Below are 121896 nucleotides of genomic sequence, written 5' to 3' on the forward strand. Positions count from 1 at the left end.
GAGCAAAAACTCCAGCACAGGTCTGCTCGCCTACCCAGAGGAACAAGACACCCCTCACCTGACCGACAGCCAGGGATGGCTCAAAGCCAGGCAGACAGACAGGCAGGCAGTGAGCACACTGCCTTTCCCGCTCTCAGCCCAGCCGTGAGACTTGCCCCTGGCAGTGCATAGGGCAGTACCCAGGCTGACCTGCTTCCCATGCCCTCACTCCTTTTGTCCTTGGGTGGGCTCAGGGGATATGGGCAAGGCACCAACCCAAACTAGACTCTGTGCTCCACGGGTTAAGTCTTATTCATCTTCCTGTGAGATACACATTATTTCTATTTTTCGACAAGTCTACATTGGTATCAGTCATAATATACACCATTATTTTATTACGACCAAGAAAGAAAAAAAATGCTATTGATTAAAAATATGGCATACCATCAATTGTAAGATACAGCCCAATTTCAGAGATGTGAACTGTGAAAAACTGGGCATCTTAGGATCCGTAAAGTATGGCATGTCCCGTTTTGCATATAAAAACACGAAGAGGACAAGAGTTCCTGTTTTGCCCAAAGTGACATAGCTAATAAGGAGTAGAACCAGGATTCAAACGTGGGTCCAACTCACCCCAAAGCCTGACCCTGAACCTCTTGCAGAATAATCTGCTGAGTGTTGCTGGACAGGTTGAGCACTGGACTACAATTGATGTCCCTGGAAATTGTGCAGTGCCTGCCTTGGGCAGCTGTAATTGGCTGTCCCATACTTGTCCCACTGTGTCCAGCTGAGGTGATAGAGTTGGAATGATGAAGAATATTCCAGGAGGGCTGGGGATATACCACAGGCCAAGGCACTAGGGTGGGAAAAGCATGAAGCGTGGAGCTGGAAATCAGCGGGATTGTGGCAGAGAATGTACACTGGGAAACCCAGAGAGTTATGAGCCCATAGATGAAGTGGCCTTGAATAGCAGGCCACCTGGAAAATGTTCTGAACCTCTTCCCTGGTCCTCTGGAGTTCCGTTTCTGGCATTTCCAGGTACCTGGTGCCAGATGACAGAGCAGACTCCTTAAGCCTCACCCTACTCTAAAATCTAAGACCTTGTCCACTGCTGCTCTCGCCTCTGGGGGATCTTCCTGAAGTCTAGTAGAGATCAGACATCCAGCTCACCCACTGATTATCTGGGTTTGCAGCTGGAATGTTGATATTCTTGCTATGATCTATCCTGGTGTCTTTTTCCCCCCATTGCAACTGGTTGAGTTTTGTCAACTATAGGAAACACGTTATCTTAGAATGTTTGGTGCCTAGAGAGGTTTTAGGATGGTCCCTGGTTCTAGGATGATATACTGGAGGTCCATAGGGTTTGAGAAGAAAGCTGATAGAATTTATTTCTGATCTTTTCTTCCACTCTCCATCTTAACAAATCTGCACATTAGAGACAGCCTGGCTGGGCAAGTTGAAGAAGCAGGTATTTTTGAGGGTGAGTGGTATTACTCTGCCTTGCCCCAACTCCCCACTGGGCAGAGGGTCTGTTCATCTGAAGCCCGGGCCTCATGAACAGGGAGGATATGGCTACTTCTCTGGGTTCCACAAGACCAGAGAAGGTCCCAGCAAAAAGACAGTTTAGCCTCACTTCCCCATCACTCCCTCCCTGGGACCTCACGTCACCCCCAATAACAGCCTTTGAGTCTAGAACAAGCAACAGAAACCCAACGCACATTGGCTGTAATGGTTAATTTGATGTGTCAACTTGACTGGGTGAAGGGCTGCCCAGACAGCTGGTAAAACACTATTTCTGGGTGTGTCTGTAAGGGAGTTTGCGGGATTGACTAGCATTTGAGTTGGAGAACTGAGTAAAGCAGATTGCCCTTCCCAGTGTGTTGAGGACCCAAACAGAACAAAAAGAGGGAGGAAGGGGGAATCCACCCTCTGCTTGAGCTGAGGGAATTGCACCTTGTTCGATGGCCCTTTTTGGACCTAGATGTCTGAATCCAGGTCTGAACCAACTGGGCCTTTTTACTAGGAGTCTGGAAAACACGGCCTGGGCCCTGCCAGGAGGTTCAGAGGGACCACGCCCCTCTCCTTCCCCTGCAGCCTTCCCTCTCTCAGCACCACGCCACGGCAGGCACAGACCACCTCATTCCCTGAAAATACTTTGAAAACAGGTGGTCATGTGTAACCAGCTCTTACTGAGGGGTTCTGTGATAATGAAGAAGTTAGAATCCAAATTAGAAAGCAACTTAAAATTGAGTGCCAGTCATTTCTGTTCTAAAAGATCTTTGAATTAGAACTCCCTGGGCCCAAGACTCCAGCTGGTTACAAACTTCAGGCCCTGGGCTCACAGACCCTCCGGTTCCAATCCAGCCACATCTGCCAATGGCAGTGGTCTTCCCTGTAAGCCCGGGAAGACCCTCGAAATCCTTCTCAACACAGCTCTCCTGATGGCCACTCCCACTGGACCAGATGTATCACATGAGATAACACCATTAATCTAAACTTTAGACCCTAACTCAATAGATTGTAGGGAGGGATCTTCAAGCTCCAAACTACTTTGAATCCAACAAAATAACTGAAACTTTACAGAGGACCTTACAGATAGAAGACCAAATGAGATGTTACAAAGATTCCAGGAATTCACCAAGTCCTGGGGGCTCCCTCTCAGCTCACAAATATAGCCAGATAACCCATCTGATGTCATCTATCAACAACTAGTTAACTTACTACCCTAGATGGCTGCTGTCCCGAATGATGACAGTTGGGCCCCACAGAGCAGTCTGAGAGGAGTTCTGCTGTCCTGTCCCTAAGACTGGCACTGCAGATTCTGAATGGCTGTTTGATGTTCCAAGACGGTTAAACAAACAAAGGCATCATGTCCATTTGCTCACGTATCTGTCCTTGGCCAGGCCCTGGCGGAACTGGAAGAAACTCCCTTCATTTTTCTGAAGAGGCAGTGCACTTCTCTGAATGTCTCTGTTATGATTATTGATCTCCCTGGGTTTCTTTATGGCCAGAAATAAGGAATCCAATTTGATTAGGGGCTAATTTAGCCTCTAAGGCAAGACGTGTCAATATAACAGATGAGAATCATGCAGGCACCAATTTGGTTAGAGTTGATTGAGCACATTGAGAGTAGCAGCAGGCCCACCTCACCCTTCAGGTGCCCCTTCCAGTCGTCAGCTGCCTCTCTCCTTTCTCTCCTGACCTGCAACTCAGATAGGGGTCATAGAGGAACAAGCAGAAGGCATTTCCAAGGCTTAGACATTCCACACCAACTAAGAATTCAAGGAAAAGTAAGTAAGAATTCAAGTAAAAATTTTAACAAGCTTCTAAGGCCAAGCGTGGGCTGGTACAGGGGTATGGATCCCCTGGGAGCAGCAGACACACGGGAAGTTTGCACCCATTCACAGGCCCTTCATTTCCAACTGCACTGGGTACCGTGAGGAAGAGTGCGAGCAGGGGGAGAGATGAGAGAAAACCTGCCTTGTGGTGCAGGCTAGAGCGCGCGGAGCAGGAGGAAGAAAAGCTATAAGACACTGGGGAAAAGACAGCAAATCCTGTCACCCTCAGTGCCCACTGCGGCTGGGGAAAGCAGGAGACTGGAGGGTAGGTATCTTTTGGATTGGGTGTCCTATGCCTGAGGGGAAGGGGGAAGATGGTAGTATGGTTTTTCCCTCATCTGGGAAGGGAAAGGGACTCCTACTTCCTAGTTCAAGCCAAATGAGGGGTGCTCCTAGAGAAATGTCAGAAGGTGGGGGTACCATTTAGAGGGAGAAACCAGAGCCCCATTCTAGCTGGGTGCTGCTTGGGCTCACCTGCTCTCGGTGCCTCTCTTAGTGGGAGAATAACTGGGGAGGGATGGCCAGGCTGAGCGGGCACCTGTAGAACAACCTGCACTTCAGTGTCTGCGTAGCAAGGGTGTGGGAGGCTTCTGGAATCCAAGGGGACACTATGAAAGGAAGACGTCTTCCAGGGCTGCTGGTCAGGTGAGGGGGCCCAGAGCAAAAAGAGGTGGGAGGGTAAGCAATGGGTGTGGAAGACGGCAAGATGGCGCCAGCTTTGAGAACATCTCCACAGGACACCCACCTGCACCTTATGCAAGAGCCACCGTTTGGGCACCATGGCACAGAACTATCTGGTGGCCAGTCAGGGATAGCCTGAGAAATGACATTGGCCATCAGGATGGGACTCCAACAGGAAGCCATCAGCTGAGGGACCCTTTCTCTGTCCTCTCCTGCCTGCTGCCCACATCCTCTTCTCACACTCCTCCCTCGGGCCTGGTGAAGTCCAGGCTTTAGGACAAGAGTGTTAACTCAGAGGCAAAGTGGGGCTTTAAACTGGGTCAGACTGGCCCAGTCTTCCTCATACTCCAAAGCGGCCAGCAGTCCATAGGACCAGTTTGAAGTATCATAAAGGGACAAGGAAGCAAGGGTCCACAGAGCACAGCAGATGGTGGCAACTGTAGAATAAAATCACTCAGATCTGTATCCAGCTGCATTCAGACCTTCCAATAAACCAGAGACACAGAGAAGCAAAGCCAAGGCAAGAGTGTTCACTTCCAAATCCATGTTCCTTATCTACCTCAAAATCTCCTTATTCCCCTTTCCTGCTTTGTTTAAAGCCATAGCTTCTTCGGGATGAGAGAGAGTTGCTATTACGGGTTGAATAGCGTCCCCTACAAAAAAGATATGTTGAAGTCCTAACCCCTAGCCCTCAAAATGTGACCTTATTTGGAACTTGGGTCCTTGCAGATGTAATTAATTAAGATGAAGTCATAGTGGGGTACAGTGGGCTCCTAATCCAGTGTGACTGTGTCCCTGGAAAGTCATAAAGAGTTTTCAGGGGTTCAAGTGTTTTCAGCTTTCCGCAGGACCACTGGATGTGCGACTTAAGGATGCATTGTTAAAGCTACCATTTGTGTAAAAAGGTGGGGGTTGGGGAGGAAAATAAGACTATATATTTGGTTTTTCTTACATGTACATGAAGAAACTCTCAAAGGAGCCACAAGAAACTCAGAAATGCAGTGGGTGACGAACTGGGTAACCGAGAGCGATGTGGAAGTAGGGCAGCCTTCACTGTGTCTTTTTGATTTGATTTTTAAATTTGTAATTGTATAAATATGGGGTGCTTTTTCCAGCAACACCGAGCCATTCTCCAAATCTCAAGGGACACTAAACCAGCCTACAGTTTAGCTCTACTCTGACATTACATGGAGATCGTGTTACCAACAAGGGACCACTGAGCCGGTCGGCCTCAGGTCAGGCTGCGTGGTGCGTGGGTTCTTGACTTTCTGCAGAAAATATTTCACAAGATGAGTCCAGGTGATTTTGAGAGTACATTATTAAAGCTGGGGACAGTGAAACAAAGGAAGGATTTAGGATAGAAGAAGCAACCAGAGAGAGCCTAGGCAGGGCTGCCTTGGCTCTCTAGAAACGTTACAGGAAAGAAACAAGCCTAGACGGGGCTGCTATTAGCTCACTGGAAAGTCAGAGAAATGGAGCCTTGGAGTCAGGTTCAGGGGGTGAGCCCTGGATGAGCGGCTGCTGCCCATTGCTCCCCTGGTTGCAACTCTCTTGGGGACCCTTAGAGTTTAGGAGAGGGAAGAAAGGCATGGGCGGGCCCCCAGGAGGGACAGTGTGCCCTGGGCCCTTTGTTGTGAGGATTTTAAAGACTGCGAGTTTAAGGGAGGTCATAGGGGAGGATCTCAAAAGAACATTCATCAACTTTATGCTGATGTGCCAAAATGAGATTTATTCCCCTGACTTCATCTATCCTTGGGTGTGTGAGGTACAAGTGGCACTGACTGGATTTCTGTGATCTATCTCCCTGAGTAGGGTGATTTAAGCTACTTACCCTCGGGTTGGGGAAGAGAAGTGTAAACCATTTATTCTTAAGTGTCCTAGGTTAGGAAAGATAGGCTTTTGCTATTTACTCTCGTAGTTGGCTGTAAACTGCTTGGCCGTTTAACTATGTCTCAGGTTCCCTATTCCACTTGCCCTGGCTTACTCGGCTGGTCTCAATAGCACCACATCCCACAGGCTAAGGGCTCAGCCCCTCAAGACTGCCCCCACTTCAGACGTCAGTCTCAAGTTTAGGTTGTTGCCTGTGTTTCTGAACAACTAACTATAAATCAGAGTTTCCCATGACTTCCTCCTCTGGTTGATTAATTTGCAGGAGCAGCTCAGAGAAACATTTGCTTACACTTAGCAGTTTATTATAAAGGATATTATAAAGGATATAGATGGAGAGCCAGATTAGGAAGTACATAGAGCAATGTCTGAAAGGGTCCTGACTGCAGGAGCTTTTGTCCCCAAGGAACTGAGGTGAGTCACCCTCCTGGCATGTGGGTGTATTCATCAACCCAGAAACTCATCGTGTTGCTCAGGAGTTTTCAGAGCTTAATTTCCAGCCCCAGCCCCCTTCTGAGAAGTGGGTAGGAGAACCTGAAAGTTCCAACCCTCTAATCACTTGATCTGTCTTTTTTTTTAAAGGTTTTAATTATTTATTTTTAGAGAGAGGGAAGGGATCGAGAAAGCGAGGGAGGGAAACATCAATCAGTTGCCTCTCACCAGGGACCAGGCCCACAACCGAGGCATGTGCCCTCGCCGGGAATCGAACCAGTGACCTTTCGTTGTACAGGATAACCAACTGTGCCACACTGCTCAGGGCTAATCATTTGATCTTTCTGGTGATCAGCCCCATCCTGCCAGGTTTTCCAAAAAATTGCCTCATTAACAATAAACTCAGGTATGGTTGAAAGGGGATTGTTGTGAATAACCCAAGACATTTTTATAGCTCTTTTCACTTGGGAAATTCCAAGAGTTTTAGGTAAGAAATGAAGACCAAATACATATTTTTTACTATAAATCACAATATCACAATAACTCATTCTAAATAATTGAATAGCAAGCACAGCAGCAGTACAGAGGATGAAGAATGAGCTGAGGTCTACGGGACTGAGTTTGTTGTTTATTATGCGGACAGCAGGGAGCCATGGGAGGATCTAAGAGGGGGGTGGAGGCGTGTGCGACATGACCAAGCTTGTCTGTGGCCAGTACAGAGGGTGATTTACAAGGGGCTGGGAGAGCGGCATTGAGACTGCAGGTGTGAATGAAAAAAGTGCACGGCCGCTGCTCCAGGGCAGGTGGAGCAGCGTTTGGGGGTGGAGGGACAATCAGAGAGGTATGGGTTGGGGAGTAATAGGTGATAAGAAAACCAGAAGGCAGAGCTAAGGAGGCCTCCGCTGTGGGGTAGAGGGGTGTCAGCCAGCTCAGAAGAGACGTGGACGTCAAACCCCGACCTGCACCCAGCCATGCTAGCCCCTAATAAACCCCACTCCCCCCAGAGTGGCCAGTCATTATTCTTCCCATTTGCAGCCCCCTAACTGCTGAGAGATGAAGTGACTAGGTCTGCCCTCTTGCTATGGCTGACAAATGCCTGTCTGAGCAAGAGCCAGGGGATGTGGGGACTGGGACAGAGGGGGTGCTGTTCAGCTTCCCTACTCCCAGGTCCCCAGGCCCTGCTGCTCCTGGGAATTTGGGGAACAGAAAAACCCTGTGCTTAATGAGACAGTCCAGTCATCCATCACACAAGGCCAGTGCACTGTGGCAAAGGAAAAGCCGGCAGCAGACACCCAGGCCAGGATCCCTGAGTCAGAGCAGGGCGAGGGGAGCGAGGGCTCAGCAGGAAGAACATGGACTCAGCACAGTTAAATCTGAACTGTACATCACCATACCTCTCTGAGCTGCAATTTCTTCACCTAAATGAATAGCATTCTTGTGGCAGATGTTGCAAGTGAACAGCTTCATACCCAGTTGCTCTACTGCCTTGCTAAGAGAACAGCAATTGTTTCATGGTGGGAAAGAAAGGGACCACTAGAAAACTCACTTCTCCAGTTTCTCTTGCAGCTATGGGCCACCATGTGACCTCGTTCTGGACAATAAGAAAAGACAGAAGCCAAAGCAGGATTTCAAAGATGAGATGCCTAAAAGTGCTACAAGAAGGTAAATGCCATACTCTGAAGGTGATGGAGTAGGAAAATCCAATGTGTCCGAGTCCCTGGCAGGATCATGGGGCCACAACACCATCCTGGGGCTACCATATCTAGACTTCCGGTTTGGGTTTTAATGGCTCTGTGAGGACAGAAGATGAGGCTCTGGACCCTAGAAGAGGCTGGGGGCTGAACCCAGGCTCTCTAGATAAAGCAGATATTGGAAATGAGCTGTTTCTTCCCTGAATGGAGACTGAATAAAAACTGCCAATAACCCTGGACTGCAACCTAGATGTGAATTTCCTGCCCTGGACCAAGGAAGGAAAAAAAAATCATCCAAGATAAACTGAAATTAAAATAAACTCAGTAGACAGGTTTGGCGGTAGTCTGGACACAATGGTTACCTAGAAGACCTGAGACTATTGCCCAGAATATAACACATAGAAAGATAAAGAGATGTGAGATATAAAAGAAGTTAAGATGAAGGATCAAATGAGACAATCTATCATATATCTAATAGGAGTTCCAATAAGAGACAATAAAGAAACATGAAAAAGGCAATATATTAAAATACATAAGAATTTCAAGAATTGAAGAAAGATCTGAGCCCCCTGCTCTGACCTGCAGCTGTAGGCTCATAGACTTTGAAGTGGGATAAACAAATCCACACTTTATTGCAGTGAACAACATTAAGAATAAAAGAAAATCTTTAAAGGTGCCACAGGGGAGAAAAAAAAAGATTCTCTTCAGAGTGTCAATAATTAGACAATTAAACAAGCCAAGTTCTAAATAGCAACAATAGGAGCCAAGAAAGAGTGGAATATTTCCAAACACAGTGAAAATATTGTTAGCCTAGAGTTCTATACCTAGCTAAACTGTCATTAGTGTGAGACCAAAATAAACAGGCTTCCAGATATGCAAGATTAATAAAGGTACTACTCATTGGCTCTTGTTGAAAGTATTATTAAAGGGTGCACTTAGCCCTGGTTGGGTTGCTCAGTTGGTTGGAGCATCGTCCTGTACATCAAAAAGTTGCAGGTTCAATTCCTGGTCAGGGCACATACTTAGGTTGCAGGTTCAATCGTTGGTCAGGGTGCATACAGGAAGCAACCAACTGATGTTACTCTCTCACATCAATGTTTCTCTCTCTCTCTCTCTCTTTTCCTTCTTCTCTCCCTAGAATCAATAAACATATCGTCCAGTGAGCATTTTTCTTTTAAGTGCACTTAGACAAGAAGAAAAATGAACTCACAAGGAAAAAATGGAACATAAGGTGCACGGCTCAACAAAGCTTTGGTAAAGAATGATGGCAAATCTAAATAAGTTTTTGTTGTAAAAAAAAATACTGAAAAAGTCAGGTTTTATAAATGAGATGGAACTAAAATACTAAACAATAATAACAAAGGAGCTGGGATGAGGATGTTCAGAAGGAATGCAATGCACTCAGGTGTTTTTTAATCAACTTTAGATTTTGTTAGAAATCTATAAAGCTAAACAAGTGTGAAATTCAAGTGTAGCCTCTAAAATAACATCTTTAAATGGATTAAAAATTAAAGATGGCCTTGACTGCTGTGGCTCAGTGGTTTGGATGTCGTCCCACAAACTGAAATGTCGCTGGTTCAATTCCCAGTCAGGGCACATGCCTGAGTCATGGGCCAGGTCCTCAGTTAGGGGCATATGAGAGGCAACCAATGAATGTTTTCCTCCCTCTCTCTATTCCTCCCTTCTCCTCTCTCTGAAAATAAATAAATAAATGAAATCTTTAAAAAATAAAAATAAATAAAATCTTTTTTAAAAAATTAAAGATGGCCACAAATTCTTTATCACTGCCCTCATTACAAGAAAGAGTCTTGGGGGCAGGGGGAATAAGGGGGGGGGGGGTAGGGAAAGAAAAAAAAAAGATGGAGTCTATTTTCCAGCCCTTGAATCTGGGCTGGTCAGATGATCTGTTTTGTCCAAGAGAATGCAGAAGGGAAGCTGTGTAACTTTCAAGTCTGGGCCTTAAGATATATCTACAGCTATTAGGACATTCCTTCTTGAAATCCAGCTGTCATGCTGTGAGGAAGTTCAAGCAGCAACATAAAAAGGCTCAGTAGAGAAGAACCAAGGCCCTCAACCAACAGTCCTAACTAAGCTCCCACCCAGCGGCCAGCAAATTGCCATATTAGTGGGCTTTTTTTTAGACCCTTTAGCTGTCTCATTGCTCCAGTTACATCAAGCAGAAGAATGAATAATAATTGTTGTGTTAAGCCACTCACGTGGGATTTCAGGTTTGTTACATTGCAAAAGATACCTGCAACAGAATAAAAATATCTATAAATTCCAAGAAGGTAGATGAAGTAGGCTGAATAAAGAAAACTTAATCCAGAAGGAGACTTGACTTTGGGTGGTGAACACACAATACAGACAATATATTATAGAATTGTACACCTGAAACGTATATCATTTTATTAACCAATGCCAACCAATGTTACCCCAATAAATTAAACAAACTTTTTAGAAATAAACTTAATCCTAGAGGAAGTTCTAAAGAAGAAAAATTAAGAAACAGAGAACAGAAACTTCTTGTAGCTCCACATTACCTGTCACAAAAGGTCTTCCTGGAAAAGCAATGAAGATTTGGGGTTTACTAAGATCGGGGCCAGATCCCCTCCCTCCTGGTTTTCAGAGAGGCAAAGCCTAGCTATAGGGATGGCATTTAAGGGATGAGACTGCTTTGTGTGCTTTTTCTGCTACTTTCTGGGCTCCCAGCTGCTGGCCACAGCCTGACAGCAGAGCTGCCGAAACCCTCTGGCTTAATTAAAAAATAAAATCAAAGAAAGAAACTTTTTTATTATACCTTCTTAATGGTGGAAAATAGTTTCAGGCATAAAAAAGCTTTCGGCTGGCTACTTCCCAGGCGTCAAAAATTAATAGCCACTACATTTTATTCTGAGGAATTAATGGAAATTTTTACATGGTAGTGTAAAATGTAGGGGACAAGATGAAGGACACAATTCTTCATTGAAGAACTCACTCCCTTGCTTGCAGCAGAGACACTGGTCTGGCCCCCTGCTCTGACCCGCAGCTGTAGGCTCATGGGAGACCAATAGGGTTATGGGGGACCTGGAGGGGCAGATGAGGGGGCAACTGGGTGCAGCCTCTGTGGGAAGGCTCTGAAGCCCCCTTGCACACACACTCAAGCCCTGTGCCCATCCTGCCTTCCAGCCACTTCCTCTGTGCCACTCAACCCTCCCTCCCCCTGAGCGATTGCTGATGGTGAGAACATCAGACGCAGGGGCAGTAAGCCTGAGTTCTGTTCCCCCCTATATAGCCATGCACTTGCTGGGTGATTTTTTTTGGGGCCTCTGCCTCTCTGTCCTGTGAAATGGCCACATGGGCTCTGGGACCCCTCCAGATCCTGATATAAAACACATCTAGCCTTTGTTTTTACCTATAGATATGTAAGAACCTGGGCTTCAGAGTCAGGCATAGCTGGTCCCAAATCCTAGCTCAGCCTTATCAGGTTTATGGCCTTAGGCAAGTCACCCTCGGAGACTCAGTTTCCATTTTCATAAAATGGGAACAAGAGTACACCCCAGTCAGGGTGACTGTGAATCTAGATGTCAGCTTGTCCCATCTCCTCTGCCTCTGGGGGTGTCCCAAGTGAACTCTGAATGACATAGGTTCAAGACCCTTTTTCTTTTTTTCTTTTTTCTTTTTTGTCCTTACCTGATAACATACTTATTGATTTTTAGAGAAAGGGGAAGGGAGAGAGAGAGGAAGAGAAACAACGTGAGAGATAAACACTGATCAGTTGCTCTTGGGGACTGAAACCACAACCTAGGTATGTGCCCTGACTGGGAATCAAGGAATCAAACCAGTGACCTTTTGGTTTCCAGGATAATGCTCCAACCAACTGAGCCAGGGTGACCAAGACCCTTTTCTTGTTTCCACGAAAGAGCTCACTCTATAAAACATGCCAGTGAGCAGTAAACACTTTATTGAAATCTCTGCAGGAGTGGGTGGGGAGGGTTTATATCACTCACTTCACAGCAAACAACTGAAAATCCCCTTTGGAGTAAACACCAGCTACTCTCTGGGGAGAGGGATGGAGATAACAGAGGGAGCACAGGGAAGGCTTTTGAGAAACAATTTACCATATTTTGCTGTGTAAAATGGGCTCCTGTGCATAATGCACATCCATGTTTTTGTGCACATTATACATGGGATTATTATACCCATGGTATGTAATCATTATGCCCATATATAATGTACATTCTTGTTTTTCCCTGAAAAATTTGGGCAAAAAATGTGCATTATACACGGCAAAATACGGTAAGTATGTTTGGAAAAAGCAGCACATAATTGATTGCCATATCATGTCTGTTCTTGTTCTTTATTTGAAATGTTCCTGAATCCAAATTTTAAATGTTTAAATATATTTTTTTTCCCTGACCAGGTAGCTCAGTTGGTTAAAGCATCGCCCTGATACGCCAGGGTTGCATATTTGATCCCAGGTCAGGGCACATACAAGATGCAACCAATGAATGCATCAGTTAGAACAACAAATCGATCTTTCTCTCTCTCTCTCTCTCTCCCTGAAATCAATAAATAAAATATTTAAATCTATTTATTTTTAAAATAAATATTTATATTTCAATAATAAGAACAATTTATCAGAGGGGGATTAAGCCTGCAGTAAACCACACTCTTCCTTGGGCTTCTGTCCAGTTCTTGGCCTCAGTGTCTCCTGCTTGCTGGCCACATCCTCACTCCTTCTCAAGCCCAGAGCTTTTTCCAGATCACAAATGCTGCAGCCTCCTGACATCTCCCCAGTGCCTCGCCTCCCACTCACGGGGCCCAACGTGGACCAGAGCTGCTCCCTACCACCACGCACTAATCCCAGCTGTGTCAGCCAGTCCAACATCTAATACCAATGATCCTGCCTCTGGAACATCACTCAAATATGTCCCTGCTCTCCAGGTCTGCTACTCCCACCCAGTTCAGGCCCTTGTCGTCGCTCGCCTCCTCCGTTGATCATTGCACAGCTGGGGTGAGCTCTCTCCCCGCAGCCTCCCCTCCTGCGCCTCCCACTGCTCCCATCCCTTCCAGCTCCGAGGGCTGCAGGACATCTACACCCCTCACCTGGCATCAGCACCCTCCAGGATGCAGTCCCCAGGGGTGTCTCCAGGCTGATCACTCACCTTTCTGAGCCTGAAGCTTGAGGCTCTGATACAACCAAGCTGCACAGGAGCCGTGCATGTCCCAGTTCTTTCCTGCCACCAGACCTTTGCCTTGTCGTGGCCTCTTCCTGGCATGTCCTTCCCTCCCTCCATTTCTCAACCTGTGTCCCCATCCCCAACACTCACACCTGCCGCATCTCTAGGCCCTTAGCAAATCACCTGTCACTCCTTCTAGCCTGGTTCAATCAATTAGCAACTCTGTTCAAAAACATGGAATGGATACCCAATGTTTGCCAGGGACACAGTGCTGAGTCAGACTGTCCTTGCCCCTGAAGAACGCCCAGTCTAGTAAAAGAGACAGACACAAACACAAATGATTAAAATCCTGTTTTGATGATGCTGGGATGAAGGACCCGTATGGGACTGGCGGATTCTAGAAGAAACCCTACCACTGCCAGAGAGACTAAGGAAGGCTTCCTGGGGAGACGAGCTTTGAGTCAGACCTAGGAGAGGACGAGGTATTCAGCCAGCAGAGAAGGAAAGGGCAGCAGAAGAGGCGGAGAGCACAGTATCCGCAAAGGCTGGGGCTGCCCTTTCAACAGGGGCTTAGCTCAGCCCTCAGAAGTCTCCTCCCAGTGGCTTCTTCGACATAAAGCTGGGTTGGGAGCATTTCCAATTCTTCAGAGCACTGCCCAGAGGAAAGCTCTCTATGAGGATGAAGATTTATTTAGTTGGTTGTAAAGGGAAAGGCAGGCTGGGATTGGGCATAAAGCAGAGCAGAGGCATAATAAAGACACAGGCAGAAGATGGCCATCCTCCAGTCCCGGGGACCCGGAGCCAGTAGCCCCTATCAACTCAATGTTCCTCCAGTAAAGGCGCCTCCCACAAACACACAGTGAGTGCTGGCTGTTTATGAGCTCAGTGCCAGGTGCTGGGATATAACAGTGAACAAGATAACAAACGCCACGCTGTCAGCCAGAGACGAACACGCCCCAGGCAGGGACAGGCCAGAGGAGCTGATGCTCAGGTGGTAGGAAGCCTGAAGGTAGGGAGAGCCCAGGAAATGCCCCCGACCCAGCTTGGCTGGATTGTGGGGGGCGGAGCGGGGAGTGAGAGAGGGCAGGCAGGGACAGCTTCCAGGAGAAGCGGGCCAGGAAGAGGAAAGAGTGTATGTGAAGATGAGCCTCGGCCGTGCCCTGTGCACCTGTGTGGGGACAGGCCTGCAGTCTTTGGGGGTCCTGACATGGCCCTGTGGCACTTCCCCTTCCATCCCTCAGCTCCTACCTTGGCAGCTCACCCCAGACCTCCCGATGCCCCTTGAGTTCCTGCCCCCCGCAGACAGCTCTAGCCAGCCTTCTCTTCCCCTGGGGTCCACCTGACCACAGCCTCCTCTGTGCAGCCCCTCCCTGCCCATCCCTAGCTTGTCCGGCACAGAGGGGCCAGGAAACTGTCTAATCAGACTCCCCAGTGTGGCACGAGTTGCCCGTCTGCCCTTCTAGTGGCCGCATCTCTGCCAGTGCTGCCCTTGGAGACCCCTCTCCTCTCCCACAGGGAACAACCACCCTCACTTCACCCCCAGGGCCAACAACCTACAACCCAGTAGTTCTTTTTCTCCGTCTCTCATTCCTTTACTGTTTATGGAGACAGGACAAAGGGTTGAGGCAGGGGGCTGACAGTCAGGGTAACAGAACCTGCTGGACTGTCTTTTATAAGCCCTGAAGGGTACATCTGGCCCCAATTTTGACTGTGTTCTTTCTTTAGTATGTATGTATGTATGTATGTATGTATTTAACTGTGCTCTTTAGAATGTGGGGTATTCGATGCCTTTGCCTATAACTTTGGCCTCAGTTGCCACCCCTGGGGCAACAGGAAACTGTTCCATGCCTCCTACTGATGTGTGTGCAAACTAGTTCATTGTCCCATTATCTGCAGTTGTGCAAAACTGGAAACAACCCTAGGGCATAACACTAGGGGAGGGTTATAAACAAGAACAGGGACTGAACCTGCCTTAGTGTTATTCCTCTAGTGTCTAATGCAGTTCCTGGCACATAGTAGGTGCTCAGGAAACATTTACGGAAGGAAGGAAGAGGGGACAGGAGGTAACGAAGGAAGGAGAGTGGGAGAGGGAGGGGAAAAAAAGGAAGAATAAACTTTGAAAGATCTTCCAGAATCCCAGAAAGCAAACCCTCTCCCTTTCAGTTGAGCTGAAGAAGATGCACTTTGGGCGGCAGGGGGCGGGGGGGGGGGGCTGTTATTTTTCATTTCTAAAACTTCCATCAAATGACTCCAAAATTCAATTCCCTCTTGAATGTTGTTTCTTTTTTCATTTTCATCATCCCTCATCTTTTTAACACTCGCTGTTGAATTTCCTGTTTGGAGCGGTTGATTGAATTGTGGCTCTGGGGACTTGCAACAGTCACTTTAGACACTTAGAGTTCCAATCACGCAGCCACCACGCCAGCCCCCCCCTCTTTAGCTCCAGAGAAACCATCTCTTATGAGAGCCGATTATATTTTTACAGCCAAGAACGCCACACTCTAAAACACGGACTATAAAAATCAGAATTCTCCGTGACTAATGTATGTCCAATGAAAATATAAAATGCCTACTTAATGGGAGAAGGCTGATTGGAAAATTCCACATGCAGGTGAAGTTCCATGGCTGATGTTGTATGGGGCCAAGGCCTGGAAAAGGCTGGGAGCTAACCTCTCCAGGGGCCAGACCATCCAACCCCTCGGGGCCCTCATAGGCGCCTGCAGCCCTGTGCAGGGAGTGGCAGCCAAGGGCGGCAGATGAAGGCAAGCACCTTGTTGATTAAGCACCTCCTATATGCTGGACATTGAGCTTGTGGAATTCGGAGAAAAACTCTGTGAGGTGAAACTTATTCTCACCCGTTTGCAGAAGGGGCTTCCTCTGGGATCTCAAAGGATGAAGAGGAGTTAGCTGGGGAAAGAGGAGGGCCCTGGAAAGGAATTATATACAGAGGGAACAGCATGTGCAAAGGCAAGAGGCAATAAGTAGAATAAAAGCAGTTTGGTATTGCTAAAGCTTAAAGTGGCAGCAGGGAGGAAAAGGTTGGGGGGAAAGGACAGGGGTCAAGTCACACAGAGCTTTATGGACCTTGCTGGAGGGGAAGGGACCAAGAAGCAAAGGCCAAAAGTCGAGAGACACCAAAGTGAGCTGTCACAGTCATCCAGGAAGAGGTGTATTATGGAGACAAAGTCAGCGGGATTGGGTGACTGTGTGGGTACCCATGGAGGCTGATGTGGGGAGGGGACCCAAGGATGACATCCGGATTCCATTCTCCAACGCTGATGGTGGGTCTGCTTCTGCCTTGGGGACCCTCAGAGGCATATATCAGGGCAAGATGATACACTGCACTGCGTGCATGCTGGGCTCATGGTGCTCACAAGAGGTAAGCCCCGGATGAAAGGGCTTGGCTCCGGAGTGGGTCTGGACTCAACTCAGAGTCACAGCTGTCGGTTGTCAGCTTGGTGATGACACCTAAAACTACAGAGCAGAGGGGTTCACCTAGGAGACGGTGGGTGGGGGCCTACAGATGAGCAGCCACGGGCTTCATCTGTCCCACACACAAGTTTAATTAGGCCTGCGCTGTGTTTTAAAACATTTTGAGCCAACATTTAAAAATCAAGCACACCTACTTAAAAACATAAATCTCTGGCTTCTCTTGGAAAATCAGATCTGGCAACATGGGCTAAAAACCCTTAAGAGCAACCACTGCTGAGAAGTAGCTAAGAAGTGATTTCCCCCTTAGACAGTGCAGGTGCTTGCCCAATCACCCCATTCCCGCCCATCCCTATTGTCTTGCAGAATCCGAGGCTAAGTCGTTCTGCTGTTAGTTATCATTGCACTTGCAATGATTTCTGTGTCCCACACCTCTGTCAAACAAAGGGTAATCTCTGGGAGTCAGAGTCATGTGTTTCAAGCATAACAGGAGAACATCTATCATTGCAGATGCCAAGCCAATTCCTTTGCCTTTAATATGCAAAACAAGGCCACGCCCTCTTCTCTTGTTCACGAGGACTCGCTGGCAATGGCTAGGGAACTCCAGAAAGAAAAAAGATAGGACACAGGAGAGAGATCAGAAAGGGAGGGTGTCATGGAAAGTTGCCAGGAAAGAGACTTTTAAGGAGAGTGTGGCCAGCAACATCTAATGCTGGAAAGGAGGGTTTGTGACATGCAGGTGCATGCAAGGCCACACATGCATCTATATGCAAAGAAATGTGCACATGCACACAGACATGTGCATGCACACACATACACAGGGATGTGTGTGGGTCCACCTACACTCCTGTGCATACATACCTCTGCACATACCAAGACACATGCGCACGCGCAGAGAAGAATGTAATAGAGGGGTGTGCACATGTGAGCATGTAGGTGGACACATATGTGCAGGCAGGGGCACGTGCACTTGGGCACAAAGGCATCTGTATCCGCACAGACACCAGCACAAAGGCACACGTGTGTTCACAGAGCCGCCTGAATCTGTGCACACTCCCAGGGATCCGTGCTCACACCTAATGAGGCCCTGCCAGTTCCAAACCAGCAACTCGTAACTAAATAAATATGATAAACAACTCCCCTCCAGATGGCTCCGCACGCACACCCACTCCTCCCCCTCCGAGGGATGGCGCATTCTATGCCAATAAATCCTCCTGTTTGAAAACATTTGCCTTCTTAATTGGCCTGTTTACGGGTAAAATATGTTTCTGGGTAGTGCTCTGCCAGAATGGGATGCAGAGATGCCTGGCTGCCCAGGGCTCAGCCCAGAGACAGGACCTGAGCGGTGGGGAGGTCCTGCTTCCCCCGCCACAGAGACAAGACCCAACTGGGGAGCAGCTAGTGCTGCCAGGGCAGGCTCCCCCGGTTGCTTTGTCTTCCCTGCCCCTCAGTCTCTTTCCTTGGGTTCACACTTGGATTTTGGGGCACAATCCAAGGTCCTTGGACCAGTCCTCTGCTCCTCACTTTCATTTCTCTGGCAGCGCGCCTGCGACGTGTGATGACTATGAGAACCCCCAGAGTGGGCTGAAGGGTGTGGTCCCCACTAAAGATACACCCACATCCAATTCCCTGGAACCTGTGAACGTGACCTTAAGTTAAACTAAGGATCTTAAGATGGTATCATCCTGGATTACCCAGGTGGGCCCTATATCTAGTAAGTGTCCTTATAACAGACAAGAGAAGACCTACACAGAGGAGAAGGTGATATGAAGGCAGTGCAGAGGTTGGAGGCTACAAGCCGAGGAATGCCAATGTTTGCTGGCAAAAAAGTCAAGGAAGGTATTCGCCCTCAGAGGCCCTGATGATATCTTGATTTTGGACTTCTGGCCTGAACTGTGAGAGAATAAACTTCTATTGTTTAAGGACTCACCATTTGTGGTAAACTGTTGCAACAGCCTCGAGAAGCTAATACACTCCCTCTTTTGTGTGGGGGAGTGACTGCCCTGAGCTGGGACTCAAACTCACATTTGCCCTTTACTCTGACACCTCACAGGTTCTGAAGGAGACCCACAGTAGAAATGGGGAAACTGAGGCCCAGAAAGGGGCAGGGTGTTACCTAATGGCAAAGGGACCAGAAACCAGGATGCTGACCCTTGTGTGCTACACCCCAGCAGTTTCTTCATCAGGAGCAGAGTGGGCAAGATGCGTAGCATAGGACAGCCTTGAGATGAGGTTCCCCCTTAGAAACCAGTTCTGAGATCCACTGAGGAAGGAAAGGAAAGAGACCTCCTCAAAGGTTCTGTTTTCCTGTACTCTAATATGGGTTCAGGGTGGGTAAATCATAAAGACCCTTATAGCTGCTCTCTACCAGGCGCCCAGGACCAACAGCCTCTCCTTCCACATGCCCCACCCTCACCCAGGAACATGGGCAGCCACATCTATTCTCCCCTCACTCGAGTGGGAGAATGAGGCCAGCGTTAAATGAAGAAGGAATATACCTGCCAAAAAAGGACTCCATATGGGTAACTAGGCCCAAATTCATAACCAGAGTCCAGCAAGCCATTGCTGACAGAGGCCTGTCACGCCACACGCAGCATTCAAGGAAAAGCCCCAGACAGAGACGCCAGCCTGCTGCACTGTGCTCCTGTTGTCTGAGCACTATTATAAGGGAGCTTCTGGTACCTCTGTCAACCGACAGTCTGAGACCTGTTCTGTCCAATCAGAACTGCACATTTGCATCTTTACCAACCAATCAGAGCAATTCTGTAATGACCAATCAGAAGAGTGATTCTGACCTATCAAGATAGTGTTATTTGGACCAATCAGACTGTGCAAATTGGGATTCCTCATATTCATAAAAACGGACCCATCTGGGACCAAAGTGGGAACTTCTGTTGGTATTAGACTGGGGGCAGCAAACTCGATGACAGCAGAGAGACGAAGCCACATACCAGGCCACACAGCTAGTTAGCTGCAGAGCTAGGATTTGAATTCAGAACTGCCTGCTTCAACGGCCACCTGGACATGCTGCCTCCCAGGTAGGAGCTGTGGCACTTCCCAGGGTCAGGAGATCCAGCCAGGTCACCAAAAGCAGAATGAGACTCTGGTTTCTCTTTCCTGTCTCACCCTTGAAGAGCCCGTTTATGGCTCAGAAGCCCCAACGTGCCCGGGTCAGAGTAAGTGGACAGTTTGAATCACCTACTGTGTGACCTTGGCCAAGTTACTCCCCACCTCTGAATCTCCATTCTCCCATCTGTAAAATGAGGGACACACAAATAGCTACTCCAAAGTGTTATTGTGAGGAATGATGGAAATAAAATGCAGAAAGCCCTTAGCAACACACTGAGCACCCAATAAATGCTTAATAAATGCTGCTGGTGTTAAAGTGATCTTAGAGGCCAGTGAGAGGACTCTGGCCATGGAAGGTCACTTTATAAGCAAAGTGAAGCCAGGACAACAGCAGAGTTGGCTGAGGCAGGCTGAGGCCCCGCCCCTATGCTCATCTTTACCATTTCTCCCCAAAGGACACCAAATCCTCTGCTGGTCACTCAGCCCAGCCACTCTTCTGAGAGCTGAGAGGTGGTGAAGAGTGAGCTACACGGCCAGGGACAGGGAGAGAGCAGGGAGATGGAAGCAGACTCGCCGCACGGACACCAGCCCACCTTTCCTGGAGGTATGCAGCAGGTGCGCAGAGTAGGCAGCCTTAGTGACCTCTTTTTCCTGCTTCATGGGAACATTATCTGAATTTATAACCAACGTGACAGCTGAGATTTAGAGTCTGGCTAAGATGAATAGAAACCAGATCATTAACATTAGCCAAGAGGCGTTAGCTAAGGTTAAATGTAGGAAGGAAAGTGGCAATAATGCTGTCATCAAACCAGGTTCATTGACCCCTCACTGTTCTGCAGAGACACTGATCACGTGGAGTCCAGGGTCAGGGCACTGGTCTCCTAACCCCACTTTAGGCCAAGCAGCTACACTTTCATCATGCAATGGACTTCCCTGCAAGATTCTGCTACAAAAAAGAAAAAGAAAAAAAGTTTGAAACCCCCTGTCCTGGTCCAATTATTCTTTTCATCAATTAATTAATTTATTCAACTAGCAAGTATTAAGCACCTACTAAGTGCAGACACATAGTACCGGGTATAGGAATACAATGGCTGCTGCCAGGGATGTGTGGGGAGCTATGGTGATATATAACAGAGGAGCCAAGGGTAGGAGAAGCATGCCAGGCAGCAGGACCTTGTCCTCACCCTTAAAGGCAAGAGGCAGCTGAGAATGATATGTCAGGGGTCAGGGAGACAGTACGGAGGCCAGTGAGGAGGCGGTGACAAGCAAGTGAGGCTGGTGGCCTGGACCAGAGCCATGGCAAGCATCATGAGTCTGAGACCTATGCAACTGCACAAAGCCCTCACTCAGAAGGGCCCCGTACTTGGTTTAAAACTTGTTGTCACTGTCTTAGAATTCTTAATACTTTCTGAACCAGGGACCCCGTGTTTCATTTTGCACTGACCCTGGCAAATTCCATAAAGGGTCCTGACCAAAGTAGAGAAAGGGTTTCTTAAACATTCAAAATCATAAACAGACCTTTTCCTACTGGTATGTTGGAGCTGGCTTCTGCCAGCTCCAGAAACCAATTGTTCAATTTTGAGGAATTTTGCTGTCATGTTGGTAGCTTGAAATTGATCATGGTGAAAGTATTTACACCAAGGAAATCAGCAAACATTACACTAGTCGGGATCTATTTTTTTGTTTTTTTTTTAAGACATTTCTTCATCAACGTTTCCCAGAGTGCATGCAAGGCCCACCTTGGCAGTGTGATAAAAATAACTGTTTCTGGGCGCTCCTCCACAGGCCTGTTGGGTGACCCCCTGAGGCTGCAGGGCCACCCCCAGAGGCGGAGGCCCTACACAGTGGCACCACAAGCTTCACTGGAAATAGGGGCAGAGGAAACCGGTTTTGTGGAGTTGGTAAAGGAACTGTGCCGGAGGTGTGGCGGTGACAGCTCACCAAGCGAGTAGAGGGGTAGCAGGTGGGGTCAAGAACTTAAGTTTCCGGCCTAGGACACACCCCCATCTGCCCACGTGGAGGCCATCCCCAAGGGGGAGGCTCACCCGCAGTGCTGCTCTCCTTTGCTGGACTCTAGGGGCGAGGACAGGGACCTTCAACAGAGAGCGCTTCTAGAGGGCCAGTATGGGCACACAGTAAGTAACGACTATTATTACGGATGTTGTTGTTTTAATGGCCCCACCTTCTGTCTGTGTTGCCCGCTTTCTTCTACACCCTCTCTTCTCACCCCATCCCCCTCCCTAGGCTCAGACAGCAGATGGGCTCACCACACGTCAATTCCCCACCACTGCGTCTCGCCAAGGGGCCCCTGCTGCCGCCTCGCAGCAGAGGATCTCAGCAAGGGAGCAGACGGAGACGTCGCGGAGCGAGGATAGGGGTGGCGATTCTAAGTAGACGACCGCCCCATCCCACTCCACCTCACCTCTTCTCGTCCTTTCCTCGAGGGGCGCAGACCGCTCGGGAAGAGCCCCTCCTCTCCCTGCCAATGACGCGGAGTGCAGCGTCTCACTACCTGGGAGATGGCGCCACCTGCAGACCCCCAGACGCGCTGCGGCGTCGGACCCTCAAACCGGCAGGGGACTGGGCCGGGCTCCCGCACTGAACCACAGGTCGCAGCATCACACTGCTTCCCGCCGCCCGGGGCACCCAGGAACCGTGGCAGCGTTTCCCAAAACGTGGTGGGTGGAACCCACACCCTGATGAAAAAGTTCGGAAAATGCCCCTTGGAGATTCTTTCGGCTCATCTGCCCCCAAAGTCTGACTTGAGTTAACCATTCAGTTCCATAACATGAACACGAAAGCCATGGGAAAGTTTTTTTTCTAGGCCTCAGTTTCCACGCCTGCAGAATAAGGGAGAGGATACTGCACTGGAAGAGACTATCTCAAAGCCCAGGTGGGATTCTCAGACTTTAATAAGGAAAAAAAGAGAAGCACCTGGTAACATGTTTAAAATGCAATTTCCAGGACCCCACCTCCCAGGAAATTCTGATCCATACAGGAACCCGTAGGCTGAATCAGTTTCCGGGAGATTCTGATGCAGATGTTCTGCCAACTCCACCATGAAAAACACGGAGAGGACCGGCCTCAAGCAGGCTGGGGAAGCAGGCAGGGGCCTGCCAGATCATGCCTAGAATGTGGAAGCTGTGCCTCTGTCCAGAGGGCAGTAGAAGCGACAAGAGCTTTTAGATGGGAGTGACAGCTCTTCAGAAAGATCGCTCTGGCTCTCGCTACTAATAAAGAGGGGGTTGGTAGGGGTTGGACAGGGTGGGTGGCAGAGAGATGGGGGGGTGGGCAGGTAACTGCTGAACTTACCCAGATGAGTCCGTGGTGTCCCGGACCAGGTGGTGGTAGTGGAGGGGAGGAGAGGGAACAGATTTCAGAGGTAAATTCTTTAAATCCTTTGGAATATGAGAATACATTGGAATTTCTGATTATATTTATTGCTTAGCCCAGCCTTTAAAAACCTCAAGGGATTGTATACTATGTACACAATATATTGGTACAATGATTGATACACACACACACATATGAAGATGTTATTTTTAGAGAGAGGGGAAGGGAGAGAGGGAAACATTGATGTGCGAGAGGTGTATTGATTGGTTGCCTCTTGTGCGCCCCCAACTGGGGACATGGTCCGCAACCCACGCATGTGCCCTGACTGGGAATCGAACCAGGGACCTTTTGGTTTGCAAGGTGGCACTCAACCCACTGAGCCACACTAGCAAGAGCAATATTTTTTGAATACATACCAATCAGTTTTAGGGTCCCGAGTTCAGACTACATCGGGGCCCCCCACACTGTGAGGAAGCCCAAGCCACATGCTCCTGCTGACAGCTCAGGGGAGGTCCCAGTCAACTAGCTACTGGCCCCAACAGCCCGACACACCAGAGGACTGAAGAGGTCTCCTGATGATTCCAGCTGTTGAAGTCTTCACCAGCCTTCAGGTCTTTGCAGGTGAGGCCCTAGCTATCACAGAACAGAGACAAGTTGTCCCCACTAGGTCTTTTCCAAATTTTGAATCCCAGAATCTATAAGCATAATGAAGTGGTTGCTTTTCATGACTATCTCAGGGTGGTTTATTATGCAGCAACAGATAAGCAGAATTGTCATCATTATGTACCACAGTGTCTTTCTGTGAGGGAACCAAGGGTCCCCCCAAATAGCCACCCAAGCTGAGGAGGAAACAGGGGTAGTATCAGTGAGATGGTCTGGGGGAAAAGAGGAGGGGTCTCAGGGTGGGGAGCGCAAACCAGCCCCAGAGGGGTCCCACCTTCAAAGCCCCTGTGAAAGGAGCTCACTGAATGGTTCTGACCCCGCTGTTCCATTCCAGGTCCTGTTGCCTGTGGCCTTTTTACTCTCAGCGAGATTTCCAACACAATTGGCCTCCTCTTTGGACCCCAGTATTTAGTCACGTTCAGAGTTGGTACCTGCTGAGGAGGAACGAGAAGTCTGTGTGAACATGCCCCTCCCCCACTGCTATGGCAGGAAAAGTGCTTCCGGGACTGGTTTTTGTGGCTCCTCTGCTCATCGGCTCTGTGATCTTGGGCAAGTCACTTTATCCCTCTGAGCCTGAGTTTTCTCAGCTGTAAAACTGGGCAATGAGTGGTCCTGCCCTAAAACAGTCCTGTACAGATTAAATGAAATGAAGCAGATTAAGTGCCTGGTCTCAGCAAGTGCTCCCTTAACGTTTGCCATTCTTTTGGGACTGTTGTTCTTGTTGAAAACCGAAAGGTCCAGACTAGTAATGTCACTGTGAGCAGGAGGACATTTCTGCTTCCACCTAAGTCACCCTGTGGGAATTGAGGCCCATTTTAGCCAGAGCCTCTCAGAAATCTAGCCTGGGCCTGGGGCATAGTCTGGGCTGCAGGACCCAAAGGTCTGCTTGTGCCCCAGCTCCACCTGTCTGCTCTGAGTAAGGCCAGGGTGCAGCTCAGCAGGAAGGACGGACGCTGCTTCTGCAGGGCGGTACCCAGTGCAGACAGGAAGAGACCTGGACAGGAGACAGGGGAGCTGAGTTCATGTCTTAGCTCTGCCACCACTTGCGATAGGATTTGAAGCACCTTGGTGCCTCAGTTTCCCCATCCATAATTCATTTAATAAATATCAAAGGTCTGTTGACTCTGTGTCATTGTCCAGCTCAGGCCCATAGGATACCCCTGGTGGTCCCCCGGGCTTTTGCACATCTGCTAAAAACTATCCTATTTCTGTGTGTCCCACCTTTTCCCTTGCAGAGTCCTTAGCACCCCTCAGCCTTGGAAGAGGCAGTGCTTCCTCCCACAAGCCCTTCTGGGTCAGCCGCTCCTTCTCAATGGATTGTACTACATTGAACACCCAGTGTGTAGTAGCGATGATGAAGGGGAGGATGACCACGGCCTAGTTTTCCCACCAAACCATGAACTTTGTGACAACTAGCAAAAAGGTCCCCAAAATACAGCTATTGAATAATGGCCTTCATAAGACAAGAGGTTAATTTTCTACTGTCAGTTAGCAGTGGCACCCAAAGCTTTTCTAAGCTTTGGCTTTCCCATCTAGCAAATGGGGCCCATAACACCTGTGCTTCCCACCTGTCTCAGAGCTTGCTGAACCCTGCTGGGCGCTTCACAGGCCACGCCTGTACAGCTACGTGAGGCAGCAGAGGGGGTTAAATAGTGTCTCCCCCAAATTTATGTCCACTTGGAACCTCAAAATGTGACCTTATTTGGAAAGAGGGTCTCTGCAGATCTAATTCAGGTGAAGATGAACATAACAGTAATTTAGGGTGGGCCCTAACAATGTGTCCATATGAGAGACAGAAAAGGATGCACTGAAACACAGGGAAGGCCATTTGAAGACTGAGGCAGAGACTGGAGTGATGCAGCTATAAGCCAACGGATGCCAGGAGCTACCGGAAGCTGGAAGAGGCGAGGAAGGGCCTTCTGAAAGGCCTCTAAGAGGGAGTGCGGCCTTGCTGACAACTCAGTTTTAGACTCCTGACGCCTTGAACTGGGAGAGAATATACTTCTATTGTTTTAAGGCACCAAGTTTATGGGTGTTTGGTACGGCAGCCTAGTAAACGAATACAGGCAGCTGTGTTATTACCTGCATTTTATAGGTGAGAAAACTGAGGCTGAGGCATGAAGTCACCTCGTCAGGCCCACACAGCCCTTGGGCTGCAGAGGCAGGATCTGAACCCTGTGTACCAGGCCCAGAGCCCTGTGCTCTTGGCATGACGCTTTGGCTGCTGCTGGTGGTCTGCCCACACGCCTGCCCACTGTCCATTCTCAACTTGAAGCAGCAGGATTTTACTCAACAGTTCCACTGCTTCTAAAAATGCCACCCTCACTTCACTGAGGCAAGTGGGAGGTAGCCTAAAAAGCTCCATCTCTACCCTCCCCAGCTGCTAAATTATTGCCTGAGCAACTGATTCTTTCCTTCTCTTCTCCTTTCCTTCCCTCCCTTCCCCATTCTTAATGACCCCCTAGATTCTTTAATCTCATGCTCTAGATATCAATTTAGCCCCAGCCTCTGTCTCCGGTTTTACCTCCCACTTCTTCCCAAGCAAGCCCTTTTCCCAGTCAAATCTTCCTGAGGCAGTCCCTCCCTTCCCTGCCTCCTTGTCTCCCCTCACAAAGTTCCTCTGGTTTAGAATGCCCCATCCCTCACAGTCAGATGTAAAGAAACCCACTCCATCTTCAAGCCCAAGTTCAAATTCTACCTCTTCCTGGAACATCTAGTCAACACTTCCCTCGGACCACACATATGTATTCACCAACATCCTCGAGTACCTGATTTGTGCCAAGGAGATCTAGGAACCAGGAAATGCAATGACCTCACTGTCTGGTAAGCAAATGGGAAACCATGACAACTGGGGAGGTGGGGAGCAGTACCTCTTTGCAGGACGAGGCAGGCTGTGTCTGGGAGAGGAAGGCCAAGGAGCCAAAGCCTCGCCCACATAAGGGCTGGGCGGCCAAGAGCATGTGTTCCAGGAGGTGTGGAATTCTGCATCCTAGAGGAGGAAGGGGAGGGAGGAGGAGGCGGGGGCTGGAGGGGAGGCATAGGAGGAGGTTAAAATGGAAGCCAGGTTATGGAGGGTACATGTAAGCCATTCTGAGGTTTTGATCCTGTCCACCCAAGTACTCCAAAGTGTAACCCTAGCTCACCTACATCACAGTCACCCAAGGACTTTGCTAATTTGCAAATTCATGGGTCCCCATGCTGCTCTGGGGGTGGGGCCTGGGAGACTGAATTTTTAACAAGCTCCCTGGGTAATTCCAATTCACCTTTAGCTTCCCAACCACAGGAGAGGGTGGAGCCAGACTGAGGCATTTGAAAGGAAAGTGTCACGTGTCACGATCTGATTTGCTTTTTAGAAGACACCGGGAGCACTATTCTCACATCTGTCTGATTTTGGTGTCTGCCTCCACGGTGGCCATTGGGTGCCACCTACTCAGCAACACCCTCTTCCTAATAGAAACCAGTTTGGTCCTGGTATCAAGTAGGTGACAATGGGCTCAGGGAAGGGAGGCCCCACCCCCAGCCTTAGGGGAGAATCCTGATTGGACCCTGCTTTCTGGTCCCCACTTTCCCAGACTCCTTTGCAGCAAAAAGCGGCCAATTTGCATGCAGAATTAAGGGTGACTGTGCACAGATCCATTTTTATGAGGGCGAAGGTCCATGGCATTCACCAGATTCTCAAGAGGGTAGAAGAGTAAAGAAGAGACTAGAAGAGTCCAGGCCAGTCACATGGCAAGTCACAGCAGACCTGAGGACACCATGTGTGTCCTAGATTCTCAGGCACTGACCTCCACTTCCTCCTCATGGGAAGGGCCATTTTCTTCAATGCCCTGAGAGGCCTCGTCAGTAGGAACACTATGGTTTCTGACAGGTGGAGGCTCTGCTGTCCTGCTGGCATTGCCCATGGACACTGAGAGAGAAGAACTATGGAAGAACCTGGAGGTACAAAGAGCCAATTCACTCCTAAACTGTTCCCAGAGGGCCCCCAAGCACGGGGAATGCCACAGATCCATGGCTCTCAGAGTCTAAACACATTTCTAGTAAGACGCGTTTTGCTCTCTGGTTCAAACCGTTGATTTAGCCCTGGATGGTGTGGCTCAGTGGATTGAGTGCCAGCCGGCGAACTGAGGGGCTGCCATTTTGATTCCCAGTCAGGGCACATGCCTGGGTTGCGGGCCAGGTCCTCGGTTGGGGGTGTGCGAGAGGCAACCAATGTATCTCTCGCACATCGATATTTCTCTCCCCCTCTTCCTCCCTTCCTTCCCCTCGCTAAGAAAAAATAAAATCTTAAAAAAAAAATTGTTGATTTATGCCATGCTCAAGTCTTCTGTATGTTTCCACTGGCTCCACTGGACCATGCTGGCCTTGGAAGGGGCAACTCCCAAAGCAAAGGAGAGATTAATTGAACACAACAGCAAAGTATGAAAATTAATCGAGATATTTAATAGACAGTGCAAACCATAATTTCATCTGAATATAAATGTATGCACATGTTTCCAATGAGTTATCTATCAGTTATCACAAACAGCAACAAGGACCTTAGAGCTATGTTAGAAAAACATATAGCTGGAATTTAACTCTAACAATCTCAACTGCTCTCAAGTGAACATCATCCATTTCAAATCAGTGTCACAAACTCCAGAAGACCAGGAATGGAAGTGAGGAGTGGGCTAGAATAGGAAACACAGGGACCAGTACACAGGTGATGGCCAGAAATACAGCTCTCAAGGAAACCAAAATCAGATGCATTGTTACAGCTAAGGACAAGGAAAAGCCTATGGCTTTTAAAAAACGACTTTTCTGCCAGTACCATACAAGTCTTACAAAGAGATGTGCGACAAGTCAACTGACTTAAAAGGACAGAGGCTACATTTTCAGATCATTTCAACTTGCAAACGGTCGACCCTTTCCATTGAGGTTCAGCAGTGGAGTTAGCGTAGTCCAGAAGCTCAATGTCGGATTTGCAAATACAGTTTATTTTACAGAAATTCAACATTATAAACAGCAGGCACCTCCCACCCCCCCACCCCCACCCCCCGCCCGCCCTGCTGGGTGCAGACCATGCTATGCAGAGTGAGCAGTGATGTGGCCCTACTGCTTTGGAGGGAGAGTCGAGAGCGATGGAACCTGCCTGCACCACGTCCTGCCTTCCCTGCACACGCACACGCCTGCCCACCTGCAGGCCGCCAGAGTCTGTCTGGGCTCAGCTTGCACTGGCCCAGTTAATTAACTGGTTCCAGTTAATTAAATGGTTCCGGCCCAGGTCTCCAATTCCTTCATGTCTTCGTCTTCCTCTTCCTTCTTCTTGGCTGTGATGAGAGAAAAGGCAATTTAGGAGGGCTGGTTGCAGTCCTCTCAACATATTCTGGCTGGAGGCCAGGGCTGTGCCACATGGCTGGTGTCCACAAAAACAGCCCTGCCCTCCTATCAGCAGGCTGCTTCTGTGCCTAAAAGCTGCAACGTCCAACTCCAGATAACCAGACGCACTTTCCCCAGTGCCTCCCCTCCACCAGCATCTGGACCAGACAAAATAAGGATTCTACCCTGAGTCAGGATTCAGGCAAGTCCCAGAGCATCCAAGGTAGGGGAGAGAAGGAAAAATATCAGAAAGGATCAAATCCTCACCACCCTCCTGCCCCCCAAGTGACTTAAACCCTCTTCACACCCATAGGCAACTTGCTGGACAACGTTTGGACCTCCTTTGCCCCTTATCCCAGCCCCACCTGAGCCGCTGACTCAACTCAAGAGGCCGTTTCCTCCTTGAAACTGGGAGAGTGAGGTGCTTACGGCCTGGTCGCACTCTCCTCCCTGGGTGCTTTCTCTATGCCCAAGAAAACTGCTTCACCTTTTTCTAGTTCTTTGTGGAAGGTTTCTACCCTACCCAACGTAAAATAATTGGGGAGGTGGGGAAGGGAGGAGCAGGCAGAAGGGAAGGAAGGTTTTATAGAACCAGGTCTTTAAAAAAGCCAAGCTGTTTCCTTCCCATAGTGACTGCCTGTGAGGCCCCAGGCTTTTACAGGTGTGCACAGCACAGGATTCTACACAGGGAGCAAGAGCTGTCCTGGAATTAAATTCTCACACCTTCTCCCAGTGCCTAGAACTTTCTCTTGTTTGGTGGCACATAGGGAAAGTCATTCTGGAGTACTGGTTCTCAAGTGGGAATGATTCCTCACCCCTGTACCCCCAAGGGACACCTGGCAATCACTGGAGACATTTTTGGTTGTCATAACTTGGGAAAGAGGAGCTATTGGAATCTAGTGGGTAGAGAGGCCAGGGGTGCTGCTCAACATCCACAGTACATGAGACAGACGGCCGCCCCAGCCCCAGCCCCAGCCCCAGCCCCAGCCCCAGCCCCAGCCTAGAGGACGATCTGGCTAGGTTAATAGTGCCAAGATTAAGAAATCCTGTTCTAGAGAGAAACTAAGAAAGGGCAGGTGACACTGTCTCTGAGGCCATCGCAACAGATCCTACCTGGTTCTCTACCCTGAGTAACTGACCACAAGGGCACCTACCACATGGCATCACGGGTGTGTCTGACCCTGGACATGAAGTACTCACTGGGTTTTGATGGTAGAGCTATAGAGGGAACATTTGGTAGAGGGACTGTTTCAGGTCCACTGATTTCCAGCAAATTCTTATCTAGTTCCTCTTGTTCTAGTTCTTCTAATTCTGCCATGAGCTCATCCTGGTAAAAAGAAACACAATAATGAGAGACATGCCTGGGAATCCCAGCCCCCACAGTAGGACCTCTTGCCTGATGCGTGAGGGGACATGCACCCCTTCTGAGAAGGTCAGAGGGGAGATAGACTCCGGGTCCACACACTCTGTGACTCAAATATCCTAAACTTGCTCTAGCAGTTCTGGTCTGTGCCTGCGTCCTGCACTAGGCTGTGTGCACCTTAAGAAAAACAGTTGTATCTTTTCATCTTATTTCTTCATCTCAGTACAGGGTGCACTAAGTGAATGTGCAGGACTGTTTGCTAAATTGAAATTAACTTAACTAATTCATCAAATTCTACTCAGAAAACACAAAAACCCTGGTACTGGCAGCCAACGGTAACAGCCACAGGCTATTGAATCAGCTACGCCCTGGGAATCAGATAGCACAAAGAATCGGGTTCAACGGAGAGGGCCTGACCTTCGGTGCACTCAGATCTAAGGCAGAATGAAGTACCTTCAACAAGGTCTGCTAGTGCATTTTAAAAACCTAAGAGATGCAGAGTCCTATGTGCTACAGCAGAAACTGGCTGGTGGCCAAGTTCCAGGCCATTTCCTCAGGAGTCAGATGTAAATGCCCCTTCTTGGTTTCACCTTTCCCTCAAGTCAGAGGTGTCTGCAGGCAAATCCTGTAAACAGCTCCAGGGCACGGGCACCTCAGCTGCCCCAGCTCTGTGCCGAGGGCCAGCCGCAGAAAGGTGCCAGGTAACTACTTGTTCAAACCAATTATTGACCTAAAGCCTGCTGTTGGGTTCCAACAATGGTTCCTTTACTTTACCTAACCTTCTACCCTCAAAAGTGAAAACATCCCTCACATTTGAGAATTAGGAGGGTTAATGCCATGCCCTGTATGTGCCAATCTCTGGAGGGATGAGAACGGGTGATTTCCAAACCACACACTGCCTGCCAGGGCGCCTGCAACAGCAGGTCAGAAGGCAGCCCGTGTCATTTCCGTGAAGCCTGTGTGATCTGCATGAAAACACTCACCTCATCAAACTCTTCTCCGAACCCTACAGGTTTTGAAATAGCTGTTGAAATCTCCTCTGCAAGTTCTTGCTGGTCAGCAATGTCCTGCATTAACTCATCAACTTTATCGATGTCCCTTTAAATGAAATGGACAGATGTCATATCAACGATCAGTCTGTGTAAAGAGAGTCTATGAGAGATAATTACTCCCTGTGAGAAATTACTTTTTTGTCTTTATTCTCTTCCTCCTTCCCTTTAAAATAGAGAATCAAGAAATTGGACATGTCCTTAGATCTCACCTAGGCCAACACCCTAAGGAAATAAGGCTTAGCAAAGTCAGAGGTCACAGTCATGGTCTCCATGCAAGCCAGTAAACATGTTAAACTTTAAGTCCTGGGCCAACAGCCCTTCTTCAAGCTCAAGGGAAACTCTGTACCGAGGGAATGTCCTCTTTGTGTTACAGTGGGAGCAACAAATCATAAAATCACAAATCATAACCTGTAGCCAGGCCACGTGACAGGTCCTTCCCATCTACTCAAATCCACTTGGGGCTCCTCTACTAGACCCCAAAGGAAAGGTAAACATGCAGAATTATTTTCTACACAGTCAATCTCAATCATATACACATATACGTCAAAGTGTGTACAGTATTTACTGAGATGCGCTCTGTGCTAGACATCTTGGAGAACATAGAAATGAGGCAGACATTGACCACACTCAGTTCAGTCCAATGCACCCTCAGATAACACCACACTTATCTGAAGGCTACTTTTCCTGCAACCCCACATTTCCAGAGCAAAGATCAGCAAACTTCCTGTAAAGGCTAAACAGTAACTATTTTAGAATTTGTAGGCCATTCTCTCTCTGTTGCAAATATTCAATCCTACCGTGTAGCACAAAAAAACAGCCGTACACAATATGAAAATTAATGGGCATAGCTGTGTTTCAATATTTACAAAAATACGTGACAGGCCCACAGGCAGCATTTTGCCAATCGCTGTTCTATAGCATGACTGAGTACCCGAAAGGAAGCAACAAGGGATTCTAAGCGCCCCCAAATATAAGCTGCCGAGTACAAGCACTAAAACAAATGTAGAGTTTTGTTCATGGGAGAGGCCCTCATTTGAAGTATAGTGTTACCCTGGCCTTTAATTACAGTTCTAACAAGTTTGATTATCTATTTCTGAGGCCACTATATGTGAGGAGTGGCCACATAAAAGAGGGGATGCCGAAGCCAAGAACACTGCCAATACGATAGCCAAAGCCTGAGAGCAAGGGCGAGGCAGAAACTTCCAGCAAAAGCATTCGTAAGAACAGAGAGATCCAAAGCCCCTGGATGTACCACTTTTCAGGGCCCCTGAGAGCATCAGGAAAAAGTCATGGACATTGGTTCTAGTCCCAGTTCTATCCAAGCTCATAAGGTCATGACTCAGGGCAGCCCCCCTTCCCTCTCCGAGACATGGCTTTCCCACCTTGATCATCAGAGGCCGGGGTGAGAGGACCTTCTAAGGACTTTTCTAGCGTGAAACTCTATGCTCATCACAATAACTCTGAATTACTCAGAAAATACTGTTTCATTCTGTGAGATCTGCTTCCAAAAGCAGAAAGGCACGTAATTCATTTTAGAGGAAGTACCAAAAAGAATACAAATTGAAACAAACTCAGGTGCTTGAGAGAGTAAGTCACAGAGCCCGCCCCAGGCCACGGCCAGGCCCCAGGCGCTCCCCCCACCAGCGGGGAGCCACATACATGTTGTCGTGGGCAGCTTTCATAGCCTTGGCGGCATAGCCCATGTTCTTGAGCACCTCGGTGTTGGTGTTGGCGTTCTCCAAAGCCTCTCGCTGGAACTCGATGGTGGACAGCGTGCCATCAATCTGCGCCAGCTGCTTCTCATACCTCTTCTTGCGCTTCAGTGCCTGGAGGGCCGCTGCGTGGGGAGAAAACAGGGTTTCAGAGAGTCCACACACAGGGTAATGTCCTAGAGCTCCCCTGAGCCTTCCCTCTAATTTTAATGGCGGCACCTCTGGTGTTGCTTTCACTCTAACACAAAGAGCACATTCAGTTTTCTGAGAAAACTATACAAAATTCACATGCAACCAAGCACACAAACAAAAGTTCACATTATCTGGTACCACGAACACACACTGAAATCACAGCATAAAAAGGCACCCAGGGAAAGAATACGCTTTGAGGCTGAACTGTCTTAGGTTCAAAACTCAGCTCAGAATTAGGTAGGTTCATTGTGAGGAGTAAAAGAGATAATATATGTAAATACCTAGCATAACATTAAACAGTGGACTCTGTCTAAGTATGATAACGCAACTTTAAGGTATCATTTTATGCCAACTAAATCACAAAATAGTATTTGTACCTAGTAATGGATCAGCTGGGGTTTAAATGCTGTCTCACTGTACATAGCTGATGAATGTAAATTGTTACAACGCTTCTGAAAAGTAACTTGGCAACACACAGCACCAACCACAATGACATTCCCTCTCTCTCACCCAGTAATTTCCTTCTGGAAATGTATTCAACAAAAGCAGAAAGTCCCATGCCTGAAGACCATTATGACAGCATTTTCTATCACAGAAAAACAGCAGAATAAAGACAGAATTCCCTGCCAGGGACAAATCTAGAGTCTGACCATTTGGTCAAGTCAGTGTCATCATCTGTCTTGGCTGCTGCCATGTCAAGGCTGTAGAGGTCATCCTGTTTTAAGGTCCAGTCAGGACATGGTCAGTTTGTGGCAGGGCAGGGGCCAAAACCGTATTTTCCTACTCATAACCCAGCCTTCTCCCCTAACTGCCTGAAGTCCCTCTTTACACTAAAAATTATCTTTCGCCCTGGCCAGTATGGCTCAGTTGGTTGGAGCATTGTCCCGTAAACTGAAAGGCTGCAGGTTCAATTCCCAGTCAGGGCACATGCGTAGGCTGCAGGTTCGGTCCCCAGTTGGGGCACGTACAAGAGGCAACCAATCGATGTTTCTCTCTCACATGGATGTTTCTCTCCCTCTCTCTTCCTCCTTCCCTTCCCATCTCTCTAAAATCAATAAGCATGTCCTCGGGTGAGGATTCAAAAAAGATCTCTAACACACACCTTAGATGGGCATCAAAGCCAGGCAGGAGGCTCAGCACAGACTCCAGCAGAATGAATGGGCTGGGCTGGGAAAGCTGCCCAGCCCCTGCCTTGGCCTGGACAGCACTGGCCCCACGTGCACACAGACACACTGCTCCCCGTGTCTCTGGGCTCCAGAGCAGAGCCATCTCCTGCAAGCTGTAGGGGACAGTCAATCACCTTCCTTGCAGGGCTGGGGTTCCTCCACATTCACATGAATAGGTTCCATGCTCCTTAAAAACCAGTTGCCAAGGGAAAACAAGCTTGGCTTGCATGTAAGCAGTCCATGGTTCCTTCAAAAGCAGCAGATAAAACCACCAGGAAAACTCCTCCAACCAAAGGATAAAGCAGGCTAAAGAGTGATTGTAAAAAATCTGAAGAACAATGAAATGTCCCTCATTGGAAGCTGAAAGGCCGTTCTACCTGTTATCTCCCTTGATTCTGGTGTGAATGGCCTATGACTTCAAGAAATCCAACTTGCAGTCACACTCAGGGGTCCGCAAGACCCCTTTCTGAACATCTTCACCTTCTGCTAGTACTAAGCTCTACATGCTGAATAATTACCCCACAACAGCAACCCTTTAAGGTAGAAATAACCACCCCTTTTAGCAGGTGGGGAGTCTGAGGTTCAGAGAGGTCCTGTAACTAAGGTAATCAGAGGGTGAGCAGCAGGGAGGGTGTGATTAAGCCGGGGAGGGCCTCAAAGCCCTGCCCTGCCACTCTAACTGTTGTGCCTCTCACTTAATGAAAAAGGTAGGATCCTGCGCTGGAGGGGAGGGTGGAGGGGACTATGGGAACACAGAAGAGGGAAGCGCATATCCAACCATATCATTTCTTTGCTTAAAAACCCTCAATAGCTCCCTTAGTCTACACGACAAAGCCACAGTGTGGTTCACTGTGGCTGCCAGAAGTCAAGGGACTGACATTCTCACTGCAGGCCAGGTCCCAGGAGCCCCAGCACCAGGTCTGAATCCCTTTGCCACTGACCATGATGACAGAGGGAAGACATCTGGGAGAGCCCTAGCAGGTAAGTGCTCTGGGCCTGGGGCTGCTTCCTTGTGACTTCCTTGGTGCTGTGTTACTTTCCCACAGAAACCAACCCAGACGGCTCCCCACGTGCGGGTGATTCTCAAGTCTTCTCAGGCCAATGCCTCATGGGTGCCCCCTTCCCAGGTCCTCTTCAGCCATCCCATCACCCATGGCATAGCTCAGCCTAAACAACTTGTCCACTGGTCAAGATTCAACAAGGTGTTCTGAGAGCTTTCTGCACGGCAAGCAAGGCAGCTCCGGCAGCCCTGTGCACTTCCTCACTTAATCTTCGCACACCCAGTCACAGGGCAAAGGTTTTGTATCCATACTAATGAGGAGACTGGGGATCAGAAAGATAAAGCAGCTCATTCAAATCATCCTGCTGTTAGGTGGGGAGGAGAGGGGTCAACCACTGTCTGTGTAAATCCCCAAGCCTCTGCTCTTCCCACACAGGCACAGAATGATGGCAACTGACTCTGGGACAGTTCTCAAGAATAAACAATTAAGATGACATGCCTGCCTTGCTTTTCAGTGTCCTGAATGCAGCAGGCACAAAATTTATTCTTTCCTTAAACCCTAAAACATCATAAATTTAGAAGTGCTTTACCTTTTTCTCTAATATATTTCCTTGTATGCCAATTTTGCACTTCTCTGATCTCCACCCTACTTTTTTAAAAAAGATTTTTAAAAGATTTTTATTTATTTTATTTTTAGACAGAGTTCGGGAAGGGAGGGAGAGAAACATCAACATGTAGTTGCCTCTTGTGTGCCCCTCTACTGGGGACCTGGCCTGTAACCCAGGCATGTCCCCTGACTGGGAATCGAACTAGCGACCCTTTGATGCACAGTCCAGTTGGGCACTCAATCCACTGAGCCACACCAGCCAGGGCTCCACCCTACTTCTAAAATTCCCCAAGCAATAAATGATGTGGTTCCTGGCCGGAGAGCTCAGTCGGTTAGAATGTCGTCCCAATAGGCCAAGGTTGTAGGTTCAGTTCCTGGTCAGGGAGCAAGCATACAAGAATCAACTAATGAATGCCTAAGTAAGTGGAACAAGAAATAAATGGTTTTCTCTTTCCCTCCCTCTCTCACTAAAATCAACTTTAAAATAAATAAATAAATAATCCAGAAACAAATATACAAACACATCAGGGAGGTAAGCAAGAGACTCCCCCCTCACGAATGAAATGTTTATATTACTCATTTTTACAGACCAACATCTAGCACAATGACTAGTCCACAGTTAAGTGCTTATTACATATTAAGCTGAGTCTCCAATTTCATCTTTTTTTTTAAGTTTTTCTTATAATCCTATGTAGGGCTTCTCATGTGGGGTGCACCCATATTTTACCTCCTGTGTACCACTGACTCAAAGGACAAGTAAAGTCTCGTTGAAGCATTGGCTAGAGCAATTACTTGGCAGGATTCTCTGTCCCTGCATTCCTCCTATTTCATAAAACAGGAACTTTTGCCAGTGCCTGCTCTTTCTGTCCTCGCAACAAGGTGTGCCCTCTCTGAGACTAGGAAAAGGTCCTGAGCCCTCAGAGCAGCCATCCAGGATTCCTGCTCCCACCTGCAGAATTCACCATCTCTTGCTCTCCTTGCAGTTAGCTCTCCAGGACGGTGTCTGGCAGGGACAATTGATTTCTTTACTCTAATCTAACTCCTGTGCGTATCTCCCAGTTAGCTGAGAACTCCAAAGAGAAAGGATACACAATTAATTTTCCCCCTCCATACCTGCTTTATGAGTAAACTAATGTTATAAATAGACATGGGGTCAGCACTTCGGCTCCAAGAATATGTGCAACTATATTCATAGCACTTGAACTACTCTGTATCTTACAAACATGTGGCACTGTGGTGAAGTATAACTTAAGGGTACACTAAACGAGTAAAATGCCACTCTTCCTGCATACTGTTACACTTAAAACATCCTCCATCCCAACCTTATTTCTGACCAAAAAAATCTGCTACTATATGTAGCCAAAATCTAAAGGACTAAGCCCAATGTTATATTTCTCCAAATTCCTGATGGTTGGTTAAAAAAACAAGTACTAGAGTCTCATCACAAGAAAAAAAATCGTAACTATGTGAGGTGATGGATGCTAACTAAACTTACTGTAGTAATCATTTGTATACTATATATGCATATCAAATAAATGTTATACACCTAAAACTGATAAAATATTATATGTCAATTATATCTCAATAAAACTGGGGGGAAACGGGAAACAAATAGGGTTAACGACGAGTTTATCTAAACCAAATATTCAAAGAAGGGACATATAAAGAGATCCCTTTTCTGCCAAAGAACCTCAGTGTCATTCATAAGCACAATGGCATTAAAAACTGAAATCTAATCCAGGCCAATAGAAGTTTAAGAGGTTGCTTTTAGATGGAAAAAAATAGTCCTTGGAATCTCCATATTTAATTATGCCTTTGCTGGTTCCAAGAGAGTAATTACAGCAGCAATTACAGAATCTAATAACCAGCTTTATTGGCTCTGAAAGCTGAAGCAAAAACAACTCCAACCATGTTGAAATAAACATTGGTCTCCAGACAGTTGCTTCATTAGACACTCTAAACAGCTATTTGGAGAAAAAAGTACAGCAGAGATACCCTAAGAATCAGAGGCCCATGATAATGACTTTCACTCAGGACCAGAAACTCCTTCTGCAAAGCATCTGTTAGTGACTGTACAGAAACCATTTTCAGAGAATGCATTAGTTCAATGCAACTAGATAGGACGTTCCTTTCTTCTAGGAAAAGACAGGCTTGACTTCTCTTTGAAGAGTTTCTGAGGAGTTTAAGTTTGCTTGCCCCGATTTAGGGGCATTCAGTATAGGACCAATAGCCCAACAGATGCTAAGAAGTCATAACTGTACACTCATGACCTGTACAAAGAGTTGGGCATCAGCAGGAAGGAAGGTCCAGTAACACCACACCCTCTCACTAAATGAATTATGGGGCCTACAGTTCTTTCAAAGACCCAAGGTTCCATATCTGAATTCATCTCAGAAAGGGAAGGCAGAGAGTGCTGCTTCTTTCTTACTCTCAGCATGAACTACATGGGAAACAAAAGCATACTCCAGAAGATACTTACACACAAATACAACATTAAGTGAGAACTTTAAAGAACCCTCAGCAGCCTGTCATGGCACAGCTACTAGTAGGGAGCTGAGTGAAGCTGAGGGAACAATCACTCAGATGCTCCTTGCTCATTATGCCCATCAATAAACTTCAGATGTTCAGGGTACCCTCAGCCAAGAGAACCATACCTGATCTCAAGCCACTCACTAGTCACTTTGCTGGGGTCACCTGTCATCTATCCTATGTAAATGGGCGAGAAAGATCCGTAGTCAAAACAACAAAGTTACTCACCAATGTGAAAGAATTGACAATGAAGGGATGGTTATTAGTAACCATTTCTGCACCACGTGACATCAGATAGCCCATCAGACACTGACCAAACAAGAGTGACAGTGTTGGAAGCAGAAGGAGCTTGAAAAACTCTTAGAGCCCTGACTGGTGTGGCGCAGTGGATTGAGCGCTGGCCTGGGAACTGAGAGGTCGCTGGTTCGATTCCCAGTCAGGGCACATGCCTGGGTTGCAGGCCAGGTTCCTGGTTGGGGGTGTCTGAGAGGCAACTGATCAAATCGCACACTGATGTTTCTCTCCCACTCTTTCTCAACTTCCCTTCCCCTCTCTCTAGGAGTAAATAAATAAAATCTTAAAAAAAAAAAAAAAGACTCTTGGAGATACTGAAGACCAACCCAGACAACTGAAAAAAATGATTCTGCAGCTAGTTATAAGGAGAATCGGGACTAGAATCCAGGTCTCCAGCCCAATGTTCTTTTTACCACCTCAACTCTTGTTATGCCCAAATTAAGTCGCTATAAATAAACCAGCAGTCTCACCGACATAAGGAAAACAGTCTACCTAATGCTCTTTCATCCAATTTCAAAACTCTGCCCTTGGGAACCTCATTTAAAAGCTCATGCTGACACATGACAGAACTAGAAAACTACCTGAAATGCTCTCCTAAGTCCCCAGTTAGGAGAAAAAGAAAAAAAAATGTAAAGGAGGTGCTCATCTGCCTAGTTCCAGAGTGCTTCCCCTAAATCAGTGCCGTTGTTCCCGCCCACAGTTTCAGAGACGAGGGCAGGGCTGGGCTCTCATTTCTCTACCGTGTATAAAAGTGGCAGGAACAGCATGAGTCTACAGAAACATTTCAGAAACCAAAAGGCACCTTCAAGCCCAGACAGAGGCTGTTTTTGTGTCCACTGTTGCTCAGTGACTGTCCCAGGCTCACCAGTGGAAATAAATGAGGGCCTCCTCCTGCGGGAGGAGCGCTACCCTTCACACTGCTGTGTTTATTCCCACACAGCTGGAGAGTGCAGGCTAGAGGTGCAGAAACCATTTTTCAGAGCAGCCTCCTTCTCTGTTACGGATCTCCCTGTTCCCCTAATTTGCTCTCCGTGGCCTGGAGCTAATACACTCCATTTAAAGATGGTAAAGTAAGTACTTCTGTATGAGCAGGAAAGTGGAATCTGAAACCCAGCTGACTTCACCAGCAAAGTACAGTACTAGCTGCAAGGGAAAATTCTAGAGAGAAAGAAAGAAGCCCCTTATCTGCTTAACAAGAACAAAGATGAGAAGGGTGGATTAGATGCTCCGTCTAAGGTCTTTCTCCAGCTCTAACAATATGTGAACCTAAATAGTTTTAAGATTTTCTGTAACTGAAACACAGAAGGCTTTTTTTTTTTACTGATCCTGCATGATCTTGAAAATGATATTAGTATCAATACATTTCCTGAATATTTCACATAATCAAGTTTTTCCGGCAAATGAAACTTGCAGGATCTCTAGCATTCATCCTCAGAAGACAAAGCTGAGAGTTTGGAGAGACCAAAACAGCTAGAATTCACAGGACAGAGTACCAGAGAGAAGAGAGCTGGAGAGAGCCAGAGCAAGAGCACAAGTGAGAAAGAAACTGGAGATCACTGAGAGTCCACGCAAGTATTCAGCTGAATACTAATTACTGCACGTGTACGAAGAAACTACCGAGGCTAGCAAAGAACTGTGGGAAAGGATTAGAGACAGCAGTAGCAGGAACCAGTTAGTCACAGGGCCTGCTCCCCAGCTATACTGGAAAACCTCGTAATTCATGGGTTTGGGGTAGTGTATTCAGAAGACTTTTGTCTCAATAGCAGGGAATAACTAGCCCTATACCAAATAAACATTGCTCTGGGCCCACCTAACAAATCTTAAAATCAAGACCAAAAAGGACAAGTTGTTACCAAGGAGATTAAATATTCCCAAACAGAGCTTAAGAATATTTATAGAAATACAGAAATACCCAGTACCTTACAAGGTAAATGTTACATTCAACATCCAAGTAAGACTTACCATGCAAAAAAAAAAAAAAAAAAAAATCAATCGCAAGTAATCCAGAACTAATGAGCAAAGACTAATGTTCAGGAGGCACATAAAAATATTAAAAACAAAAAACATAAAAACAAATCGAGCTTCTAGAGAGTAAAATTATGGGATGGCGATGGGATCAACAGCAGATCACACATTGCAGAAGATTTGTAAACTTGAAGACACAGCAATAGAAACTACCCAAAATAAAACATAGAGAGAAAATGGAATTTTAAACATGAATAGAGGATCAATGAGTTGTGAGACAACTCTAAGCTGCCTATGTAAGCATAATTGGAGTCCTCGAAGGAGCGAGGTAGATTAAAGAAGAATTCCAAACAATAACGGCTGATATTTTTCCAATTTGGGAAAAAGTATAAACCAACAGATCCAAGAAGTTCAATGAACCTTGAGCATAAGAAACATGAAGAAAACTACACCAAAGCATATCATAATAAAACAGCTCAAAACCAGTGATAAAATCTTAAAAGTAACCAAAAAAATACTGTGTTTGTGTGTGTATATTACACACAGAGCAACTAAGAATAACAGAGATTTCTCATAGCAAACAATGCTAGCAAACAGTGGAACACTAAGTACTGAAAGGAAAAAAAAGTCAACCTAAAATTCTAAACCCAGTGAAATCACCTAAAAACAAAGGCAAAATAAAGACTTTGTCAGCAAAGAAAAGCTGAAAGAATTCATCACCAGCAGATCCACACTACAAAACATTGTAAAGGAAGTCCTTCAGGTAGAAGGAAAATGATACCATATGAAAATATAGGAGCACCAGAAAGGAGACATACATGGGTAAACATATAAGGTTTTTTAATTATTTAAATCTCTTTTTATAATAATAATAATTAATGATAAAATAAAGTGGGGTTTAGAATACATGTAAGAGTAAAATGTGTGACTATATAGCACATAACCCAGGAGAGGAGAAACGGGACTGTACTATTGTAAGGTTTACATACTGTCTGTGAGGTGGTAATCACATCACTTGAAAGTAGACTACAATAAGTTTCAGATGTATATTATAAATGCTCAAGTAAACACTAAAATAACAGTGTTACAGTTAATAAGCCAACAAAGTAGATAAATGGAATCATAAACATAGTCCAAAGAAGGCAGAAAAAGAGAAAAAAACATGAACAAAGATCATATGAAGCAAAAAAGAGCAAGATTACAGATTTAATTTAACCATATCAGTAATCATATTAATGTAGCTTTCTAAACACCCCAATTAAAAGTCAGAGATTGTTCAAATGAATTTAAAGACTCAACCTTATGCTGCCAAAAAAGACTTCAAATATACAGGTAAATAGGTTAAATTTAAAAGGATGTAAAAAGATACACCAATCATAGGCAGCTGGAGTGGCTATATTAATATCTCATACAAAGTGGATTCAGAGCAAAGAATATTACCAAGGCCAAAGAAGATCATTTCATAATGACACAGGGGTCAATTTATCAGGAGGATATAATAATTATAAACATTTATACACCTAATAACAGAACTTTAAAACACCTGAAGCAAAAATGGATAGAACTGCAATGAGAAATAGACAAACCCACGAGTACTGTCAGATTTTAATACCCCTCTTCAATAAATGAGTAGACAGAAAATTAGTAAGGGTATAGAAGACTTGAAGAGCGCAATCAACAAACTAGACCTAATTGGCATTTGTAGAACACTCTACCACCACCAGAAGAATACTCATTTTGAGATGTGAACACAAAATAGTTACCATAATAGACCATATTCTAGGTCACGATACAAATCTCAATAAATGTGAAAGAATTCAAGTCATACGAAGTATGTTCTTGACTACAAGGGAATTAAGTTAGAAATCATGAACAGAAGATCTCTAGAAAATCCCCACATATCTGAAAACTAAATAACATACTGCTAAATAACCCATGGGTCAAAAAAGAAATGAGAAATTAGAAGGTATTTTGAACTGAATGAAAATGGAAACACAACATATCAAGGTTTGTGGGGTTCCACTAAAGCAGTACTTAGGGATACATTTATAGTAGTAAAGCCTACATTAGAAAAGACGACAAAAGACCTCAAATCAATGACCTCAACTTCTACTTTAAGAAACTAGACAAAGAAGAGCAAGTGAAATCAAAAATAAGCAGAAGACAGGGAATTAGGTTCAAAGTGAAAAATCAATAAAACAGAAAAGAAAAACAATACATAAGGCCAATGAAATAAAAATCTGGCACTTTGAGAAGATTAATAAAACTGAACTTCTAGCCAGGGTGATCAGGCAAAAAAAAATAGCAGTATCAGGAATGACAGATATGATATCACTACAAATTCCACATATAGTAAAGTACAAGGAATAAAGGGGGGTATTTTGAATGATCTCATGCTAATAAATCTTACCACTTAGGTGAAACTGACAAATTCCTTGAACAACCCAAATCCATGCTCCTTTTACCACATCACGAATTAGACCTTGCTCATGACACTCTGTTATGGAACCAGGGACAAAAATGATACAGTCACAAGGTTGAAGGTGCTCACTAACCAACAGAGAGAACAATGTGATATGATGACAGAGGTAACCACAGGGCACTCTGGGAGCCTAGAGGAGGAAAATCTAATCTTTGGAGCTATCACACATTTCAAAAAATGATAAAAGATAGACAAGGGGGACATATCCCAGGCAGGAGGAGCAGAGAGGGATGAGAGAATGAGGGAGAGAGCGAAGAAAGATAAAAGCCCTAGAAAGAACCTCAAGAACAGTCCTGTATATCTTGTTAAGGAGCTATTGGACTTTATACCAGGGTAGAGGGAAGCCACTGAAAGATTCTAAGCAAGAGAGGAATGTGATCAGACTTGTATTTCAGAAAGAGCCCTCTGACTGCTATGGGGAGAAAGGACTGACAAACACTACACTAATTGAGAGCGTTTGGATTTCAAGGACCTGAACTAAGGCCACAGCAGAGGGTTTGAGCAGGAGAGGATGAACTTGGGAGACACCAGGAGAAAGATTCCATGGGCCTGTAAACTTTTTGAATGTGCAGGGTAAGAAAATGGAGAGGAGTCAGGCGCAACATCTAGGCTCCTGGCAGAAGAACCTGGGTGGTTGAGATGCCATTTCTCAGATAAACCAGTGACTTAGAGAAGTTGGGCCAGGAAGGGAGAAACCATTCTCACCAGGTCTTTCTGTGGGGCTACGAACTTCAAATGTTAAATTAGTACCTGAAATGTGAATTAACATTCTCTACATCCATACGATAAAGATAGGAAAGTTCAGGGACTTCTGAGTGGGTCAAATCTAAATAATTTCTTTTTAAACTATAAAGAACACAGGATTCAAAGGTAACCTAATTGCTACCATTTATGCACGTGTGTGCCAGGAGAACACATAGGTAGATGTTTATAATTTACAGAGACTCTCTCTGGGCCTTGTAATTGGTTACTCTGGGAGGCACACTGACTGGCTGGCACAGGGAAGTAACTTTGCAAATCATCTACTATTTTTGCCACACCTAATCAAAACAAACAAAAAGAGTAATGTAAATCAAACAGCCAATTTCTTCCCCATCCCCAGACACAAAAAGGCAGCAATACTTAAAACAACAAACATTTACCAAGAACAACTTAACGATGCTGGCACTGTAGACTGTGCTCCTCTCCCCTGCAGGTCTCAGGCTGGATGCTCTTTGCTTACTCAGGGTAACCAGGTTCTTGGCTGAGAGCGAGGGGAAGCACAGCTTGCCCTTGGTTTCCGTTCCCAGGCTGGGATGAAATGTTTCTTTTCTGACTGGCTTTTCTTCCTCTACTTCCAACTGAATCCATGCCAACAAGAGCCCCCTTCTGCCTGAACAAGCATGAAAGCATCCTGGCAACTGAGATGACCACAGAGGTCTGGGGGCCGGGTCGTCTGTAGGGAAGTGGGGAAGAGGAAAATGCCAGCAGAAAAACACTTTCCAGTGTTTTTCTAAAGCAAGAGGAAAACCAAACCAGCCTTTTCTCCTCTTGGAATCAGAGACACGCTGAGGGGGTTGTAGAGACAAACCACCCTTCTAAACCAAACAGCAGCAAGGGACGAAGAGCAAGAGAAGCCATAGGAAACTGGTGCCTTTCTGGGAAAAAGTCTTGCCTTGGTCCCCCGCCAAGTGGGGACACAGAACCTCAAGAGTCCTAGTGCATACCTCTATTTTCGCACTGCCTGTAATTTAATTAAAATGTGAGCTCCTGGAGGGAGGAGCTGTGTCTCCCCAGCTCAGTTCCCTTGGTACACAGTAGGTGCTCAGAGGAATAGCTGGAGGGACAAACACACTCTTGGAGAGTAAATGTGACCTTGTTAGTACTGAGGAGAAAACTAAGGCTCAAGGAGGTACAGGCACAGCGCAGGTGCTCAGGGAACCCGTGCTGAGTGAAAGCTCCTACAGGGGCGGGCCCAGGACCAGAAGCAGTGAGCTCTGCTGGTGAGGAGGAGAAAAGTGCGGGCGGTGACTGTTTTCCTAAAACATCAACCCCCTCAAGACCCAAACCTCCACAAACAAGACTCTGGCTCCCTGGCCACAGGGTAGAGGAGGCTTGTGATCCAGGCCGGACCAAAGAACAGCCTCCTCCTTGGCTATGGTGATGGATCTAGTCATGGCACATGAGCCATGCAGCCAATCAGATTCCTTCTCTGGGATTTTTATAACAATGTTAGGAGGAAAATGAGGATAGAGGGAAATGGAGACTCCCCACCCCCAACCAGGATCCAAAGCTACAAGTCAGAGCAGTCTGCCGTCCTGGCTCAGACTCACGGGGAAGTCAGCAAGAATGAGTTAACACTCGAGACCAGCTCCACCCTCCCCTTTCCCACAGTCATGTGAGTCAGTAAGTCCCCCTTCCGCAAAGTAAGCTGGTAAGAGCTGGCATTCCATCTTCCGTTAAACAAGCTGGCCAGTGCAAGCAATGTGGGAGAACAAAAAAACAGCAGGGAGAGAAGCTGGAGCAAAGATCCTCAACTGGGAGGATCTGTGGTCCCAAATACAACATGCAAAACTTCAACATGTTCTCTGAGAAAACAGCACTTCCTAGATTTGCAAAAGGGAAAGATCCCCTACAGAGTTAAAAATGAGGGAGCTAGAGGAAAAGGGGAGAGACATTCCAAAAGACAGGGCCTCCTGAGGAGGCTCTCTCAGGGGTCCTTGCCTGGTCCACCAAGTTCTGTAGGTCCACTTCCTCAGTAATTCCATCTCCCAACCCTTCCGCCCCAACTTCCCATATACCTTTCCCTCTGAAACAGCCTCTGCATAGATTTAAAAAAAAAAAAAGAAGAAAAAATGACATTTTCTTCTAGCTACTCTCTGCCCTTGTCAACTTTTCTGCTGGGTTTTTACCCCAAGTTCTGAGTAGGGTAACCATATCCTCGTCTTCCTGGTACAGTCCCAGCTGATATCTGCTATACCAGAGTAATTATTAGTGGCACCCCTTTCAGTCTCATAAGTGTCCTGATTCAAATGATATAAAGTCACCCTACCTGCTAGGAATCATGAGAACCTCCCTCTCCCCTTTTCTTTCTAGCCACGGATCCTGTCCTATGGTGAGATACACACAGCAAAGGTTCTAGGGATTTCAGGGTAAAAGGGTATCTCAAGATAGGGCGGTATTTTGGCTGTCATGGCAACTGGCAAGAACAAGTGACTTACGAAAGGGGGCAAAAAGGGAGGAAAGGAAGTGGTTGACCCATTTTTCTAAGAAAGACTGGTGTGATGTGAAAGCATCAGCTATGATCAATATAAGAAATATTGGAAAAGCACTAGTCATGGGAACCCAAGGAAGCAAAATTGCATCTGATGGTCTCAAGGGTCAGGTTTCTGAAATGAGTCTACTGATCTGCAGAATGATGAAGTTGTATTTGGAAAATTTAAGCTAATTACTGAGGATGTTCAGGAAAAAAACTGCCTAATTTCCATGGCATAGATCTTACCTGTGACAAAATGTGCTCCATGGTCAAAAAATGGCAGACCACGACTGAAACTCATGTTGATGTCAAGACTACCCATGGTCATTCGCTTTGTCTATTCTGTGTTGGTTTTACTAAAACAACACAATCAGATTCAGAAGACCTCTTATGCTCAGGATTCAGTAAGTCCACCAATCCAGAAGATGATGGAAACCATGACCCGAGAGGTACAGATAAATGATTTGAAAGAAGTGGTTAATAAATTGATTCTAAATAGCATTGGAAAAGACATAAAAAAGACTTGCCAATCTACCCGCTCTATGACATCTTTGCTAGAAAAGTCAAAATACTGAAAAAGCTAAAGTTTGAACTAGGAAAACTCATGGAACTTCATGGTGAAGGCAGCAGTTCTGGAAAAGCTACTGCAGATGAGATAGGTGCTAAAATTGAAATGTGCTGATGGATATGAGCCTCCCAACCCCTAGTCTAAGAATCTGTTTAAAATTCAGACTTTTAATAGTGACAAATAAAAACCTATTTGTGATGGTAAAAAAGAAAAAAAAATGTACCCTTTCAGTCCACCTAGGTCAGAGGGATAAGGTGGGAGTTTGGTTAAAGTCCTGTTTATACACATACATACTCTTTCCTATTTTGGGGGGAACCTGCTTCTTATTTTCACACTTACCCTCCCTGGCTGAGAAGCCAGGTGTTAACAATTCCCACCTCCTCTCCCATAGCCTTTGCCTCCCTTCCCAATTACGGCGACCCCAAATCAAAGCTGGAACATGGAAGGCAGCAGCTTCAGCCTCTCCCTTCTTAGGGGCTGGAAAAGCCTCTCTTCCCATAGGTCATCAGCCTAAGCTCTAGCTCCCAGCTCTTCAGCATTCTGAGGGAAGGCCCCTCCAGCGGCTGGAGCAATCAGGACCCAAGAGCAAGGGGACTGTGTCCAAGGGCTCTAGGGCCTTGTGTGGAGTCAACTGGGTATGTGTTCTTGGGGGTAAGGAGATTGTGCTTGGTGCTTGCTCACAAGGTTGTGGGTTGCACTACATGACCTGGGGAAGGGAGGGAGAGGAGAGAGTGTGTGTGGATTCCTTTGGGGGTTGCCTTTGCTGGTCCTTTCTCTACTTGTCACCAGTGGTTCTTTTCCTAAACATGTATCTAATGTTCCATTCCCCAGCCTAGAAAATCCTGCACTGGCTTTCATTCTCTAAGCTTCATCAATCAGTCTTCCAGTTCTCCCCAAACGCCTTCCTCACTCCTCACCTGGCTAGCTCCCCCTGGTCTTGCAGGGCTGTCCAGGCAGCAGCTCCTCAACCATTCTGTTCCCCCGGGCGGGGCTGAGACCCTCCTCCTGCATGCTCCTGCGCCGCCCTTGCTGAAGGCTGCCTTAAAGCACTAACTAACGCTATACTGTTACTGACTTCTGCCTAGACAGCGCAGTGAGCTTCCTGGGGACACTCCTCGGCATAGCAAAGGTATTGAAGCCCCCATCTGAATGAGGAGGAAGCAATGCCTATAGTCTGGTCAATCACTCTGCCTCAACCAGGGGTTTTCAAGGATCCCTGGGCTTAGGGAAACTGTTTTAGAGGCTCTTCAAACAACCACGCATTTTCTACCCAGCCAGAAGGATTTAAACTGACCAAGGACCAACTGTTACTGCTTCTCCACATAGGAGTTTATTTGAACCACATCTGTCCATGAAAACTATCTCCATGGACTAAAAACCCCAACAACAGCCTGAGATCCTCATAACTTTCGGAGAGAGCTCTAAGGAGATTTTATCCTTGTCAGTTCTCACTCTGTTTATGAAATCACAAGAAGCCACTGGTCTACTTCCCAGGGTCATGAGAGAAGAAATAAGGAATCTGTTCCTGGCAGTTCTCTATTTCTGTTCTTTGCAAAGCTTTTGAGAAGACGTGCTAATAATGCTGAAAGACCCCTTCCTTACACCCCACCCCATACATTTTATTATTTTGTAATTCAGGTCAAATCTCATTGCAGTTAATTTCCCGGGACTAGCCAAATACTAATACTGGAATGAAATTCATTTTTATCAATTGCTTGAAACAACTGGGTCATGGTCAGATAATCCTGAGGTCCCAGAAGGCAGGAGTCAGGCAGACCTGGGTCCACATCCTGGCTATATCATTTCCAATCTGGGTGATCTTGGGCGACCCTTGAGCTTTAACTGCCTCATTTATAAAATGATAATAAGACAGTAAAATAATCCTACCCAGAACTACAATGTCTATCACCCAGGAAAGGTTCAGCAAATTATTGGGATGGCCAAAAAGTTCATTATTTTTTTCTGTAGGATGGCTATAGTATTGTTTAGTTGTCTTTAACTTCATTTGAAACAAGTCTGTTAGATTGTATTGTGACAGCTGTCATATCAGCATGTATTTTTAAAAAAATCAAAATTGGTGAATTTTTGTGTAGCCATTTTAATATTGAAGATGGAAGAAAATACACATTTTCAGTATATTGTGCTTTATTATTTCAAGACAGGTAAAAGTGCAACTGAAATGCAAAAAAGGATTTGTGCAGTGTATGTAGATGTTGTGACTGATCTAACATATCGAAAATCGTCTGCCAAGTTTCGTGCTGGAGATTTCTTGCAGGATGGTGCTCCGTGGTCATGTAGACCAGTTGAAGTCGATAGCAATCAAATCGAGACATTAACTGAGAACAATGAATGTTATACCATGTGGGACATAGCCAACATACTCAGACTATCCAAATCAATACGTTATTGGTGAAGATGAAAAATGTATCTTTTATTTTATGGACAAAAACTAAACGAACTTTTTGGCCGACCCAGTATTAACTGAATCAGAATCTACATTTTTAAAAAATCCCATAATAGTCATTCCCAAAAGGCTCTTCCCAAGACTTTATTTATTTGAGAAAGACATTGATTTGTTGTTCCATTTATTCATGCATTCACTGTTTGAGTCTTTATTTATTTAAATCTTCAACTGAGGATATGCTTAGTGATTTTTAGAGAGAGGGTGAAGGGGAGAGGGAGAGAGCATATGGGGGAAGGGGAAGATGAGAGAGCAATATTGATCAGCTGCCTCCAGGGTAAGGCATTATTAGTTTGGTGACCTTGGGCAAGTCACTTAACTTCTCTGAGGCTCACTGTCCATATGTGTGATATAAGGATAATAATGAGGATAATAATACCTGTATCTTATTGGATCATTGTGAGGAATAAGGCAGCACATGCAAGGCACTTAATGGTGTACAATACCTGATAGTAGGCACTTAATAAATCTTCATTCTTTTTCCCTTTAATATGGCAAAAGAGTGAAAACTGAGGCTTAATAACTAAGTAGCTTCCCCAAGGTTGTGGTTAGTAATTGATGAAGCCTAAATTTAAACACAGTTTGTCTGACTCCAGAGTTCTTATTATTACTCCTATTTTACAAATAAGGACACAGACTCAGAGAGACCAAACAGCTAATCTTAATGGCAGACATCAAATTGAAGCACCCTTTTGCTCAATGATTAATCTTGGTAGAAGAAAATCCAGAGTAAAAACAGACTGGGCACAACAATGTGAATGCACTTAATACCACAAAACTGTACACTTAAAAATGGTTAAAATGGTCAATTTTATGTTATATATACTTTACCATACAAGACAAAAAAAAAAGATTGATTTCATGAGTCTGCTATCTGATCTTCCCTGCTGAACAACGCGGTTTATAACCATATATATGAGAATAATAAAACTGAAGGACTAATGCAAACTACACAGTATAACCAGAAACCAAAATACTGGGGGGTAGGAGGGAATAATTTCAATACTATTTGAACAATACACAACAGAGCTAGATTGTTTTCTGACTGTAATTGTAATTACAATCAGAATTGTAATCTGATTGTTGAGAAAAGAATGTAAAGCAAGGCCTCTGGGGTCCCATGTAGCCAATTAAAACACAAAATATAAGAAGGATAAATGCTGAAAATTCTCCAGCCAATTAAAGTCCTTTATCCTGGGCTCAGCAGCCCTCTCACGGTGGGGCTCCAAGGCCTTCCCACAGGTAACTGACAGCCAGGCTAAGAGTCTTCCCTCTCTCCCACTCACCTCCATTGGCCCTTTGGTTTTCCTGCTTCCAAATGTTGAGGGAAACAATCCAATGCTCCCTGCCACTCCATTCAGCCTCTGCCTTCTGTCTCAGCACCACCCTCTCCCAGCCAAGCTTCCTTCCAAATCCTGCTGAGCACTCCTCCAGACCATCTCTGTACCCCACCAGACATGAGACTCGGTTATGGTTCCAGCTCTCTGGTCAAACCAAAGTTTCCTTATCTGTAAAATGGGGGTGGGGAATTGTAGGGGAAGTCAGAGGTGCAATATAGCTCCAGCAGTAAAGGCATCTGGGAAATGTTGGACTCTCTGTTTAACCTCTGTGACTGTTCACTGCTCTGTAGTCTCAAGCTTGGCTGACTACCCAGAAAGCCAGAATGCCATCCAAAGATAAACATCAGGCCCCCAGGAAGGAGGTTAATGAATGTATAGAGTGTGGATAATTGCCTGATGTTATCTGTTAACTTAGAAATGCATTGTTCTTCCTGGTGGTCTATGTGACTACTCACCATTAACCCCCTATAAAAAAAGAGACCTGGTCCTGACAGAGGCGTGAGTTTTTTCCCAGCCGGCTACCACTGGAAGCAGCTGCTTTGCTCGTGTAAGTTTCTCCTATTAAAGCTGTTATGAATTTGAATAAGGCTATGTGTCAGTTATTCAGAATTGATCCTGAATTTAGACTTCTGAGGCTTCCCCCCAATAGGAATGGACCCAGATGATCAAAGTCTCTTATGTTTCCAAGGCACAGTAACTCATCAGAACCTGAATAAGGTCAGCTAGGCTAAGCCACCCACCCTTAATTCTTTCTTATCTACTGTCAACACCTGTACCAAGATATAGCTCTAACAGAAAGTCTGTCTTCCTGCTGACCATCTCAGGTGCTCATCTTCACTATCTTGGAGACTATTTCTTTTTAAAAAAGGGATCACTCTGCATCTACTTTGGATGTGGCTTTTCCCCCTCCTACGAATCACAGAGCCATATGCCTTTATTAGCAATTAAAACAAAACCAAACAAAAACTTGTTTTTCATACATGAAAATGATCAGAAAACCCCTTCTTGGGTCTGTTTTCAATAAAGAGACAGAAACTATGTTTTAGTTTTCTGGGAGCAGAGAAATTCAGGGCAAAATTAACTGATAGTAGACTGACGTGGTCTTAGGGGGTCTTATGAGTCTCAAAACTCTAGAGAGAAGGAAGTCAGCTCCTAGGAGTGTGGGGGGCCAAAGAAGGGGAGGAAGGGGCCTCTTGTTCTTGCTTTCCTCCATACTGCCTGTGTTCTCTCCTACTTCCCAAAAGAGAAGGCAAGACAGCAAATACTACAGATGTGGATTTTTAGCTGAGTTTGCACCTCTCCAAGTAGCCAGCATGGCCCAAGAATGCAAAGAACTGGCTGAGAAGAGACGGGAAATTCATTATCTGGCCCATTTCCTATATTTATAGACAGTGAAAGGACTGGGGAAAATTCTGTGTCTACATAAATATACGCCGTCCCTTCTGCCTGCAAGAGGCAGCTTCCCTCCTCCAAGCTGCCTCTCACAGCCCTTCTCACAGTCTCCCTTGGATGCGTCATAACCCCCGATGGGCTGTGAGACTAAGACAGAGGCCAACAGTGACCAGTTTGAGTACTCCCAGTTATACCTAGCACAGGGCCCTGCACTGCTAGGTGTTTTGGCAACATATGTTGAATGAGTAACAGAAGGATAATACAGTGACCTCTGAGATTCTTAAAGGGGTCACAGTAAATAAAATTGCTCTCTTCTGAAGTCCTGAGCTACTGACTAAAAAAACCATCAAGACTGCTGGAGTGCTGAAAATGGTCTCTATCCTGATCTGGGCGGTGGTTATGTAGGTATAAGCATTTGCAAAAATTCACGGAGCTATACAAACTTAAGACATGCCTGCTTTACTATAAATAAGTGACACCTCAATTAAAAAAAATCAAGAAGCACCAAAAATTGCTATTTATAGACCAACTCTTTCCCAGGTCTCTTTGTAGGCTTCCCAATCCTCCCCAGAGTCCTAAAAAAAGGGTTAAAAGTGGGAATTATTCTGAACCTTTGTGTGGGAGGCCCTGGGGTGCAGGAAAAGACAGTCTGGTAACAGAGGCAGGAATGTAGCAACAACAAGACCTTGGAGTTTATGATCCTCCACCCAGGCTGTGCCAGGCTGCCAAACCACCGACAGCTAGTTATGGCTCAAGAGAAAACAACCCCCTAAAATAGCAACTGCGTGCTCCATCTCTCCTGTCAGCTGTTTTTTTGTATGGTGACTTTAATTTTATTTTCAAAACCATTCCGGCCGGACTGGGAACATGCCACCACAGTGTCCACTGAGAAGCAACGAGGCAGCAGAACTCACTGGAATGAGGAGGGAGAAACCGTGGGGCCAGTCCCAGGTCTGCCTCCATGAGTTGTGTCGTTTTTAACAGGTCACCTAACCTCTCTGGGCCTGGGGTTTCCCCCTGCATGGGCAAGATGAGCTCTACAGTTGTGTGATTTTTCCAGAGCTGCCTAGGGGATAGGAAGGCACAGTGAAAGCTAATAAAAGGAAGAGAACTGTTTTAATGAGCACTAGTAGAGACTTGAGGTTTTAAAGACCTTAATTTAGAACCAGGTGGGTAAATGTCTTCCATATTTCTAAGAGGCTTAGCTGCTCATGGTGGCACCCGAATTTACACTACACACAAAAGACCTTTCCAGAGAAGCCCGCTGCTCTCCCCAAGACTCCCAACACCACCTTCAGTCACCACACTAAAGAGCAGATTTAATTAAACGGACTCAAGTCAGACCAGCTCTTAGCAGTTGGTTCCTTTCTCCACTCCCCTCACACAAAAGACAAATCACCTACGTCCTGTGGCCCAAAGCTGGGTCGGTGAAGAAGTCAAGTTCTGCCACAAGGAAGCACCCTCAGTATGCTTAACTGGTCAGTACTAGGTTTTTGTCCAGCAGAAATCTGTGGCTCTGATTTGCCAAAAGCCTGGCAGTAGAGTCAGAGGCGGGCTGGAGGCTCAGACTCCAGGACAGATGCCCTCCTGCATCTGCATTGCTTGCCTGGACAAGGGCTCCGGGGAGCAGCTAAAAGCCATTATTCAGCTCTGGCCTCTGAACTAGGGAATCAAAATGGAAAAATGCCCTGCACCTTCCACAAAACAGTCTGTGGCTGCTCTCAGCTTCTACAAAGAGCAGGGATGCACCCAAGCTGTTAATAGACAAAATGAATGCTGAGCTACTCCATCTTTTTATGCAGCAAAGCTGCTTGGAGCAACACCTTGTTCTCCAGAGGGTTACTGTACAGCGGGCACTTGTTGATTCAGAAAATGTTAGAGCAGAAACAAATCTTAGCATTCATTTAATCCATCCTTTTCATTTTACTGTCAAGAAAACAAAGTTCCAGAGTTGGGAAGACACTTGCCCAAAGATACCAGGTGACAGAGGCAGAGATAGAGCCCGGGTACTGTGTCTCTAAGTCCTAGGGCTCTGCTTGATCATCCTGGGTGATGGGGGAGGGGCACCCAGCTAATGAGAAAGCTAGCAGGAAACTGGGAGCTCAGGAAATGGGGGCGGGGGGCAGGGTTCATTTTCAGATGTTTGTGATTAAGATAGCAAGCAGAGAGTCTGGGCTGAACTTACTGTATGACCTCAGAAACACAGGTCCTTGTCATCAGCCAAGGGAATTAACTACAGCGCATGCGCGCTACGCCCCCCCCCCCGCCCCCGATCAAAGATCAACATGAAAGGAAGATTAAATAATCTCAAAGATCACAACTAATTGAGTGAGCCAGCCAGGTGCTGGGAGTAAACGTACAATATGAGGCAGCCAAGGACCTGATTAATAAATGAGACTGGGTCAAGCTAATTTAAATAGGGAAGATACGCCTGCTTACCTTCAGCACGCGACCTGAGACACTCAAGTGGAGAACAGTTGCTATTCTGTCCCTAACTGGCTGCCCCGGATGTTCTGAGTTTCAGGCTTCAAATAAAGCAGAACGGGAACCAGGAAGAAGTAACCAGAGAAAGGGTGGTGACCCCTTGATTCCTCTCTTATAAGGGGACAGCCCCTCTCCCCACCTCATTCTCTCAGGCAGTGTGGGTAGAAAGCCCACTAAAGGAAAACCTCACCAGGATGCTGCAGGAAGACCGACGGCTGCTGGTCTCCAGCAAACTGCTCCCTAGAGACAGAAAGTGTCCGTTCAGCATGTGCCTCAGTAGATTCAACCTCACAGATTCCTCAGCTTGGCATCCAGGGCCTTCTCAGAGAAGCCAGAGCAGACCTTGTCAACTCTCACTGCGCCTGGGCCACCCCTCCTCCTCACCTATACCTATAACCCCCCTGTTCCTTCCCCACACGTACAGTATATGCTAATCTTGGCTCCCATAATCCCCCTGCCTGGAATGGCCTAGCTCTTCCTGTGTCCCAAATCCTGCTCATCGGTGTCCCATCGTCTCTGTCCATACAGTCCCTTCACATGAAGTCTTTCACAGTGGGCACTCAAATGTTGGCTGAATTGGAACTTAAGATAAGAACCTGTTTCTTTTCCCCACCATCATCTGACAGAAACAAAGAGCCCCATCCCTGAATGCCAACCAGAGTCCCAGCTCCTAAACCTGGGAGTAGCTGGCTCTCTTTCAGGGACAATTTGTGTGGCCTGGTCTCTCTGCTTCTTACCTCTGAAATAAGAGTAATAGTACCTGTCAGAGAAGCTGAGTGCTTTGAGATGAGCAGCTCTGGAAACACAGATTCTCAAGTTCAAGGCCATTATTTTAAACTCCCCTTAGACCCATGCACCATTTACCAACTAATGCTAGGAACTTAAAACTTGTTTCCAGCCAAATGCTTCTTCTTTTATCACGAATGCCCTAGAGTATAGCTGTTGAGAGAGCTACACTGAAGACTTCAGGTAGCCTGTTGGTTTTTTATTTCCTCAGAGTGTGGAGATTTCCATCTTGAGTGTGGATAGTTCAAGGTTTCCAGAAAAGCCCAGAGTTTTCAGGCCTGCTGTTCTCTAAAGTCTCATGGTGTAATGCATCAATTGGTTCCCGACCTATGAGCTATGAGCCCACTGGGTTTATAGTTATCACTCCACTGCTCTGTGAATGTGGCCATCCAGTGCACTGCCTGTACACCACATGACGAATGTATTTATTGTACAATAATAAAAACAACTACCACATGACCACCTACTACCACCATTCCTGTCAGACAGTCCTGGGACAGAGATACAAATAGTGGGTATTCAACACTGGTTGAAAGGAATTACTTATTTTCTCAATGAATGGATACTAAAAGAACAAATATTATCACATGGCCATCCCTGATACTTTTTGGAATTAGAAAAGGATTCTTCAACCTGGAAAAGACTGAGGACCTCGTTGATGAAAGAGTCCTGGCTGGGAGAAATTCAGGTCTGGGTTTGAGTCCTAGCCACACTCCCAGAAAGTAGAGCCAGCAGGCCCTGAGATAGCTTTAGACTTTGGCCTGCTCAGCAGAACAAAAGGGTAGGACTAAAAGTACTCTCCAGGGTCCTCCCAGCTCTGCTCCGGGGGCCAGCCTCTGAAGCTCCACTGCTGCACCTGCGGGTCTTTACCAGCCCTGGAACAGTGGTTCTCGCCCCTCGGAGCTCTTGTTCCCCAGGGGACTTTAAGCACTGTTTGCAGACATTTTTGGTTATCAAAACGGAAGAGGGGGTGCTATGGACATCTAGTGAGTAGAGGCCAAGGATACCGTTAAACATCCTGCAACGCACAGGACAGCCCCCACAACAAAAAATTATCCATTCCAAAATGTCAGTAGTGCCAAGGCCGAGGAACCCTGCTCTAGACGCCATTGAGAAAGCTAGCTTATTGTGGTAAAAGAAACGAAAACCAAACTGGAAAATACACAATGCTAATGTTGTAGCAGGTTGAGTAAATAAATACAGTGAATACAAGTTCTCAAACCATTCTGGACACATATGAACAGTCTCCACTTTCTCTTCTCTCTGGCACTAGTCCCACTGTGTATAAAATGAGCCAGTCACTCTAAGGACCCCCAACCTTGTTCTCCTGAACCTGATTCACACCCATTATTGACACACAGCCTTGCTGAAGCTGGAAAGGGAAGCTGAGATTGAGCATTAATAAGAGGGAGGCAGAATAGTGCAGGAAAGCACAAGACTTGGAGCCTAACGGAGGGTTCTAGTGTTGACACAGTCCCTAGGAAAACCACTTAACTGCTGTGAGCCTTAGTTTTCTCCTCTGAGAAATAGGGTTAAAAATCACACCCTGTCCAACCTTCCTTATAAAGTTTCTCTAAGGTTCAAAATAAGACCACATTTGTGAAACTGCTTTGGAAGTCATAAAACCCTTTACAAATGTGAGATACTTCCCTGTTGGAAAATGTGTTCACATTGTGGGGAAATATTATAAAAATTTATTTACAATGATAGAATTTTGTCCATTGATAAGTTATAAGCACTAAAGGCTATAGAGACCTGGCCCTATGAGAAAACCAAAGATACCAGAACCCATTGTGATTCAGCCCCACTCAGGGGGTCCAAGGCTCCTGGGTCAGCCCTGTGGCTCATGTAATCCGAACCTCATCTTTCTCATTTCTTTATTTCTTTAAGATTTTATTTATTTATTTTTAGAGAGCGGAAAAGAGGGAGAGAAACATCAATGTGTAGTCACATTTCATGCAACCCTGCTGTAGACCTGGCCTGCAACCCAGGCATGTGCCCTGACTGGGAATTGAACTGGCAACCCTTTGGTTCACAGGCTGGCACTCAGTCCGCTGAGCCACACCAGCTAGGGTGACTTTCTCTTTTCTAAAGGGGGGCATGTAATACCACTTATTGCATGGGGTTGTTGAAAAGATCAAACGTGATCAAGTTTGTAAAGTGCATGGCATTTACCAAAGATGGGGGAATACTTTCATTTTCTGAAGATTTTTCTCCTGAGAAAAAAATTCTTTTTACTTTGAAATATCTTTTTTTATAATAATGAAAATAACTTAAGAAAAGGTGTTCATTCCTACACTGCTATCTGTCCTTTATACCTCCAAAATTACCTCTAAATCTATTTTATTACCTCTATTTATGAGAAGGGCTATCTGCAGCCACCAGCCCTACAGCCCTGTCTGCCAAGAGCAAAAGCTGAATGTCAGGCTGACACCCTCCCTTGGACATGGCCAGAAGGCTAGCAGAGTCCCCTACAACTCAACAACTGGACCTTCTCCAGACTTGCTAAGTGATCCACAACCACCTACTTACTGCCCAGTAGGCAAGATTCTAAAGGGAGAAAATGCTCTGGAGAGATGAAAGCACCTGATTCACCTGATAGAGAATTAAGAAACTAGCAATCATTCAATCACTTGAGATTTAAACATTTCCTGTGTCAGTCAATGTTTCCAAGTCTAATGAATTCTGGGGACACCGAGTTGATCAAACCCCTCACCCTAATGTGGAGTCTTTCTGGTGGCCTAGTCTGAGTAGCAACCTTGCTCTTCAAACCTCTGCACAGAACAGCAGCCAGGCTACACACACATACAGGTCTTATTTTTTCTTTTACAACTATCAGGTCTTATAATGATTATAAACAAGGAACTTACAGTTCTTGCATGTGCAGGTAGTCAAGAATCCACTTTGAAGGTTTATTAGTCCCTTATTCCTTTTGCCAGAGGTAGATAATTGTAAAGCAAATTTGTAGTAATTATCAGAATATTATCTTTTTTAAAGATTTTATTTATTTGTTTAGAGAGGGGAAGGGAGGGAGAAAGAGAAAGAAACATCGATGTTTCCGTGCAAGATACCACCAACTGAGGGCCTGACCCACAACCCAGGTACATGCCCCAACCAAGAATTGAACTGGTGACCCTTTTGCTCAGAGGCCAGTGCTCAACCCACTGAGCACACCAGCCATGGCAGAATAAGCTGTACTTTAAACTTAGTATTCCAAAGCTAATTATTTTATGACTAACCTAAGCCAAACATTTATCCATTCTTATGTCCTCCCAAAGGGGTTTCTGATTCAAATAAAGTACTTTTTTAAAAGTACTGTGCCCTGTCCCTGGCTGGTATGGCTCAGTTCGTTGGAGCCTCATCTCGTAGACCAAAAGGGTTGGGGGTTCAGTTCCAGATCAGATATGGGAGGCAATCAATCAAGGTTTCTCCTTCTTTCTCTCTCTCTCTCTCCCTTTCTCATCACTAAGCATACCCTTGAGCGTGAATAAAATACTGCATGTGTTTCCATGTTCCTGGTTTCTCTTTCTCAAAAACTTTTCTGATTAATTCAGTTTCAAGCACTCATACATTTTGAGTTTCCTCCTGCTCTAATAGTCTAGTACTCTCCAAAATAGCTATTTAATAAAATACAGATTCAAGGAACATACACATGTACCCACTCCACTGTATACCCTATACTCTGAATTTTGAATATGCTTCTAGAACAGATCACACTGTATCCTCATTATATCTGTTTACTTTGTCACTCTAGCTAGATTGTGAGCATCTCAAAGGCAATGCCCTGTCTTCATCTGCAATTATCCAGTAAACTAGGACAGTTTCTAACACACAGCTCAAGTTAATATATACTTATCAATTGACTCATGAATGAAGCAAGTTTCTAGCTACCTTCTTTAAAAATGGACCACTTGAAATGAAATGCAAATGTCTATCTATGCAGTACTAAAGCCAAAAAATTGAAGATCTCAACATCAGAGTCCCTAAACAGTGCACAATATCCAAATGTTTCAAAACTCCTAGTTTCCTTTTTTCAAATACAATACTCTTTACACAACACAGCTAGATAAAAGCAAACTTTCTTTTGCAACTTCCAGTTGTAACTCTAGATCTGAGGTGATGTCATATACCAACATGAGTGTTTATACCCAACCCCCACCCCACCCGAGAGCTGCCTACTCCTTTAAGGACTAACAGGAAGGATCACATTGTCATCCCCAACCCTAAAGCGTGGCAACTGCTCCCTTCTTCAAATCTCCACCAAGCTCAATTTAGCGTACTCCTGTGGGTGGCACTTACAGCCAATTTTGGATTTTAATTACTCCTGTCCTAGGTTTATCCCCCCACCAAGAGGATGAGTCTCCTGAGAGAGCAGGATTGTAAGGGCGGGCCTCACACTTGGGCAGGCTTTGGACTCAGAGCCTTCTTGCTCTGAGCAAACTCCTCTGCCTTGAGTGTTCGATCAGAGGAAATTTCCTCAGCAGTCTGTGCCAAGCTGCCAGGCCAAGCCTCCTGATCAACCTGGTGCTTGATGCCTGTTTTTTTTTTTTTTGGGGGGGGGGGGGCAGGGGGAGCAGAGGAGGGTGGGCTATTTAATTTTTGGTTCTTTTTAAGAAGGAAAAGAAAATAATGCTCTTTGCTGGGTTTTATCCCAATTAGGAATCCCTGATCAAAAATTCACTATCACCTTAAAATCGAGGGAAAAAAATGTCATCTTACAGAATCGAACAGGACAAGTTTGATGATGGAATGTCCCACTCCCCAGTCTGAGAGCTACTTGGCATTTCCTAGTTTTACTTTCTCCCTAAGCTCCTAGAAGAAACACTTCGATGACTGTAAGACTCCAAGAAGAAAACGTACTGGATATGTAGTTGTGATCACTTTTTTCTCTAAGAGAGCCACAGATCTGTTCAGCTATAGAGTCCATTGGGCCAGGCTATGTCTTTTTCACTGCCTGGAGATCCACATGGCATCTCTGATGGCTCCCCAAACAGAATAGGCACTCAACAGAACGCCTGTCCCTCCTGACGTAGAAAACTGGTGGATCAGAACAGTATCAATGTCATATCAACAGAATAGGAAACATCACAAAGCCAGTGAACAAGGAAACCAGAACTCATCCAAAAATCTTTATGGTAAAAAAAAAGAAAGAAAGAAAAGATAAAACTTTGAAAAAAGCATTTCCTAGCCCCCACCCCTAACCCCAGGGGCATGAACTCCTCTTCACCTGTGGTTCTTATGGCACCCTACACAAGCCCCATTGGGTGGAAATTCTTTCTTTACTAACTGGTCCCTGCAACCAGGCAGTAGTGCTTCCTGAGGATGAAAATTTCCTCTAACTTAATACTGGGGTCATCAGTACATGACAACCAGTAGGTCCTCATGACAGAAAGCTTGAAGGAATGTTTGTCAGTTACCCAAATGACTATCGTCTTTCATGAAAAGGCTGTTAGTTACCCTATCAGCAGGACATGTGCTTTGGGTTGTTTTTCAAGGAGGGGAAGACGAACTTCTACTAAACCATTCATGTTCTGAGCCCTCATCAGATTTGGAGGTAACTGAAGGTATCTGGGAATATGGTGAGCAGAGGAAGAGTTCAATCTCTGAGCAGAAAAAAAGAGTGAGCAAATGGACCAGAGAGATCGCTAGCATCCCTGAGTGTCCAGGAATGAATACTGGCCTGGACATATGAAAAATGCCCAAAACTCTCATTCAATCCCCACAATAACTATAAAGAGGTGTTTTTCAAACTTTAATGTGCATAAAAATGACCTGAGGATCTCATAAAAATACAGGTTCTGCTTCAGAAGATCTGGGTAGGGCCTGACAGTCTGCATTTCTAACAATTCCCCGAACGTTCCCAAAGACCGCACTTTGAGTAGCAAAGTTTTATAGCATCCTGTTTTTGCAGCTGAAGAAACTGATGCTCAGAAATTGGAGACTTGCCCCAGATCACAAAACCTAGTAAGTGGCAGAGGTGAAATGCAAACTCAGGTCTTCTGATCCCAAACCCAGCGCCTTTTTACCATATCATACCACTAACCTTTTGAACTAAACAGCCACAACCACAGAGGCATATAGCTTTCGTGAATCCCTCAAATAAGCCTTCCAGCCAGCTTTGCTCTGTAAGGAAGAGGGAGGAGATAGAGCTAGAAATATCAGCTTCGGGAGAATCAAGCCAGCCAGATGCTCTTGTTAAGAACTTAAATCCTTCAATCCTTTAGCTAAGACTCTTAAAGAAGAACCAAATAAACTTTAGAGGTTGCTAGATGCTCATTCCTTTACTAACAAAAGGCCACAGCAAAGTATAACTGCTTTTCAAAAAAATAAAAACGAAAAAATGTCTCAGTGATATGGGAATTACCAGGGCCATACAGCACACAGAACCAAATTAAACCCTAACCAAATGGCTAGCGCTGCATGTTCTGGGTTGTGCTGCTCAGACCTTGGCTGGAATATTAAAAAATATTCTGCTCTGCCCACTCTGCATCTTATGAGCAACGCTGATGAGCGGGAGAACATCCAGGGGAAGGCAGGAGGGAAAGAACAGAAACACCAGGCAATAGAACAGTCAATGGAAGAGGGAAGACCTGTCCTAAGGAAGTGCAGGCTTGGGTCATAAGCACCATCTTCCTTCATCTGTCTTGTAGAAGGAATATTAGACCTGTTCTGAGATCCCAAGAAGCAGAATGAGCAATCTCTTTTTCCAACAGAAGAAACACAGCTCGCTCTGTCAGAGCTCAGATTTGCCCCCATGCCTTCTAACCAGACGTCACCTTCTCTCTACCACCCCAATGCTTCCCTATGGAGCTACCACCCCAATCTGTACCGGAGGTAGGCACTACAGGAAGACAGATCTCAGTTCCAAAAAAGAAAGGTGGTTTTATAGTCAGAGCTGTCCAAACACAAGCTATGCTATAGTGTGAAAGGACAGCACACCTAATATAAATCCCGTCAGCTGAGTGGTTCCATCAGAGGTTAATCGCTTGGCAGGAATACTGCACAGAGAATCTGGGCATTGGATGGGTGGCTGGGTAAAATGAACCTGCCAACCCTTAGAGATGAATCAATCTCTTTCTACTGCATTTTCCTCTAGCATTTCATTTGTACACTTACCACAATTTGCCTTTTATCAGTTATTTGTACGCACGCGCGCGCGCGTGTTCCTCACTGAACTGTGAGCTCTGGTAGGAAGAAGGGAGCATCTTAGCCATCTTTATATCCCTTACTGCGCCTAAGCCTATACCTGGGAAACCAAGCAACATTTATGTCCCTCCTGTGCTCCAGGCACGTTGCTAGGCACTTTACATATATCAGCTTATTCCATACCCTCACAAAACCCTAAGAATTATTATTATTCTGTCTTTATAGGTGGGAAAATTGAAACTCAGAGTGAATAAGTAACTGCCAAGGTAGTGCTGGTGAGTGGTTAAGCTGGCATTCAAGTTGAGAAATCTTTGCCTACACCATACATCATGTTGCCTGCCTCCTAGAAGGAACTCAATAAACATCTGCAGCTTGAGATAAATACCTTAAAAACAAGGTAGTACTATATCCAGTTAGGTCTGTAGTTGTTTCCTGCTACTGTGCTTAAACTTTCCTTCTAAATACAGTCATCCACCCTCAAAATAACCAATCTAAAGTTGTTTTTGAATACCCTCTTTCTCACTTTTTAAAACACCGTGGCATAGCACAAAATAATCCTGGACAAGAGGACCGCATTTTCCTGAGCCTTTCCTCCCCAAAGGAGCTCCTCCAGGCCCAGAGAGCTCCGCCTCCCCCCCCCCCCCAGTCCTCTCGAGCTCCCTTTCAGGGCTCTGGGCCACTGCAAGCAAAGCAGCTCCTGGCTTTCAGCCTCAGAGGTGTGTGCTCACACATCACAGGCCTCACCCTCCACACTCAAACCCAGCTCAGGACCACTCAAAATTTCCCTGAGCAAAAGCAGTCCAGTCCAAAGGTTCTCACATTCAGCTAAACTTCCAAACAAAATCTATCCTGAATTTCAAATCACATTATAAACCCACTGGCAGGCACTTAAAAATATTTAATCTCCCTGCCAAATGGGGCAAAAAAAGATTTTGTCATCTGAATTAAAGGTGCCAGCATGTTTGGACAGCCAACACATAAGGCCTCTCTGACATTCCATCTGTCTTAAGAAGTAAACCAAACCCAACCTAGCCAACCGTTTCTTCAAACAAGGAACTGAAGTGTCACCAAGGGAAATTCCCACTGCTCGGTTCCCTGGGTGGGTTTCAGGTTTTCCATCGCCGGGCCTCTGGGAGGAGAGATCCTGCTGGCACATGCACCATTAAGATGCTGTGATTTTCAACCTGATACTTTGATTCCAGGGAACCAAAAAGCCACATTCACTATAAATTTAACTTATTAGGATGTCTTCCCACATGCTAATGTTTTACAGCAACTTTATTAAACATGAGAGTCACCCAGGCTCCAGCAATGAGCAGGACTTAATGAAGACATATTTCCCGTGAGCTCCTGGCCTCCCTGCATCGATCAGACATTTTCAGCTGAACCTAAATTAACCTGTAAATGAACTGATTTGCATCCATAAATCCAAAAGAAAGGTACCAGTGTGGGGTGTTTGAGATACTTAGTCTCCATTTCCCAATCTCACACAATTCTCTTGTTAAACTAAATTATCCTCCTCTCTACAAACTATTTTCATTTTTATTAAAACAAGACAAAAGGGAAATCTCAACCACCTAGGGTAGATATTTCATAACTCGTTACAATGCCTTAAGAAGAAAAGAATCTCTGATCATCCTTCTTAGGAAGAAAACCAACAGGACATTGTTTAGAAAGGTACCAAAAATGACCTAAGTTTGGGTGATTTTGTCATTTCACCTAGACTGCAATCCTGGTTTACATCTAGTTCTCGCTGAAAAAACTTTTCCATTTTGACAATCAAACCAAAGAAGTCTGGTCAACAATAAGTTTTATCTTTATCAGAAAAGTATACTTACTCAATATTCACATTGTGCCACACTCTTTCATACATTACCTTAGCTAATCCTAACCATAGAGTCACATGAAATGAATATAATTTCCACTTTATAGAAAAGGAAAGTGAGGATATTTAAGTTTCCTGGATGGCAGGAACCATGTCTGGTGTCTCTGCATTCCTAGCACTGAGCTCCTAACACTGAGCTCTCAGCACTGAACATGCAGCCTAGGACACAGCTTAAGAGACTACCATATACTTAAGAATGAATGAAAGACTAAGGGAAAGGAAAAGCAATTTGGAAAAAATATGCAATCCAAATGCTGCTCTAATCCCCTAACTGAAACCAGTGCCTAGAACACACCTGCACACTGCAAATAATCTACTTGACCTTCACAGGTTTGTTTCAAAGGACAATTTATTGTCTTTCCAATGTGTAGGCCACAAAGATAGCATCCACATTTGGCTACAGACTCCACAGGGCAGGGCCTGGTCCTATTTCACTTCTTTTTCTCCCACTCAGCACCACACCTTGCACAGGTGGGCATTTAATGAGCTGAGCAATGACAAAGGTCATCATGGCCTTCAGCCATAAAGGATTAAATAGAACACAAGGTGCCCACAGCAGCCAGAAGAACTGGTCCCTGAATTATTACATCCTCTCTCCAGCCTCATTTTCCTCTCTATACAATGGGAATAAAAACAGAACATACTCACAAGTTTTCATTTATTTAATAAATATTTACTAAGTATTAACCACATGCCAGGCACTCTGCTAGGTGCTGGAGCCGTAGTGAGGAATGTGAACAACACAGCCTGACTCATGGAACTCACAATATCCGTGGATGTCGTGAGACTTCTATGACAAAAGGACTTTTACAAACTTCAAAAAACTATGCCATTACGATGCATTGCTTCTCCTGTGTTCCCCAACTTGGTTAATGGCATCACCCTATAACCACTGTCCAAGCTGTAAACTTGGGAATTGTCCTGAATTCCTTCTTCATCCTGCACACAGTCCTTAATCCATCGCCCAGCCTCTTCTGATTCTCCTTCAGAAAAGTCTCTGACATTATTACTTCTCATCTAGTTTTCCATGCTTCTACACTAGGCGCCTTGTTCCCACCTGAATAATTACAAGTCCCCTTGCAATAATGATAATGGCAAGCATCTATTGATCACTTACCATATGGCAGGCATTGAACTAAGAGCTTTGCATGCATAACATAATTTAATCCAATAAGGTAGATACCAGTGCCCTTATTTATAGAGGAGGAATCTGAGGTGCACAGTAACCTACCCAAGGCGCATACAGCTGGTGACAAAGCTATGGCTCCAATCCCATCTGTGAGATTCTGCCCTTAACTATTCTGGATCCCTGCCTCCAGCCCCTTCCTGGCTGGCTACACTCCTTCTTTTACGCTGCTGCTGTTCCTTCAAATATCCAAGCTGATCTGTCTCTTCTGCTGTAAGACAGCCAATGGCTCCTCACCACCTCCAGGTCAAGGTCTACAGGCCACAGGCCACTCCCATGTTAGCTATCTGCTGTTCCGCCACCCTCTCACAGCTCCCCCAACTCTTTGCTGACCCACCTCACATCTCTCTCCTCTGCGAAGCCTCCTGTGCCCTCACCCTCCAGATAGGAACCTTCTCCTCTTTAGCCTTAGCCCCAAGTATACACTCATGTTTCAGCACTAACTGGTATGTTTCCTTCCTTCCCTCCTCCCTCTTCTCTCTCTCTCTCTCTCTCTCTCTCTCTCTGTCACACACACACACACACACACACACACTCACTCTCAAAAAAGACAAAACAAACAAAACTACACACTGTCAATCCTGAGTCCCTGGAGGGCAGGCACAGTGTATTTTCATCTCTGATTCTCTAGGTCCCAGCACAGTATCAAGTCAGTCTTAAGTGTCTTAAGGTATGTGGTGGTGACAACACCTCAGCACTATCCCAACAAGCAGATCAGACCTTTGCCCCAGAGGACACTAAAATGGGCAGCAGTGCCTGTCCTCTCAGGCAAACTCAAGAAGATAGACTGCTTTCAGCAAAGTTATTACAACTGAGATTGGTCCTCCATGGTCTGCTGGAAGCCTCTCTCCAAGCCTCCTGAAAACCAAATACAATCACCTCTAAAACTGAAGAAACTAAACTAGCTCCGGATCAAAAGATCACAGGAGAAATGCCCTCTGATGGGAGATGAGGTAAAACGATGCCCTTCTCAACCATCCTGCAAAGAGCAAAGTATTCCAAGTACAGACTGGTAAAAACAATGACTCTAATTACTATGAACATCAGAGGATCCTGACTGAGAATCATCCAAGAAAAAAGCTAGAGACAGCAAAATCTGACCTGCTCCCCACCTCCAGAGCTACAGCTGGAGGCCAGGCCACAAACAGATGACTACGGCTGCCTTCTCACTGGTCTCCCTGCTCCCACCCTCACCCCCTCCACTGGTCTGTTTTCCAAAGAGCAGCCAGATGGTGTTTCTAAAACTATTATCAATGATTAGTACATGCTCCTCCTGCATAACACCCTCCAACAGCTTTTCATCCACTTGAAATAAAATCCAAACTCTTTACCACGAAGTTACTTCCCACTCCCTTATTTCATACCACTCTCTCCTTCAATGACTACATGCCAAAAACAGAGGTCTTCTGTTTCTTAAAACAAGCTGACCTCTGGGCCTTTTCCTATGCTCTTCTCCCTGCTTGGAACGCCCCTCCCCTAGACATTTACAGAGTTGGTTCTTAAGGAACGAACGTACCTTTTCAAAGAGGACTTCCCTTACCACTCTATCTAAAACGGCACCCCTTCCCATCATTCCCCATCAGATTTCTTCTCCTAGCACATCACAACTAGACAGTATTTCTTTCATTTATTTTCCTCTCTCTGCCCTTCTACCTCATTAGGGTGAAAGCTGTGTTTTGTTCATCCTATGAATACAGTGCGTGCAGTAAGCACACAGAAAGAATTTCCAGAGGATTTTCTGACTATTGACAGAGAAGCATCCTCAGGATGAGCTATTTTGTTCTGTTAGAATGACGAAAACATCTACTTAGCCCCTACTATGTGCTGGGCACTGTAAATCCATGATCTTCCTTTCAGAGAGGTAAATTAACTAGCTCAAGGTCACAGGGCTAGGACTACCAGACTTCTGAGTTAAACAACTTATTTGTACAGTCCCTCAATGCCTCTCACCTTTGCCCTTCTTAGGAAAAGGGTCTCACGTTATCTATGGTTCACTCTCATGTTGCCATAACAAGAAAAAATCAAATATGTTTAAATTACTTTACAGTTATTGAAGCATTTTCACATTCACCTCATCTGACTATAAAGCATTTACTCAGAAAGACAAACAACAAGTAACGTGCCTCAGGGCTCAAGAACCCCTCGCTCAAACACAGCAGCGAGGCCTGGGGAGGAGTCTCAGCCAATGGAGGAAATGAATTCTTATTTCTGGTTTTAAAGGGATGGGGAAGCAGTGAGTCACAGGGTGAAGGCTTGGACTCCATGAAAACTCTGGTAACACCTGGCTCTGAAGCAACAAGAAGTGAATCACTGAACTGGAAGACACTTTAAGCCTCATGGAGGCCAAACCCTGGCTGATAGTTGGGGGGAAAGGAAACAAGAGGAAAAGTAATCTGTTCAAGTTCACTCAGCAAGTGAACAGAGCCAGAACCAGGGGTCTCCTCTCCCCCAGGCCCCTTCTCTCTCCATCAAGGAGGCTTCTCAAGGAAAATTCTGAGTCAGGGAGTGGAAAGAGGCCAGGGGCAGCTCATGGACTCCATAGAGGGGTAGGGGTGGGACCAGGAAAGAACAAGTGTGAGGATGGGGGCCAGAAATTGTCCAAGGAGGAGGTGCCTGGGAAGGTGGGTGAGGGCCGCCCAGAAGGAGGAGGAGGAGGCGAAAGAGAAAGGAACAGAGTGAGGGCGGGGTGTTGTGAAAACAGGGTCTGAAGGGGCCTAGTAGAGTGGGCAAAGCCTGAGGGGGAGAGAGCTTGGAATGACAGTCTGATGGTGGAGGAGTCCAAGGCTCGGGTAGATACTGAAGGGAGTCAGACTGGGAGCGTCCCATACCCAGAAAGGCACGGAAAGGTCTGACGGGGCAGATTTCCCGGATCCGAGGAGAGCGTAGTGCGAGTCCCACGAAGGTGGAGTCCGGGCCTGGGCGCTGAGGGGAGTATGAGGGGGCCGGGCCGACTCACCGCGCTTGTTTTTGGTGCCGTGCTTCTTGGCAGCCGTCAGCTCCTGCTCGATCTTCTTTTCCAGGAATTCTTGTTTCTTACTTAGCATCTCCTCCGTGTCCCGCAGCCGCTGGATGGCCTCCTGGGGGGTCGGGCCGCCCTTGCCAGCCTTACCCCCTCCCGCCCCAAACAGCTTTCCAAACACCGACATGGTTGCTGCTCGCCGCGCCGGCCTGCGCCGTCCGTTCCGGCTCGGCTCGGCTCCAGCGCCCGCTCCCGTCCCAGCCGCTCCCAGCCGCCGCAGGCCTCTTAGCCGCCTGCGCCCCGCAGCTGAGCCCGGCCGCGCCACCTCCCACAGGCCCCCACGCCCGGCCGGGCCGGCGTCAGGGAAGCGCGGCGCTACTACAACTCCCGGTAGGCAACGCGCTGCTTGTACTTCGAATCTAATGGAGTGGGGCGCGTGGCATGCCGGGAGGCTATAGTCTTCCGGCTTGAGGCGCTGGGCGTTGCTATTTTTGGTCTGCCTAAGGTCAAAGGGCGAGGCGGCATGCTGGGAAATGTAGTGTCTTTGGGAACCCGCTCCGTAGGAAAAGGGCAGGAAGAGAAATAACAGTATTTAACGAAACAGTAATTAACATTATGAACATTCTAGGACGTAGGCATCGTGAAAAATGCTTTATGTACATTATCACATTTAATTCTCACAATGCTATGACAGATAATACACCTATTTTGTAGGAGAATAACCAAGACTATGAAATTGAGTGATTAACTTAATTTACTATCCCCATCTTTGCATTTGCTGTTCCCTCTACGTGGGATGACTTTGTACTTTCAATTCACCTAATGGACTCTTCGAAACCTAGTAGAGGATAATAGCCTTGGAACTGGAGTTAGATTGCAAAGGTTCAAAACCCACTTTGAATAATTTCTTGGGCAAGTTGCCACCCTTATTCTGTGTACCTCCCTTGCGGAAATTGTAAACCCGAGACGATAGCAGGACTATCTTCAAGCTTATGTAAGCTAAGGAAGGTCAAATGCTTACTTAGCATAGGCGCTCAAAAATGTGTATTCATTTCTACATATTCTGGGTCATCATTACGCACAATAATTAAATCAGGAGGAGACCCAGAACTCTCAAAAGTAGCAGAAGTATGTAAAAAATTTCCCTTTGCATTTCACCGGCCCAGCTGGATGTGGGGCCACATTTCATTGTTTTCCCATCTTCTTGACTGCTAAGAATCACTTCAGCCCTGGTTGGTGTGGCTCAGTGGGCTGAGTCCCAGCCTGCGAACTGAAAGGTCATTGGTTTGATTCCTGGTCAGGGTACATGCCTGGACTGTGGGTCAGGTCCCTAGTTGGGGGAATCACACATGGATGTTTCTCTCCCTCTCTCTCTCCCTCCCGTCCCTGCTCTCTATAAAAATAAATAAATAAGACCTTAAAAAAAGAGTTATCACTTCATCATCCATGAGCAGTGAGGCTGTGAGTAGTAGCCAGTACTTTCACCAAGTCCACCATTCTAATTTGCTGCTTCCAATTGCCAATGAAGAAAATCATGACTTCTCAAAGACCATTTTTATCCCTTCTTGAGCCTCTCAAATATGTGAAGTTGCTTGGGAACAGAGTTTCAAATAAACAACAGCTTAGCTCAACTTTTTCTCTATTATTTCACATGAGTCTTGTCTCTTCCCCAGACTATTGATCTATATGTGAATAAAAACCCACCTCCAATGTTGCTGTTTTTGTAATCCGTCACAGTCTCAGCCTGCATATATAGGTAGCCGTCCTCAGAGGATGGGAGAGTTCATTTCACCCAACTTCCCATGACAGAAGAAAATTTTCAAATGTGAGAGACATGCAAGAATTCACAGGAGCATAAATTGTAAAACATAAGTCACACTTGCGTTTGTTGTATAATTGAGACATTGCAATGTTTTTATCAAAAGAAAAAAAAAAAGCAAGGAGACTTCAATAAAGCCACCTTATGGGTACAATGACCTCTCCACATCTAAGCAATCTGCCCTTTTCCCTCTTATCTGTCATGCTGCAACCAGGCATACAGGTAGCAAAACACTTGCTGGGCTTGAGCCGTGACTCAAAGACTATATAAATAGGCAGACCCTGCAGGCCTTACCACCATCAGTCATATCGCAGGCGCATAAACTGAGGGTGATAGTGAAGCCTCTGTCATAACTTTGGGAGCCCAGAAAAGCATCTTGGCTCCCAAGATGTTTTAAATCTGATAACAGAATGCTCAGATTTAATCTTAATTACCACCCCCCATCAGTTGGTGTGGGCCACTTGGATTGCTGGGTGGAGAATTTTGAGGCTGCATCAGGACTATTTGTAATAGTACACTGAGAATGAATGCAGAGAGATACACACACAAACCCATAAATAAATGAAGCATGATGGGCCTGGGAGCAGGTATAACCTCCCTGAGGAACAGGGCTGGAGGGACCTGACAGAACCTAAGAGGGGTAAGTGGGGAGTGGGGGGAGACTGTGCACTGGAGGGGCCCCTGCCCTTGAGTTTTGGGCGTTACAGGACCAATGCCATACCCATTCATCAAAGCATGCTCAGGCCACACAGCAGGTGCTGTGCCCTAGAGGGCCAACTGTTTACTTCTCAGTGAGGCTTTTCAGGCCATCACATACAATTTTGCAATTTGCTTCTCATCCCACATTTCCAAAACCTCTACTGTCCTCTATTTTTTCTTTTCTACAACACTCATCAACTTCTAACATATTATATAATTTGCATATTTACTTTGTTGTTTATCTTCTGCTTCTTCCACAGGGAATCTCCACAGATCACTGTTTGGTTTACAATGCATCATCAATGCCAGAACTATACTTAGTATTTAATAGGTGCTCAATAAATCTTTGTAAAATGAATTAATGGATTGAGGTAGACGTTACCTGGGGGGCAGAAGAACTGGGTCTGGACCCTTTCTTGCTATGATGAAATCTTGGATAAGACCCTTTCCTTTTTGGGCCTGTTTATTCTGATTTTTAAAAAAGGCTCAAGACTAAAGTTGGGCTTCTGCCTCCTGCCTCAGGGTTCTGTGCCCAACCATAAACCAACCACCCTAGGCGAGTAGGGGGTCACTCCCAAACCGGAAGTGGAATCTGCTAACCTCCCTGACCGTTCAGGTCCTTGAGAATCCATGAGGGTCACTTGCTGGCAGCCCTGGGGTTTGGGAGCACCTGTAATTGCCACTTCCACTCCTTCCTCCCCAGCGGAGATAAAACTGGCCCAACCAGTTCTCCTGGGCCACACAGGATACTTGCTCTGTCAACTGAGACTTCTAAGCCACCGCCTCTGTCATCTGTCCCAGATATTTTCAGCTCCCTCTTAAAATGGAAGTTTCCTTTATATCAGACATTAACTTCCAGGGCTTTGGGTCAGCGTTTCTCAGCCTACATGGCAGATTCTTACTGGGAAAAATCTCACCCTTGACCTCTGCAGGATAGGAGAAGGGGATGGGTAGAGTGGGCCTCATTCTCTCAAAGTGCTGTTGTTGTTTGTTGAATGATTACTCATTCAACAAATATCGATCAAGCAATTCCTGGGCAGTGCTAGGCACTATAAAATTATCAGTGCACAAACAAAAGGCCTTGTCCTTGTGGACCTTTTGTTTTTAATGAAGGAAACAGACAATAAAAAAATGTCTAATATAATGTCAAGGATGATGAATAAAAATGAAGCGGCCCTGACCTGTGTGGCCCATTGGGTTGGGTGGCATCCTGCCACACAGAGAGGTCACCAGTTAGATTCCCTCTCAGGGCATGTGCCTGAGTCGCAGGCCAGGTCCCCAGCTAGGGGTATGTGAAAGGCAACCAATGAATGTTTCTCACATTGTTTCTCTCCCTCTCTTTCTCCCTTCCTTCCCCTCTCTCTAAAAATAAATAAATAAAATCTTTAAAATATTTTTAAAAAACGAAGCAGTGTAAGGAATGAGAGTGTGACGGGAGCTATTTTAGACGCATTGGCCAGGGAGGGCCTCTCAGAGGGAATGAATTTTGGACAAAGGTGAATGGAGTGAGAGAGCCAGCCATATGAAAATTCAGGGGAAAAATCACTGTAGAAAGAGGGAACAGCAAGTTCCAAGGCCCCAAGGCAGGAACTAGCTTGTCTGATGGAGGAGCAGCAAGAGGGCAGGTGTGGCTGGAGAGAAGAAAAGAGCGGTAGATGAGGGTAGCATCATGTAGAACCTTGAAATCCACAGAGAAAACATTATAGTTCATTCTGGGAGAGATCAAAAGCCACTAGAGGATTTTAAACAAGAAAGTGGCACAATCCGATTTAGGTTCTAGAAAGATCCCTTGGGCTGCTGTCAAGAAAATGGATCATGGTAGGGGAAATTAGGGAGGCCAAAGGGAGGGCTGTTACAGTTACCCATGCAAAAGAGGTTGGCAGCCTGGACAGGGTAGTGGTGGCCAAGGAGATGGACAGCGGTTGGAGCCCCAAAGTAGTTCCAAATAAAACCCCAGTTCACGAGAGCAGGTGAGGGCTTTAGCAATCCTAAAACAAGGCAGGAACTTTGGAATCCTGGGTTTGAAGCCCAGCTCCACACATTCTGGCTGAGTCCTTGGGCAGGCTGCTACACTTCTCTGAGCCTTGGTTTCCCCATTTGTAAACTGAGCATAAAAAGAGCTTACTTCCAAGGGGTGTCTTGAGGACTTACTGATAGGTAAATAAGGCATAGAACACAGTGCTTGGTGCTTAGTAGACAGTAAAGTTAGCCACAACTCAACTCCCCACATTTATTGGTAGAGACATTGAGACCAGCTAGCTGAGAGGCAGAGGCAGACAGAGGACTGGAAAGGGAAGGAAGAAAAGGAAACAGGACTTACAGGGTTCCCCAAGTCACATACCTACAAAGTCCAGAGAGTAAAATGGATGAGTAAAGTGGTCCAGGAACACAAAAAAAAAATCATATGATCCTCTATAGCCATCTTGTTTTCCCACTTTGGAGAGACATGGGAAATGAGAAATAATTCTCTAAGACAAATCAATGTAAGTACAGTTAGTAGTAAGTGACATTTAGCTGCAATGGGACACAACAGTGAAGAATAACTATAGACATATGGAATGCATGTGCCCACCGAAAGGGCCTGGCTAGCAGCTTTACCTGACTGCTGCCCCACCGTGAAATACCCCAATTTTAAATTTAGAAATCAGAAATCCAGACTTTTAGGTAAGACCTCCCAATTTTAATTAAATTTCCTAATTGCTTCTGAGTATAGGAACACAGTAAATTTTTATATATTGATCTTGCTATTATTTCAGTGTACTTGCTATTATTTTACCCTTTCTGACCCTTATACCATTTACTCCTTTTCTTGATTTGTTGCTTTGGCTTGGCCTCCGTCAAAATGTTGGTGTCATGATGGAAGGCATCCTTGTCTTGTTCTTAACACAGAGAGAATGCATCTCACTTTTCACCACTGCAGTAGGTTTTAAATTTCATTATTTCTAAATGTTGGCTCACTTTTTAACACTGAAAAGTAAACAAAGTTTCTCTGTAGGCTGGAATCAACCTATGAGCTGCCAATTTGTGATCTATACCTGAATTCTCTCTCTGAATTGTGACAACTTCATTGGGTAGGTACAATTTATTCTCCTCATTTGACATATGAGGACAGGGAGGTTCAGACAGGTGTAGTGCCTTGCACAGTCACACAGCCAGGAAGGGGCAGGGCCAGGATTCAGGAGCAGGGCATCAGCTCTTCCAGATGCCAAAATCTGTGGGACTCTGGATGTCTAGGACAGCTCCTTCACACTATATTCTGTCCAGTACCTTGGGGCTCTGTAAGAGAACCTGGGGTACTGGGTGATCTTTGACTAAGAGTGTTCCCCTCTTGGGCTTCGATATTCCCCCATATGTCAACCTAGGAAATGTTCAGCTATGGGAACCTCAGAATTGCCCTAGCCTTGTTCCCTGTAGTCCAACTCTGCATCTGTTAAATGTCATACCTGATTTTGATATGTTCTGTGACCTGGCTCCACCACCTACTGCTGCATGACTTGGGGTTGCTTAACCTAACTGAGCCTGTTGCCTCATCTCAGCTGTAAAATGTGATTAAAAACATCACCTACTTTGAAGTGCTTAAGACATGCCAAGCACAGCATAAGTGCCTAATGCACATTAATCCTCATGATTCTGGTAAATGTGCATGCATGTGTACACTGGCAGGAAGAGGCAGAAATATAAATAGTTGTATTAGGATGAAAATGCGGTTTTTAACATTTCCTTTAATGTCACAAGTTTTAAAAATGTTTACTGCCTCCTATGACTCATCCATTACATAGAGAATAAAGTTCAAATTCCTTAACCCAACATCCAAGGATCTCTGCTTCAATATCAACCCATATTTCAACAGAGCAAAGTGGCTAACATCACATGGAGACAAGCCTCCCCAGCCTGAATCCCAGCTCTGTGACTTACTAACTGTATGAGCTTGGGCAAAGAACTTTGCCTCTCTGTGCCTCTGCTTCCTCATCTGTAAAATAAGAAAAGTAACAATTCTCACCTAACGGGGCTGAGGTAATATGAAATAAAAGGCTTAGTATAGTGCCTATAATACATCCATGTGGAGGCTTGAACATGTCAGCAATTATCATAATCTACCCACTGCATCCAAATCTCTGGTCACCCTGGTGCATTCACTGGCACAGGAATACAACAGGCCTTCCATTGTCATACCTTGAAGTCATTGCTCATACCTTGCCTTCCCCTAACTATCCATGTGTGAAAACACTCTGTATGAAGGCCCAGCTCAAATGCCACTGCCTCCAAAGAGACATCCTATCTTTATCAATCCCTCCTCTGACTTTTATGAGGGCTGGGTACACTTATAGCCCTCACCCCTCAGCTGTGCACTACCGCCTCATTTGCCCCTCCCACTGCGTCCTACCCGTCCTGAGGCTGTGGTTAAGTTGGGCTTGCTCTGAGCTCTAGCCCTAGGCCCCAGCACTGAAGTCAGAGCAATGTGTCAGCCCTTCAAGGAAACTAATGTACCAAACTGAGTCCAACAGTTCTCCAACTTCCTGCCCTGTCCCTTCTCGAGCCTCAGTTTTCTCTCCTGTAGCTGAGGCAGTGTGGCCCAGAAGGGTGATTGTGAAAATAAATGAGGAAACTCAGCCAAGGCCCCTTTTCTCTCTCCCTGCCCACCAATGAGCCTGGTTTGCTCCGCCCTGGACTGCTGGGGATGGGGAAGGGAACGCTGATGCAGGGGCATCTGTGGCCACCCAGAGGCCTGCTCAAGATGGACCTCTGGCTCTAGTCAGAGTTTCTGATTCCAAAGGGTTTGGAGGCGAGACCCAAGGACCTGCAATTTTAAAAGCAAGCAGAAACTCCCGCTGGGTATTTCCAAGGGCTATGTTCTGAAATAGTCATTCTGGGAACACAAAACCTCTCCATGGCTAATGGGGCAGCACAGTCCTATGTGACGGTCCATGAAGCCCTCAGCCCCCACGCACTTTGGAGGGGAGAATTCTGCCACATAGGGACTGCCAAAGCTACGGCCTGAGCCACGTGGGTACACATTTTGATAAAAACATTTATTGAGCACTTTCCAAGTGCCAGGCACTATGTGAACCCTTTGCATATTTCATCAGGCCAGATCCCCATGACAGCCCTATGAGGTAGTATTGTCATAAGCCTCACTGCACAGATGAGGAACACAGGGCTTAGAGAGGTGAAGTGACTTACCCGAGGTCACACAGCAAGTGAGTGATCGCGCTTGGATTTGGAGCCAGACCGGGCTGAGAGCTGCACTCTCACCACGTCATTCGAGTGCCTCCTAAATGCCTACATCACAGATTCATGTGGGGATGCTGTGAGGAACCGTAGGTAAAACGGAACAGCAGATAAGGGCCCTGACCATGTCAGGCTGCCCCGCAGGCAGCCCAGAGCGGGTGGGCAGGACTACCCTGTCTTCTTTGTCAGGCAGCCCAACCACAAGCCTGGACCCAGCCAGACCCTGGGCCGCTCAGGCTCAGCCATCTATCTTGCCATCGCCCCTGCCTGGGAGCCACAGGCAGCCCTGCCCCAGGTCCCAGAATGCTACAGAGCTTTCCAGAAGGATAGGGGATACAGCAGGGTGGTCACGGCCAGGGTTTATAAGTGACATTCCGAAAGGTTTTCCGCTGACAGCTCGCTTCCACTGGGAAGGATCTCTAGACGGCCCCAGAGGCTGTAGACCCAAGGGTGAGCGTCAGGCTGGGCCATGGAGCAAACGCCACGGGTCCATCACTCCGTGGCCTGGATGTAGACAGGCACAGCAAGCATGGCACAGGGGCCGTCAGCCCCTGCCTGCAGCTCTGCCAGTGCCAGGTTGGGGCCCAGGCCTTCGGCATGCCCAGGCACTACCAGCTCAGGGTCACTGCCCACCGTGCCACCCACTACGATAGAAAGCACGGCGTCTGGCTCCGAGAAGGGCGGCTTGCCTGGGGCAGCCTCGGGCACTGGCCCAGTCCCCGTGTCCTTCAACTCCTCCAGCCCCAGTGGGTCAGGCATGGGGGTCACCGCCTTGTGCCCACCACTGCTACCACTGCGGGGAGCCGCCCTCCTCCGGGAGGGTCTCCGGGCTTGCAGGTCCTTATCCTTTTGGGGGCCGAGGCGACAGCGGTGATCCTTGAGGTATTTGTGGCGGGAAAAGCCCTTGGCGCAGCCAGCACAGCGGAACTTGTAGTTGCCCGTGTGGGCACGCTGGTGTTCGGCGAGATGGGCGCGGCGGCTGAAGGACTTGCTGCACAGGGCGCACTTGTGGAGCTTCATGCCTGGGTGGGAGGGGAAGTCAATGAGAAGCGCCCGGACCCTTTATTCTGCACTTGGAATAAAACCCAGTCCCTTGGCTTTCCTACAAGCATCTGTGCTACCTCCAGTTCTCATCTCTCACCTCCTCCCAGCCACTCAGTGCCAGCCACACTCGCTCTTCCCAAATGCATCGAGCTGGTTCCTGCTTCCCAGCCTTTGCGCCTGCTGTTTCCCTCTGCCTGGAACAGTATGTTCAGCCACCAAACCCTGGCTAACTTTCCCAGGTCCATCATCTCTCTCCTTTCTGGTCTGCCTCTCTCATGCCAGCCCCCTAAGACCATTCCCTACAGGGCAGCTAGTGACAGCTCCATAAACCACTTAAAGGATCATGATATTCCCTGCTCCAAAGCCTTAAATGATTACCCAAGTTTTCCACAAAGCCCCACGCAGTCTGCCCACCCCTGCCCCTCTTTGCACCATCCCCTTCCTCCCCATGCTTTGTTCTCTGAGCTCCAGGCCTCTCTCTGCCTTTCCTTGTCTCAGACACCCCGAGTCCCATCCCTGCCTCAAGGCTTTGCATTTGCTGCTCCCTCACCCTGGAAGCCATTTCCTGGCTCTTTTCATGTCACCTCCTCTCTTCACTCTCTGCCCCATCACCCTATTTATCTCCATCTTTGCACTCAGCATACTTTGTTGCTACGTACTTACTTGTCTGCTGTTCATTTTCGATCTCTGCTACTAAATCAAAGCTTCCCTAGGTGGGCAGGGTGGGATTCTGCCTGTCTGATTCCCCCACAGCACGCCCAGTGCCTCACACATGGTAGGTTCTCAATAGTCACTCACTGAATAAATCACTGGTGTCTCCACGTGCAGATGGAGTCAACTCCAGCCCACACTCAGCCTGAGCCATAGCCCCCTCAGCTCTCCCGGCTTAGAGAGGGGCGGAGATTTGGCTGAGGCAAGTGGCAGTGTCAAAACTCAAACCCAGGCCTTCTGTCTCCAAGTCTCTGATCTACTCTGTTTCCAAACTTTCTTTAGCCACTAAATCCTTTCTGTAAAGCAGTGGTTCTCAATCAGGGATGACTCTACCTCCTAGGAGACTTTTGGCTTGACTCCTGGAGACATTTCTGGTTGCCTCGAATGTGGTCTTGGGAGATGCCACTGACATCTACTGGGTAGAGGCCAGAGATGCTACTAAACATCCTGCAGTGCACAGGGCAGCCCCCTACGAAAACAAATGATCTGGCCCCCAAAATCAATGGTGCCAAAGTTGAGAAACCCTGTTCTAGAATGAACAGTATGTGGAAAGCCAGCCACACTGCTCTGGGGAAGCTTCGTGAAGACCCCAAGTAACTAAGGAGTGGTGTGGAGACCCCTGGATCCACACCCCAACTGCCCAGCTCTGCCGAGAAGACCAAAGAATCTTCCTGGCCTCATCTTGGGCCCAGTCAGAAACTGACCTCCCTCCACCCGATCCACACCTTTACCATACTTGGAATCTCTCTGATTTAGTTATCTTCTCTCAGGTCAGCTTCCCCCTCAGCCTGGCGAACTATGTCTGACTCACTTCTGAGCACCCCAAGGACCCTAACATAGGCCTGGCTCATGGCTCACATGAGCAAAAGTCTGTTGGCTGGGATGTACCAGACAGGGATAATAAGCCCCATGGGATGTGTCTGGGGAGCCTGCCCCAGGGAGCTTAAGCTGAACCAGACCCTCCCGGCAGGTCTGAGAGCCACTTACCAGAGTGGGAGAGGATATGAGCCTTCAGCTTATCTGGTCGGTTGAACTCCTTACTGCAGCCTGTGTGTGTCCTAGAACACAGAGCCACCGGTCAAGGGGTGCTCACCAAGTTCAGGACCCTCTTGCTGGCCTATCTGCTAGCCCTGGGCATGATGACCCTGTTTATCCTAGTGGTCAGGCAAAAAGGCAGGGTGGGGAGTGAAGCCAGTAGGGGGGCCCCCGGACAAGGTAAAAGGAGGGAGCCTTCAGTCCTCAGACCTGACTGACACCTTTCTGTCCCACCACTGGGTAAACCAGCACCCCCTCCACGTCAGTCTCTACTCACAAGAAGGGGCATTTGTATTTCTTGAATGGCTCATGGATCAACATGTGTCTCTTCAGTTTGTCTTTGCGGTTGAATGCGGACTCACACACTGAGCATTTGTAGGGCTTCTCACCTGTAGAAGAAGGCGCAGACAATGGTGATGCAGATCCCATGACATGGAGCCTGAACATGGGGTTCAAGGATTCCTACTAGAGGGCAGCAGCTCCTCTAGAGAAGTGGCCTCAGAGAAAATAGCCACTCTCATTCCTCATGTCCTCCTTGGTCTTATTTTGCCAAGAAGAGGGAGCCAACTGAGATAGGGTGGTCAGGAAAGAACTCCCTGAGGGCAACGTGTGAGGTGAAACCTGAGGTATAAGGGAATGAGCCATGTGGAAATCTGGGAGCGAGGGTCCCAGACAGAAGGCGAGGAGGGGGCACTGAGGGTGTCTGTGTAACAATAGGGATGCTAGTGTGGCTGGAACTGAGTAGGGGGATGGAGAATGAGGCAGAAGATGAGGTCAGTGAGGCTTCCTGGCCCAAGAGGGAGGACCTAGAAGGCCAAGGAAGGATTTCAGCTTTTACTCTGAGCCAGATGAGAAGCCACCGGGGCGGGGCGGGGGGGGGCGGGGGATGTGGGGCGGGGGGGCGCTGAGCAGAGGAAGGACAGGATCTGACTGAAGAGTTTTATAGGCTCCCTCCGGTTGTGTGTAGACAATAGACTGAAGGGGGTGGAGAGGGAGAAAGGAAGGATGCCGGTACAAGAAATGGGCAAGAGGTCAAGTACAGGCTATGTTCAGAACGTGGAACTGGCAGCCCTTGCCAAGGGATTGGCTGTGGCGTGTAAGAAAGGAAGAGTCTAAGATGAGACTAAGGTGGGTCAAGTGACAGGGTGGGCAGTCATGGCATTTGGTGAAATGAGGTCCTCCATGGGGGAGGGAGTAATTACATCTTATCCAATTGGATCCTTTCAATTAACCACCAGGTAACTACTACTATTCCATTTTATAGATAAGAAAACTGTAGTTCATGGTCTATATCTAGTGGTTGGGGGAGCTAAGATTCTAGCCCAGCAGTGTGATCCAGAGACTGCCTCTGTAGCCCCAGACTGTCCTGCTGCAAGACCACTGGGGGTGGGGGCAGCTCTCCTGTGACAGGGGTCAGTCAGGGGTCACAACCTGCCCTTAGGAAAGGGCTGTTGCTGGGCCGTTTGGATTTCCTGCCTTTATTTCCTCTCAATTCTCCCTCTGGAATAAATAGAGTTCTTTTGAAAAATACCACCGTCAACCCAGTGATGAAGGAAATTCTGGTCCTTACAAGGGAAGGCTCTGTAGTCATTAGAAAGATTAAGATCATCTGTGTTTCTTGATCTGGAAGCCTCTCCTAGACATATTGCTAAGGGGAAAAGAAAGCTGCAGAATAGCTTAATACAATCCCCATTTTTGTGAGGAAAAAATACAATCCCCATACTCCAAAAGAGCCCAAACCATATATGTTTGTATATACTCAGAATATGCAGAAAGCAGAGTAGGGGATGGTACATGCCAAACTGTCCACAACAGTTAGGGTTCGAAGAGGGAATTTAACATTTGACTTTATGTACTTCGTCTGTACTGCTTCCATTTTTTTACAATAAGCATGTATTACTTTTTTTTCCAAGATTTTATTTTTTCACAAAAAGGGGAAGGGAGGGAGAAAGAGATGGAGAGAAACATTGATGTGAGAGAGACAGCCAATCAGTTGCCTCTTGCACGTCCCCAACCAGAGACTGGCCTGCCACTCAGGCATGGGCCCTGACCAGGAATTGAACGAGCAACCTTTTGGTTCGCAGGCCGATGCTCAACCGACTGAGCTACACCAGCCACAGTGCATGTATCACTTTTGACTAATAATTTTTAAGAGGTAGTAGTTTGGTAATACCTGTCAAAATTACCAATGGATATACCCTCTTTCTTCCTTTATTGTAAGATATACCTAATATAAACTTTACCATTTGAACTATCTTTAAGTGTACAGCTCAGTGGCATTCACACTGTTGTGCAACCATCACCATCATGCATCCCCAGAACTTTTTCAGCATCCCAAGCTAAAACTTAGTACTGCATATACATTTTAACCTAGCACTCCCACTGCTAGGAATGGAATATACGTTGCAGGTGTACTACCAAAAGCTTGCCAAGGGACCCACACAGCATTGTGTGTACAAACTAATAGCTGAAAAATAATGTGTGTCTATCTATAGGAAGCTGGTTAAATGAAAGAGCGTAAATGCAGAATACTATGAAGCTGAAAAAAAGGTGCTATAGAGGATAATCTGCAAGGTATATTGATAAGTGAAGAAAAAAGGTACATAATAGAATTATATTACATGTTCATTTGTGTGAAAATAATGATGTAAAATAAAACCAGAATGATGCAGGCTATGCCACTAATAGCTATTGTCTTTGGTGAGACGAGCTGTGCCCTTTGGTAGGAGTATTTTTCAAACTACAAACTGGGAATCACAAGCTGTTGGTGGTTATTTTAACAACTAAAACTGAACAGAAAGAACTGTTTTGTGAAACTTTTGTTTCAGTATATTCTATCTATATAGATGTGTTTCATGAATTGCAATATAAAGTGTATTTTTTACCATAGGTCATAGTTAAAAAAATGGAGAAGCATTTGGATTGTCCATCTGAAGTGAAAGGAGGGTTTATTCTCATTATATATGCTTTTGTATTGTCAGGGATTTTCTCCTAAGGTTTCTTCAATCTTTTGATCCTTTTCAATAAAAAAGAAAACAAGAATTTTTCATCTAATTAAAAAAATTATAAACATTAAAAAAAAAAAGCCATGTGTCTAGACTGGGGAACCAAAGAGCAGGGGTTTTGTGCAGATTTAGTGCTAATTCTGTGGTAAGAAAAGCGCCCCCACGCCCAGGGCCTCCAAAGGGCCTGAGAGAACTGACACTCAAGGGCAGAGCCGAAAGAACCCCTCCAGCTCCCAGAGGCTGGTCTCTGCTCTGGAGGTGGTGGGAACCCCTTGATCAATTGAGGAGGCAGGTTGGTAGGGGGCCAAGGGAGAGATGGGCGGAAAAGAGGGCAGGAGAGGGATGGGGAAGAGGGCAAAGGAAAGCTAGAGAGGGGTGGGAAGGAGAACAAAGAAGGCGTTGGGGATGGGGGAGGTGGAGCAGGCCGGAGTTGGTGGGGAGCTGGGCACCCACCTGAGTGGATGTGAGCATGCAGTTTGAGGTAGTGCTCCCGCCGGAAGAACTTCTTGCACACCTGGCACTTGAACCGGCCCCCACTGCCATGTGTGGGCAGGTGACGCCGCAGGTAGCGTTCGCAAGTAAACACCTGGCAGAAGAAAGGAGTCGGCTTCAGGAATGACTTACCGGCCCTTGCCACAGCGAGCTCAAGTGGCCCCGAATTTCCAGCCTTTCCTTATGGAAGTAACCTTCTTCCTGCTGACCAGGGGTCAGGGCCCGCAATGTCAGGCACGGCACTTAGAACATACAGCTGCCACTACTCACCCACAAGTCCAGTCAAAACATGCCTGTTCTGAACTTCTGCCCAGGCTGTTTTTTCTACCCAGAGGGCCTTTCTATCTTGACCTGACAAACTCCTAGTCACCCTTCAAGACTTAACTCAGATGTCACTATTTCTGTCAAGCCCTCTCTGACTTCACATTGCCACACCAGGCAAAGTAAATTCCACCCTTGAACACAGACCCAAAATTTTAAAGTCAGCATTTAACCCACTGAATTACAGCCCTTTGCTTACATGGGCTCTCCAAGAGGACAGAAGGGGGCTTGTATTCCCCACCACAGGGTCTGAGACAAATGACTGACAAGTAAAAGAATAAATGAAAAAAATGAACAAATAACTAAAGAAATGAATGAAAAGGTAATAAAGAACCAGAAAAAACAGAAGCCATTCATTTTTTTTTTCATTCACATGGTACAGAGAAGTGGTCAAGGGCACAGATCCAATGGCCCCAACACTAATTAGCCCTACCATTTCCTAACTGGGTGACCTTTCTGTGCCTTGGTTTCCCACCTATAAAATGGAAGAATAAAAATATGCCTCTCTCCTAGGGTAAAATGAGTCAACTTGCTTAGAGTGCTCTGAACAGTATCGGGCACATGGTTCTTGCTCAATTAATGATACCTTTTACTTGGATCACAAATTCCAAAGCTCAAAACTAATCTACACAATTAGAAACACCTACAACTAGGTTGAAGCAAAACCAGGGTTGTCCTGGAAAATCTGCCATGTAAGGTTGTAAGAAAATGAACAGAACAAAGAAAATAAGTTAAACACCCCAAGGGGCTATAGTCAACAAAATCCAGACTTTAGAGAACTCCACAGGATGAAAAAACAGGGGAAAAAGGATCAATGATGTGGGGAACCTATATATTAAAAGAAACTTTCTTCATATCAACCAACTGCGATATATAGACCTGATTTAAGCAAACAAACTTGACAAAAATTATGATGTTTTGAGACAACTGGAAATTGGAACATGGCCTGGATATTTGATATTGAGGGGCAGGCTTCAAAGAGGCTCTCCAGATTTGCTAAAAGGAACCAATAATCACAAGGACAATAACAGGAAACTGAGGGCTGCTGTTCAGATGCTGGGCCTGGGCCTAAGAGAGGCCTCATCCCATGTCAACCCAGCATGGCCTGGTCTGGCCCAGCTCAGTAGCAGTCCCAGATGGCCACGTGTGGTGCATGATGGGTAATACGGGCCAGGCAGAGCCTTACTCTTCAAAGATGAAGTGCCATCTGTGGAGATAGCACCAAGCTTTGCCTGTATGTAGTAGGATGGGAGTAGGAGGAGAGGAGGGGAGAAGGAAAAAGTGAGGTTTTCAGTCCACCACCTCTTGCCCATTATTGTTGCAGCGGTACCCACCTTTTGGCAGTGCGGGCAGGGGAAGTTGTGAGTGGCGGTCTGTAGGTGGTGTTCCAGGGCCTCAGGGGTAGAGTATTTGTTGACACATTTGACGCATCTAAATAGGAAAAAGCAGAAGTGAGAGAGCAGTGTGTGGGAGCTGGACTAGCCCAGCAGGCCCAGGAATCAGCCACTCACCTCCCCCAGGGTCAACAGTAGAAGGCAAAACCCTGTATTTAATTCATCCTCACATTAGTCTACTCTTCTCTCTAACCACTGTCTCCATCCTAGTCCAAGCTGCCATCTGCCATTCTCTCTCACTGGGACATGTGCAGTAGCCTCCTCAATGGCCTCCCTGTCCCACCCTACCCTCTATAAGGTCCATTACCCACAGGGGAGGCAGCAGTGCCTTTAACAACCAAAATCAGCCCTGGCTGGTACGGCTCAGTGGATTGAGTGCCAGCCTGTGAACTGAAAGGTCGTCTGTGTGATTCCCAGTCAGGGGACATGCCTGGGGTGCAGGTCAGGTCCCTGGTTGGGGGCATGCGAAAAGCAACCAACTGACGTTTCCCTCACACATTGATGTTTCTCTCCTTTTCTCCCTCCCTTATCCTCTCTCTGAAAATAAATAAATAAAACCTTTTAAAAAAAGATTAAAAAAAATAAAAATCAGACCATGACACACTCTTACTTAAAAGTCCCCATCTTGGTCTAGAGACCCTACTGGCCTGATCCGCTTCTACCTCTCAGAGTTCATCTTTATCCATTGCCCAGCTCGCTCACTCTGATCTAGCCGTCTGGCCTCCTTAATGTAACTCAAACACACCAAGCCTGATCCTACTTGGGGCCTTTGCACTTGCTGTCTCTACGATTGGAAACACTCTTCCCTAAATCTTCCCCTGGGTAGCACCTTCTCATCCTTCATGTCTCAGCTCAAATGTCACTTCCTCAAAGAGGCCCTCCCTGACCACCCTGTCTCAAGTTGCCTTCTGCCAACCCCCTTCCTATTATATCGCCCAGATTTATTTTCTTCTTAGTATTTATTACCCAGAATTATTTTATTTGTTTGCTTACTTGAGTATTATCTGTCTCCCCTACCAGCCAGTGGGCTCTGGAGACAGGGGCCATATCTGTCCTTTTCACAAACTGCTCTGACCACCAATGAATCCGTTACATGACAAGGATCCAGGCCTGGCTCTTTCCCTTCTCTGACCCTCAGTTTCCCCATCTATAAAATGGGGTGGGAATCCCAAATTGTCCTGCCTCCGTGTTCATTCTTAAGACTGTCATGAGAGCCCTGGCTGGCGTGGCTCCGTGGATTGAGTGCCAGCTCTGCAAACCAAAGGGTCTCTGGTTTCATTCCCGGTCAGGGCACATGCCTGGGTTGCAGGCCAGGTCCCCAGTGGGGGGCAGGCAAGAGGCAACCACACATTGATGTTTCTCTCCTTTTCTCCCTCCCTTCCCCTCTAAAAATAAATAAATAAAATCTTAAAAATAGGCATGTTCTTTACTGTAAACAGTCTTTATATCGCTGTGGCCAACATGTGTTCAAAACAGCAGTTGCAGGCCACAAACCTGAAGAGGACCCCATTGTCTCCCCACCATGAAAACATCTGCCAGCAAATAAACCCGTTCATGATGCAGTACCAGTGAGTAATTTCTAAGGTAAGTAGGCAATTAATGCCAAAAACAAAAACATGGGCCCTGCCATCTGTATACCAAGGCCACCATGGGAAACCGTGGGCAGGCTGCACCCATTGAGGGGGCCTAGGGGACACTCTTAGACCACATACTGAAAACAGGCTAAATGCCTCCGCAGCAAGTAAGAAAGAGGAGGTGGGGTGGGAAAAGAGCTACCAAAAGGGCAGGAACCTCCAAGCTGGTTGGAGGAGAGGACCGGGATCACACCAGCTTCAGCGGTAAGGAGCCATAGGTTTGCGTGGGAAGTAACTTGAAGTTAAAACTCCCTGCCAGAAACATTACCCTAACTAAGTCATCCAAGGTGATACCCCCGGAAATGGGGTAAGGCAACGTCATGTATCTCCTGATAGACTGAGAAGGGCACAGCATCACCTTGTGGTATTCCTGCTGAAGGTGCCAATCTTGGATCTAGATAAATCCAAACCAAAAGCATTCCACAGAATAACTGGCCTATCTATACTCTTCAAAAATATCAATGTCATGAAAGACTAAGACAGAATGAGGACCTGTTCCAGCCCTGAGCAGACTAGAGAAATGACAACTGAATGAAATGTGTGGTCCTGGATTGGATCCTGGGCCAGAAACGAAATTTTATTTTCTTTGTCTATGAAGGATGTTAGTGGAACAATTGGAAATTTTTTAGTAAGGTCTGTAGATTAGGTAACAGAAGTGTATTGATTTAAATTCCTGATTTTGATAACTACTCCATGCCTATATAAGAGGTTATCCTTGATTTTTAGCAAATACACACTAGAGAAAGATAAAAGAGCATTATGTTGGCAAATTCTTTTCAAAAGGCTCAGAAGAGAATAAAGCAAATGTCGTAAAAAAATTAACATTTAAGAAGTCTGGGTGAAGAATATCTGTGGGAATTCTTTGTACTATTCTTATAACTTCTCTGGAAGTCTGAAATGATGACAAAATATATTGAAAAAGAACACTTCCTGAAAGCAATTGTTCATGGAATAGGGAAGTGGGCTAAGGTAGACAGGGAATTCCTTTTCATTCTATGCCTTTTTGTAGTTTTTAAATATTGCATTGTATGCATATAACAATTATTTTTTGCAGTAGATAATTAATCTTTTTTAAACCCACCTTTGCTCTTTGACCTGCAAAATCACTATCAGGAATTTATTCACAAATGCATGAAGATGTATGTCCAAAGTTGTTCCCTGTAGTGTTGTTTGTGAAAATGACAAACTGGAAATAACCCAACTATCCACAATAAAGAAAAGGTTCAATAAATTATAGCGTGCCCACATATAATGAAATACTAAGTAGCTGTTTAAGAGGATGAGGCAGGTCTTTGTGCTGAAATGCAAAGATATCCGTATTACAGTTTTATGTGTAAAAATTTTAAGTGACAACATCAAGTGCACAGAGTGATCCTATTAAGCTTCAGTCTGTTTGTCAGAAGTTGTGCAATAGGAAGATGGTGTGATAAATTTTCACCAGATTCAGTGACTGTGTTTGGGATGGTCTGACTCAATTATAGCCTGTGATATCTATATCCATATATAAACATACTTAGTACAGATATGTACCAAGAAGTTAATGGGGATTATCTTGGGCGACAGGGTTTTGTGTTTTGTTTTTGTGTGGTTTTTAAAAAAATCCTTTTCTCTGCATTGAACACGAATTTTGTAACTAGAAAAAAAAATCAATAAACCTTACTTTTAAAAGGAAAAAGTAAATATATAGCAGTAAATCTTACTTTTAAAAGAAAAAATATATATATTTATAATGGTGGCAAGCACAAATTTTACTGGAGGGGCTCGGGGAGGCACCGCAGGCAAGCCAAGGCAATGTGGCACAAAGCAGAGCAGCCAGACTGATGGGGCCTGGACCCCGGAAAATGGGACGAAGCCACCGCGCCTATATCTAAATTAAATAAATAAAAATTACAGCAATAATATTTACTGAGCACCTATTATGTTCCAGACACCATGTCTAAGCGTCTCATACTCATCTTACTTGATCCTAATAGATAAGCCAACAGAGCAGGCACCATTGTACCCTCATTTCACAGATGACAAGACTGGGGCTCCGAGTGGTTGAATGCCTTGCAAAGGTCATCCATCAGGTTTGCAGTCAAGCTGAGACTTGAGCACAGGCAGGTGGCTCCAGAGCCCTTATCATTACCATGACAGAACTTCACCCTTAGGCCACCTGGATGGTGGCCTGCCTCCCGCACCTTACTTCTGAGCCTGTAGCGCCAAGAGCAAGAGAAGTGACTGACTGCAGGCACAGGGCCATCAGCATTGGGCTCAACCCGCAGCCTGCAAACACGAGGCCAGAGCTATGAGACTTCCAAGGTCCTGGACAAAAGTTTGAGTCCCTGTTGATGTTGTGGACAGGCCACTCCTCCTCTCTGAGTGTCAGTGCCCTCATCTTCAGAATGGGGAGAATACCACTGTGGAGTGAACTATGTCCCTCCAGAATTCATACATTGAAGCTCTGAAGCCCTGACCCTCAATGTAATGGTATTTGGACATGAGGCCTTTGGGTGGTGATTAGGGTTAGACGACATCATGAGTATGGGGTTCTCATGATGAGATTAGTGTTCTTATAAGAAAAGACCAGAGAGATAGGTCACCCCATCCCCATCTCTCTCATGTGTCTATGGTATTTGGTTGTCGCAGCCCGAGCTATCTGATACAACCTACCTCCCAGGATTGTAGAAATTAATGTCCCTAAATTAGAGCCTGGCACATAGTAGGTGCTCCCTTCCTTTTCTTTGGCATCTCAGTCCAGAGGGCCACACAGCCAAAGCAACTTACAGATAATCCACAGGTTGGACAAGCAGAAGCAAACGTTCTCTGAGTACAAATCTCCCTTCCCTTGGCTGGTAAAAGCCTCACCTGGCTTTCCTGCCTCTCTGGCCCCATTTCCCAATCTCTCCCAGGGCAGCTGCCCTACATCCCATTCCATGAGTCTCAGTCCTCCTGCCAACTTCTCAATGCTCTTGTGATTTCTACAAGACCCTCATATCTTGGCCCCACTTTTTTCCCCAGCCCTCATCTAAATATTACTTCCCATTTATATTGTACGCAACAATCATTCTAAACCACTGCTATTTTATTTTATATTTCTATACTTGTTGGTCTTCCTTCTAGGAATGCACTCCACCCTACCCACTGCCAACCTGGCAAATTCCTACTCATCCTTCAAAACTCAGTTCAGCTACCTCCCACTGTGGTACTTCTACACCATGAACATGTATATATTACAGACATGCACATATATATCTGTAATAGAATTTTATCACAGTATATGGTAAAAAATATTTATACATTTGTCTCCCTAAGCAGCCTATGCATTCTAAACTCAAGATCTATATTTATCTATCTCTGAACCTCGGAAGTTCACCCAGAAATTACAGTGGTGTCCCCTTAACAGAGGTCATCAGCCAAGTACCTGCAGGTACAAGTTTGTACAAGGATGCAAAAGCCATTTAATATGAAAATATTCACTAATGACTAGAAGGAGTCCTCAAATAAATTCTTGCTTTTCACTAAAATCTGTCCCTCAGGCTGTGTGCTGGGCTTTGTGAGGTGGCAACACAGGGCAAATGCACAGCAAAATGATGGCAGGGCAAAAATGTAGGATTTCACAAAGTTACACAAGTGATGTTGGGTGTTCACAAATAACACTATCAACAAAGGAGAGTCTGGAGGAGAGGCCGGAAAACAACTGAGGAAGAAACACTCAAAAGGCTGATCACCAGAATGATAGCTCCAAAGAGGATGATTTCAGGATCTCAGGATTAAGAGCATGTGGCAAAACTGAGAAAACCCTCCACCATTTCTGCCAAAGGGGTCCTCTTTATGGCTGTAACAGAAAACTAGGGTGACACAAAGGCAGAAAAAACGACCCTGAATGAAACCTACACTTGATGCATTCCTTGTTCATTCTAAGCTTCAACTTTAACCTAAACTTTATACATTATAAAAAAAAAATATTTTTATGATCTTTGCTTTCAAGTGTGCTTGTTAATTCTTTTTTTCATTCCAAGAATCTGTGTACCATTCCAACTGTAACCTAAATTTTGTAGATTATCAGACAAAATAATATTTTCATATTTTTAGAATATTAAAAGAAAAAAAATCAAATCTTTTTTCCACTATAACAAGGAAAGACTGGTTTCCCACTTTTCAGATATTTCTTAGGATAAACGTCTGCCACACTGAAGAACGCCATAAGGAGGGCCGGCATCTTTGCTCCCACCAGTGCCGAGGCCCAGAACCCACTCTGCCAGGCTGGACCCCAAGGCCGCAGACCGCTGGGCTCCCTGTGGGAGAGGAAGTGGGAGGACACATACTTGTAGACCGTGCTGTCCTTCTTGGGGCTGTGCTGTGGCAGGAGGCTGTGAGAGTACTGGTGCACGCCCAGGTCGTACAGCGAGGGAAAGTCCTTGCCGCAGAGGTGGCAGCGGTAGCTCAACTCCTCCTGGTGGCTCTTGATGTGCTCCAGAAATGTGTCGAGCTTTGGGAACGTCTGGGCGCAGCTTTTGACCACACACTTGTACACCTTGATGGCAGACGTGGGGCAGGTAAGGGGAGGCAGGAGAGCTGCCTCCACTGCCGCCCCCTGCCCTATGGCATCTGCCTGGAACACTGCTGGTGAATGACCCTACTCTGTTCCCCTGCTTCCCCGCTGCTGGAGCCCTGTTTTATTTTGATTGGAGGGTCCTCTCCTCTCAGCCAGTCACAGTGACCCACTACCCTTTCCCCAGGCTCTGTGTGGCCTGGGTATCTTTAGAAAAAATTACCACAAATTGAAAATACAGTAAAAAGATGACATTGTGTCCTTCCAATGTCATACTAGAGTAGTGGCTCTCCAATTTGAATACACATGATAGTAACAGATTGCTAGGCGCCATCTCTAGAGTATCTGATTCAGCAGGTCTGCTGGCCTGAACATGGGCATCCCAACAAGTACCCAGGTGATGCTGGTCCAGGGACCTCTCTTTAAGAACTGCTAACAAGCCTGCCTAGAGTAATCTCACTCTCTGGGGGCATGTGCATGGTTTTGACTATTTACCACTGATTAGAATCCAGACTCTAATATTAAATATTAATTTGTACAAAACTGATCTGATGTAAGTGATTTCTGTCAGGTAGAAAAGATAACGCCAAAGGTCATGGGTTTTGTTGCCCAGTAAGAAATTAATCAGATTTGTATCTAGCTTAACAAGCTTATTTCAGTATTCCTTTTTCCCCTGACAGTTATATATAGTTATGAATATCAGTGTCTCATATCCTCTGTTGAACTGACTTTGTCATCCTTCCAGTTCTCTCATTAATGAGTTATGTAAAATCTGACTCATATTCACTATGCTCTTTACAGGAGAACTATGTTTTTAACATTTCAAAAATTATACTTTGACAAGTGGTACAAACTCCTGGTTGCCTACACAATTCTGCGTGCTTCTTCTTCCTAACAAAGTGAACCCCAATTTGCTCAGGGTGGCAACATGCCCAGTTAAAACACTGGATCTTATTTCCATGGCTCCTTTGCATCTAGTGTCAGCCATGTGACTCCTTTTTTACCAATGATATGTAGGCGGTAGTCTTTAGGGAAGGCATCATTCCCAGAACAAAAAGGCAAAAGCTCCATAAGAGAAATCCCTCTGCCTTTTGCATTTGCCCTAATTGGAATACAGACATGATGGCAGGAGATAGAGCAGCCATCCTGCAATCTTGAGAATGAAAGCCACATGCTAAGGATAAGAGAACGGAAAGCCAGAAAAAGCCTGAGTCCATGATAACATATCTGACTTGCTACATAAGCCCGACACCGCTTACTTATCGACTTGGGAAAGAAATAAAACCCTAACTAGTAAACCAGTTTCTATTATTTGCAGCAGAATAATGCATTCCTATAGGACAGAGCACATGCATTGGCCCTGACCAGTAAGAGACCTTCAAGAAAAGGTTTCCTTGCTCTGAAAAATGACACAGAAAAGATAGTCCCTTTTTGCTAATGGATAAGACTGTGTCCGGACCTAAAAAGAGTGGCCACCATTCCACTCAGGTGAGCCATCAATAGCGAAGAAGGCTACATGGTAGAGATGGCAGAGATAAGCTGAAAGGACACAGGGTCCTTGATGCTGGGTTGTCAACAGACTATACCAGGCCTGGAACTGCCTTACCATGAGTTTTCTTATGATGTGAGATGACAAACTTTTTAACTGTTTTAGCCAGTTTGAGTCAAAGTTTTCCACGATTTGCCCCAAGGACATCCTAACTAACTTCTATCAACCCCTTTGCTAGGAATCTATCATAAGGAAAAAATCAGAGATGTGAACAAAGATTTGATTACAATGATCTCACCATGGTTTTGCTTATAATAGCAAAACTCAGGAAATAATCTAAATGTTCAACAATAGATTTTTAAAAATGTAACCATTAAATGTATGCTTTTAAAAATAGTGATGTGAGATACATATTTCCCACAATTCCCTTTTCTGTGTCCCTCCTCCTGACACCTGAGATGCTGAAAGAAAAGAAGGCTAAGGGGAAGAAGGGGGCGCCAGCCCCTGCTGTTGTGAAGCAGGAGGCCAAGAAGGTGGGAAACCCCCTGTTTAAGAAAAGGCCCAAGAATTTTTGCATTGGACAGGACTCACAGCTCAGAAGGGACCTCATGTCCCTTGGCAAATGGTCCAGCTACATTCAGCTGCAGTGGCAAAGGGCTATGCTCGATAAGCGTCTGAAAGTGCCTCCTGCCATTAACCAGTTCACCCAGGCCTTGGATCACCAAACAGCTACTCAACTGCTTAAGCTGGTCCACAAGGACAGATTAGAGACAAAGCAAGAGAAGAAGCAGAGAATGGTGGCTCAGGCCGAGAAAAAAAGGTGCCAGCAAAGGGAAGTCCCCCTTAAGAGACCTCCTTGAGCAGGGGTTAACACTGTCACCACCTTGGTGGAGAACAGGAAGCCTCAGCGGGTAGTGACTGCACATGATATGGATCTCATTGAGCTGGCTGTCTTCCAGCCTGCCCTGCGACATAAAACGGCGCTTCCCTACTGCATTATCCAGGGGAAGCGGCACCTAGTCTACAGGAACACCTGCACCACCGTCACCTTCACCTGGGTTAACTTGGAAGACAAAGGAGCTCTGGCTAGGCTGATGGAAGATATCTGTACCAATTACAATGGCAGATATTATGAGACCCATCTCCACAGGGAAGGCAACGTCCTGGGTCCAAGTCAGTGGCTCACATTGCCACGCTGAAAATGGCAAAGGCCGAAGAACTGGCCAGCAAACTGGCTAGGTGTATACTGTTGAGTTTTCTGTCCATAAAAGTAATAAAAATTGTCCTTCAAAAAACACAGTGAAGTGAGAAAATACTCAGAATATAAAATTAGGTTAAAAAATTGAAAGCACAAATCTCAAGAGAATTTATGCTGAGTCAAAAAGGCCAATCTCAAAAGGTCACAAACTGGATGACTCTATTTACACAATATTCTCAAAATGACAAACTTAGAAAGATAGAGAACTGATCACTGGTTTCCGGAAGGAGGAGAAGGATGTATGTCTAATAAGGAGAGGCACAAGGGAGATGTCTATGGTAACAAAATAGTACTGTGCTGTGACTCAGTGGTGGCTACACAAACCTACAGAGGTGGTAAAATGACACAGAACTGCAGAGACACTTTATACCGATGTCAGTTTCCTAGTTTTGATATTGTGCTGTAGTTATGTAAGATGTAACCACTGAGGGAAACTGACTGAAGGGTAAAAGGGATCTTTCTGTACCATCTTTGCAACTTTGTGTGAACCGACATTTCTTTAAAAATAAAAAAGTGAAAAAAAAGCACAACTCAAAATTACATGTGTATATAGATTCTAATTATAAGTTTTAAAAATTATAGAAACTCTGCAAAATACACTGGATTTTGTATTGCATTCTTGGGAGAATGTATTGCAAGGTGGTTAATGATGTAGGGTTCGGGGTCAAATGAATCTGGCTTTGAACCCTGACTCAGTCACTTACGGGCAGTGGGATACTGGATGGGTCACTTCACCCCTCTAGGTCTCTGGATATACTGAAAATGCCTATTTCTAAGGTTGTTATGAGGTATAAATAAAATACTGAATGTAAAACATTTGGCAGGATGCCCAATATATAATAAATAGCAAATATTAACCTATATATTATTTAGACTTTTCTGAATTTTCTAATTCTATATTGGGCACATGATACCTTTATTAGGAGAAATAAAGGTTATTGTAAAAAATAAACACTGGAGTATAGTTACCATACAACCCAGCAATTTCGCTTCTAGGTTTATACCCAACAGAAAGGAAAATATGTACTCATACAAAAACTTGTACATGAATGTCCATAACAACATTATTCACAAAAGCCAAAAAATAAAAATAATCCAGATGTCTATTTCCTGATGAAAGGATAAACAAAATGTGCTATATCCATACCATGGAATATTATTCTGCCATAAAGAGCAATAAAATACTTGTACATGCTACAACATGGATGAAACTTAAAAACATTATCTCAAGCCCTGTCCGGTGTGGCTCGGTTGGGCATCATCCCACAAAGCAAAGGGTTGCTGGGTCAATTCCCAGTCAGGGCACATGTCTGGGCTGGGGCGCATACGAGAAGCAACTAATTGATGTTTCTCTCTCATGTTGATGTTTCTCTCCCTCTCTTTCTTCCACCCTTCCTCTCTCTCTCTAAATAATTAAAATCTTAAAAAAAATTGATCTCAAAGGCTACATACTGTATGACTTCATTTATATTAAATGTCCAATATAGACAAATCTATAGAGACAGAAAATAGATGAGTGGTTACCAGGGCCTGGGGGCAGAGGGTGACTGCTAATAGGTATAGGGTTTCACTTTAGGGTGATGAAGATGTTCTGGAATTAGATAGTGGTGATGACTGCACAACCTTATGAATATATTAAAACCACTAAACTATATACTTTTAAAAGAGTGAATTTTATGGTATGTGAATTATATGTCAATTTAAGAAAAAAGATTGTAATCGTAAATCCCCATAGGCAGGTTTTTGGACATTAGATTTTCTCAGGGCTTTGGGAATTTTTCTTGCCCTGGCCAGTAGCTCAGTTGGTTAGAACACTGTCCTGATATGCCAAGGTTGCGAGTTCGATCCCCAGTGGGGGCATATACAAGAAGCAAATAATGAATACATAAATAAATGGAACAAATTGACATTTCTCTCTCTCAAATCAATCAGTCAATTAAAGAATTTTTCCTGTCTCTGATTCCTTCATTATGTGATCCTTGAAATGTGGGCATCCTCCATGAGCACCACAGTGGCCTGGTAAGCTGGCCCCATCCAGGCAGAGTAGAGGGGGAAGCTTGGTCCATCATGAGTAGTTAGACAGTAGCTCAGACCAAATGAGGCCCACTTCTGTCCCTTTCTTGACCATGTTCAAGATCCCAGCACCAGCCAAGGCTCAGGACTAGGGTGGAAGTGCTCCCCACTGACTGCCCACTAGCCACCTACCTGCTCATTCTTATGCTGGGTCATGTGGGACTTGAGCTGGAAGTAAGTGCTGAACTTGCTGGGGCAGAACTGGCACAGGTAGGAGCTATCAATGAGGACCACTTGCTTGGCCTCCATCTTGTCCCCCTCATCCTCACCTGCTGTGGGCAAAGCCTGGGGCTGTGGGGCACTCGACAGTGTCTGTCCCAACCCTGTGGATAAAGCCAGGAAGAGAAGTTCACTGAGAAAAGCAAAGAATGAGGTCAGCACAGAGAGCCGCGCCACTCAGGAAGGATGTATGGAACACTGCCTGCATGTTCCACTGGGTACGTCCTACCACCCACCACATGCTTGGTGTTGGACGCTGCACTCACATTCATCTGTTGTGCATTGATGCCACCATTCCAGGTGCTAAAATACTGAAATACTTATATTCTGATTGATGAATAGCTATTGTCTCAAGTCTCCCCTCCTGGGCGTTCCCCTTGGACACTCTAGGCCTCTCCACCTTTGTTAAAAATCCTGAGTACCACTCCTCGCTACACTCATCGTGCCTCCCCAACTCCGTGTTCTAATTACACTCATTTGTCTAGTTGTCTCTCCCTCACATTCCCTGGAGACGGGGGCCTGGCATGTAGCAGGCCTCCATAAATGTTTGCTAAGTGGTTGAACCCTTGGAGCTAGGCACTGCAGGAATTTCAAAAGAAATGGAAAAAATGGTTTCTTCCCCAAGGAACTCATAAGGATTCAGAGTGCACACACAGAATGGATAAATACATAGTAGTGCTAGTTCTAACAGGGAGGTGATATAAAAGTGGCCATGTGCTGTTTGAGTAGCAAAACAATGCCTTGATTAGCTGGCATGTGGCAGGTGCAGCTCACCAATGGGGCTGCACAGGAAAGCCCCAGTCTTACACTGTCCAATACAGTGGCCACAAGTCACATGCGGCAACTAAGAACTCAAAATGTGGCCAGTCCAAATCCAGATGTGCTATAAATGTAAATACATCCTGGATTTTGGAAACTTAACATAAAAAAAGAATATAAAATATCTCATTAAGAATTTCTTTATATTACATGTTTGGGTTAAGTAAAATATATGATTAACATTGATTTATTTTTTTTTTACTGTCTTTATGTAGCTATTAGAAAATTTTTAATGGCATATGTTGCTCATATATTTTTGTTGGACAGTGCTGCTCTAATTAAACTAATATTAGGGAAAAGGTCGTTAGCTCAGAAACAAGTGATGGCTTTGATGACAATTGTACAAACTACAAAGAGCTTTGGAGATCATCTGCCCACATAGGCCAAATAGATTTCAATTTTTGATTAACTGAGAGTGACTACCTAGAGCAACATACTGAAAATAGATTCTGAGGCAGTATCCAGGCTCAGCAAAAATGATAGGTGATTGATTAGTGATATCTGTCATGGGTACAGCATTACAGTAACCCCACCCATGTTGCATATTTGCCAGGCCTCCTTTCATCTTATGCACCATTTTATAAATGAAGTAGACTGAAGCCCAGAAGTCAAGGAAGTTGCTCCAGGTCATACAGCAACAAAACCCACGAAGCTGCAGAGGAGAGGTATGGCAAGAGCGGTGTTCCCCGCTTCAACCCACCTGTGCTTTCCTCATCTTCCTGCCGGCTGGGGTTCAGGGCCATGACCTGTACAGTCACAGAGTTGCGAGAGACGGTACCACCACTGCGCCCTGGAGGCCAGACCTTGTGAGTCTGCATGTGTTTCTTGACATTAGACTTCTGGGCAAAGGCACGGCCACATGCAATGCACTGGAAGGGCTTCTCACCAGTGTGGCTGCAGGAAACAAGGCATGTCAGCACCGCTGTGTAGGAATGGAGCTGTGGCCTCCGCCCAGAAGCTCACGGCCACCAGGAAGGCCCAGACAAAACATCTAGATGTTGCTGGCCACCAGTACTGCTGGCCACCATTCTGACACTATGAGGACAAGCCCTCTTCCTGAGGCAGGCAGACCAGAGACAGAAAACCCCTGTGCTCTTGGTGATATTGCTCAGCTGCTGAATCAACCAGCCCTGGGGCTGACCTTCAGGGCCATCTCATACTGTGAGATGAAACATTTCCTAAATATTTAAGCCCATTTAAATAGGTATTTCTGTTATTTGAAGGAAAAAAAATATTCTAGCTATTACAGCACAGCACGTATCATTATTTAATATATTCCTTCAAATCAATTCTGTTTTAAATCTTAAAATAGTTTAGGACAGACTAGCACCAGAGTAAGGCTTTCTCCTTTGATTCTCCAAGGACTGAAATAAATTAAAAGGACATAACCTTCCCACTATGACTTTCAGAACTTTTCCAAACCATATCCACAAACCACCTATAATCATCTCATGTACTCATTATCACACTCTGAGAAAAAGTGAACAAGTCCACCCCTCCATAGAAGAAAAACCTGAGGACCAGAGAGGTTCCCTGTCTGTTCTTGAGCAAGAGGTATTGTGGTCAGTCCTGAGTGAGCAGACGGAGTCGTATCTGCAGAGCCCGGCAGCCCTTGCAATCCACCGTTTCTGCAGAGCTGAGGACTGGGGCACCCCCCATGCCTGCAAAACCCCATCAGTTCAAGGACATTTCTCCCCCTACCTCACCCCATCTGGGTCTCCCCCATCATAGTGGGAAGGCCCCACAGCTTTCAGACCCCTCCCACTATTCCTGGAAGAGAAGAGGGAAAACCACCCTGACCTGGACTAAAGTTCTGAGAATCGTGACAGGACAGATGGGCGTTGGTCACCACCCAGGCTAGGGTGCTGAGGAAGGGGACTTGCTTCCACTGCAGTCGGCTCCCCAGCCAGGGCTGCTGGGAGCCACCTGCCTCCACCACGCCTGGGTACCTTCGGATGTGCTGCTGCAGGTCGAAGTTTTTGGTGAATGACTTGTCACAGTACGAGCACTTGAGTTTCTGAGCCTTTGGTTTCCCTGCAGCTGAAAGACAAAGTGGGAGGAGAGGGATGGTGAGGCTGGGGGTACAACTACAGATGTGAAGAGCAGCCTCCGGCCACTCTATTCCCTGGACCTGGGGCTAGAAATCACAGACCCTGGGAGGTCTACACTCAGAGACAGGCAGGGGAAGAAGCATAGGTGAGCAGGAAAGCCCAGGACATGCTCTAGCTGGGAGAGCAGGACAAACCCCTCAAAGGCTCCCCTCTGCCCTAAGATTAAATCCAATCTCTTGGCTGTGGCCCACAGGGCTCTGCATTCTCTGCTTCCTGCCAACCTCTGTATTCTCTCCATCCAGCTACAGCAGACTCCTTGCTAACCTTGAAAGACCTCAAACATGGCCCCACCTCAGGACCTTTGAACCTGCTATTCCCCCTTGCCTGGTACAGTCGTCCCTCAGAGAGCCATAAGGATGTTTCCTTCTCATCCCCACGTGGGTTAGTAGCACCGTTTTCTAGCCTCTCTCCAATTTCTCAATCATAATACCCTGTTAATCTCCTTCCTAGACTAGCCCATAAATATTTATTTATTCCCTGTCTGTCTTTCCCATTAAACTGTGATAACTGAGTATAGGAAATCCTGGACCAAGATGCTAGATCCTTAATGCCTAAAACGAAGCTCAACATATATTTGTGAAAGAAAAGCAGCATGGAAGTAGTTTTCTGGAAGGCTCTCAAAAATTCTTAATTCCTCTGCCCTCCTCACCTCCCAGCACTTTCTGACACTGTCCCCAACCCCATACTTAGCATCTCCAAAGCAGTGGCAGACAATTGCTATGTGCCTGCCTAATATCCATTCTCCCCTTCTTCTTTCCTCTCAAGTGCTCCACCTAAGAAAAACATAAATGATCCTGGCTGAATGAGACATTCCCCACCCTGACCAGTGTGGCTCAGTGGGTTGGGCATAGTCCAGCAAAAAGAAAGGTTGCAGGTTCAATTCCCAGTCAGGGCACATGCCTAGATGGGGCGCAGACAAGAAGACAGCAGATCAATGTTTCTCTCTTGCGTCTATGGTTCTCTCCCTGTTTCTTCCTTCCCTTCCCCTCCCTCTCTAAAAAAAAAAAATAAAACCTTTAGAGAGACAGAGAGAGAGAGAGAGATTTCCTGCTTTCTTTGCTGCTAGTTTTGCTCATGTGACTAAATTTTAACCAATGAGATGTAAGCAAAAAGCATCATGTAGAACTGCTAGAAGCTGGGAGATGCCCCCTTTATCCTTGCTGCCTCGAATATGAAATTGATGACTGGGGCTCCAGTAGCCATCTTACACAATGAGGCTCCCTGAAAACAGAAGCTAGGCACTAGGGGTGCTAGAGCAGAAAAATAAAAAAAATGTGGGCTCTGGTGACGACATAGGCACATGATCTGATTGCCTACTTCTGGCCTTGCTTTGCGCAGGAGAAAAACAAAATTCTATCATTTTGAAGTCACTCTTATTTCGGAATTTTCATTACAGCAGCCAAAATTAATCCTAACATGATAACAAGGAAGACTAGAACTAAGCAGCCTGTGGAAAGGCCAATGCTGAGGAAAGATGCTCAGGCTGTGGGCCCACCTTCTGGGAGTCCACTGGCACCTTTGGCCCGTCGGGTCTTCAGCACCGGTGGGGAGTCAAAGGTGGCCACCGTGCCCCCAGTGGCGCTGGTCATGGGGGCAGTGGGGTTGGGTCCTTTTGGTTTGAATCCCTGTTTGCCGGGGCTGTACACTGGGGGGGTGGAGTATACTGGAGCCTCCACACACTGGTTTGGCACCTAGAAGGACAGCAGAGTCAGGGAAAGAGCTCTGGGAAGGGAGAGGAAAACCACCCCAGCCAGGAGGACCTTCATGGTGGCCCTGGCTGACCTCAGCCACTCCCCACCTAGAGTGCCATCCTAATTCCGCCACCTAGTTCAGTCACCCCAGTAACTCCCAAGACCCCACTGAACTTCAGGAAGTCAGAAAGCTAGAAGTAGCCTTGGAGCCAGGTTGCCTAGGTTCAAATCCTGACTCTGTCATTAATTTAAAAAATAATCTAAGAGATGTTGGATAAGTCTTTAAACTTCTCTGTCTCAGTTCCCACATCTGCAAAATGGTACTAATCATAGTATTCCTCTTATGGAGCTGTTGTGTGGATTAAATGAGCTAACAAGAGCTTAGAACAGTGCATAGCATATGGTAAGTATTCAATAAATATTAGCTGTTGTTATTGATATTATCAATGTTATTGTAGATTGTTTGCACAAAAGAACCAGGAAATTAGAGGGTCTGTGCCCCTACCAGCTACCCCACTTCTTACCTGACCCTGCCAGACACTATGCCAACAGGCATCCCTCAGCTGAGAATTGACGATGAATTCGGAGTCACTCAAATTTAGTTAACATTAAGCTAACATCATGACACTAAAGCACTGTGAAGACTCTACCTGTTCACTCACCTATTTATCATTCATTGTCTTTCTGGGTTAGTCCATCCAAAATTAAACTTCCTATCCATCTCTTCTTTATCTTTTTCCTTAGACTCATCATTATGTAATGTTATGTATTTTATTTATTAATCTTGTCTGTTATCTGCCTACTTCCATGAAGGCAGGGACTTTTTTCTTTTTCTTTTTTTGCTTTGTTTACTGCTCTGTGCCCAGGGCTACAGCAATGCTTGGCACAGAGTAGACACTCAATAAATATTTTTCGAATAAATGAATTCCTTTATGCATGTATGGGGCATCTGATTAGCACCAGATGCTCCTGCCAGATCTTCTCTGTTGGCCCTTGGCACCATTTCCACACCCTTCATGTTCTCCCCTGAAATACAGGGATGGGAAGCTTGAAGCCACATTTCCAGACTATCTTGCCAGTATGGTTCTGAACACAGATGAGGTTTTACCCACAAGAAGCATGAGATGTGGAAGGCAGAAGGGAGGTGGTAACCACTCTCCAGCAACTGTGGTGAGAGAGAGGCAGATATAAGCATGAGTTCTGCAGTGGCTGGCTGATCTCTACATCTCCTTCCTGACAACGAGCCCCAAGGATGGCAGGACGGCTGGAACATCAGCAACAGAATCCTACCATTTCCTCACTTCCGGGCACAGCAGCAGTGCCCTGGTTCTCAGGGCCAAGCAACAACAGTTACTCTGAAAACCAGTTAAGCCCACCAACCCCAACTTTTTTTCCTCTAGCCCTTCCATCAGCTTTGTAAGCACCTGACTTCCTATTTTTAATCCCTCTGCCATAAATATCTAGAATGGTCTTTATCTTCCTATCCGATACTGCACTCAATAGATATTTGTCACATGAATGAATTCACCCATCATTCAGGAGCAATTATGTGACTGCCACTGGGTTAGCTCTCATTATCCTCAACAGCTCTCCAAGAGGAGTTCCCATTTTAGAAAGGAAACTGAGCTCAGAGGGCCCTATTTCAGATCTACTAAAGGCCAGGTACACTGCTAAGTGCTAAGGATGCAAAATCAAAGAAGATGCAGGCTCCGACCTCAAAAAGCACCCTCCTCTACATGGAAAATAAAAAGTGGAAGCTCCCCCAATGCTGGCCCCTGTGCCTACCAGGCCATCATCCTCTCAGCATCTTACTGACTTAACTTTTCTTTTTTTAGTTCAACAAAGTCCTTAGAGAAGCTTGCTTTATTCTCCCAGACTAGGGCAAATTTTGCAGACCCTCAGAACATCACATGGCTGGTGGTGGAATTTCCCCCCTGGTCTGGTTCTCCTTACATATAGATGCTCCCTGACATGGGATGTCTATATGGCTGATTTTAGGTTGACTCTGAGATAATGTGATCTGAAGTACAGGCAGGCTCTCTCTGTTACAGCTCCTAGCACTGCTGTTTAGGAAGATTCTGAATTCTTATCTCCTTGAGAATAGACTGCCTATAGCTCAGAGCTCTTCGGCAGGGAGTTACTATGGTATACGTGGGGCACCGATTGCATAATGGCTTCCATCCTTTACCTCTCTCTGTACCCATGCCCTTTGCAGCATGACTGTGCAGCTTTTCCCATTAAAACATGGCATCTATTTCCTTATTTTTAAAATCTGAGCCGGCCTTGGATGTGTTGCAGCCAACGAAAGTGACCCTGTGTCACTTACAAGCCTAAGCCTCAAGAAGCCTTGAGCATTTCTGCTTGCATTATTGTATCTGCACCACTGCTGTGAGAGCATGTCTGGCTAACCTGCAGGAGGATGAGAGATGTGTGGGGAGAGCTGGGTCACCCTACTCCTCCCACCCCAGGCCATGCTGGAGCAGCTGACAGCCAGCCAACCTCCAGACACGGGGGAGCCCAGCCAAGACCAGCAGAGCTGCCACACTGATCACCATAGATGTGAGAACAAGAAACAGTTTTTGCTATATACCACTGAAGTTTTATGGATATTTCTTACAAAGCCATAGCTGACTAATATATCTAGCTAGTTAAAAAAACATAGGAGACATACAGGTAATTTTGGGAATCCTCTCCCCCAAAACCAAGTATTCTCGAACTGTTCTGAGCACTCCCTGAGGGCGGTCTGGATTTATGCTACACCCTCCACTTCACACCACTTTCTCATGGTTTGCATTTTACATTTCCAGCTGTGATGGCTTCACTAAAGTCTCTCTCTCCAACAATATGGGCCACTCCAGGATCTGGTTTGCAAACCCCTGCCATGGTATCTCCAGCACAGTGTCTGGCACACAGTTGGTGGTCAGGAAAGGTCCAGGTTACCCATAATGACCATGACCAGTTTCCCCCACTCCACCCCAACCCCTAGTCTCTGCTCACCTCAAGGGGTGGGTACGGCTGCATTCCCAATGCCTGGATCTCCACTGTTCCACTTCCAGCCAGGGGTGCTGTGGCACTGTACACCTCCACCACACCAGTCCCACCGGGGTTGGGCCGCCCGGGGGGACCCAGGCTCTGAGGTGGGGGTGGTGGGGGTTGGGGTGGTGGGGGTGGGGGCAGTGGTGGAGGGGGCGGAGGGGGTGGCGGAGGCTGGGCGAGGTAGCCGGGTGCAGAATGCATGCTCAGGCTGCTCTGAAATCAGAAGAGAAAATTAAAGTGTCATAGCCTCTTGACTCCAGCTGTCTTGTTTATCAGTAAGAAGGACATTTGCCTTAACTATGTGGAAAGAACAGCCACACACAAGGCAGCTCAGAGGACGGCGCTGATGGGGGACATGGAAGCAGTGGGGGGAGAATTCAGAGGAGCCATTGGCCTGGTGCTGCTATTCCTTTTCTTTATGAAAGTCAGCACAAATGGCCCAGCTTGTGCAGGAACAAGTTCATAAGGCAGACCTAATGCTGCTGTCTCTAGAAAGGCTTGCTTGTAGGACTGGCTCTTGACTGGCCTCTGAGAACCTGCCCCGTAGATGGTTCCCTACGTTGATAAGGCTCTTTTGCCTACCCGGGGCATGAACCATACTGTATCAACTTGCTTAGACTGTCTGCAAAAACAATGTGATTTATGGTGAACACCTCCTTCTCATCTGGAAGTCTGGAATTCTGATCGCTATGACTGGGTGTCTGTGACCAATCCCTAATAAGAGCCTGAGCCTTGGAGTCTAGATGTGCTTCCTCGGGCAGAAATGCCACACATGTGTTGTTACTCTTCACTGCTGGAGAAAGAAGTGTTTTGTGCAGCCTCTCCCTGCTTCCTGCACCTGGAGTTTAGATTCTAGCTGATAGGTCTTGTTTCCCTTCTGACCCTGCTAAGTATCCTTTTGATGTATAAACCTCAGCCATGAGTACAACCATCCTGAATCCTGGGAATCTTTCTAGATAGTCTTCAAATGGTTGGGTGGCTATGCACCCCTAAAACATAGGCATTGATTCTAGAAATTTAGTCTACAAATATAATCAAGCAGGTGGGCAAAAATATCTACACATGGATATTCTCCAGTAGTTTTTAGAATAGCAAAAAATGGCAATGACCTACACATGTTCATCCACAGAAGCCTGACCAAACAGAGGATGATCCATCCACATGATGGAATCCTTTGCAGCTGTTTAAATGATGATGCTGAGCAGTATTTCATAAAGGGTACTCCTTAGCCCTGGCCCGTGTGGCTCAGTTGGTTCGGCATCAGCCAGCAAAGCAAGAGATTGTCGGTTCAGCTCCCCGTCAGGGTACATGCCTGATCTGCAGGTTTGGTCCCCAGTTAGGGCACATACAAGAGGCAATTGGTCAATGTTTCTCTCTCACATCAATGTTTCTCTCCCTCTCTTTCTCCCTCCCTTCCTCTCTCTCATAAACAAATAAACAAATAAATAAATGATGCTCCTTTTAACTGTTCTTCTTTGAGTTCCACAGTCAAATGTTTGGGAAAAATCTGGGATGACAAAATCAAAAGTATTTCTAGCCCTGACTGGGGTGGCTCAGTTGGTTGGAGCGTTGTCCCATACACCAAAGGGTAAGGGGTTCAATTCCTGGTCAGGGTGCATATGGAAGGCAAACAATCAATGATGTTTCTCTCTCTCATCGATGCTTCTCTCTGTCTCTCCTTTTCTCTCTTTCTCAAATCAAATATATATTTTTTTTAAAATCAAAAGTATTTCTTTAATGCAGGAAAAACCCAGGGAAAAGCAAGGGAAGATGCAGAATGCCTCCAGAGGCTGCTTTGATCAGAGATCCTTATTGTATTGGAAAATCCCATAGAGCCAGCATTCCAAAGAACTTTTTGGGAAATACTGATTCAGACTTATAGATATAGGGAATGAGGTTAAACAAAAGGCAAATCCCATAGAGCCAGCATTCCAAAGAACTTTTTGGGAAATACTGATTCAGACTTATAGATATAGGGAATGAGGTTAAACAAAAGGCAAAGTAAGAAAAGCAAGTTCCAGAACAGTGCATGTAACATGACCTATTTATATAGGTGTGTATACTATAAATAAACAGGAGTGGGCAAAAGGAGGTTTACAGTTGTACTGTGACAGTCTTTTGAGTTAATAATGCTATTATTGTAGTAATAATAACCTGCATGTCACTGTCCAAACAATTGTAAACCTACTTTTGCTCACCTTGTATTTTTTTTTAAAGCTATTTCTATTTTTTTGTATTTTTTTTTAAAGCTATTTCTATTTTTATGTGCATTCAAGGAAGTCAGGAAAGCCAAAATTTTTAGAGTGTTTTCTTTGAGTGGAGGGAACATGAGTGATTGACTGATTACTTTCTTGACTTTTATTCTGAAAATTTCAAACCTACAGAAAGGTTGGAAAAAGAATGCATAGAACACTCTTTATACTTCATCTTATTCACTCAGTTGTTACCATCTTGCCACATCTGCAATATGCGCTTGCATATGATACACACATACACACACATATATAGTTTCACCAAGCCACTTAGAATTATGGTAGTTATAGACACCATTACACTTTGTTCCTCAATACTGTACTCAGATGCATCTCCTAAGAACAAAGATATTCTCCTATATAACCACAATTCAATCATCACACTCAGGAAGTGAATATTAATATAATACTATTATTTAAAATATTCAAATTCCTCCATATTCTTATTTCCCCGATAATGCCTTTATGGCTTCCCCCTGCTCCTACCCACAACCCAGGACCGAACCAAGAACTGCACATTGAAGCTGGTTACAATATCTCTTTACTTTCCAGATTATGAATTATCAGGTGTGTTGTTTTTTTTTTACTTTTCTTGTGTATTTTTTAATGTTTTTCTAAAGACATTGAACACTTTTGTTAAGAACAAAAACTTTTCTTGTGTATTTTTTAATGTTTTTATAAGGACATTGAACACTTTTGTTAAGAATAAAAAGAAGTTAAAATAGCTGACTGTGGCTATGGAAATGCAAAGTCACATTCTAGGTCACCACTAATGTGGCAGCTTCCCCACCCATAGCAGGGCTGGGCAAGGTATGGCTGGCTGTCCTCCTCAGCATGGGGGAGAGCTGGGGCCAAACCCCCTTCTTTCTACAAGACTCTGAATCTGCAGGAGTCAACATGCAGGCTGGAATCAAGATCCTGTAAGAAGGCAGTCCCCTCCTTACCTGCACAGGTGGGGGGCCCGGGGGCATGGGTTGGTCCAGGGATGTGAAAGCCGACATGGCAGACATGAGCATGTCATCGCTCACCAAGATGTTCCCCTGCACCAAGGTCTGGATCAGTGGGGATGGGGGCACCGTGATATATGTAGAGATCTGGAGAGAGGAAGAGAGAGAGAGAGAAAGGAAATGAACATGTGTGAGGCTCTGGAAAAAAGCAGAGGGCATGATGAAAAAGATCTGGATTCCGAAGTCCCACAGACCTGAAATCCATTTCCACCTCTGATGCTCCCTGCTGCTGTGTGACCCTGGGCAAGTCACTCCACCTCTCTGAACCTCCATTTCCCCATCTATCAAATGAGAAGAACAAATCACACCTCCCTGTAAAGCACATACCTTGTGACCCAGCAGTAATACTTTCTGGCATCTATCCTAGAGAAACACACACGTCCACAGGGAGTTCATAAACAAGAGTATTCCGCATAGTGTTGTTTCTTATAACCTTGATGTCTATCAATAGGGGAATGAATTTTAAAAATACAATATAGTCTTGAATAGAATACTATATAGTAGGTAAAACCTAAAACAATACTACTATATAATTCCTGTGGATACTTGAATTAAGTATGTGAAAGTATCTTAAAAGCTTGAGAAGAATATCCATCAGTAGTTACCTGGGGGGAGGGGAGAGGAATAGTGTCAAAAGTGCCTTGATTTGTGACACTTTTTTACAAAGGAGAAGGGAAACACGTATTTTTTGCAAACATACAAATGAATAATAAAAATAATACTATGCTCTCAGGTTAATAGTGAGGATGAAAGGCAGACCTTACAAGGGAGCATCAAACACGCAGTGGCTGCTCCCCTCAGTAGATGGAAAGGGTGTTTTGATTTGTTTACCCGTTGCTTTTCTTTACTGGCAGGCCCTGGGCATCTTCCTAGGTTACCTGTCTCTGTAGAACCTCTAGGGACAGCAGTGACTCAGTCTCTGAACCCAGAATCCCTGTTCAAACAGGATGTCTTTAGCCAAGCAAGGACAGCCAAGGCAAGTTAGGAAAATGTCCCACGTTATGGCCAGGAAAGGCATTATAGACTTTGGCTTATCTGTTTTTTACATCGTCACATGCGTTAGGCTGAAATGAAAAATGGGAAATCGTATCCATGTCCACTCAAGCCACTTAGGCAGGGAGATTCACCTTTGTCCACAACCAACTGCTTGTGTTTTGAAGTTATTTCCTTGTTCAGAAAAGAACTGGTTGATTCTTGTTTGTGTCCTGACTGAGGATGGAACCACAACCCTGGCGTACAGGACAATGCTCTAACCAACTGAGCTACCCAGCCAGGGCCTGAAGGCTTTTATTTTGATGACAGGAATTATGTCTACACAATGGATAAAGATAATGTTTTTAAGAAATAAGGAGCCCTGGCCAGGCAGCTTCAGCTGGTTAGTGTCGTCCTGAAATGCTAAGGTTGCAGTTCAATCCCTGGTCGGGTACATATGACAATCAACCAATGTATAATTAAGTAGAGCAACAAATAGATGTTTCTCTGTTTGTTTCTTCCCCACCCAGCCCCACTTCTGTCTCTCTAAAATCAATAAATAAAAATTAAAAAAAAATAAGGAGACAAGTGGAAGTCAGAGGGAAATTTGACTCCTGGACCTGGCATCCTGAGACACGCCCAGCTCCCTTTATGAGGACTCTTTAATCCCTCTAGGAGTCCCCACCCCGACTCTCTTTGCTCCAGAATTGTATTGCTGACTGAGGACTCTGGAAGCTCCTCTAGATACCTCCAGCCTGACCCTCTCCCCTGACCTCCAGACTTGTGTACCTGTCTGCATCTTCACCGCCTCCACTTACAGGTCCAATGGGCATCTCAAATCCAACATGCCAAGCCCAACTCTTGACATTCCCCCAAATCTTCTCCCAGGCATTAACAGCAACTCCAACTCTGGAGTCACCCTTGATGCCTCTGGATCTCATGCCCCACACCCAATCTATCCACAAGCCCTGATGGCTCTGCCTTCAGAATATTTCCAAAATCTCATAATTCTCATGACCTCTGCCACCTCCACCCTCTGTCTGAATTTGCACAGCAGCCCTCTAATGGGCGTCCTGGCTTTCTCTCTTGACTGCCACCAAAACCTATTCTCTATACGGCATCTAGAGTGACCCAGTTAAAGTGTAAATCAGACCCTATTCTTCTTCTGTTCAAAACCCTCCAATGGTTCCCATCTCTTAGAGTAAAAGTCCACAAGTCCCACATGATCAACCAAGATCCCCTTGCTGTCTCTCTGACCCTATCATCTCCCATCCTCCTCCTCACTCATTTAGCTCCAGCCACTCTCACCTCCTTGATGGTCCCGGAATAAACCCAACACATGCCTGCCTCACGGCCTTTGCACTTTCTGACCATACTTTCTGGAATATTCTTCCCCAAACTGGCTGCTAGACTCATTCCCTCACCTCCTTAGGTCTCTACTGAAATGCCACTTCTTCACAGAGCCCTTCTCCAAGTACTATGTATAAAAAATGGCAAAAATTCCCACCCCTGTGTTGGCATCCCCTATCTCTCTGCATTTAACATCCTGAAAAAAACATATCTCTACAAATTTGTTTGGGTACCATTCATCTCACTCGACTCTGCGAGGGCAGTGACTTGGTCCGTTTGTCCATCACTGTATCCCTAATGCCTGTACGGTGCCTGATGCATAGTGAGTGCTCAAAAAAAGACTTGCTGAATGGGTGACTAAACAAACAATTGAAAGTACCTGGCCCTGACTAGTGTGGCTCAGTGGATTGGGCATCATCCTGCAAACTGAAAGGTCACCAGTAAAATTCCGGGTCAGGGCATGTGCCTAGATTGTGGGCCAAGTCCCCATTTGGGGGTATTGCAAGAGGCAACCAAACAAATGTTTCTCTCCCTCTCTTTCTCCCTCCCTCCTCCCCTCTAAAAAATAAATAAAATCTTTTAAAAAGAAATAGAAAGAAAGAATACCTGGCGATTTGCAGGAGGCGGGGCCTGCTGGACTGCTGTGGGCGCTGCTGAAGGCGTGTAGATGCTGTTGGTGGCCAGCGAGACAGTGGCCAGGGGCGGGGCGTTCCCCTGGCACTGTTCCCGCTTGTGGGTCATAAATGCTGGCAGTGAGTTGAACTGCTTCTTACACTTCCCGCAAAGAAAGACATCCTCATCATCTAGGGGTCACACCATAGAGTAGTGTGTAGGAGGGGGATAACAAAAAAAAGCAAGAATAAAGGAGGGGCATTACAGTAAGAAATGGAAGGAAACTTGAGTCTGAATCAGAACAACAGCATTCTGTGATTCCATGTGTGTGGATCCAATTTTAGGAGCTTTCAATACCATACAGCACCTGTGGGAGTATCCAGCCATGTGCATGAAGGTATTGAAAAATTAGAATCAGGAAATAGTAAAGTGGGTTTGCTTTAAAGTTGAGAACTTCAGATTCTTTATCCTGCCTGAATTCACTCATCGGTCACCAAACAGACCGCGAGATCACACTCCTTGGTGACTTTGCATCTCGTTTTCCCCTGTCAAGCTGCCTTAGTCAGACCAATTCATTCTACGAAGCTCAGCTCAGCTGTCACCTCTTCCAGGAAGCCTTCCTAAAGCAGTGGCCAAAGTTCCTTTCTCTAGACCTGCCTCTCATATCACACTTTCCCATCACCATGAGACTGTTAGTCCCCTAAGGGAAGAAAATACATTTTACTTTTCACCATAGCTGTGATGTTTCCTGGGCACATAGAAGGCCCTCAGTGGATGTTTGTTGAGTGAATGAAAAACTAAACGATTAGCTACCCCCATTACTGAGGGTCTACCATAGGCTGTGCACTGTGCTAAGCATTTGACATGCTGTGGCAGAAATGTCTAATTGTCCTTAGATATTCATTATCAACACGAATTTTAGTTGGAAACATGGCTGTCTATTAAAGACTGTACTTCCCAGATTTCTTTGCAGCTATACATGCCATGTGACTGAACTCTGACCAATAGGTCAAGAAAAGAAATATAATGTCTATGCAACTTCCTCTTAAAAGGAAGGGGTATGAATTCCTTCTTTCTTCCCTTCATGTTGGCCGGAATGTAGAAATGAAAGTGAGAGACTGGAGCAGCCATCCTAAACAGCTTGTTGAGGGCAATACGGCCACAAGAAAGGAGTCTGAGTTTCACCATACCCACCCCAAATGCCCATGAGTACCTCATGTAACAGAAAAATAAATTTTAATCTTGTATAAACCACAAGACACTTGATCTCTTATTATAACAGCTACAAACATATCCCAAGTATCATCACAAGATTTCTATGAGTTAGGACTATTATCCCCATTTTACAGATGGGAAAACTCAGGCACAGAGAGGTTAACTCACTTGCCCAAAGTCAGAGCCAGGAACTACAGGAACAAGGATTCAAACCCAGGTGTGTATCTCTCTGTTCCCTGTGCGGTTCCCAAGTACTCAGATATGTTTGTGGAATAAATAATTGGACATAGAGACTCACATAGGCTCCAAAAGAAGTTCTTTGCCCTCTCTGTGTCTTAGGGACATGGCCTGTAAGTTAGAGAGATTTGTGCTCAGCCTGCTCTTTCCATAGAGGGGTGGCCGAGAAATGACTTCTGGGTCAAAGGTACACGCACTGCCAAGCATCAGGGCTACTAGCCCCTCCAGCATCATGATCCCCACATTCACTAAGTGATTCAAAGAGAATGTCCTTGGAGCTAAGCAGAGAAAGGCATTAGCCTGAAGATCCAGGCTGGAGGAAGGGGAGATGGTTCAAATACCAGGCATCCTGGGGACCATGGGGGGGGCAGTTCCCTCCTGCACCGCTTCATGAGTACCACTTGTTTTTCATGGGTAAGCCATTCACCCTTCCACTGGTGAACCTGAGCAGATACTCACCCAATGGCTGGATAGCAGGGGGTGCACTGACACTCTGGCCTGTTGGATCAGGGACTGCTCCTTGGCCATCCAACAATGACTGGACAGCCAGGACAGTCTGATTGTCCATTCCTGAAGAAAGAAATAAAACCTCTTTGGAAGGAGGGCCCAGCATCCTGCTCTGACTTCACCCTTTCAAGCCAGACTCACTGTAAGCCTACATGGCAAAGACAACTGGCTGTGCCTGGATATATACGCTCTCCTACTTCCGTTGCAACAGAACCCAAGACTTGGGCTGAAAACATGGTTCCAGAATAAAGATTACACTTCCCAGCCACTCCTGCAGCTAGGGAATGTCTAAGTTCTAGCCAATGGGATGCATATGGCAGTTTCTGGGAAGTTTTCTTAAAAGCTTCCTGGTATGTGACCCCCTTCTTTGTCCCATCCTCCACCCTGCTTCCTAAAACAAGAATACGGTGGTAGGCCCTGGATGGCATGGCTCAGTAGACTGAGCGCTGGTCTGTGAACCAAAGGGTCGCTGGTTTGATTCCCAATCAGGGCACATGCCTGTGCTGCAGGCCAGGTCTCCAGTTCAGAGCGTGCAAGAAGCAACCACACATTAATGCTTCTCTCTCTCTCTTTCTCCCTCCCTTCCCCTTTCTCTAAAAAATAAGTAAAATCTTAAAAAAAAGAAAAACAAAGAATATGATTGTGGGAACTCTAGCCACCACCCCAGATCATGAGGAAAAGGGCCATATCCTAGGGATTGCAAGGCAAAAAAAAGTGGAAAAATCCTGGGCTCCTGAGAATCTTGGAGACCACAGTCACACTCATAGCTCTTGATTGTCTTCCTCCTAACTCCCATATGACAGAAATGACCTTCTAGCCTATTCAAGTCACTCACAGTTTGTGCTGCTTTCTTAATCGTGGCTGAATCTAACCCAAGTGATACAGACCCTCTGAAAATCATGTTACCAAGTCTTCATCCACATCCCAAAAATCCTACAAATCTGTTTGCACTCAGGTGTCCTTGCTTCCCTTGTTTTCCAACTCATGCTTATCTTTTTTATTCCGCAATAAATAGCATAATCTTAACTTGTAGTCAGGGGATTCTTGAGAAGCAGATTACTTCCATGTTTTCCAATTAGTTGTCACTGTTGAGGTTCATAGAAGTATACTTGTCCAGCCATTTCACTAGCTGGAGGACAGGCCTAGTCACACCTAATAGGACACCTAGGCACAATGCCTTCCTCCCAAATAACGCAGAGGGTGCCTCCTTCTTTCTGTCTCCACAGCCGATGCTCTCTCTCCAATCTTTCAGCTCTTACCTAGACTCCTGCACCAGCTTCTAACGGCAATACAAATTAGAACCGTTAGCTCGTCAGCCAAAGTGAACCCATACTTTCCCCTGTCACAATGCAGGCTGTGTTCCTGCTGAGGCTAGCCCTTCTCTCCATCCCTTCCTGCTCCCTCAGAAACCACTCGCCACCAACTAACCCTTTCCCATGATCCATGACACATGCTCAGATCTCTCTAGAATGCCCTCTCTTGAACCCATGTTCCCATCTCTCCTCTTTTCAACATCAAGCATCTGATGAGAGCTGCCTCACACCCTCTACGTCTGCATCCTCCTTCCCCAACTCCATTGGGGCTTAAGCCCCACCGTTGCACCGATATCACTGAAGACCATCTCGCAGCACTGGGCATTTCTTCCTGAAACTGCCTTCTTTGGCTCCAGGATACCACTCTTCCTGCGTCCTCTCCCACCTCTCTGTTCATGCCCTCTCGGCCTCCTTTACTTTCTGCGTCTGCTGTCCATCCCCCAAATGTTTCTAATTTGAAAGCTTCCTTCTGTCTGGACTCTCTCGTCTTTCCCTCTTATACTCTCTGGGCAGCCTCACTCACCCTCAAACTAGTTCTCCCTAATATTGCAGTTCATGCTTCCCTGAATGAGCTTTAGTAAATCTTCTACTGTTTACGCAAAATTGTATGTTAGCATTTGTGTGCAAATCTGTACATGAACATGGATAGTTTCATTTATAATAGTAAAAAACTGGAACCAGTTCAAAAGTCCTTCAGTAAGTGAATGGTTAAACTGGTACATCCAGGCATGCTCTCCTTCCTGGGAACACGCCCATGCCTTTCCCTTTCTCCTCTTCTTCCCCCACAGACGTGCATCTCTTAAACTCTAAGAAACCCCACAAGACTTGGAACCAGAGAAGCTACGGGCAGTGGGGGCTCATCCGGAGCTAACCCCTGAGTCTGTTCCCAAGCCCCCTTTTCTCTGACTCTCCAATGAGCTGAGAGTGTCCCTGCCTTGGCTTACTTCTTTCCCATAATGTTTCTAAAGAACCAAAGCCGCCCCACCTAAGCTCTCTCCTGTTGCTTCTTCTATCCTAAGCCCTTCCTTGTTCCACTGTCTCCAGCTTTAATAAATGTACTCTCAAAATGTAAAATAAAAATAAAAAAATTTAAAAACTGGCAGTATATCTATACCAGGGAATACTACTAAGCAATAAAAAAGAAAACTCTTGATATAAACAACAGTATATGAATTTCCATGAAATATCATGAATTTAAAAAAGCCAATCTCAAAGGTTATATATTATGTGATTGTATTTACATGACATTCTTTTCTTTTTAAGATTTTATTTTTTGAGAGAGGAAAAGGGAGGGAGAAAGAGAGGAAGAGAAACATTGACTGATGTGTGAGAGAAACATTGATCTGTTGCTTCTCACACACCCCTAACTGGGGACCTGACCCACAACCCAAGTAAGTCCTCTGATTGGAATGGAACTGGTGACATTTTGGTTTGCAGGCTGGTGCTCAATCCACTGAGCCACACCAGCCAGGGCTATGTGACATTCTTAAAATGACAAAGTTTTAGAAATGAACAGACCTCAGGGATGGGGGCAGGGGTGGGGAAAGGGGAAGGAGATGGATGTGGCTAAAAAAAGGGCAATATCTAATAGTGATGGAACTGCTCTGTGTATTGATTGGTTGTATATGATAGGATAGTTTTGTAAGATATATTGAGGAAAATAGGTAAAGTATACATGGGATCTCTCTTATTTATTTATTTATTTATTTATTTAAAGAGAGGGGAAGGGAAGGAGAAGGAGAGGGAGAGAAACATCAGTGTGTGGTTGCCTCTCATGCACCTCCCCCTGGGGACCTGGCCCGCAACCCAGGCAAGTGCCGACTGGGAATTTAACCACCGACCCTTTGATTTGCACTCAATCCACTGAGCCACACCAGCCAAGACTCTCTGTATTATTTCTTATAACTGCATATGAGTCCTCAGGAAAAAAATTATTTCAAAATAAATATTTTAATTTAAAAAATACTGCCTGTAACCCTGGCCAGTGTGGTGCAGTTGGTTGGACGGTCGTCCCGTACACCTAAAGGTTGAGGGTTCGGTCCCTGGTCAGGGCACATACCTAGGCTGTGCATTTGATCACCAGCTAGGGGTGCAAATGGTAGAGAACCAATTGATGTTTCTCATATCAATGTTCCTCTCTCTTTCTCCCTCTCTAAAAAAAATCAATAAACATATTAAAAAAAATACTGCCTGTCAAAACTATGGTGACAATAAAAAGATCAGTGCTTGCCAGGGATTGCGGGGGAGGAATGAATAAGCAGAGCACAGAGGATTTAAGGGCAGAAAATACTCTGTGATATCATAATAATGGATACATGGCATTACATATTTGTCCAATAGCATGTACAACACTGAGAGTAAACCCTGAGGTAAAGTATGAACTTTGGGTGATTATGGTGTGTCAATATAGGTTCCTCCTTGGTAACAGGTACCATCCTGGTGAGCTATGTTGGTAGTGGGGAGGCTATGAATGTGGGGGGTCAGGGAATACACAGGAAATATCTACCTTCCTCTCAACTTTGTTATTAACCTAAAACTGCTCTAAAAAACTATAATCTTTTTTTTTTTTTAAATGCTGCCTATCTAAACTGAATTCCAACTGCCCTGCCCGAGTAGCTCAGTTAGTTAGAGCGTTGTCCCAACACACCAAATTTGTGGGCTTGATCCCTGGTCAGGGCACATGCAAGAATCAACCTGTAAATGCATAAATAAGTGGAATAACAAATCAACATTTCTCTTTCTCCTCCTTCTTCTCTCTCTAAATCAATAAATAAAAAATTAAGTAAATAAAAATAAACAACTCAAACTAAATGTGTCACCACCTCCCCTAAGTTTGTTCCTCTCCCAGTAATCCTCATTGATAAGAACAGGGCACCACAGTCCACCCAGCCACAGCCCCGGGGGTACCCCTTGATTCTTCCCCTCAACCTATCAATCACCCCTCCCTCCTTGCATTTCTAGTCCTTCAACAAATCTAGCTATTCTGCCTCCCAGTATCATTCAGATCCACTTTCTCTCCATCCCCACGGCTGTCCCCCTGGCCCATGACACCATCGGTTCTCAGCAGGACAACTGCAGTCAGCTCACTCACCTCCCTGCTGTCACTGTGGCCCCCTCCAGTCTGTGCTCAGAGCAGCCAGGGTGAACTTCATAAAACATACATCACATTGTGTTGCTCCCCTGCTGAAAGCCCTTTCTTATCTCCACACTGAATCCAAGATAAAGTTCACAAGCCTCATCTCGAGCTGCTTGCCCACATGAACTTCTGTGAGTCCCAGAAGACCCAGAAGACCTCTCTGTACCCGCAGAGCTTTGCAAATGTAGTTTGCACTGCCTAGGTCATTTCTAGATCCCCACAGTTCTGCTGCCCTTCCTCTAGCCCAGCATGTATCACACTGTTCTCAGAACTGACTTTTCCTTTATTTTCTTCATCACTCAATGCACAAACACACTTTTGAAATAAAAATTCAAAGACAGGGGAAGCCCATGGAACATGGAGAGAAAATAGGCCTCACCCCATTCTACTGACCTCCTGGAAGGAACCACTGCTGACTCCTGCCCTCTACATCCCTCACCATCATAGCAGTGAAAGCCAGCTGAGGTTATTTTCTTTTACTATTTGTATTTTCTACTATTCTATAATTGCTAGGTCTATCATTTCTGTCTGGTTCAATGAGAATTCCCGAAATTGAGCCTTACCGATAGGGGGAGGGTTACACGGCATTTCAAGGTTGAGAACTCTGATCCTCCAAGAAGTGAAGATACATGACTGATACCTCCTGGGGAGTTGCAGCGCTCAAGGTCTCAGCCACATACCATTAGTCCCGCCTACTTTCAGTCTGTACTCTTATTACAGGTATACTCATCCTATCACATCCCTCCAAGAACATCTGTGGGTTTCTATCCCCTCAACATCAACTCTTTGCCCTGACCCTGAAGTCACTGAGGCTTCCTCCAAGGCTTCCAGCAGGCCCTTGGTGTTTGCTGTCTCCAAAGCCCACAATTCCCTACTCCTGAGGCCCACGCCCATTTTGGGATCTTGCAGAGGACAATCAGTCGGCCCCCAGTGTTTACTGCTTTAGGTCTGGGAGCATCAAGTTCCAGCCAAGCACACCCTTAGCATCCATCCTTCAACGGTTTTAGTTTATAAAACTCTGCACCCCAGGACGGTGCACAAACTAGGCCACTGATGTTTGCTGGCTTCGTAAGCACCAATTCCCGGTCTTGCAAGCAGGTGGTGACTATCCTTTTCTGGTCTGAATTTGAGACTATGTCACAGCACGAAATACACAATCTATGCTCAATACAAGTTCGTGGTCAAAATGCCTGGCTTGGCGGCGCCGGCCCCAAAGCCCTCCCGTCGCACAGAAGTTCCCACACCACGGTCAGCAACAAGAGGCCACCCTCTCCGCGCAGCTCCAGGCCTGACCAGCCCCACCCTCCCTGGCTGTTCCCTCCAGGAGAGCCCTCCCGCACCCGCCCGCAGCTGGTGCTGTTCCGGTCCGAGGCCCTCTCCCCGCTGGGCCAGCCCTCCCTGGCTGTTCCGGTCCCGGTACTCCCTCCCAGGGCTTTCTCTCCCCTGCTGTTCCGGTCCCGGGGCCCGCCCCACCACTGAGCCTCCTCTCCGATGCTGTTCGGTGTTGTGACACCCACCCTACCCCACCCCACCGGCAGGCCTCGGTTCCCGCCGCTGTTCCCGCCCGCGCCCCTCCCCCGGCTGTTCCGGCCCCGGCGGCCTACGCCCCGCGGCCGCCACGCGCCCTGGGCCCAGCGCTGCGAGGGCGCGGCGGGAGGGGGCGCAACGCGGAACAGCCGCTTCCCCCGGCACCGCCGTCGCTCACCCTCAAGGGCCTCGAAGATCGTCTGCGCCATCTTGGAGCCGCCGCCGCCGCCGCCGCCGCCGCCACGGGAGCCGAAGCGGGGCTACGCGAGCATTGTGGGAGCCGCGGCGGCGGCGGCGGCGGGGCCGGGGCCGCCAGGGGGCGCCCGGGAGCCACCGCTGAGCCCTCAGTCTTGGAAACCCGGCAATCGTCTGCGGGACCCCCACGTCCCGGGGCTAACCCAGCTCCGCCTCGGTGATCCAGTGACCAGCGCATGTGGACCCTTATCCCCGCCTCATTTGAACCCTCCAGCTTTGCACTCCGACCCGTCGCCGCCACACCGCACCTGCCTTTCTCTCCTCTCCTTCTCACACACGGCTCTATTGCACGTGGGACCCCCTCAGCTCCACAGTACGGACCTTACTTATTCCCACTGCACATTAAATCCCCCACTTTTGCAACCCCTCCTCCCACCTCACCCGATCACCCAGTTCTGTCACAAGGACCTGCGATTAACACAGGACCTCTGCCGCAAATGTGCAACAAAGAGTCGCATCCTTGTCATAGACTTCTCACTCCCTTCTCCCACAGAGAGCCCTAGCTCTGCCTCTTGGGAGCCACCTGTGACTCCCATCTCAGCCTGGTCTTAATCCCTCATCATCTCAAAGAGTCCCCGGTGGCTTAACCCCTTATTTACACTTTTTGGGGAATCTTCATTCCCTCTTCACACAGACATCCATCCCCGAGTGGGACCCCGTTTCTGTCGCATAAACCTCCAATACCCGCTTCAGCAACTTTCAGCCCAACCTCATAGATCTCACAGGGATCCTCCCGCACGTCCTTCAGTCCTTGGTCAAACACACCCATCTCTCGTCTTTTCCTGTGCTTCCGCCGCTCTTGAAGGCTTTCTATACATCAAGTCTTATAATTAAGTCCATGAATACACTGGTGCATTTCCGTGGAGTCAGGGGTGGGAGGAGCAGACGAACATTAAATCTTTAATTACAAGGTGTGATAGTGGTTTCGGAGATGGACACTTGGACACCAAGAAGGCGTTGGGGAACTTGTGGGGGTAGGGGTAGAAGGAACGAGGGCGGCGCCATCAATAATGATTTCTCCCCTGAGCCAAGTTCTCCTACAACGCGCTACCATAGATTTGACTCTAAGTGTTTTCATTATGTTATAGCCTCATCCAAAGCAATAAAAATTACAATTTTTATTTTCTTATATTCACTAAATAAATGTATAAATTCCTAAAAGTAAAACAAGAACAAAAACAAAAGAAAAGAAAAACACTTGTTCAAAGTTCCTCTGTCCTCCGGAAACACTTACCAGCCACTGTTACAGTAAGTTGCCTCACAGACCCTCTGCTTACACGTGCCTCAAAGCTGACTTCTACACCAGTAAACTCTCCGTCTTGCCCTGAACACTACAACTGTACTGCCCACCACTGCTCCTCCTTCCTCTTCCAGTCTCCACCTTGCACAATGAGCTCTGAGCAAATGTCCCCCACAGAGAACCCCCTCTTCTTCCAGACTCCATACCCCACCCTCTTTTCTGGGAACCTTGGAGACATAGGCCCCATCTCAAGTCCTAAACCACCCTTCTCAGTGCCTCTCTGGCAGGAGTAAGGCCAGCATTCCCTCCTCCCTGTCTTTCCTTTAACATCCCCATTGATCCAATGGCCTTACATCCTCCTCGTCTCTTCCCTGAAAGAGTTTCTCAATATAACTGTTCTTTGAAAAGAATCATTCAAGTAATATATTAGTACATTCATATTCATTTAATTAATTTAAAAAATATTCAATACCTATTGTGTGCTAGCCACTATTCTACATGTTGAGGACACATCCATGAACAAAAACATACACATCTTTGCCTTCATAGAGTCATAGTTCAGCAGGTGAGATGGGCTGTAAACAAGGGAAAAAAACGGGGAATGATTCCACGACTTTAATTTTTTTTTTTCTGGGAGGAGGGAGCCTCCTTCAGACAGGGTGGTTAAGGAGGGCCTCTCTGAGGAAGTAGATGGAGAAAAGGGAACAAGAAAGGCAGAGCTTATTAGTTGTATCATCTTGGGCAAGTGCAAAGGCCCTATGTTAAAAATAAAAGGAGCCCAAGGACTGTAAAGGGAGGTATGGGTATAGGGGGATGAGGAAGGAGAGATGAACAGGGCCACTGGGAGGCACTGGACAGTACAAGATTCTACCAATACAAGCCCTGGAAGCTTTCCATGTATTTTTATATATCCAGATGCATATACAAATAGTTGATTTTTATCTGCTCTTTCCGGTCTTTGCACTTGCTGTTCTCTTATCAAAATGTCCACATTGGCCTGGCCAGTGTGGCTCGGTGGATTGAGTGCCCGCTTCCTGATTAGGGCACATGCCTAGGTTGCGAGCCAGGTCCCCGGTTAGGGGCTGTGTGAGAGGCAACCAATCGATGTTTCTCTTGCACATTGATGTTTTTCTCCCTCTTTCCCTCCCTTCCCCTCACTCTAAAAATAAGTAAATAAAATCTTTTTAAAAAAATGCCCATCTTCCACCATTGTTGGAACAATAGAAGCTTGCCTTCGTACCCCCTCTCAGCAGCTTTCCCTGAGTTCCCTGGATGATATCGCATCCCTGTCTAGATATTTTAGTTTCTCACAGTACTTGGTACTACCCCTGACATGTGATAATCTTTAGCCCTTGGAAGTTTGCCTTTTCTCTACTCCCACAATAGGGAGCCCTCTGAGCAGAGGAGGTGCTTCATTCATTCTGATTGGAACTCATGCCCTGACACAGAGATAACCTGGAAATGTTTGTTGACTGACTATTTGACTGATGGGACAACTAAATGAACTTCAGTGAGGTTCTCCAGCAGGTTCCCCAGTCAGGATTCCCCTGCTTCAAACGTTCATCTCCTTACCTCCATCTTTTCCTCCACTAAAATCTATCTGTCCTATGTCCCATTCCCTCAGGGCTAGCTGGTTGACGCTGAACCAAATCCAATCATAACTTTGAGATTCTTGGAGTAAGAAATGATGGTTGTTATGGGCTGAATAGTGTCCCTCCAGAATTCATATGTTGACATTCTATGTGTTCATACCCTAGTACCTCAGAATGTGAGAATATTTGGTGATTGGGCCTTTAGAAAGGTAATATTGAATGAGGTCATATAGGTGGACCCTAATCTAACATGACTGGTGTCCTTGTATGAGAATATTTGACAACATATACTGAATGGAGACCATTTGTGGACATGGTAAGAAGCTTGCCATTAGAAAGTGAAGGAGAGAGGCCTCACAAGGAACTAAACCTCCAACACCGTGATCTTGGACTTTTAGCCTTTATTGTGAGAAAATACATTTTTGTTGCTTAAGCCACACAGTTTATGGTATTTTGTTATGGAAGCCCTAGCAAATTAATGCAGTGATAAAGATAAAAGACTCTGGAGCTGGGAGACCTGGATTCCGATCTTGACTTCATGACTTATGAGCTATATCATCTTGGGCAAGTTACTTTGCTTCTCTGCATCTCAGTTTCCCATTTGTTAAGTGGGCATGATTATAGTTCCTACTTCATAGGCCTGCTATGAGAATGAAATGAAGCACGTGACAAACAGTTCCTGGAACACAGCAAGAACTCTGTAAGTGCTTGCTAAGTAGATAACTTTGATTACTTGGGTAAAATGAATAAAAAGGCTTTTCCCCAAGGAACTCAGAGTTAGGTACAATTCAAAAGGGCTTTTAAGGAATAAGTATTCCAATGCGGCAACTCTTTACCCCAGGCTTCTTGAGGGAAGAAACTTATTTATCACCATGAGAAGGGTTTAGCCAAAGATAGCAGCCAGGAGGAACTTGCTGATCCAAATAGTTTCCAAACACCCTCTCCTGATATTGGACCATGTGTCAGGGCTTGGTGCCTAATTTTTTATGGGCATATTAGGTGATATATCTACAAGTTCTATTTGGGTCCTTCTTAAATTTTCCATATTTTAAAATTATTTTTTGTTCTCTGTAGCTATTTTCTAGCTTTAAATCTTATGTGTACAATATTTAAAAACCTGTGTCTGTGAATTATAATACCTCAGGTCTGTATTGATCTGTTCTTCCCATTTCTTGTGTCTCATTTTTCTTCTTCATGAAGTCTTGGGTGCCTGGTTTTCTCTATGTGCTGATAATCACCTTGGAAATT

General features: G+C 45.9%; 2 protein-coding genes and 1 pseudogene across 3 annotated transcripts; 1 reads left to right on the forward strand and 2 right to left on the reverse strand.

The window, feature by feature from the left end:
* Window positions 1-28703: 28703 nt before the first annotated feature.
* CHMP4B (charged multivesicular body protein 4B) lies at window positions 28704-69148 on the reverse strand. The gene is made up of 5 exons (XM_054573874.1): window positions 68818-69148; window positions 33091-33268; window positions 31363-31477; window positions 30217-30343; window positions 28704-28967 (listed from the first exon to the last, which is right to left on the reverse strand). Exons 1-5 carry the CDS (start codon window positions 69005-69007, stop codon window positions 28903-28905), a joined length of 675 nt encoding a protein of 224 aa, XP_054429849.1. The 5' UTR covers window positions 69008-69148; the 3' UTR covers window positions 28704-28902.
* A 4938-nt stretch (window positions 69149-74086) lies between these two features.
* ZNF341 (zinc finger protein 341) lies at window positions 74087-117792 on the reverse strand. 2 transcript variants are annotated; one of them, XM_054573875.1, is made up of 15 exons: window positions 117740-117792; window positions 111538-111648; window positions 109621-109817; window positions 106630-106779; window positions 103395-103646; window positions 100202-100397; window positions 98545-98635; window positions 97296-97489; window positions 95690-95880; window positions 90511-90719; window positions 84510-84606; window positions 82816-82948; window positions 79635-79746; window positions 79310-79380; window positions 74087-77589 (listed from the first exon to the last, which is right to left on the reverse strand). In XM_054573875.1, exons 1-15 carry the CDS (start codon window positions 117768-117770, stop codon window positions 77060-77062), a joined length of 2565 nt encoding a protein of 854 aa, XP_054429850.1. In that variant the 5' UTR covers window positions 117771-117792; the 3' UTR covers window positions 74087-77059. The 2 variants fall into 2 exon arrangements, with proteins under 2 accessions (XP_054429850.1, XP_054429851.1); XM_054573876.1 differs by lacking the exons at window positions 109621-109817; window positions 117740-117792 and having other exon boundaries at window positions 111538-111606.
* LOC129070564 (60S ribosomal protein L7a-like) lies at window positions 92685-93529 on the forward strand (annotated as a pseudogene).
* Window positions 117793-121896: the final 4104 nt, after the last annotated feature.

Source organism: Pteronotus mesoamericanus, unplaced genomic scaffold (assembly GCF_021234165.1).
Source record: "Pteronotus mesoamericanus isolate MK-2021 breed Mesoamerican mustached bat unplaced genomic scaffold, CSHL_Meso_final contig_25, whole genome shotgun sequence".
NCBI classification, from domain to species: Eukaryota; Metazoa; Chordata; class Mammalia; order Chiroptera; family Mormoopidae; genus Pteronotus; species Pteronotus mesoamericanus.

Coding starts and splice junctions, on each gene's coding strand:
- CHMP4B (XM_054573874.1), bottom strand. CDS start 69,007: ATGTCGGTGTTTGGAAAGCTGTTTGGGGCGGGAGGGGGTAAGGCTGGC. Junction 33,269..68,817: donor CGGCACCAAAAACAAGCGCG/GTGAGTCGGCCC, acceptor CTCCCCACGCAG/CGGCCCTCCAGGCACTGAAG. Junction 31,478..33,090: donor AAAGCTGCCCACGACAACAT/GTATGTGGCTCC, acceptor TTTCATTTAAAG/GGACATCGATAAAGTTGATG.
- ZNF341 (XM_054573875.1), bottom strand. CDS start 117,770: ATGGCGCAGACGATCTTCGAGGCCCTTGAGG. Junction 84,607..90,510: donor AAGGACAGCACGGTCTACAA/GTATGTGTCCTC, acceptor TTTCCTATTTAG/ATGCGTCAAATGTGTCAACA. Junction 82,949..84,509: donor CCTGCCCGCACTGCCAAAAG/GTGGGTACCGCT, acceptor TTCTTCTGCCAG/GTGTTTACTTGCGAACGCTA.